The sequence below is a fragment of the Lacerta agilis genome, chromosome 7 (genome assembly GCF_009819535.1).
Source record: "Lacerta agilis isolate rLacAgi1 chromosome 7, rLacAgi1.pri, whole genome shotgun sequence".
In the NCBI taxonomy this organism is placed as follows: Eukaryota; Metazoa; Chordata; class Lepidosauria; order Squamata; family Lacertidae; genus Lacerta; species Lacerta agilis.
The window spans coordinates 6,875,592-7,019,200 of NC_046318.1; the positions used below are offsets into that span (position 1 = coordinate 6,875,592).

Consider the following 143,609-nt stretch of genomic DNA (forward strand, 5'->3'; position numbering starts at 1 on the left):
ATAGTATAATAGCACAAGAATGCATAGCACAGTAACAAAAAGGCCATAGATTGTTGAATTAGCCAAAGGCTAAATAACAGGCTTCTTCTTTTTTTAATTTTTTTTAATCTTTATTGAAAATTATATCAGACCATACAATAAAAACAAAATGAAACAAACTAAACAACAACAACAAAATAACTTGCAATAAATATCAACATAACAAAATATGCCAAATAAATCTTAAATAAAATATAACCAAACACACCTCACATATTCATTCACTCTAACAAAAATAAATAAATCAAAACTCATTAATCTGACAAAAGAAATCATAATACCTGCATTCAACACTCAATCTTATCAACTTCTTAGACTTCCACTTGCTGTCCTCTCGGGTTATTTGACTAAATCATTCTCTACTGCTTCCCTTTACCACTAGACCACATACCTTACAAATTAAATAACCTCCTATCCTTTCTCCCCCCCTTTAACAATACGGAAAGTTAGAAATGGATCCACGTTTTTATGGCAGGGCACTGTTTTTTCATATACTCCCCAAATTTCTCCCAATAAATAAAAAGGCTTCTTTTTGCCAGGTACCTAAGGATATGTAACAAACACACCAGGCAAACCTCCTTGGGGAGAGCACCCAAAAAATCTGGAAGGCACCAGGCTGACAAAAGCTGTTGTTTCTGAAAATGAACAGTTACCATCTCAAGTGATTTCTGGAAATAGCATTGACCTTTACAATGGACAGAACTTTACCCATGACTATGTGTCTCTATATCTATCTGTGTCTATATCTGTCTTCTAGCTGCTAAATATTTCCCCCACGAAACTAGTCATTTGTACTCCCCTCTTTTTAAATGTCTCGTACTGATATAAATGGTTTGTTTATCGTTAACAGAAGCAATAAACCTCTCAAGAATTGGTTGTTGACAAACACACTGCTATTCTGTTTAATATTCAGTAGCGAGTCCTAAGTGCTGAAAATCACCAATTTATTGCAGATTATTGCCTGAATGCATTTCAGAAGCAAATGCAGATCATTAGGGCCTACAAGATAAAGTTTAAAATTAAAAAAGCTAACTAAAGCTACTGATTTTCACTGTGCCAACTAGTGACATACTCTTTTTTTTTAAATTTGAATGTTAAATGAAGCTTTATTCATTTAAGGATTGCTGTTATCTACAAAAATAAAAGCTCTAACCCCTTCCCATTTTTCTTCAGCAGTACAGAAAACAAATAGTTATGCATTTTAAAATGGGTGAAGACTTCACATCTATGTGTATATTTGTACATGCATATATCACAAGAGAAGCATACAGCTCACGCAGTCTGCCGTATGTTAGTGAACTGCACTTACTTCAATAGCAAAAATATATTTCGATGGATCGTGCCATGGATGCCACCTTTTTTTTTTTGCAATTAATGGCAGGGACCGTCCTCACCATAGCAACTACGCTTATCTCCAAAGAACGTTAGCTTCCTGCATTAGCAATTTTACATCCTTAAATATAAGAAGCAGTTGTCTGGCATTTGGCTAGATTATATTGTGTTATATACATATATATATATATAGTGTGTGTGTGTTTTTCTCTCTCCAGCACTTACTAATGAAAAACTGAAAAATATGGTGAGATAACAGAAGAGCTAAGAACATACAAATCACACCACCACCCCTCATTAAGGGGGACAGGGACGGGACCAGAGGGCCTTCTTTCACTCTGATGTTCTCCTTTCCACATGCGACCACCCTGTTGTTGAGAACCTTTGCTAAGTGTCAGCCTTTTTTTTTTTTTAAGGCTGTGGGCGGGGAGGAAAGCAGGAGTAGAAAAGATGAAAGACTGCAGAATTTCTCCTGATTGGCATAATATCTCATTTTGCATGGCCTCTATCCTTGTGCATGCAAATCTGAATAAACGTTTATGGTTCACACTTCCACAAAGCTTCCTTTGCACCTTGGTGATGTTGTTGTTGTTTAGTCGTGTCCGACTCTTCATGACCTCATGGACCAGAGCATGCCAGGCACTTCTGTCTTCCACTGCCTTCCGCGGTTTGGTCAGACTCACGTTGGTAGCTTCGAGAACACTGTCCAACCATCTCATCCTCTGTCGTTCCCTTCTCCTTGTGCCCTCCATCTTTCCCAACATCAGGGTCTTTTCCAGGGAGTCTTCTCTTCTAACGAGGTGGCCAAAGTCTTGGAGCCTCAGCTTCAGGATCTGTCCTTCCAGTGAGCACTCAGGGCTGATTTCCTTCAGAATGGATAGGTTTGATCTTCTTGCAGTCCATGGGACTCTCAAGAGTCTCCTCCAGCACCATAATTCAAAAGCATCAATTCTTTGACGATCAGCCTTCTTTATGGTCCAGCTCTCACTTCCATACATCACTCCTGGGAAAACCATAGCTTTAACTATACAGACCTTTGTCGGCAAGGTGATGTCTCTGCTTTTTAAGATGCTGTCTAGGTTTGTCATTGCTTTTCTCCCAAGAAGCAGGTGTCTTTTAATTTCGTGACTGCTGTCACCATCTGCAGTGATCATGGAACCCAAGAAATCCCAAGCCGGAATTAAGATTGCTGGAAGAAATATCAACAACCTCAGATATGCTGATGACACAAAAGATACGCTGATATGCTGATGTCAGATATGCTGATGGCAGAAAGCGAGGAGGAATTAAAGAACCCTTTAAAGAGGGTGAAAGAGGAGAGTGCAAAATATGGTCTGAAGCTCAACATCGAAAAAACTAAGATCATGGCCACTGGTCCCATCACCTCCTTTGCACCAGAGGTTCCCACTTACTGAAATACTGCGGACCTCCTGTTCTTCAAAAGCCAAACCATTGACTCCCTACTATTGCTATCTCTTTGGCAGTTTTTGTTATGTGCCGTGGACCCCCCGGGGGCCACTGAACACCTGTTGGGAACCAGTGTGTTAAAAGAAGCTTGAGGACAAGCAGGGCAGGACTTGTCCCGTCACCTACTGTAATCTCAGTAAATGTCCAGAGGGCCACAGACAGAGGGCAGGAAGTTTCTCTTGTTCTTCTTGCCCTGATGCTTCCTCTCTCAGAAGCCGCACAGAACGAAAACTGGGAGATAATGGGGAGTGGGGTGGGGTGGCAAAAGCCCCACTCAATGCCATCATGTGGCTGTGTGCTCCTTTGTGCCTGGGCACATCTTTCCACCCCAGCGACAGGTGTGGAAATTGATTTCTTTATTTCCTTTCTCATACCCTCCAAGTGGCCCAATGCCATGTGCTTGGATTAATGGTGCTTACTATGCATCTATGTAGGGACGTGGGTGGCGCTGTGGTCGGCGGTTCGTATCCCTGCGACGAGGTGAGCTCCCGTTGCTCGGTCCCAGCTCCTGCCAACCTAGCAGTTCGAAAGCACGTCAAAGTGCAAGTAGCTAAATAGGTACCGCTCCGGGGGGAAGGTAAACGGTTTTTCCGTGCACTGCTCTGGTTCGCCAGAAGCGGCTTTGTCATGCTGGCCACATGACCCAGAAGCTGTATGCCAGCTCCCTTGGCCAGTAAAGCAAGATGAGTGCCGCAACCCCAGAGTTGTCCACAACTGGACCTAATGGTCAGGGGTCCCTTTATGTATCTATGTATTTTGATTTTCCTGCAGCTAGTAAGCAGTCTATGAATGGACTAAATAAAGCAAATAATGAAAGGAACCTTCATGTCCGTAACTGCAAAGCAGCTACATGAATGTATGAATGCAGATCGCTTCAAGGCTTCCAAATGCTATCCATATGTTTCTCTGGTCAAAATGTGTTAAATAAATTAGAATACACACAGCACCTCCTCCTGCCTTGGTTTGTAATGATATCCAACCTGAAAGGGATGTGGCATTTTGGTAACATCTGCAGAATGGTGCTTATTACGTAGGTGGGTAGGTAACCTCGACTTGTTAGACGCAGAGCAAAAAACAAAAGCCTAATTGTGTGTCATCAACATACATAGGTTGCAATTGAGCATGAAAACTACTTGCAGATGTTACATCTTGCCGCCTTCACACCTGGTTTGCAGCAGCCTACAAATTCCCAGGGCCTTTGCTGAAGTGCTGTCTTCATGCTAGAAATGGCATTTCAACACTCCGTGGAGAACACAATCAATGAAATAGTAGCACCCTGCCCGCACGCCTTACTCCCAAGATCCAAAACAAAATCGAAAATTCTTTCTAGTAGCAAACTGAGTTTGTTCCTGGTATGAGCTTTCGTGTGCATGCACACTTCTTCAGATACCTGTCTGTCTGTATCTGTGCCAGTTTCTTTGTGAGATTTATGGACTTCCATTTCATGCGGCTCAATGTGGTGCCTTCCATAGTTCCAGTTACAGGTGGGTAGCCGTGTTGGTCTGCCATAGTCAAAACAAAATCGAAAATTCTTTCTAGTAGCACCTTAGAGACCAACTGAGTTTGTTCCTGGTATGAGCTTTCGTGTGCATGCACACTTCTTCAGACACTTCTTCAGATCCCAAGATCCAACGAGCCCTTCAGCTGTTGAGCACTTTTGTATACAGGGAAAATGTAGTATCAATTCATCTTTTTAGGTTCATCTGGGCAGGTGTTTTTCTCCCTTTTAACGTATCAGCACAAGCCACATGTAGGCCCTTTGGTTCTCATTCCCGCCACCAGAACTGGATCTGCAATTCTTCATGTTACAACCCTGAAATTTTTCCACTGGAAAAGAGGGCATGCAGAAGGTCAAGTGGGGAGGCCTCTGTTGGTGCAAACAAGTCTGGAGGAGACTCCTGCAGCATCACTTCTAGGTGAATGCAGAATAAAAACCAAGGAGAAACCACCCACATTCCCTAATGTCTCATCAGACTGCTCTTTCTCCTAGTCTAGTGGATGAGAAGCTGCATTCATGGAAGCCATGGGATTCTCTGGAAGCATCCTTTTAGCCGTCCTTAATGAGAATACCAGAATCCGCTAATCCTGGTTTCTCTCTTCCCCATTTTCCCCGTTCTTCACAATTCTTCATATTTGTGGTTTTTCTTTTAAAAGTGCTGATGGAAATTTGTCAGCATTTTAGTGCAAATTTCTCCAAATATGGAAATTTGGAAATGAGGCTTTGCCTGATGTATACATTTTTGCAACTTCTCCCGATATTAAGTGCATTATATTTCACGTTTACAACTATATGCATTTTATGCACACTTTCCCCTAACACACACGTTTTTGTACACATTATTTGGTTGGAGAAGTGAATCACACAAGATGGATACATGCAGATTTTGAAGGATACCTGCGTTTTACCATGTACATTGTTTCAGAAAGTGCAAATCAGGTAGGTTCACATTAATACCCAGCCGAAATCTAATTTATCCTCCAAGTCTAAAGAAATCAGCCCTGAGTGCTCACTAGAAGGAAAGATCCTGAAGTTGAGGCTCCAGTACTTTGGCCACCTCATGAGAAGAGAAGACTCCCTAGAAAAGACCCTGATGTTGGGAAAGATGGAGGGCACAAGGAGAAGGGGACGACAGAGGATGAGATGGTTGGACAGTGTTCTCGAAGCGACTGGCATGAGTTTGGCCAAACTGCGAGAGGCAGTGAAGGATAGGCGTGCCTGGCGTGCTCTGGTCCATGGGGTCACGAAGAGTCGGACACGACTGAACGACTGAACAACAACAACAATAAATGGGTATCTGAAGAAGTGTGCATGCACACGAAAGCTCATACCAAGAACAAACTTAGTTGGTCTCTAAGGTGCTACTGGAAAGAATTTTTTATTTTATTTTGTTTTGACAATGGGTAATAAAGTTTCCTGCAAAACAGTTTCCCCATTTCTCTCCATCTTCCTGCAAAGTCACAGTGGTTGCAGGGATGGGTGAGAGACAACACACAGATCACAAAGGGTGGTGTTTTATATGAACAACATTTCCCTTAGGATACAGTGGTACCTCGGGTTATGAACCCGATCCGTTCTGTGCCCCAAAAAGTCTGTAACCCAAGCGGTGCTTTTGTGCATGCGCGAACTGCGCAGAACGCTTCTGTGCATGTGTAAACACTTCTGGGTTTGCAGCATTTGCAACCTGAAAAAACGCAACCCAAAGCAAACGTAACCCGAGGTATGACTGTACTCAGGAATTCTTTGTAATTTGCAAATAAGTTGGTGTTGAAAGGGTGCCTTGAATGCTGCAAATTTGAAAACCTTTACTCCACTGTGTTACAGTTGGCTCTGCTAAACCCGTGTCAGAGCCTCCCCTATGTTTTCTAACATGTTATCAGAAAAATAAGTACTGTAAGCTTCCTAGTTGAAAAAAAAACAAGGGGAAAGAGCTTTCAACTATTCTTCATGAGCTGCTATTGCAAAATAAAGTAGCCCTCTCTCCTGGCAACAGCAGAAAATTCTGACCATCCAAAATATGTATGTGCACGTATGTATTATGCATCTGGGAACCATACAGAAAATATAAAAAGCTGGGGAAAGCGTGAGCAATGCATCCTGAAGGCACATATGCCAGAAGGCAAATAAGCTTCCTTGACCCTGTTAAGTATCCCTCCAGGAGCTAGAGGGACCCCTGGCTGGCAAAGTGTCAAGGCCAGTTAGCAGATGTGCAAGTTCAGCAGCAGGGCGAGGAGGCCACTCTGCCCAACAAAATCCCAATCCCAAAAACAATTATGGCGGTAGAAAGCCAATAGGTGTGGGCAGGGGGCAGCCCAGGAGGTTTTGCTGCTGTAGTCAAAATGCCCCTCCACTGCCCTCACAGATCTAGCCCCCTCCGTCCCTGCCATCGTTTTCAGAGTTTGGGAAGTTTAGGAAATGGCAGAATTTTTTGGTTTTTTTTTTTAAAGGCTATATTCTCTACCATCAAGAATATCAGCAGTTCTTTTTTGAATAGAATCTGGGTGGTCAACAATTAAGGCAAGAGCTTTGCTCGGTTAAAGTATATTTTTTAAAAAAAATACTACTATGCCTATTGAGTGTTTTCCTGCTTTGTGCTATATGGAATTGTGCAATAACCAACTCTGGGAAGCAGCTTATCAATATGTTTTTGATTCTTATCATTTTCCAGAACTGAGCTCTGCTTTGACCTTGAACAAGTGTCAACTAAGAGGTTGCCTCTTCTGGGTAGACTCCAGAAAGGACCTGCAACCCATTAGAAACACCAGATTTTCCCCTTTGTATCCAATCTTGAGAACAGAGCATTTTAGAGCTAGTTATCTGATCAAACTCACCAGCTTCCTTAAGTGAGCTGCGTTTCCAAATGATGCCCATTGCAGTCTTGGTTGGCTGCTACAACAAGGTCCTATATGCAAACAGACTTTGCATTTGTGGTCAACCTCAGGTGGAAGACATCACACATTATCTGTTAGCCTGCTGGAGTGAACAAAGATTTCAGAAAGCAGTATCTATATTGCTTTCTGAAGCTTTGTTCACTCCGGAAGGCAGATACACCCCAGAAGAAACCGTCTGTTACTTTTGAGTGACAATAATACCTTTGTGAGTGACACACAAAGTGGCCCTCTAGGCACTGGCTGCAAAAAAAAAAACCAGGAAAAAGGAGTTAGATAATATCACTATAAATTGTTGTGTTGATTCAGAAATCAGCTAGATTTGGCTTTGTCAGTGTCTCTGGTAACCTCTCTTACATCATGGATGCTGGCTCACCAATGCTGGATGTTGTTTTATTGGTACAGATGCTGCAAGTTTAGTATGGACTTTGGCTAGAATAATAAACTTATATTGTATTGCATTACAGTGGTACCCCGGGATGCGTACTTAATCCGTTCTGGGTTACAGTACACAACCCGAAAAGGACGTAACCCGAACAATTTGTTCTGCGCATGCGGAGACCGAAAACCCCGAAAAAGCTCTGTGCATGCGCAAATCGTGCGTGCGCCAGGTTGTGCTTCTGGGTTAGCGGAGTTTGTAACCCGAAAAGTACGTAACCCGGAGCGTACATAACCCGAGGTACGACTGTATCTCACAGGGGAGGTCTTCCTCAACCAGGCTACCACTGCTGATGTCTCTCACTGTTTTGGCTCCTAGAGGCAGATGCAAAGGCCCGGGGGGGGGGGCGGGAGCAAAGGAGTTTATCACCCATGCAAATATACTTCCTACAAGAACGGCACATGTGAGCTTTCTAATACTGAAAGTGAATTTTATTATTAAGTGCTTGAAATTACAAATTCAACTTTCCGAATACACTGAAGCTGAAGATCAGATCCAACATTAGCACTCAACACAAAACAGAAAGCTGCTTTACAGAAGGATGCTGCAGGATCTACGGTGCTTCCTAACAAAACAGAATCCTGGAGCCTTAATGTTTACAGCTTGATTCCAACAAATCTTTTGCTTCATTGATTTTCGTTGCCAAGTAAGGAGAGCCGCCTAAATAAAGAGAAGAGAGAATAAAGTGAAGACTGCATAGTGTTGGATTTAACAATAAGCATACTCCTCAGTTATGGAGAGTAAATTTTACATGTCATCTCACTAAGTTTCATTAACTTTCTAACAAGAAATTGACACAAGTATCACAATGAACCACAATCCAAAGGGCAATTAAATTGCTTTTTCTGATGGCACAATTCTATCCCTGTCTACTTGGAAGTAAATTCCATTAGAATCCACTAGGGTTCAACTTACTCCCAGGTATAGTATAGCATTTCAGGTTAAGACACAAGACAACTGTCTTCCCTAAATCTATTGACGGGCTAATGTCTCGTTTTGTTAGGCAATGGGTTCTCTGCAATACCCACAAGCAAAATTTTGGAGTGTTGCAATTCAGAGCCTTCTCAGTGGTGGCACACCATTTGTGAAACCCTTCCCAGTGAGGCCTACCTGGTGCCAACACACTTTCAGCACCAGACAAAGATGTTGTGTTTTCCCAGGCTTCTTAATAAGCTGCTTGTGTTTCACTTCTGCTGAAGAGCAATACAGACATCTTTTGAATGAATGAATGAATGAAGTGAAGCACAGATTTCTTCAAAGTCATTCCAGTCCAGTGATGGACTTTGAAGTCTATGTCAGGGCTGAGGAACATTTAGAACCTGAGGGCCATATTCTCTCATGGGCAGCCTTTCAGGGGCCACATGCCAGTGGTGGCCAGAGCCATGGATGAGGCTCTTCACCAGGCCCTGAAGTTCCCCACTCCTGACCTAGAGGCAAGGAAACACTGCTCTCCATCACAAGACAAGTTAGGATTGGTTTCCCAAGATCAATTCCACAAGGACAGATGTATCGTTGTGCAGCAACAGCATCAAATTCTGAGCTCAGACCACAGGCAGATTAAGGTACCGCACCATGTTTAATTTATTTTTGACAGCATGCTTTGAAGGAAACTCCAGCAGGAATATTTTAACATAGAATCATTAGGTGCGCACTGCAAACATGGCCCATTTTTCAGTTAAGGCACAGGCATACCAGCCAAATGCGTCACATTAATGCTGTTATGCACAGAATACTGCCTTCTTCTTCCCTGTCCTCAACGCTGCCACTGCTTTCCAGTCCATCTAACAATCTGATTACAGTTCAGCAGCCTCGATGTTTGTTTTTTTCACTCTCCTCGAGTGCCAACCATCTGCCTCCTGCCACTGAAAATAACAACCAAAGGTCTGTTGTCAGGAGCTCACCATGCAGCGACAAACACCTAGATGTTTTTCTGGGACAATGTGCTTTCCACTGCAGAACATTACAAACAACCTTTTCTGAGCATCTGCTCGGAGGAATCACATACAATGGAAATTCCAACTACAGATTACCATGCTATGAGAACCCTGCAATTGGTTCCCTTCTTTTTATAGTTTTTAATCCATGTGCTGACCCCTCTGCATTTAGGGCCTGGAGGGAAGGAGCAAAGATGTGCAATGCAGCACACATGCATAGAATAAACACCATCTGAAGCATGGTGCAAAGACATTTTACACACCCCGCATTTTGTATAACATTATGTTAGCATCAGAGAAACGGGAAGACAAGTGGGAAAGATATAAGACACTCTGCAGCACTTTCGCAGCAGGAATCTGAGCATGCACACACAAAAATCCTAACATGCACACCGAAGTGAAGTCCATAGTGCCTATACACTACACTACACTACACTACACTACACTACACTACACTACACTAACAGGAAGAGAAAAAAAACCCCAGAAATAATTAGTACATGTCAACAGGATTTGTTGTTGTTGTTCAGTCGTTCAGTCGTTCAGTCGTGCCCGACTCTTCGTGACCCCATGGACCAGAGCACGCCAGGCACCCCTATCCTCCACTGCCTCCCACAGTTTGGCCAAACTCATGCCCGTCGCTTCGAGAACATTGTCCAACCATTTCATCCTCTGTCGTCCCCTTCTCCTTGTGCCCTCCATCTTTCCCAACACCAGGTTCTTTTCCAGGGAGTCTTCTCTTCTCATGAGGTGGCCAAAGTATTGGAGCCTCAGCTTCAGGATCTGCCCTTCCAGTGAGCACTCAGGCCTGATTTCTTTAAGGATGGATATGTTTGATCTTCTTGCAGTCCATGGGACTCTCAAGAGTCTCCTCCAGCACCATAATTCAAAAGCATCAATTCTTCGACGATCAGTCTTCTTTATGGTCCAGCTCTCACTTCCATACATTACTACTGGGAAAACCATAGCTTTAACTATACGGACCTTTGTCGGCAAGGTGATGTCTCTGCTTTTTAAGATGCTGTCTAGGTTTTAAGATGCTGTCTAGGTTTAAGATGCTGTCTAGGTTTAAGATGCTTTTTAAGATGCTGTCTAGGTCGACAGGATACAGCTTCTCAAAGTGAGGCATCTAGATCACCTTTGGTTAATGTGGGGAGGGAGAGGGGGGGTAGAAAATTGGGCGGATGTTGCTATGCAGGTGGGTGAAGGGAAAGAAGAGAAATACAAGTGAAAGACAAGGAAGGAAAGTATACTCTGGTGAGGTGGCAGTGGGGCATCCTGTGGGTAAAAGGAGAACTCTGAAGCCCCAAACTCTGAAGAGGGGTAGGGATGGAAGGAGTTAATTAGCTAACCTATATATTTACCTGAATGTATTGTTAGTCTAGAAGTATAAAAGTATAAAAGTGTCTCTGTTAAGCTTTCCTGTATGAAACTGCTCTGTAAAGCTGTGAACTTTGATCTGCATTGTACTTCTCTCTGGCAAGCTTTGCCTTACTAAGTGTCTGGAGATAACAGAGACCTTGCGCAGAGAGTACTGTAGCTGTCCTTCATTGAGAGGAACTGTTGTCTAGGTCAAGAGATAGGATGGCCTTGCTGGAAGTGCGCATGAACCAACACTGGGCTAAATGTTCTTTTGCCTTATATGTCCTTTTGCCTTATATGTATAACAGGAAATGTACAACAGGAAATGTTCCTTATATGGACAAGAGGAAGTTTTCTGGGGTGGGAAGAGAGCCAGAGAACTGTCTATAAGAACTGCTGGTAAACTGACTAACTTTTGTACTTGCTTGGCTATCTAAACACCGAAGTACCTCTGCATGCAGAAATTAAATCTTTCTCTCTCTGAAGCCAGAAGCCTCAGGTTTTTTCCCCCCATGTTTTCTCACCGGGCGCAACAATGGGAACCCGTAGGGGCAAATAAGGCTCCATAACGTGGTGCATTGGCCGGGAACCCTTCGCTGTTCCCCGGGATTGAGAAAACAGGGAGTCCGAGGCGTCGCTGCACAGCAGAAAAGGCTCTCCTGGTCTGGCGTTTGCTGGCCCCAAGCGCGCTTCCTGCCTGTTTGTGGGAAGGGACTGGCTCACCCCAGGGGGAGAGCCAAACTGCACCGTGGCGACGGGAGAAAGAGAAAGCGGCCGCAGGGGGGAAGGGAAGTAAGATCTGCAGAGGACAGGTAAGCTCCACAGGGGGAGCAGCTTCCCAGGGAAGGGGAAGCGCAGGATGCGATCGATCCTGCAGCGGCAGTGTGTCGTAGAGGGCCGCCGCTAAAATCCGGTAGTGTGCAAGTGGATTTGCCACCGGAGCCTGGCCGTGAGCCATAGAGGGCCGCCAGAAGCCTGGCCGTGAGCCGTGGAGGGCCGCCAGGAAGGGGGAAAAGAAGGGGGGTGCCCTCTCTGAGGAGAGAGAAGGGGGTTAAGAATTTTCAGAGAGAGAAGGGGGTTAAGAATTTTTCTGTGATTTTACTCTGTGTATGGGAATGGTGTGGGGACGCTCCAGTGGATGTATTGAGTGAATGAGACGCAGGAACTCAGTGTCCCTAGCGAAGCGGAGAGTGTGTGCATGAAAAAAGTCTGGTTAGGTGGAAGGAGTGTCCCACTGTCCCAGGTTGAACCAGAGCTTGCTGAGATGGGGAATTGGAATTTTTGTTGCTGTGCAAAAATTTATTATCTTGTAATAATTTTATGATTTTTCCTTCACTATGTGTGTGTTGTATGAGTTCTGTGTTTGCAGTGATTGTGCAGTGTGATTTTTGTGAGTTTGTCTGTGTCTGCAGTGCCTGTGTGTGTGTGTTGGTCCCTGTTTGAGGCATGCATTCATTTTGGAAAGGTGGGGCAGAAAGCAGCCCTAATCTGTGGGTTCCCAAACTCTGTGTTCCTAAAATTGTTTCATTTCTTGCTGCATTGCCAACGAAGTCTGGGAAGTCTGTTTTTTCCTTGTATATGTGGCTGCACAATTTGTATTTGTTGTTTTGTTTTGCTGTCCCTTCAAGGAATCTGTTTGAACCCCAGGGTTAGGTGAGTGTGTTTTGGAAATTGTTTGTGTGCCAAGGCATGTGTCTTTAATAGAATGGGCTGTAAAAGTATTTCTCTGCAATGTTAAGGTGAATGTAAAAGTGTGTCTGAAGCATTGAAAGGAGGGCTGCTCTTGCAATCAGGAATGTTTGTTAGTTTGTTTTTAAAGCTGGTACAGTCTTATTTTGTTTCTTAATTGACCTTTGGTAAAGCAATGAGAGTGGGGAGATGGACAGAAACAGAGAGAAGCCTTAGTTTAAACAGCAAGGATTTTTCTCTTTGCAGCAGTGAATCTTGCAAAGGAAGGAAATTTGCCTCCCACAAAGGGGGAAAAGGTGATTATGTCTTTAGAAAAGAGAAGATTATGTCTTCTGAGCAGTTTGATTGTTTCCAACAGAAGTTGATTAGAGGGAAAAGTTTTATTTTATATCCCAGGTTTTAAGTTTTTCAGGGAAGGTTTTGAAACAGAAGAAATGGCTTCTTGGCAGAAAGTTATTTGGGAATGTAGATGTAGGTTTGTGGAATGTGTAATGAAGGAGAAGAGAATGTTGAAATAGAATGGGAAGGGGCTCATGGTTAGCAACTGACAGTGTAGCCCTGACAGTGTAAGTTAGGATTTGGAGTAAGTTTGAACCTCAGGAGGAAAAGGGGGCAGAAATTTTGGAATGATTGGAAGAAAAATTGATGATAAAGTGAAGATATACATATCACAGAATCATAGAATCATAGAGTTGGAAGGGACCCCAAGGGTCATCTAGTCCAACCCCCTGCCCAGCAGGAAACAATATTGAAGGCAATACACCACCCTCCATGCCAAGGTTGCAGAGCACATCTAGGGGGGTGAATCCATTGTCCAAACCATGGAGAGGACCGCCAGGTTGTTGCCATGGAAGCGTGAGACAATGAGAGAGGCCTGAAGATGGCTCTGCTTCAGAGGTGGTAGATATATAGTAAGCCCTTCAAAGATTGTTTTAAAAAAGACAGGAGTTTTTCCTATTGCCCTGTCCATAATTCGTTGTTACCTAAAAGAAGCCTGAAAATTGTCACTATTTGAATGAGCACATCAAGGGTTCAACTCCATTGTCCTAATGAAACACCGTTGTGAGGAGTTAGCAATTTTGCTAAGCTGGCCGCCATGTGTGAGATGATGAGAGTGACCAACCGATGGCTCTGAAGCGAGATAGGTCAAGTTCTGTTCTGTCTGACAACCCAACTCTGTCAGAATTTGTTCCCTACTGCCCTGTTTCCACCTTAAGTCCTCCTGAGGGTCAAAAATAGGTTGGTGGTGGTTGTACGTTATTCTTGGACACTAGGTCCTGATAGGCTTGGTGAGGTGGTAAGTAGAAAATTAGGTACTGAGGATCAATGGCTGGTGCTTGGATGCAGGAAACAGAAGAGGAGGGAAAGTTAGTTTTTGATATGGCTGTTGGAACTGGTAATATAATTGGGATGGAGAAATGGAACATTAGGAAAGAGAGAACAGTAAGAAGAGAATAGCTATACCCAAACACCCTAGATCATTTGTACAATGTTATATTGGAAAAGATTAGTTGCTATGTAAAAGTTTTTTTAAAAAAGGAGAATGTTCTGAAGGATGTCAAGATAGTGAGAATTGCAATGGCTCTAGTAGTGTGTGTGGAAGGTGATGTTGAAGAAATGGATTTTATTTGGGAAAAATTGTATCTTTCTGTTCCCTGACATTAGCAGAGTTTTATGTTAAATTGGTCTGAAATTGTGGTGATGCTAATGATGATATTGTGTATGATTGTATTGTGTATTTGTTTATATTTGTGTGTATTCTAAGTTTAGAGTGTTTGCATGGATTGGAAAAATGAACTAAATTATTATTCTGGGCCAAAGAAGTAGACCAAAGAACCAAAGAGCTATGGGATAATTATTGCGGAAGAATATTGTATTTCGAGGAGATAGTGATCCGGCATGGTCAGTAATATCTTGTGAGTGTATGGGAGGCTGTCCTTATTTGATTGGGTTATTCTAGCTTGCCTCCAACAGGGAGGAGGACTGAGGTGTGATCAATATCGATACCTGTGAGGTTAATCTGTGAGGCAAAAGAAAGGCAGGAGGGGCCCAGGACACCACCCTCCAAGGGCAGATATAATCTCTGTAACTATCTCCTATTCTTTTAGCAGGTGCCCTAATGCCATGTAGCTTTGCTATGCTAGTTTTATCCCTATGCAGAGACTCTGAAACCTAAGTGGCATAGATCCTACACAGTCTTTATGGCAACACTGCCAGTGGTGAAAGTGGCTGGTGTCCGCCTCCTCATGTAGAGACAGGACCTGCCACAGTGTGCTGAAACATCCCTTGAAGCTGAAGATCCAGGGAAGCAACAAAGGCCAAGAAGCAACAAACCTGCTGCCAAAGCGCATGCCAATAGAAGAAAGGGAAGGAAAAGAACTCTGAATGGGAGGACTGAGTGATCATATTGCCTTAATTTGTGTTGACCAGTTACCAGATAATGTGACCAGTTGAACAGTTTCTGTAATTAGTGTTAGGAATATTTGAAGTAAAATATCCTTAGTTGTATTTGTTGTATCTGTTGATATTGTGTCCCCCATTGTTATTTTGCCTTTGTATTTTCTGTTTAATGCAATGCATGCATATGGTGATTTATAAAGTTGTGTCATGGATTCTTCAGCTCATTGCCCTTGCTAGAGAATATCTGTCATTTCCCAGGGACGCGCTGGAGAAAGAATTCCAGCGGTCCAAGAGAACAGGAGGGAATGGAAGGAGTTAATTAGCTAACCTATATATTTACCTGAATGTATTGTTAGTCTAGAAGTATAAAAGTATAAAAGTGTCTCTGTTAAGCTTTCCTGTATGAAACTGCTCTGTAAAGCTGTGAACTTTGATCTGCATTGTACTTCTCTCTGGCAAGCTTTGCCTTACTAAGTGTCTGGAGATAACAGAGACCTTGCGCAGAGAGTACTGTAGCTGTCCTTCATTGAGAGGAACTGTTGTCTAGGTCAAGAGATAGGATGGCCTTGCTGGAAGTGCGCATGAACCAACACTGGGCTAAATGTTCTTTTGCCTTATATGTCCTTTTGCCTTATATGTATAACAGGAAATGTACAACAGGAAATGTTCCTTATATGGACAAGAGGAAGTTTTCTGGGGTGGGAAGAGAGCCAGAGAACTGTCTATAAGAACTGCTGGTAAACTGACTAACTTTTGTACTTGCTTGGCTATCTAAACACCGAAGTACCTCTGCATGCAGAAATTAAATCTTTCTCTCTCTGAAGCCAGAAGCCTCAGGTTTTTTTCCCCCATGTTTTCTCACCGGGCGCAACAATGGGAACCCGTAGGGGCAAATAAGGCTCCAGGGACTGCATAGCTGTCAAACCTCCCTGCTGTTCCCCAATGCTATAAGGGAATTTCCAGCAGAAAAAAGGGGAAAGGTTGACAGCTATGGTAGGGAGTGCTGCATTGCACATGCTCCTGATAAGGATCTCGACAAACAGAAACAGAAATACCTGGTAGATAGCAAACATATCGTGGACTATGGATGTAACAGCAACAACACTTACGATTCTTTGATACTGTATTATGTTCTCCCATCAGGAGATTTTACCGTAGTCACTAATCAATATATTTTTATCTGTGTCTAGGAGCGTGTAAATATGTACGCCAGAAACTTGCCCCAGCGTTTATTCAGGTATATAATGCCTGAATACACAATATTACTCTGCCAGGGCATTGCTGTAAATTGGCTGGCCTCAAATCTCATTGCTGAATGTGCAGTAACTGGGAGAATCCCAAGCAGATGATGTTCCTTATCTGTGTTAGCCTTGGAATCACTAAAGAGCATCATATAGCTTACACAGCATAGAGATTATTACCACAGCCTCTCAAAATGTCCCATGCAGGCACATATTACAACTGGATATAATACGGCCTCCGTCAGAGGATAATAGGCATGGAGACAGAGCACAAACACAAACTAGGCCACAGATATGAAAACATGGTATTATCTACATTTGTCAGCTGTGTATTTTCAACTCTTCTAATATTTGAATCTAATGTTATTTCACCCGTTGCGATCGCTTTTTCAATTTTTCAAAGCAAACCTCCTCCATTAAGGAAATTGGTATTGCGCAATACGTTGTACCTCCAGCATTCCCACGCTTGCTCTTAGAGCTGTCAAGGCTTCTGCTGCTGACAATGATTGATGTCCAGGACATTGACTGATGCCGGCAGAAGTGTCTTAGCCAAGGCCCACCCCCTAAGAATTATCAGAATGAGATTGACCTCCTGTGGGAAACTGGAATGGAAAAATCCCATGAAGGGTGCTTGGATAACTAAAACTTCACGCTGGGCCAAGAGATCTGATATATACGTCCAGCCCTTTTGTGTCTTGGAATGATGGATGGGCTGGATGAAACGGAAGGAAGGATTGTGCCCGGTGCTGTCTCAAAAGCATTCTGCACGTGTGTAAGTGGGTGCTGGGGAGCCATTAGAGTTTTGTGCTATAGTAACTCCCCCTTCACTGCAGCTGAACTGCAAACCTCTTCCCTTTGCCCGTGACTCTGCAAGGTGTTGAGCAGCAATGCAGACTAACACAGAGGGGCAGTGTTTTGACCACGGAATTACACTTCTTTGTTTGCCTCCAAATGCATTTTCTTCCATCACTGTCTCGTTCCTGCATCTACAGAGTAAATCCAATTTTATTTATTTATTTAATGAATAAATTACCAGTCAAAAGAGGGGCAGGAAGAAATAAGAAATGGTGTGCTCCACACCTTTCACCTTAATGAGGTCAGAATTAATTTTATACTCCTGAAATGAGAAGGAATAAACTATAAATCTGTCAACGAGATATAAAAGTCTTCACTTCCCCCCTTTTGGCTTTTTAAATACTGTGCAACTCTATACCATCTGTTGTATCAAAGTACAAACAGCAACGAACATATGGGCTTTGCTTCTCAACCAGCTGTGGTGTAGTTAAAGTTATAATAAGAGCTTTTTGGGGAGATACATACATTAAAAACCTGGCTAGTTAAAACATCTGTGCCTGGTTTTATAGTTTTTAAGAGCGCTAAAATCTAGTACATACATTTGTATAACATTCTGCTCAAAAAAGGTGTTTGTCTATTTATGGTTGCACATACTCTGTTCATGTAGACATGGATTTTCGCAGCTATTGTTTCCCCTTCTTCAAAAGTGAGCTACTTCGCACAGTGGTTCTTCACGCTATGTTTGACAGCTACTTAGTTTGCGATCAAGTAAATCAGTGTTTTTCAACCACTGTTCCGCGGCACACTAGTGTGCCGTGAGATGTTGCCTGGTGTGCCGTGGGAAAAATTGAAAAATTACTTTATATATAGTCAATATAGGCACAGAGTTAAATTTTTAAACATTTTCTAATGGTGGTGTGCCTCGTGATTTTTTTCATGAAACAAGTGTGCCTTTGCCCAAAAAAGGTTGAAAAACACTGAAGTAAATGACCCCAAAGGCAGCTATACATTCCTTCCTTTGGATTACAGAGACCGGATGCAAATCTGTCTCATACTGCAGGCAACACTTCCAAGATATGTTTTGAAATGCACTGCACAGGATTTGTGACGTTAGTGATTAGTGTTATGCTTCATACACATGTAAAGAGAGAAGGTCTGGCAGCATGTTACCTATCAACTAATATTTGTGAAACTCAAAGCTTACCTTTATCAGGGTGATTCAAAAGCATGATTCTTCTGTGAGCATTTCTAATCTTGGCCTTCCCAGCAGATGGACTGCAAAGATAAATTTAGAGTGTTTTTTTTTTATCATAAATAAAGATTCTTGCGGGCTCTAAATTAGCAAAATTGTTTTCTTCTGATAAACAACATCTAGAGGTATTTGCCATCTGGTGGGGAAACGACAGCATTACATCCTTGAAGAATGAAGTTTCGAAGTAATCCATAGCTTTGTGTTTGGGGATCTTTCGAGGGTGGTCTGCGCACATTTACACACGAGTATTCACCTGTGCCGATCAGTGGTAGGAGGCACCTGCAAGCAGTGCCAACAGTCAAAATACACGGCACTGACAGAAAGTGTATTGGTGGAGCATGAGATGGAGAAATCCCCTCCTAGTGGTGCAGCAATAAAACTGCTAGCACATTTGCAAAGCTAAGCGGGGTTTCAAATTGGATGGGGGACGGCGTGTTGAGATTCCTGCATTGCAGAGGGTTGGACCAGATGACCCTCGGGACGCCTTCCAACTCTTACCATTCAATGGAGACAGCGGACTATCAAATCAGACTGTGAGAGTACATCTTCTCCCCAACAGGTCTACCAGCCTGGGCATTGCTGTGTTGCAGCAGCCCTGTTGGGAAGGGCGATGAATATCCAACCCAAAGATCTATGAAAGGGCCTCATCCCCTTTGTCTGTTGTTTGGATAGCTGCTGTTTGTGAGGGCCAACTGGTGAGTCCTCTTCAGTGAGGCCGTCACAAAGTTTACTCCAATCTGTTTGTCAGAGCTCATGCTTGCAGAAGAGTAGCCTGGATGGGAGTAGGGCTCACGCCCACAAATACAAATGCCTGGTTTGTGGGAGACTGAGCGCTTGTTATAATGTAGTTCCGCTTGTAGACATTGGGCTGTGTAGTTTAATGAAGTGAGCAGAGTGAATGATCATGGGCTTGGGGGAGGAAGCTGGGAGGCTGCTTGGCAGGGCTGGCTGATCAAGTAAAATATTGAGGGGTGGGAGGGGGAGGGAATGGGTCACATGCACTGCCGGGGGGAGGAAATGGCCCCAAACGACTGGTTGACCCATACAGAGACTAGGCACTCTATCTACACAGGACTCCTTCTGACTAGCTCATGTGCACAAAGCATAGATTTTAAGTCAACCAAGTTCTGAATCATGTGGAATTAAACACGTGCAAAACTGCAGAAGCATAACTGAATGTGCCACTTAAAACTGCTTTTAATACGGAAGAATTAGTACCCAAATTTGCTATTTTCCCCCTTCCATCTCCATCCTTTTTGTACTGTCCAATTTAGTATAAGCCACTTTTTTATTTTGTAAGCTATTTTGAATTTATTGGCAGAAGTATACAAGTATATAAAGGTAAATAAATACCAAGAGTTCTTTCAACACAGCAAACTGGGTAATTTTTGCAGGCCACTTCTTTTAGTGATTTTTATCCTTTAAAAAACTACTGGATAAGATGGGCCTACCCCACATTTCACACCACTTTTCTTTCAGGCTTTGGCACTGAATAGATTCTGTTTCAATGCAAAACACTTACCTTGTGCCTAAAATAAGACTAGCTTCTCGATGATTCATTTTCTGTTCAAATCCGCCTTTATAATAGGAAGAAAGATTCTGTAGGGGAGAGACAAGATGAAGTAATTTGATCTGTGCGTGAGGTATAATGACCTTGATTCAATTTTGTAGCCAGGGCAAAAAGTGGCAGCTAGGCTACTCAACGCTGTGGCGTGCTGCAGTCGCATTGCATTGCTCTCAAACGAGCTGCTCTGCCTACCAATAACCGATTGGGCCAAGTTTAAGGTTTTGGTTCTCACCTGCAAAGCCCTAACTCTTTGGGAGTAGGTGATGTAAGGGAGCATCTTCACCTCTCTTGCCGTATTCAAGTGATACAATCAGTTGAGGAGGCATTCAGAGGAAGAGGCTTTTCTGTGATGACACCCTTCTTAATAAACCACCTCCCCTCTGAGCTCAGGCAGGTGCCAAAACTGATAAAGTTTTGGTGCCTACAAATAATACATCTATGTTCCCAGGACTTTACAGGTGTTTTAATTCCAACAGATTGTTTGAGTTTCACCTCTGCCCTGTGTATATTGATTTTAATGTGGATAGTGTATTTTATAAATTTGTTGTTACTCTGCCTCCAGACTGATGTGGCAAGTGGTATGGAATCATAGTTAGATGGGACCCCCGAGAGTCATCTAGTCCAACCCCTGCAATGCAGGAATCTCAACTAAAGCATCTCTGACAGATGGCCATCCAATCTCTGCTTTTAAAAGATCAGATCTGGTTTTGAAATATGATCAATGGAACAAGACTTTTGCTGTTGTTGAAGAGTCGTCATTGCTAGCGGAGATAAAATCATATTGTATCTACTGTAGTCATATTTGACACAATCGCTGAGAGAGAAAAGTAAGTCATAAGGTCTCTTTGTAGTTTTCAAAAATGATTCTTAACTCCTAAGTCCTAAAGTATTAGTAGGATACTCTTTCCTACGTTTTGTGTGATTCTGAATATATTGAACTTCTATTTAAAGCTGTAGCTTTAATATTGATCAAAGTCCCTTTGAATCTAATTTCATTTGCATTGAGGGATCAAAAGATTTCCTCCAAGCGAACTAGTTGATCTGGAATCTGATTTATACAACTAAACCGACTAAAACTGAAAATTGGAAGGATGCACTTATTCGCTCTGCAGAAATGCGTAGGAATTACGCATAGTAATTGTTTACTATCTCAATCCATTATTTGAATGCACAATTTAAAAAAAGATATGATTGGCAAGACCTAGGGAGGACTTGTGTGCACAGAACCAAAAGAAGGGGGGGAAGTTAATATGGAAGACATGAAAGGGATAGTTGAACTAAAATGATTATTATTTTTCTTAAAACTTAATTCTGCCTGTCCTCTTGCCTTTTCTAAACAAGCTTCTAAAAACTGGCTACTGCCTGCAAGACTCAAGGAGATGCTGTCATGCTCATCTGCTATAGACCCTTTGGCTCAATGCTACATGAGGTTTAAGTGGGATTTGACAGAAGAAAGCTAACTACTTTGGATTCTAGTGAAGGACAAGTAGGCTGGCCGCTTGCCTTGCACCCCCAGGTGTCACTTCCACCCAGGACTGGAGGAAATGTAAAGGAAATGTGGTGATCATATACCTGAGAATCCCTTGTCTGCCTGGCCAACCCAGACTTACCACCATGGTGGGACAGGAAGTGAATGAGTCCCTGTTCTGTTATGGTAGCCATCACCTAGTTGGGTTAGGGTTAGGTATGTGTATACCCGTATTTCTCACTCCATAAGACGCACTTTTTTCCTCCTAAAAAGTAAGGGGAAATGTCTGTGCATCTTATGGAGCAAATGTGTGGTCCCTGGAGCCAAATTGCCCAGGGGCAAAAAGCAGATTGTGCATTTTTTTTTAAAAAGAAAAGAAAAGAGGAAGGGGGTGTTGAAAGGAAGCTGCTGAGCAGCTGATTGGCAAGCGATCGGGAGGGAGATAAGGCTGGGGGGGGGGAGGTAAAGGCAGCGAACTTGCAAGGAGTTATCCCAGTAGAGGAGTGCCGCTTCCTTGCCCTCCTCCCCTCAGCTCTCTGAGCCACTTTGGCAACGTTGTTCGTTACCGCCGCTGCCTTCTTCTCTTCCGAGGAAGAGTCTGGCTGCAGCTTGGCCAGGAGCGCCGTTACCTTCTTGGTCGCCCCTCTCCTTCTCCTCCAGCGGAGGGCTGGTGGGGGGCGAACGTGGCCGTAGCCCTGGTGTCGCTCACCGCCACCGCTCTGGTGCTCTTATGGTCAGGTGTGTCTTACGGAGCGAAAAATAGGGTACTTATCCTGAGCACAGAAGGGGCAATGTTATCTCTGTCTCTCTCAAGCTTCTAATCTCGTCAGAGAGACCTGAGCTCTAAACTTACAGTGGCTGAAATTTTCCTTGCTGCTTCTGTGATCACTTGTTCTAGTGGTTTCCAGAGCTGGAATGCATAACGACCTATAAAATATTGAAACAAAAGGCAATTTAACATCTGTTCATCTGCTAAGCAAGCATGCAGCAACAGTAATTTCTGCAAGAAAACAGAGAAGAACCCAATTTTTCATCTCGTTTGTCTGAAGGTCCAAATTGTTGCCCTTTCCTGATTCAAAGCGTTCCCTGAGTGGCTGCTTTTGGAGGCAAGCCCAGCAACGCACCACGATGAGCTGGCAGGCACATCTCCCATTTATAGCATCACCAGGAAGGCTGTCTTTTAAGAGAATCACTAGGAATAGCAAAATTCTTACGTTAATAAGCAAGTCTTTTATAAACCTGCCTTGTGAATTTCAGGGGAAATCTTTCTGCTCAAATTTATTTCCTTGGTTGGGAAGCCTCCTGCTTAGGACACTGGAGAGTCACTGCTAGCTAGAGTAAGCAATCCAGAGCTCAGCGGGCCCATTAGAAATATAGAAAATACAAAATATTACAATATAAAAAAGAAGTTCAAGTCCTTTTCTCATTAAAACACATTCGATTACTGTTCAGTTTGTCTTAAGAAATGCAGTAATGGGTGACACATTTGTTTCTAAACACACACACAATCTCTCTCTCTCCCCCCCACAAACTTACCAGCAAAAGCAATGGCTGCAACACCAAGGCCAATACTTATCATAGATCGAGCCTGTTTAAAATAATAACACAATACAATTATATAGGAATGTGTTAAGTTGGAGCTAGTCAAGCTGGCAATACATATAACAACCAGTGGAGGAAAATACAAAACGAGTCCAAGTAATTTTAAATATTGACACCTGATTTCTAGGTGTCAATATTTAGTATTTTAATGTGTTATATTTAATACGTTTTCTAAGGCACAGTACATACAGCCCTGACCACAGCTCACTAGGCAACTTCCTTTCCTTTCCCCACAAAATCTTCCCTGCAGCACTATCTCAAGCCTGATGTAACTGGATTTTCAGCAGACTGAACCACACCCAGAGGCGTAGCAAGCCCAAGTGATACCCGGTGCGGATTTTTTTTGCCACCCCCCACATCCCTTCAAGTCACAGTGAGCGCTTTGCGTTCCCCCCCCCCAAGCTTTGCGGCACCTCATTTGCATACAAATGAGGTTCAGCAAAGCATTGTGGGGGAACGCAAAACGCTCGCTATGACTTGAAGGGGTGTGGGTGGGTGGTACCCCAGGTCCAGGTGGACTGAGTAAAGCAAGCACAACTCATGCTTTTGCAGTGCTGTGGTGAGTCCTAAGCCCAAAGCCACTGGATTTGCTCTGGCTTGTTCTTGAGGGAGGTGCCAAATGTCACCCCTTGAAGATGGCACCTTTGTGCCCCCTGGTGAAATGTGCCAGGCTGCTGGGTGGAGCCCTGGCTGGGCAGAGCTGTGCTTCTGTGGCTCTTCCCAGCAGGAAGGAAAAAGCAAAGTGTGTGCTGTGTAAGCCAGCTGCTGCACTGAGCAACTTATGAGTTGTGGGGTGGGCATACTGAGAGTCACACCCCCTCCCCTGGAAACCGGGCTGGCCCCCCACCCTCTCTAGTGACGCCCCTGACCACACCCACACTTCCAGCCAGTGTTAGAAATTTCCCAGGCTCCAGGCACTTTTTGTGACTACTGTATGTGGAGATCTCTGGTTGCCAGGTTGGTGACAGACATCTCCACCTGGCTGGCCTCTCCAGCTTTCTTAAGTAGGTTAGCAGCAGAGCTTATTTATTGTATTTATATCCCACCTTATCCTCCAAGGAATACATGGTTTACCCCCCTCACTTAATCCCTACAACGACCCTGCAAGGTAGGCTAAGAGGCTGCTACTGACTCCAAGGTCACCCAGTGAGCTTCATGATGGAATGGGGGTTTGATCCCTGATCTCTTCGTCTGACACGCTACACCCCACTGGTTCCCTATAGTCCTTCTGCTATGGAGCAACTATATAAACTATATAAACAGGTAAATAAATATGGGGAAAGCAAAATGTCACTTAGAGAAAAATCTGAAATATTTCCCTGGAAGCTTGAATTTGTTTAATTGCAGATTGCTGTATTTGATGTTTTAACGTGTTGTAAACCATTGTGAATTTTTTTCTTTAAAATATAAAGCAGTATAGAAACCTAGAAGCGCCATTCCATCTGGAATAAAACAAATTCAAGCTTCAGGGGAAATTTCACAGTTTAAAAAAAGTGCTTGGACATTCCACTGTGGCAACTGCAACCTAGGTTTAATGTACCATTTGACAATTAGCTTATACACCTGAGTTTCTAACACTGCTTCCAGCAATTCCCATACTTTGGGAAACGTGGAACCATGACCATTACCAAGATTCTACACATTTTATTTTACTTGCAGACACTGAAAGAACACACACTTCCAGTTTTCGATCGTTTGGGAGCCAAAACGTTTGGCAACTAAGCCGTTCGTCAACCAAGGTATGACTGTACTTTGTTTCTCAACACACCAGCAAATGTAATAGTTGCAACACCAGCGCCAGTGGTGACAAAGTCGTTCAGGGCTTTATACATTAAGATCAACTTCCTGAATTGGCCCAGTAGTAGATAAGCAGCCAGTGCAGCTCCTGACGAGTCCCGTTTATTGTAGTGTTCAAAGCACTTGTGGCTACATTCTGCACCAGCTGCAGCTTCCAGACCCTATTCCAGGATAGGTCCACATAGACTGTGCTGGAGTCATCTATCTGGGAGGTTATTAAGCCATGAATACTCTAGTCCAGGAAGGGCTATAGCTGGCAAGCCTCGTGCAGCAAGAAATAGGCCCTTCAGCACCAAATCCATCTGGGCCTCAAATAACAAAGCCTCTCATTTTCAAAGTTCAGTCCTGTTATTTCAAGGGGAGCACAACTCTATCAAGAACATTGTATTATTACTGCAATGCAGTGTGCTCTATATGGGGCTGCCCTTGAGGCTACTGCAAAATTCAACAGCTTGACTGCTCACTGGGGCAAAATATCGCCATCGTATTACGGTGCTACTGAAAGAAATGCATTGGCTGTCCATTCTCTACCAGACTAGTTTCAAGGGGCTGTTATTGGTATACAAAGCCGTATATGGCCCACGACCATGCTGATACCTACAAGATGGGTTGACTACGTAGGGGGTAAGACCATCACCACATTCCACGATAGGGTACGCTGCATATACCACCCCATCAGGAGCTCCATTGCACACAATTGCACACAATGTTGGAACGGGACCTTTAGTGCAGCAGCAACCACCTTTTGGCACCTGTTAAAGACATTCCTCTGTCAACAAGCCTTCTAAATGCAGATCTTTTCCCTCGTTGCTGTCCGCACCGGATTTGAAGTGATTTTATGTATGTGCTGTTATTTTAAACTTTATCAATTTTTTTAAAAAAATTGCTCTTAGATGCAGTAGGCCCACCACCAAAGGCAAAATCGTGCAAAGTCAGGAATCCCCAGAACTTAAAAGGTCTACTGCCAGTAAGAACTATAAAACCATTTATGCATCCCCAGTGGTGTTTCCACAAATTGCAGTATGAGAAATCTTGCTACACATATGGATTCAATGAGAAATGCAAGGTCACATTTAAAACAATTTTTAAAGTGTTCAATGACAACAACCAATACACCCATAATTTAAGGTGCAATTAGATCCAATGGAAGCAGGACGAAACCCAAATCCTACAGCACTATTTCTTCTAAACAATTAATTTTTTTGCCATATGTCTAATTTCTGCATCGCTTACTTCTGCAAAAAGAGATTTACAGGTTTTTGTATCATCCACACATACAATTGCTGAACATTTACAGCTGCATATTCTTGCATGGCAGGGGATTGGACTAGATGATCCTAGATGATCCTCAGGGTCCCTTCCAACTCTACAATTCTCTCCCTGATGCACTAATAATGATTTCACAGAAAATAAAATTGTTAAGACTTCCTTTTCCTAAAGGTCGGACCCCTGACCATTAGGTCGAGTTGCAGATGACTCTGGGGTTGTGGCACTCATCTTGCTTTACTGATCGAGGGAGCCGGCGTACAGCTTCCAGGTCATGTGGCCAGCATGACTAAGCCGCTTCTGGCAAACCAGAGCAGCACATGGAAACGCCATTTACCTTCCCGCTGGAGCGGTACCTATTTATCTACTTGCACTTTGTGCTTTCGAACTGCTAGGTTGGCAGGATCCGGGACCGAGCAACGGGAGCTCACCCCGTTGCAGGGATTCAAACCACCGACCTTCCGACCCACAAGCCCTAGGCTCAGTGGTTTAACCCACAGCGCCACCCGCATCCCAATATTCCTTTTCCTAGTCACATGCAAATAAATAACAGGTGAAACTATCAATAAAGGTACTCAGTACTGTTCTAAGCTAAAAAGCAAAAGAGCTTTAAAGGTAATTGAAGTAAATTGTAACTTTTCTCTATAAACTCATTGTGAAATAGTAGTAACACTTTCCAGCATACAGGATGAACTTAGAAATTCTAACAAACTTCATCTCACCTGTTAACGTGGCTAGACTCTATGGCCCTGCTTAGAGTGAATATGCTGTACTGATTCAGAGCTTGCTTTCATTCCCTAAGAAATCACATTAATATTCTTTAACACCCCAGCAGATGCACCACTTCAAGTGATTACAGTTCGCTGTTGGAATTCTTGTCATGTTTTGCCTGGTTACAAAAACCTAACTCATCATTTTCAAGACTAATTCTTTCCACTTGTATGGCATCTTTAATCTAAACCTCTTGAAGCAGTTTACAAACATTAATTCTTACAATAAGAGACACAAGGTAATTAGATTGTTCATTTTGCTAATGGGAAAAGGCTATGTTTGTTGCCCCTGACCTCCAATCTACGTCAGAAGAAAACAGGTACAGTACTTTGTGTTAAGTGATCAAGAGGTTCATAGTACTGTATATTAGTACAAAACTAAAACAGATACAGGTTGATCAGGAAGGGACTGGTGGTTGAGTGGCTCAATATGGCAGCAAGCAACTAAAGTAAATGTCATTTAGGTTTCTGACCAGTTCTGTTGCTCTCTGCAATGAAAGAATGACACGCATCCCAACCCTGCAATTAAAATGTTTACATAATACACATTCTTATTTGCCTACAATCCCCAAGCCTACCATGACATTTCATTTTGATATATTCCTACAAAAATCATGCGGTCTCATTGGAGCAGTGTTAGAAACTCAGATATATACCAGTAAGCTATTTGCCAGATAGCCCCTTAAAGCTAGGTTACAGGTGCAACAAAGGAATGTCTAATCATTACAAAGCAAAAAATGAATTTTGTATATTGTCAACGTTTTAATATTTTACAATTCACACATTTTACCAATTACAGTGATCTTTTTTTGAAACACGTGAATTAATATGCAATTCACATCAATGACACATCTTTAATATCACATTTTTAATAGCAAGTGTTTTATTGCTTTCTAATGACTGCTTTTCATCAATGTTTTTAGCTGTTTCTATTTTATCTGTAAGTCACTCTGAGTTCCGGTATGGGGGGGGGGGAGCAAGATTATTGTTGTTTAGTCGTTTAGTCATGTCAGACTCTTTGTGTCCCCACGGACCAGAGCATGCCAGGCACCTATCTGACCCCTGGAGCAACTACCAAAGCCTCACAAGCCAATCCTGTAAGAACCAGTGCTAAACAGTGGTACCACGGGTTACGTACTTAATTGGTTCCGGGTCGCTGTTCGTAACCCGAAAAGTACGCAACCCGAAGCGTACGTAACCCGAGGTACGACTGTATATCTCTGGTTAACAAAGCGAAAAAACATTCACACTTTTCTTCTCGCCTATCTGCATAAACCAACACGGCTACCTACCTGTAACGGGAACTATGGAAGGCACCACATTGAGCCGCATTAAATGGAAGTCCATCAACCTCACCAAGAAACTTGCAATACCCCTCCCCCCTCTCTCACTATATATAAGGGTCTGGTGACTTCTGTTTCGGTGTCTCTGAAGAAGTGTGCATGCACACGAAAGCTCATACCAAGGACAAACTTAACGTTGGTCTCTAAGGTGCTACTGGAAGGATTTTATTTATTTATTTTGTTTTGACTATGGCAGACCAACACGGCTACCTATCTGTAACTGCATAAACCACAATGCACGATGGGTTGACAGACGTAAGCACCCTATAGAAATATTAGTTTTCATTAAGTCATGGAAATTCGCAGAAGGAACTGCCAACACCAGAAACACCTAGTGGGGAAAGTGCCAAGATGCTCGCAATGCTCATTTGGTCAGAATTGGGTGGCAAAGTTGGGAAGAAACACACACACACCCCAATCCCCCCCCCCCACTAGCACCAGCTTGGGCGTGGGGCATTCTCTGAAGCGCAGGCCCTGCACTCCACTCTCACTCACTCTCTCTCGCCTAGGCTGAGACCCTCGCCCTTTTGAGGAGGTGGGCTTGCTCCCATAAGACTTTGGGGCGCTGGGGGGGGTGTTCCCTTTTCGAAAGGGCTTCAGTTTAACGGCCGACCAGCCGCCTGGGTCAAAGACGCTGGAGGAGCTGAAGGCCACCGCTTCTCGCCCCTCGAGCACCAGCGGGGTCCGCAGGGCGACGGCGGGTCCTGCGCCGCCCAAGAAGGAAAAGGCGCGACAGAGAAAGAAAGGCCAGGACGAGGCCTGCCTACTGCGCAGGCTCGGCGGAGGGACGTCGCCATGGCGACAGCCGGGTGCTCGAGCGGGCGCCCAACTCCCGCTAGGCCGCAGGGTGCGTGCGCACGCCGCTGACCCACCCACACGCTACCCGACCCCGTCCACTCACCAGCCCCTCGTTCATGCCGGGCCCGCCACCTCCGCCGCCCTTGTACTCGGCGTAGCGAAGGCGCTCTCCCTCCGAGGCGCCCTTCGCGCTCTCCATCGCGGCCAGGCAAAGCGAAATGGAGAAACCGGCGGCGGCTACGGGGCCCCGCGAGGGACAAAAGCAGCGCGCCTCTCTTTGCTCTTGCCCTCCCGCGGCCAGGGGAAGCTGCAATGGGCATGCGCGTCGCCCGTTAGCCGCCTCGAGCCCATTGCCTTGAAAAAGGCGGCGTGTAAACGAAATACACGTAGTCATCTTGGCGATTTAGCGCTCTGGGTTAGCGGCTGGCAACCCTACAAAAGAGATGCAAGAAATGAATTAAGTCATTCTGCTGTAGGTGCTTAGCATGGGACTGATAAATGTTCACTCCGTTTTTCAGGAGGCATTCACATGGTATCAAATCAGTGTTCTGGATTTTGCTGGTGTTTCTTCCCCTACCCCCCTGTAATGACCCAGCTTGAAAAGGCCTGCCATGAAGGCTAGGGGACCCTTCTGAGGTGTAAGACAACCCTGCCATCTTGCTAGACGCCTCCCTAGAGGCATCATTGAAACTGTTCTCTGTAATTCTATAACAGCTTGGTACGGTACAGCATACAAGAGAGACAAGAAAGGGCTCCAACGAGCTGTAAGAATTGCAGAAAGGGTAATTGGTGTTAGCTTGCCTTCAATAGAGACTATTTATGCTACCTGAGTTAGGAAGAGAGCAGAGAGAATTGTAGCAGATCCTTTACATCCTGGTCATCATCTGCTTGATTTACTTCCATCTGGACGTTGCTACAGGACTTCATATACAAAATCGGCCAGGCACAAGAATAGTTTTTTCCCTTGTGCCATTAAATTGTTAAATTCATAGTTGTATAGCTTAAGGGGAGGTAAAATATGGGTGGGGTTTCTTTGCTTCTTTGTATTGTGAGAGGAACAGTGTCTGTATGTTTACATTGCAATGTAGCCGAAACAAATTCCAAGTATGTTGGAAAATGTACTTGGCCAATAATAAATTATTCCTATTCCTATTCCTATTCCCAGTCTGCTGAGTTTACCCTAAACACCTATTTACTTCTGATCCAAAGCAAACCTTGTCTTTCTAACGATGTAATAGACAAAAATCAAGTAAGCACACTTAAATTAACAAATGCTTTCAAACTAATTAAATAATCACTGAATGGTCAGGTGAATTTACCCTCACCACCACAGAAGTTATGTCATGCCACTGGTATGAATGGAATATCGCAAGAAGTTCCCACAATACCTCCCAAGATTGTGGAAAGCATCTTGCAGTTTTACTTGAAGAGCAATTATTGGATAATGCTGGGAGTCACTCATTGACAGAAACTTCCAAACAGAATGTTGGGCTCTGGGAAGGCGGCAGTTGGGACAGGTGAGCCAGAGAAGCTCAGTGATGTGCTTTGAATGTGGTCAAATCTGGCAGCAACCTGTTGACTGCTTGTACAAGTGTAACAGATGTCGAGTAAAAGGCCTCAGCATCGGTTGGTGCCTTTGCGCACAAAAACAAAGAAAGATCCCAACATGAAGAAAGGCCACAAAATGGGGTGAGTTTTGACTTGCCACACAACAAAAGAACCCGTGAGTTTGTTGTGTTTATGATAAAGGCTTAGGCGCGTGCGCGAAGTGCAATGTAGCATTTCTGCGTGTGCGTGAGCAGCAAACCTGGAAGTAACCTGTTGCGGTACTTCCGGGTTTGCTGCGAACGTTGGACGAAATGGACCCTAAACGGGGCGGACTCAAAACGAGGTACCACTGTAGAGCCATCTGGAAATTCAAACACAAGAGAGGATTTTTAGATCTGGATGGTACACAACATCCATGTAAAATGCCTGCAACAAACGAGAGAAATCGCTAGCCCAAATATAGAGAAGATATTCCACCAAGTAAAAGTCTACACAGCTCATAGCCATTGAGAGTTTTATTTAGAACAAGGGGCTAATATGAGTTTGCCCCTGAAAAGGGAACATATTTCAGTGGCCATTTTCTGTTATTAGTTTAGGGTGTCACTTGAGCATGAGACTCTGAAGCTCAGGGTCATGGGTACAAGCCCCACATTGGGCAAAAGATTCCTGCATTGCAGTCTTTGGATTAGATGACCCCTCGTAATCCCTTCCAGCTCTATGGTTCTGTGATTCTGAGTTTTGCACAATGATCTACAGAAGAACTTCAGAAATAACTATATGTGACAAACCATACTTTACATCTAGTGAAAATGATGCTCAGAAATAAAGCTAGCCATTACAAGATGGACAGGTTCATAGTCTGAACCAGAACATATCTAATGTGAAATGAAAAGAACAAGGGTATATTTCCCTGACAGAAGAAGCTGTTTTCCCTGTTGCCCAACAACCACACCTATTTCTGGATTTGTTACATTTTAATCCTACTCCGTCCTCCCAGGTGTTTAGGATAGGCATATGGGTCTTCGCCCCCTTTTAACTCTCAGAACAACCTTGTGAGGCTAGGAGAGGCATAGGCAACCTTCGGCTCTCCAGATGTTTTGGCCTACAACTCCCATGATCCCTAGCTAACAGGACCAGTGGTCAGGGATGATGGAAATTGTAGTCCGAAACATCTGGAGAGCCGAAGGTTGCCTATGCCTGGGCTAGGATGAGTAATGTTGTTGAGTAGCCCAAGGTCACTAGGGAGTACCTAGATTTCAAATCCTACATTCGATAGGATTCAAGTCCAATAGTTACCCACTACAGCACCACTACCTGTACAGCACATTTAGGTTTCTGAAGAAGTGTGCATGCACACGAAAGCTCATACCAAGAACAAACTTAGTTAGTCTCTAAGGTGCTACTGGAAGGAATTTTTTAAATTATTTTTTTATTTTGTTTTGACTATGGCAGACCAACACGGCTACCTACCTACAACTAGCACATTGAGGGTAGGGACTAGATCCAACAGTGGCAGATTCCTGTGCCAGAATTTGCTCTGTGATTTCTTATAAAGGGGGGTGATTCAAAGTTCAGCAGGAGAGGGAGGAGAGCTAAATTCTACCCCTGTTGAATTTCTACCCTCCTGCTGCTTCTCTCTGGCTGTCATCTTTTGAGGCTCCAGTTCTGAAAGTAGCCCATAGCAGAAGAAAAATGGATAGGGAAAACCAGGAAGGGGGGGGGCATGTAAAGTGCTCAGTTCCCCCTTCCTGCCTGCCCAATCTGTGCTTTAAGTTACTTTTCCAACTTTATATGGAATTGGTGCAAACTGCATACTGAAACAAATGCTGTGTACCATCTAGTTTTGCCCTTAAGGTCTCCTTTCTTAAGCAGGATTGCCACACACATTGCTCTTCTGTGTGGGATGAGAACCCCCCCCCCCAACAATTATGGGGTTCTGTATGCCAGAAAGAGCAGCAGACCTCCACGACTCCCATTTCCATGCCAGGAAAGTCCCCACCAGAATTTTTTTCTGTGTTGTGGCTATTAAAAGCACAGGAAAAAAAAGACGTCACCTGAATTATTCCAGAGAAATCTGAAGAAGTGCGCATGCACTGAAGAAGTGTGCATGGGTATCTGAAGAAGTATGCATGCACACGAAAGCTCATACCAAGAACAAACTTAGTTGGTCTCTAAGGTGCTACTGGAAAGAATTTTTTATTTTATTTTGTTTTGTCCAGAGAAATTTGTTTGCATACAGCAGTCTAGAAAATTGCAAGCCGTTTTCAGAGTGTGTTCTGGGACATTCCTATTGACTTCAGTGGGGCCAAACTGTATTTGCTTCAGCAGCAGAAATTATGTGGGTGAACTTTTCCTGGCTGGGAGATAAGTGGAGGGAAAAGACTTGCCTGCTGTTGTTAAAGGCACAAAGCAGGCCCAGGAAAGGGGAAGGAAAGGCTGGAAACCTTGGAGCTGGCAAAGGCCTTACCAGGTAACCATTTCCAGGTTACCTTATCTTACATACATATTGCCCCACCACTGCACAGCTTGGCTCTGGCAAAGTGAATGCCCTTTCCTCCATCATGCCTACTAGGCAGGTTTGCTCAGAAGTGCCCCCCCAGCATCTAGCACCCCCCTTAATTCTACCACATTGAGGCTACAGTCACCCACATCCTCGGGCGCAAGGGACCTGCAGAACTGGCATCAGAGGACCGTGCCAATGGGATTGTTCCCTGAGCCTCCACTTGCAACTCATCATGAGAACCCTGATTCCAGTCAACAGGCAGTGTATCTCAATGAGCACAGTGGGGCTGCATGTGGGGCTCATCCTGCCCCTCTTTTTTTTTTTAAAAAAATATTTTTATTAAAGATTTTCTTGATTTACAAAGGTAGTGCAATGTCTCTCTCGTATTTTTCCATATAACGTTTTTACAAATCAGTTTTTGTTTTTGAGACATTAGGAAGAGAAAAGGGGGGAGGGAGTTGGGTGGGATGGGGAGATAGGTGGGGTGGGGTGACAATGCTTTTATTTTACTTAATATGAGTAGGGTTTGGTGTCAGCATTGTTTGTGCAGGTTATCTGTTGTTCGCTTATGCTCCTTTTACGGTGAGAGAGGTCGGGGTTGGCGTAGGGTGTGATTGTTCATTTGTGGTTGGCTGTGGTGATCTTTGGTTTTCTGTGTGAGTGGGGCTGGTGGGTGTTTTGGATCAGGTTAGCCATATTAATTTGTATGCTGTCGGTAGATTTTTGTCATTATCTTGTTGGGCTGTGTGTGGGGGGATGAAGGGGAACCATATAGGGGTGAAGGTGTCTTCTTCTGTTTGTCCCCGTGTCAGTTTCAGGTTAATGGTTAGTTTTTCTAGTAGGGCTGTTTCCCATACTACTTGGTACCATTGGTCCATGTTTGCTCCTGTCAGGTCTTTCCAGTGTCTGGTTATGATGTTTCTGGCTGCTGAGAGTAGATGGATTATGAGTTCTTTGTGTTGTAACAAAATAGAAAATTCTTTCCAGTATCACCTTAGAGACCAACTGAGTTTGTTCTTGGTATGAGCTTTTGTGTGCATGCACACTTCTTCAGATACACTGAAACAGAAGTCACCAGATCCTTAAATATAGTGAGGGAGTGGGGAGGGGTATTACTCAGAAGGGTGGTGGGAATGGGTGATCAGCTGGTAGGTGTGGAAAACCTGTTGACGACTCTTAACGGCTGCAATTAGACTTGCAGAGAAAGGCAAGGGGTGAGATGGCTAAAGATAGCTTTGTTATGTATAATGAGTTAAGAATCCAATGTCTTTGTTCAGACCAGGTTTCTCCATGGTTTTAAGTTTGGTGATTAGTTGCAATTCAGCCACTTCTCTTTCCAGTCTATTTCTGAAATTTCTTTGTATTAAGACAGCTACTTTGAGATCTTTTATAGAATGTCCTGGGAGATTGAAGTGTTCTCCTACTGGTTTCTCTGTCTTGTGATTCCTGATATCAGATTTATGTCCATTTGTGTTGTATGTGGGCATTATTGTCTTGGAAGATGTTTAGTAAGACCAATTCTGGGGTGGTTTCTAAGTCCTGCCCCTCTTGTGCCGCACAGTGCCAGGAGGTAATCTGGAGAGGCAGAGCTGAGGAAAGTGGCACCTGCCAAGAGGATGGGCTTCGCTTGCTTCCTCTTTGGGTGGGTGTCCTGGGGTAGCCCTCCTTGCCCCCTGAGCTTCCTCTTCGTGAAGGCAGCACGCAGGCCTTACAGCACCAGCCCAGCCATGCCTCCCCAGCAGGGAGTCCCGTTGCATTGCATGGCGCTTACTCGCAGGTAAGTGCGTTCCGACCTTCCAGGCTGGCCCTGCAACCGAGCATGCTCAGTCAGAGGGGCGTCCCCGGGGGTGTGTGAGTCCATCCCTCATGGAGCCCACCTGTGTCCCGCGGCGGGGGAAGCGAGGGGGGCGTGTATTCGTGGGCGGGGCGGGAGCGTGTCTTATCGAGGAAAGCGAAAGTAAGCGCCTGCGGCAAACTTTCGCTTTCGTTTCCGGCGGCTGGGCGAGGCAGCAGCTGTTCTGGGCGCGCGTGTATCCGCGAGCGGAGTCCTTGTAGCCGGAGTCATGAGCTGGACGCATTCGGCTTCTCCGTCTCCCTTGCCAAGGGGCGCCTCGCCGGGCGACGCCTCTGCCGGCCCCCGGAATAGGGTCGCTTCGGGGCCGGACGGCGGGCAGGAGCAGCGGCCGCAGCAGTAAGTAGCCCGGGGGGGGGGGGCGCCGTCAAACTCCCCCGTCTGAAATAATAAAAGGGAAAGTTAAGCAGAGAGCCGTCTCATCCCAGTGACCTATTCCGTCCCGTATTAGGATCTATTTCTTGCTTTATTTCTTTTTTAAAATAAAGTCTTACTAAAGACTTTCTTAGTTTGCAAAAGTACATGCGTTGTTGCCTCTCTTTTCAGGTTGTAACAAAATAGAAAATTCTTTCCAGTAGCACCTTAGAGACCAACTGAGTTTGTTCTTGGTATGAGCTTTCGTGTGCATGCACACGAAAGCTCATACCAAGAACAAACTCAGTTGGTCTCTAAGGTGCTACTGGAAAGAATTTTCTATTTTGTTTCGACTATGGCAGACCAACACGGCTACCCACCTGTAACTGGTTTTCAGGTTGTGTTTTCTACAGATCAGTTGCATTCGTTGCGATTGTATTGCATTGTATATTTCTTGCTTTCTCTGAAGGTCATTATTCTGTCCCCTTCATTTCAATAGGGACCCCAGTAATGTCCGTCGGTATTGGCAGCTCCCCTTGCTTCCTATCCAATCTCCACTTGTTCCCAGTGGGTGGTATTTATTCGTTTATTTATTTAGTGTAGCGCTACTTCATTGTAGTGCATCAAACTCTAGCGTTGCCCGCACAGGCCTTTCATTAAGAAACCTAGTTGTCGACTGCCAAATAATAGACTATATTTCAAGAACATTTTTGTGGTCATAGGAGCTTTTGGGTTGAATGTGTAAAGTATCCTGGATAAAAGGGCCCTTGCAAAGTCCAGCAAACTACTGTACTGCGGTTTTCAAAGTATGCTGCCATCTACTGTGAATGATACTAACAAGGTCTTGTTACTGTACTACTGTTGTTGTTCAGTCATTCAGTCGTGTCCGACTCTTCGTGACCCCATGGACCAGAGCACGCCAGGCACGCCTATCCTTCACTGGCTCTCGCAGTTTGGCCAAACTCATGTTAGTAGCTTCGAGAACATTGTCCAACCATCTCATCCTCTGTCGTCCCCTTCTCCTTGTGCCCTCCATCTTTCCCAACATCAGGGTCTTTTCTAGGGAGTCTTCTCTTCTCATGAGGTGGCCAAAGTACTGGAGCCTCAACTTCAGGATCTGTCATTCTAGTGAGCACTCAGGGATGATTTCTTTAAGAATGGATAGATTTGATCTTCTTGCAGTCCATGGGACTCTCAAGAGTCTCCTCCAGCACCACAATTCAAAAGCATCAATTCTTCGGCGATCAGCCTTCTTTATGGTCCAGCTCTCACTTCCATACATTACTACTGGGAAAACCATAGCTTTAACTATACGGACCTTTGTCGGCAAGGTGATGTCTTTGCTTTTTAAGATGCTGTCTAGGTTTGTCATTGCTTTCCTCCCAAGAAGCACTACTGTACTACTAGCCCTATTATAATACAGTTTGAGCACACTTCCACTTCTCCCTCACCTAGAAAGCACGGGTCCCAGCAGTTTTCCATTTGTCCCACAGCTCTCCTTGGAAAAACCTGCCATTTTCCACTGAAGTGGAGCAGATGGCAATCCATTGAAACCCCTGTTGATATTTTCTCCAGTTCAGTGGTAATGAGGGGGGCTTCCCTGTGAGAAAGCGGCAGGACACACAGGAGTGTGGCTGAGCCCTAACTTGCATGTTCCTGAGTCTTTAGGAGTCATTTGTGGGAAGCACCCATCCTGTTCCTACAGGTATGAAAAGAAAACCAAGCAGCAGGTATGGTCAGAACTTCTGTCTCCATTGAAGGCTGTCAACTCCCATGTGCAAAGCATGTAAAACCTCCTTTGGTGTAGCTGCGTGTAGACATTTCTCATCTTACAAAGGGGAATTTTGGGGAAGCTTTGCAAGACCACGCCCTACCTAGAAACTTAATTGAGTCATGCTCTGGATTGAGTCATGCTCTGGAAAACTCCCATGGCTACGTAGGAGGAAGTAAAAATAGGAAGGGTTTAGTAAACCCACTAGCTCTGTTTCTTGTGGCATTTCCAGTACTCAACTTTTTAGAAGCTTGAACACGACATTAATTGTCTCTTAGGTGCAACTGCACAGTCCTTTTGTGTTGCTGTTTGCGAATACGTTCCAAAATCAAGGCAATCCACAAAATTGGAACAACAAAATGCGCTCTGCTTGTTAGCTCAGCTTTTGGTTAATTGGAATTGTGTTTTGAATGAACTATTGGGGCCTTTTTCACTAATCAGTTCATGATCTGATCACCACCTCTCTCAAGCACTCCAATAGCATTATTCTGAAGTCTAATGTAGACAAAATGAGAGTGCCATCATTATCATAGCTGCCGATGCGTACTTTAAAAGGCTGCATGGCGCTCCAAACTGGATAAATAAGGGCTGCAGTACTGAGAGTTTATGTGAGAATAATTTTTCTCCATGTAATTTCTCTTAATCTCTTTCCCTGAGCGGCTTTTTGCCCTGCTGAGTTATTGGGAGTCTTCTGTACCCATCAAACTGAGTCCTAAGAAGAAGCTGTTTCCCTAAGAGTTTGATTGTTTCCACTGCAGCGTGAGCAGCATGGGAACCTAGGATATATTGTTTGTAGTCAATGACGACCATAGCTACCTGCAAAAAATGCCCGACGAATTCAAAACAGGCTTGTATTTTGAAAAAAAAGTGTCTTTGAAAGCTACTTCTTACATTATTACAAAATGTACAACCCATCCCCTTGTCCATATCGGTATCGGGGCACAAACAAAACAACCAAACATCAGAAATGGAATTTCAAAAGCATAACAGACAGATCCTGAAGTTGAGGCTCCAGTACTTTGGCCACCTCATGAGAAGAGAAGACTCCCTAGAAAAGACCCTGATGTTGGGAAAGATGGAGGGCACAAGGAGAAGGGGACGACGGAGGATGAGATGGTTGGACAGTGTTCTCGAAGCGACTAGCATGAGTTTGGCCAAACTGCGAGAGGCAGTGAAGGATAGGCGTGCCTGGCGTGCTCTGGTCCATGGGGTCACGAAGAGTCGGACACGACTGAACAACAACAACAACAACAACAGATCAAGACCGCTAAAACTATCAACAGCACAGCTGGGTCAAGCAATCAAAACTAAAACTCTGAAAATGCCTGGATGAGGAAATATCCCAAAGCGACAGAGTTGGTGCCAGTCAGACCGCTTTGAGGAGAAAGCAGTCTATACCCATTACCCGTTAGGGTCTCTCATGTATGGCCACATAATGGATTTCCATAGATGGTGGAAGCTGGAGAAGATGCCACTCCTCGGCCCCAGACTAAAGGCGCAGGCAGGCTAGAATAAGGAGAGGTGCTCCTTGATGAGTGTTGTCTAAGTCTGTAACATGCACCTTCAATTGGTCCAGGAAGTGAACAGGCAAACAATGGAATAATTCTTCTAGAATTGGTGTCCTGTTGTTGCATCTGACCGAATTGATTAAAAACGTAGCAATGGCAGCAGAGGCGTAGGAAGGTCAGGTGGTACCCGGTGCAGAAAATTTCTTGTCAAACCCCCCCCCATTGATTCCCTCCCCCCCTGCAAAAATGGTTTTACATTATTTCATATTTTCTTACAAAGGAATAATAACAAGTAATAATAATAAAGAAACCTTTTGTTTATATCCCGCCCTCACCGGCCGAAGTCGGGCTCAGGGTGGCTAACATCAGATGCACAACATTGGTATAAAAATCAAACAATAATTAAATTACCTCCTAAAAACATCTCAAAATCAAATTAAAGTCTAATTAGATGGCTTTCCACAGGGTTAGGGTTGGGAACGGTAAGTGCTCCACTGAACTGAAATTTCAGCCTTCACGACATAGGAAAACAGCCAAGTAAACAGCTATTTTGGTGGAGGAGGGTCAAGATATTAACCGATATGCATGAAATTTCATATATAGCTATATAATCCCTAGTATAGTAAGAGAAGAACTTTGGAGCAGGCATTTTCAAAAAATAAACAAATTTATGAACAGCCCTTGTAGGGCAATAATTGTTCCTTGATAATTTGTCACCCCCTCCATTATGGAACATGGGGTGGACCGCCCCCTATGCCCCCCCTTGCTATGCCCCTGAATGGCAGCCCCACGTGCAGTGCATTAAAGTAAGGCAGCTGAGAAATGACCAGAGCACGAGTTGCTGTGGCCAAACACTCTCTGTCCACAAATGTTCCCAACTGGGGAACCATCTGAAGCCAAAAGAAGGCGCTTTGTGCCACAAAAGACATTGGCATCTCTAGGGACAATGTCAGATCCAGGAGTCCTCACAAGTTATGTAGATGCTCCTTGAGAGAGACTGCAATCCTATCGAGAACAGGCAGGACACCTAAATCTCAGGTAGGAGAACTATCTCTGTCTTGTCAGTATTTTGGTTTACTGGCTTCCCACTTTGACCAGTAGAGCCCACAAACCAGAACCCCCAGGTCAGGTAAGTGCGGTAGGGCTGGGAGAGCCGGAGCTGCTTTCTTTGCTGCCGCCAGTGCTGGGCCCGGTGGGAGCCTGGGCCTGACTCTTCAAGGCGCAGGGTGCAATCCAGGGTGCAAGGCTCTCTTAATGAAAGCTTTAAGAACAGTCAGCCTGAGAAGCAACCGCTTGCATTTCTGCAGGGCTCAGACTGTAGAACAATTACATAATCAGGTTGTACAGATGTTAAAATCGGTTTGCTACACGTTCATGTGCCTAATTAACTGAAAACATGTCATATAGAAAAGGGTCAGCGATAGATGTGTGAAAACGCAGCAGTTTTGCAACAAAGGTAAATTAGGTCAAACTGCCACATTGCATTTTTTAATCCTCCCCCCACCGAACTCAGAATCTTGTTGAGTTTAGATGCACTATAGGTTATCATCACTCTCTAATGATGTACAATAAACGGGGATATCATGCTAAAAGAGGAAAACGGGGTGTGTGCAGTCTAGTCTTTGGGCATCTCTTCAATTCTCTGCTAGCGTTCGGCAACCCTTTCCTTCTGTGCTCCAACTTATAAATCACTTTGGCTTCTCCTTTCCTTACAGGTGTCATTGCTTTTCTTGCTGACTTGCAGAGCTATCGTACAAAGTGTTAAATGTCTTTGGATCTTGCCTTGACAGATTGCGTAGAAGGGCTGTTGTTCCCAGGCGGTGTTCTGTAAGCGTCTCACAGAACTGTGCGGAGGCCTCTCTCTCTGCATAATAAAATAAGATTTGTTGCCTTTTCCCCGTGTGCTGACACTTACTGTGTATGCCACAACTTTCTCATATCTAAAAAAAAAATGCTGGAATCTATCTTTTGCTATTACCAAAAGATACACAAGCCTTTAACTTTGATGCCATGGAAATGAAATGAGAATCTGCCCAGGCTGTGACAGAGTTCTGCTACTGCGCTTGGCAGCCGACATTACGATTATGATCTAGGAAGTTTTGTCCTGGGAAAATAAAAATACATCCTTCAGAGGTGTCTGTAAAGGCACAATTCACCACTCTCCTTCCTCTGTAGCAGGGAGAAAGCAGCATAACTTCAGGTAGGGTGTTGGCGGTAAAGGGAATTATTTGTATTCTGTGCGAAGTACAGTGGTACCACCGGTTGCGAACGAGATCCGTTTCGGAGGCCCGTTCGCAACATGAAAAGAGTGCAACCTGAAGCGCCGAATCTGCGCATGTGTGCGGCGCGATTCGGTGCTTCTGCGCATGCGTGAAGCACCAAACCCGGAAGTAACACGTTCCGGTACTTCTGGGTTCGGCGCGATCATATCCCGTGACGAACGCAACCTGCAGCAAACGCAACCTGAGGTATGACTGTACCAGAGAGGTTGGAATAGGTAAGGAAGCAAATAGAAGCACCAGCGTAGCCATTCTGAAAATGCTTAAGTTCGTATTTCTTCTGATAACTACTAATTAAAAGAAATTTGAACAAACTATTTATATATTACTAGTACATTAACCCCGTTAAATTAACGGGCGCTAGAACATATGTGGTCAAGCTGTTGCCCTATCAACGTCGGGGACATGCGCAGAGTTGACTGAGCGGCTCTCGCTTATCTCGTTTGTTTTTTCTAACAACGCGAGAGCCGCATGACGTAGCCAGCTCTGCGCATAGCGTCCCTGTTGCCCTAGCAACATCGGGAACACGCGCAGAGCGTCTCTGCGCTCCAAGTCCCAACGGCTGTCCGTGGGGCACATGCACAGTAGCACAATCCCACGGACACAGGGACTGGACGCAGAGACACTTTATTATAGGTGGTTATAATTATTTATAGTCCGTGTTTCAGGATAATGCTTCCAAGGCAGTATACAATTAAATTGATCCCAAGTGAGGATTTTTTTTCTTTTTTGGGGGGGGGGCTTCTCTTTCTGGGGTTTTCTTTCAGATTTATTTAGCTTCATACGTTTTGGGAGACGAGCAGCTGTGTCTTTTCATAGCTGGCAAAATGAAACTACGGGTGGTATTCAGCTGTGGCTGTGTACAAATTAATGCCTTAAATGTTGAAGTAATTTACCTCCTCCCTCCCTCCCTCCCTCCCTCCCTCTGTCATTTCAATTCACATTTGCCCTTTGCTGTACACACCAGAGAGGGTCCGGGGGTGTCTTCACCCAACAAGTGTTACCTGCTTGGTTTTCCTGCCCCTGCAATGCGCGCACACACAGAACCCCTGTCCGTGAAGCTATCGCCTGTGAACGCTCCTTCATCTGAATGTGCACGATGATTCTCTCAAATGCGCACACCAGATTCAACATGAGAATGTGGCCCAACTTTCTCTAGTTGCGTTGAAGCAGGTTTGAAGAAAAACACATCAAACACCAGTGGTTATCTAGAACAGGCCTAAGCAAACTCCGGCCCTCCAGATGTTTTGAGACTACAATTCCCATCATCCCTGACCACTGGTCCCGTTAGTTAGGGATGATGGGAATTGTAGTTCCAAAACATCTGGAGGGCCGGAGTTTGCCTATGCCTGATCTAGAAACTACAAAATCGGTATGGATTGTAGGTAACGTGTAAATATGACTTCAAAAATATTGGGAGTGTGCTGGATAGCAATGTGTGCTCCATGTGTACCCAAGTTTTTACTCAGAGGAGACCCATTGAAATTAATGAGCATGACTAAGTTAAGCCCATTAATTTCAGTCATTCTAATGGACAGTGTTCTCAAAGCGACTAGCATGAGTTTGGCCAAACTGCGGGAGGCAGTGGAGGATAGGGGTGCCTGGCGTGCTCTGGTCCATGGGGTCACGAAGAGTCGGACACGACTGAACAACAACAAATATGAGTAAAACATTGTATTTTTTTACTCATAGGAAATACGGTTGCCATATTTCATAGCAACCATCACCGTTACTTTCCATTGAGAGGAAAGACTGGATCTGTGCAAGAAGTAGTTTTGGAGGGTGGCATATGAATGTCCTTGTCTCAAATGAAATAAATACAGCTAAAAATGTACAACAATCTAAAGACACATCTAGTGAATGCTAGATAGTAATGTATTTTCTCTCTCTCCCTCCCCCCCCCCCCGTGTCTCTTCTTCCAACCTGCAACCTCTCTAGTCTGGGTGCTTTCGCCGTGATCCCTCCAAATCCATTGAGGAGGAATCAGTTACAGAAAAGTAAGTACGTTGTCCTGTTGACAAATCTCTTCATAGTGTACCAGTTCCTGGGTTGTATGTTGCCTTTGTGGCCAGGAATAGAAGCTTGCTCACAAGTCTTCCGTCTTGCTGACAAGTTCCGAGAAGAGGGTGGGTGTCGCTAATCTAGAAAGTTGCAGATGATGTATGAAAGTGCCTCATACCATCTGGGCTAGATTGATAAATGGTAACAGGCAGCTCCTTATGCTTCGATTTTAACAAAGTCCACCTCCTAATTGGAGTGCTCTATAGCTTTTTTGGGACGCTGGTTGCGCTGTGGTCTAAACCACTGAGCCTCTTGGGCTTGCCGATCAGAAGGTCGGCGGTTCGAATCCCCGCAACGAGGTGAGATCCCATTGCTCAGTCCCAACTCCTGTCAACGTAGCAGTTCGAAAGCACGCCCAAAAGTGCAAGTAGATAAATAGGTACCGCTCCGGTGGGAAGGTAAACAACATTTCTGTGCGCTGTTCTGGTTTCGGTGTTCTGTTGTGCCAGAAGCAGCTTAGTCATGCTGGCCACATGACCCGGAAAAACTGCCTGCGGACAAATGCTGGCTCCGTCAGCCTGTAAAGCGAGATGAGCGCCACAACCCCAGAGTCGTTCACGACTGGACTTAACTGTCAGGGGTCTTTTACCATTACCTTTTTATAGCTTTTTCAGCTAGAGAATATTTTTATTGGGCAACTCATACATTATTAAAGTATAAATAAACCAACGGCTTATGCAGTTCAATTGCACGTGGGTCAAAGCTGTCAAATTTCCCTTTTTTGCGAGGAATCCTATTCGGAATAAGGGAATTTCCCTTAAAAAAAAGGGAAAAGTTGACAGTTATGACGTGGTGGATCTGATGAGATCTTTCCGTTCTGTCTTGAAAGTCTTCTTCTTCTTCTTCTTCTTCTTCTTCTTCTTCTTCTTCTTCTTCTTCTTCTTCTATCACTCATAGCCGAGTAATATTGTCTTCCATAAACACAGTTTTAACAGTGAGTCCGTAAGTGACTGTGGAGGCCAATTCTGGATTGACCACTGACACTAACCTGCTGTAACATGTGGGGGCCATTTCTTTTCTGCCTGGCCTGTTATGTCTTCCTTGCAGTATTTTGACTCGTTGCTTCACTTACCATATTTCAGTTGCTACCAAAGAGTTGGAAGACCTGGAGAAATGGAAGGAACGGCATAGGCCGGGGCTAATTACCTTGACACCCCAGAAACTGGGTAAGCGAACAAGGAAAAAAGAGGGAAAGACATTTGAGAATTCAGATTGTGTCCCACTGTTCAATTGTTGTGAGAATTAAAACTTCCTCTCTTTGGGGAAATGGAAGCTTCAGTCGCCAGATCATCAGGCTTCTTTAACTCTGAAGCTTTATATCGCACACTTGGTAACCTTAAACAAATAGTGTAGGAATTCCTATAATTATTTAAATATTCCACGCCCACAGCTGACACCCAGGCAGGCAGCTCCAGTGTCCAGCTGATCTATAGAGCCAGGCATAAAAGCAAGTAAGATCACAGAACTCATTGTCTCTTCCGTAATGGAGTCCCAAGCAGTAACTAGCGTGGGTTTATAAATAGTTTGTGCCTGAAAAAACTTGATTGGAGTTGTTTATCACTTTGCGTTAAGTGATTGTGGCCATGTTAGCATTTTGCCCTGAGTCAACTGTTTAATGCACTTCATAAACTACCTGGAATATCAAATTTTCACTATTGAACAGCTTGAATAAACTGATGGAAGTGATGGAAAATAGCAACGATGTGTTGAGTAGAGGCAGTAGCCCAGAATATCTGCTTCAAACATTGACTCAGCAATAGTCTTTGTCTCAACATAGCAACTCGGGTTGCTTCCACTCTAGAGCTCTTCAGTGCTGCAGAGGCATTTCTTTTGTGTCATTAGCTGGAAGCAGAATTTAATATAGTAGGCCTCCTGGAACCTTCATTTCCATTAGCAGTGTCCTTTCTCATGCCTAAGATCTATGCCGGGGTGGCCAACTCCCAAGAGACTGAGATCTACTCACCGAGTTAAAACCGGCAGTGATCAACCCCATTTTTGGGGGTTCAAGTCACATTTGTTGAGCTTTTTTTAGGAAGGAGGAAGGTCCCGTTTTTTGGGGAGGGGGGTGTTGCAGGGCAAAAATGTTGAACTTCCACAAGTGTCCCAGTGATCTGCTGGTAGGTCACGTGCCTGATCTATGCCATTCAGCAAAGGCCTCTTCCAGCATTAAGGAAAAGCTTCCTGTCTTTAATGTTTACTTGTTTTACTGGGGGGGGGGGTTAGTGGAAAATAACCTCTGACATGGGCAGCCTCAGTGTCTGTCATGGGTTGGGGCTGGCAAAAACTGGGGCAGGGAAAAAGGCAAGAAACCCAGAAATTAAAAGTAATTGCCCTGCAGAACAATATAGGGTTAAACTTCATCGCCCTCTCCCAAACTAATGGATAGTGCTATGTAGAGAATTAAATATATTGTCCTAGGTGGGGCTTTGTCTCCCTGTTGACTATAGCGTCTAAATCAAGGGAAGTAATAGTACCACTGTATTCTGCTCTGGTCAGACCTCACCTGGAATACTGTGTCCAGTTCTGGGCACCACAGTTCAAGAAGGATACTGACAAGCTGGAACGTTTCCAGAAGAGGGCAACCAAAATGGTCAAAGGCCTGGAAACGATGCCTTATGAGGAACGGCTTAGGGAGCTGGGTATGTTTAGCCTGGAGAAGAGACGGTTAAGGGGGGATATGATAGCCATGTTCAAATATATAAAAGGATGTCATCTAGAGGAGGGAGAAAGGTTGTTTTCTGCTGCTCCAGAGAAGCGGACACGGGGCAATGGATTCAAACTACAAGAAAGAAGATTCCACCTAAACATTAGGAAGAACTTCCTGACAGTAAGAGCTGTTTGACAGTGGAATTTGCTGCCAAGGAGTGTGGTGGAGTCTCCTTCTTTGGAGGTCTTTAAGCAGAGGCTTGACAGCCATCTGTCAGGAATGCTTTGATGGTGTTTCCTGCTTGGCAGGGGGTTGGACTGGATGGCCCTTGTGGTCTCTTCCAACTCTAGGATTCTATGATTCTATGACTTTCACAGGGGATGTCCTGGATACGTCCCTGCATCTGCAAGCTTTTTTGTAGCCACAACCATTGTGTCAGCAATGAACCCCTGAGCTAGCATACAATGTAGTTTAATGCTGCCTGTGATGATGCCATTTTGTTGAGAGTGAACTTCAGAACAGATGATGCATTTTTTTGTATTTATAGGTGGAAGAATATCGGAGGCTGAAGTGAGGCAGAAACAGCAACTTGAGCACATCCAATCTAAATACCAGCAAAAGGTCAGGCAGGATGCGACTGTCGGTTCCTTGGTCGCAGCGTGGAACCAGGAGATGAATCTGTTGCCTTTCCTTAACTTTATTTTATTTTTTTGTAAAGGAAACGAAGTGCATGGAAACACGAACCTTTTTCAGCACTGATTCGAATGGTCACAAGAGGATAAAATTCTGAAGCAGAAATTTCTGAACTCAATAATTATCCTTTATTTTTTTATTTTACAAGATTCCTTAACTGCCGGGCGTGTCTGTGTCTTTAAAAAAAAAAACCAAATAAAGCTGTTAAAGCCATAAAATACTCTATTTACTCAAATCTAATGCTCACCTTTTTTGGCCAAATTACGTTGCGAAAATTAAGGTGCACATTGGATTTGATAGCATGTTTACATTCGCCAGCAAATACTTTTTTTTGGTTTTGAGTTTCTGTTTGTCAGTTTCCTCCCTGAAATGTTAGAAGGGTAAAAGTTAGCTTGCAGGTAGGTGTCTGGTCTGTAAAGTCATAGAACTTTCTCTCTCTCTCTCTCTCCTTGTAGCTGAAGAAAGAAGAATATGAAAGACTCAAAAGGGAGGCTGAAGAAGCTGACATTTTAAAAATGAAAATGATCCAGAGAGAGAAAGTAAGAAGACCCCCTCAGGCCATTTTAACATATTTTTTTCTCAAGTACCCCTTGCAAATGGGCATGTGTGTGCCCCCCACAAACCAACTAACGTTACTTTTGGAAGGACGGTATCCAGCGCCTCTTGTCCCAATACCAGTTACAAGATTTTCAGGTGACTATGAAGATGGACAAGAGGCGCTTAAGAGATTGTCTCTTTAAGTCCGATGCAGAAAGGGATCTAACCATGATGGCTTCTACCAAGAGTTCGCCATGGTTCCCACTCATTAAAACGGACTATACCTGGGCCAGTTACCTGTTAAAGCTCCCACTTGCCGTGCTTAGAATTGCGATTCCAATCTGTGGGAATGTTAAGGGATGTGGGGGAGGATATATTGTTTAAGATATCCTGTCCCAACTTGTGTTTACAAGTTCCATAATATCTGCAGAGTTAACATTCCCTTTTTAGCGCACACACAGAGCGGATAGCTTGCACAGACTCGCTAGAGTCATTAGAAATATTATCCTGGTGTCTTCCCCTTTTAATCCCTCTTTTAATAAGACACTACACAGTCTTCAGTAAAGTATAAAACGTTTACTCACAAGAAATCATCTGTTCACACAAAGGATCCCAGAGGCAGACTTTTGTTGTTGTTGTTCAGTCGTTCAGTCGTGTCCGACTCTTCGTGACCCCATGGACCAGAGCACGCCAGGCACCCCTATCCTTCACTGCCTCCCGCAGTTTGGCCAAACTCACGTTGGTAGCTTCAAGAACACTGTCCAACCATCTCATCCTCTGTCGTCCCCTTCTCCTTGTGCCCTCCATCTTTCCCAACATCAGGGTCTTTTCCAGGGAGTCTTTTCTTCTCATGAGGTGGCCAAAGTACTGGAGCCTCAGCTTCAGGATCTGTCCTTCTAGTGAGCACTCAGGGCCGATTTCCTTGAGAATGGATAGGTTTGATCTTCTTGCAGTCCATGAGACTCTCAAGAGTCTCCTCCAGCACCATAATTCTGACCAAACTGCGGGAGGCAGTGGAAGACAGGAGTGCCTGGCATGCTCTGGTCCATGGAGTCACAAAGAGTCGAGCATGACTAAACAACTAAACAACAACTAGTAATAAGGGATGAGCAGATGGCAGAAAAATACAGCTACAGAGAATCAAGATTAAGTGGTGACTTTGTATCTTTGGGCCTTCTCTCAGCATATGTGTGTTTAGCTTCTGGCTGACCTCTGTTAATTATTTTTTTCCTGCTGAGTTGACACATTGTTTTGATGCTTTCCTATTATAGGCCAATAAGCTTGAAGAAAAGCAAAGGCAACAAGAATGGCGAAGACATCAGATGCTTGCTGAAGACCACTGCTTGTAAGTTGAGCTTTGCCTTCAGCCTGAAAGGTGGATGCTTTTTGCTTCCTGTGACCAGACAACTTGCCACCAATTCCTGATAACTAGTAAACAATATCCTTCAGTTCTGGCAATGCCCTTTTGGATTCAGGCTGCTGTGCTATAGTTGAACTGTCCCTTCCCCTTTTCCTTGTTGCATGACATTTCACTTGGCACAGTGAGATGTGTGACCTACTGTTCTCTTCCAAGGTAGGCTAGCTTATATAAAAGATAGTCCCTGTTGACACAAGGGCACCCGAGGTCTTCCCCAGTTCTTATGAAGGCTCTGACCCCCCACGTCTGCTCCCTGCTCCCATGATGATGAGGTGGAGGAGATGGTTAGCTTTTTAATAGAGCGGAAGAGGAGAGAGTAACATTCTTTCCTGCTTCCTCTCTCAGTTCTATTTGCTTTTCAAGGCTTAGATTAATTTTACAGGATCTGGTTTTCAGCATCCCCTGCTATAAATAAATAGTTGCAAACTAACACAAGGCATCAGAAAGGTAGCTGTGTCCTCTTGCAGAATCTTGGAATTGGATAAAAGGGTCCCTGAAGTTTATGATGGACAGAGTGCAGTACTGCATTTTTCTAGTAAGGTAAGAAAGATAAGGTCATTGACAGGTCCTTATGGTTTTTCGTCTTCAGTACCTGAACAGGTCGGGATGTGTTTTAGCTTATTATTTTCAAGGTTATTTCTTCTTGCACTAAAACAGGTTCTAAATTTTTGAACTGTATCCAGCTTGTGGAATAAATTACACATTTTAAAAACTATTGCACTACCAAAACATTTTTTAAAAAAAATATTGGGAAATATTCAGAAGAGAGAGTTATAGACTTAATCCATATAAATATATAATCAGAGACTGCTACAGCAGAATAACCATCCAGGACCTGTCGTTGAGTATAAGATGCCATTCATTACTCAGAATTATCAAGCCTATTCTCAGCAAATAAAAGTAGATGATAGAAGAGCATTCTTTGTTAAGGATTCCATAAACTAAAATAAAAAACCTGTCTAATTATAAACATGAATCAAACTTAATTTTAATAATATGACTGTCCCATTAGGGTAATAAAATCAAAGGGAACGTTTGAGAATTGTTCTAACATTAAAATAGATTCTCATCTATTAGATGGAGCAGTTTTTTCATTCACTTAAAATTTTCTATTTTAGCTACAGCAAATAAACAGTTCTCCGTATTTGTAGGAATCAGATTAAGAATGGAGGGCAGGTGATTTTCATGTCGGCTGGAGTAATTGAAAATTCTGTCTTTTTGCAAAGAGGTTTTGATGATTAAGAGATACAAGCCTGATAGATTCACAGGTGACCTCTTCTGAACACCCCAAAAGGGTTCCCAAAGGGTGTCGGCAGTAAATTGCATCTTTAATTAAGAAACCATGTTGCCAAAGGACTTGAATTTTTCAGTACCTTCGCTGTCCATGAAAATCATTTGCCTCCAGTTCTTGGCAATATCACAATAAATCTGGAAATGTTGGGGGATTGCATTTGTGTAATTTTAATAGGTGTAAGGTGTCCTCTATAGAACACCTTAAAATAATGTTGCCTAAGTGCAGTGACTATGCACAGAGTGCTTAATTTCCTCATTGGAAGCAGGTTTCTGCATTTGTTGAAGTTAGTCCTTTCTCAGTCATTTTTCCAATAGCAAAATTCAGGGGCATGTGGGGAGAGGAGAGTGCAGGCCGGTTCCATTGCACAGCTAAAACTCCTTGCACTAGGGGAAGTGTCTAGTTGGATAGCAACTGAGGCTTCACCCTTTTCCACTCTCGGCAATGCAGAGCCTCTTTGATTGCTCGGCGTAGATCTTGATCTCCAAGCTTTTTAGCTACTTTGTCTGACCATTTATTGAGCTTGGTGACATACTAGTCATAGACTTAAGTCATTACTTAAAGCTCCCCACTACGGTCAATAGTGTGAATCCACTGCAAATGGAAATCTCAGCTTGCTTCCCCTGTGTGGCAGAGGTCCTTTTCAGAAGTACTAGACGTGGTGGTCAAGCTGTCGATTGCATTATGGCAGGAGGCAGAGGGTCCCAATAACTCTTCACATGCTTGTCCATTTATCCTTTGGCGTAGGGTTTGGCCTGTTTGTCCAATATAGAGAGCTGAAGGGCACTGTTGGCATTTGATTGCATACACAATGTTGGAAGATGAGCAATTAAATAGCCCTGAGATGGTATATCTGATGTTGTTGGGACCAGTAATGGTGTTGTCCGGGTTTATGTGGCAGCAAAGTTGGCATCTGGGTTTATTGCAGGCTCTGGTACCAGTGTCCATGTTGAGTCCTGTTGTTGTATTATTGTGGGTGAGGAGCTGTTTGAGATTGGGTGGCTGTCTGTAGGCGATGAAGGGTCTTCCTCCCAGAGCTTGAGAAAGAGAACTGTCATTGTCTAGGAGAGGTTGTAGATCTCTGATGATGCTTTGTACTGTTTTAATTTGGGAGTTGTATGTGATTACTAGTGGTGTTCTGTTATTTTCTTTTTTGGGTCTGTCTTGCTTCAGATGCTGTGCATGTTTAATATTCCGCTGACCATCCGGTTTTAGTAGAACTTTGCCAAAATGTCGCAAGGGTCTGGCCGTCTTCAAATGTAGGATATGAACCTTGCCATTGGAGACCTTTTAAAATTGTCTATCCCCATAACTATTCCGTGTTGTAGAATTGATTACTTAATGATTCAAATTAGGAATGCCTTGGGAGCAGGGCTTTTTTCAGCTGGAGCTCGCAGGGAGCTCAGCTCCGGCACCTCTCAGGTGGGCGCCATTGCCATTCTAAGAGAACGAGGGAGGAGTTCATGGTGAGCTCCGTGTGGCGTTTGCCCACTCAGTATGGTGATGTCATATTGGGGGAGATAGTGAGGGGGTTAATAGACTGACCAATAAAAACCCAGGGGCGGAGTCTAGCTGTGTTTTAAGACTCAGCACAGAGGTTTTGGCAGTGAGTTCAGTCAGTTGTTCGGTTGGGGATAGAGAAAGATCAGTTGGAGAATTCGGTTGGTGGTTGTGTGGGTGGTGTGTGGAACTTTGTGGTGGGGAGGTAGAGGAGTTAGAGTGAGCTATGGGCAGTGTTCTCGAAGCGACTAGCATGAGTTTGGCCAAACTGCGGGAGGCAGTGGAGGATAGGGGTGCCTGGTGTGCTCTGGTCCATGGGGTTACGAAGAGTTGGACATGACTGAATGATGGGGATATTATAAAGACTGACCACGGCACTCCGACACCAGAGGGAAAACGGACTATGAGATGGAAGAAATACTTAGTTATTTGTTAATATGTATTGTTTTTTTATATATTTGAAATTGGAATCAGATGAAATATAGGCTACAGCATAACAAAGTTAAATGAAGAGAGGATAAAAGAAGTGGAGAAGTGGAATTTGAAGTTTTATTTGATAAGAATAAGATTCAGGATTTAAGATATGTGGATTATAATTGTAAGACTAAGATTAGATGTAAGAAAATAGATTTTACAATGTTACAAAGTTACTAAAGAAGATTGGTAATGAACGCAAAAGAGAGGATGTGAGGAAGTCCCAAGTTTAGGATTATAAAGAGGATAAGGATGAGTAAATAACTGTTTTGTTTGTGTGTATTCCGTGTCGTTTTTGTAGTGTTTGTATTTGTGTTTTGTGTATTTTGGTTATTAAAATCCAATAAATTCTTTTAGGGGGGAAAAGAGAGAATGAGAGCATAAAGTGTAACAGTGTATATAATATCAAAAGCTTGTTGCTGAGTGAGAATAAACTTGATATTCTTATCTGAAGAAGTGTGCATGCACACGAAAGCTCATACCAAGAACAAACTTAGTTGGTCTCTAAGGTGCTACTGGAAGGATTTTTTTTTTTTTGTTCAATGTTAAATCCTGACTGAGACTCAGTGTTTACCAGGTAGGACATGGCTGGTGGCAGCGGTATAGTGGTGGCACAGGGTCAATAGTCCGTGAAACGACCGGGGGCCCTGTGTGATCGCCAACACTCCGGCACCTCTTTTTCTGGAGAAATAGCACCGATGAGGAGGAATTGGAGCCATTGCTGATCTTGCCGCTTTGTGGCTGTTGCTAAAAGGCTGAAAAATCCATTTCCTCCCCTGAAGCCCTCTCATTGTTTCAGCACTTCAAACCGTTATAACTTGGTCCGCTTGCTGCTATGCCCAGTTTTCTTTTTTTGCCCCTGATTATTTGGGCATGGTCAAGTATTGATGGCTAACCAGCAGAAAGCTAGGCTTCTGTAGGCATCCTCTTGAGCATCATAATGAAGGCAGTTTGAATGCCTGTGAGGGCGCTTTCTAATTGTACCCATCAATCTGCCCATTCAAGCTGGCTGAAAATGTAGAAGCAGATTGCCCACACAGATGGGGAACCCAGGATGGCTTGCATGAGTCAAAACCTCTGCAATATACACTTCGTGGCTGTAATTTCCTATGCGCTATGGGATTTATGTCAACTGTTTCAAAATAATAAATGAAATCTTGATGCCTGAAATTGCCTCCAGCAACACACTAATAGGTTAGTGTAAAAAGAAGGTAGGCAAGCAGAGAAGCTAACTCTGCCGGCCAAGAAAGAGACATGAAATAACATTAAGGTATTGGCAATAAAAATGGCTGATTGGAAAAGTTAATGAGAACTGAAATAAGATGATGCCATGAAATTTTCTATTGATCTTTTTCTGCCTACTTGCTATCAAGGAAAATAAGGTTAGATTACCAGATACTTGCACCGTTTATCAAAATTCTATCTCTCTGTGTATTCATTCCACTCTTGAGGGGAGAGAGAAATGAGTGTTGGGCACTGGGGCCTGTGACTTGATCTCCATCTTCAGGATCTGTGAAGGGCCAGATGAATTATTTGGGGGTTTGTTGTTGTTCAGTCATTCAGTCGTGTCCGACTCTTCGTGACCCCATGGAGCACGCCAGGCACCCCTATCCTCCACTGCCCCCCGCAGTTTGGCCAAACTCATGCCAGTCGCTTCGAGAACGCTGTCCAACCATCTCATCCTCTGTCGTCCCCTTCTCCTTGTGCCCTCCATCTTTCCCAACATCAGGGTCTTTTCCAGGGAGTCTTCTCTTCTCATGAGGTGGCCAAAGTACTGGAGCCTCAACTTCAGGATCTCTGGTTTAGAGAAAATCAAAATAATAAGAAAATCAAAATAATAAGTTTTTTTTTTTTAAAGCATCCCTTGTAAGAAATGAAAGCAGCACATTGTTCTGACAATGATTCAACAATTCTATCATCTCCCTAGGATATGATGAAAATGAGAGAGCAGAATATCATTGGTAAACTGGAGACATCTCAGCCTAGATCTCTAAATGACTTCACTCAGCTGTTTCATGTGGATGTTCTTGCTGAGATTTGTTCTCCCCCCGCCCCAAACTGTAGCTATCTGATTATGGTCAGAAAAAGAAGCCCTCTGTGTTCCATTGCTTTCCAATTCATTTTCAGGAACTTGATAGTTACAAGCAAAAGTCAAGTTGTCTTGTAACCATTGCACGCCTTTAACCCTTTGTGGGCAATGTTTTATGCATGGTGGGCAATGTTTTATGCATGGTCCCCCAGAGTCTGTCTTCCAAATACTGCAGGAGTTTTCATTCCACCTCTTTTGCAGCATTTAGTTTATTTTGGGTGGTATTCAACTCAGTTATGTCTATAAATTTGAATCGGTTGACTAAATTGAATGCCACCCTATATTTCTGTATTCATTTGAGTTATGGCCATCTTTCTGAAAATTGCCCTTGGAATATAATTCAAGGATGATATGAAAACAATTATTTTTAATTTCTCTTGTGACTGAGCAACAGGAAAGCCAACCAGCTTAGCCTGTCACAACTTTAACTAACTTTAGATGAGCAGGTTTGGATGAAATGCAAGACATTTGCTGCTGCACGTCCTATGTTTTCTGTGGTTGTGTGAGGAATATAATTCTGCTTCTGCTATACGCAAGATGGAAAAACACCTTGGATACATGGTTCCACATGTTTTAGCATGGCCAATGATAGCTTGCATTCAAGCTATCCTTGACCCATTTTAAGGGGTACTTCAGAATAGAACAGACTGTTTAGATGGATCACAGAAATGGGAAGGTGGGAGAACCTGTGAGAATTTTCAGGCTATTGGACAAAATGAACAGCCTTGTTTGGAGACAAGTGGAAAGACTACTGACTGCTGAATGGCAGAGTGGAGAGAATGGAGAACAGGATTTACTAAGTGTCCAATGGGTCCTTCTGATTCAGCATGTAATCCAAATGCGGGTATGTGTGGTTGTCTGGCTGTAAACTCGAGAACAAAACTTGGTTGCAGCTTATGGTTTTCCTAGAGTGAGACAAACCATGAGGCTGGCTTCAAATGGCATGCTAAGACAAACTATGGTTTAGCTCATAGCAATGCAGCAGTAGCTGGACTGGGGGAAGAGCGGAGCCCCTGTGTGGTCATGCTAAACCATGGTTTGGCTTAGTGCTACATTCAGGCCAGCTCAGCATGAGAGAAGTTAGCCGGAGAAGAGAGATTTGGGTTGAGAAATCAGAGTGGTTTCTGCATGGCAGGGATAGAAAGAACAAGGAACAGACTATATTGTAATTTTATGTTGTGAACTGCCCTGAGATTGATGGGTGATATACAGATTCAATAAATATTCAGTTCAATCCAATTAAACACCTTTATTGTCATATATAAGACAATAGAATCATAAAAAGACCATCCATATGTATTATATTTATATTACATACAGTAAAAAGGGAATCCTCCTCAGCCTATTATGTAGACCAAACTACCCCTGATTTAACTTCAAAGATCCTGGTCAGAAATTGTACCAAAGCTCTAGTGAGTGTTGGGGAGTCATCTCTCAAAAGGAACTGCACCTTGAGTTGTTTGTTAGGTGGGGCCTCAAGCCATAGAGAGGACGTTATCAGCACGGAGGATGTTAAAAAGAGGACAGTCCAGAATTATGTGGTCTAGAGAATCTGGTACCTTCTGGCCACAAGTGCAGAGTCTATTCTGGTAAGGAATGCCTTTGAGTCTTCCAGACTACACGGAGGACGGAAAGGCATTCAAAGGGGCCAACATAAATACCCTACGGTGTAAAGGGGTCACTAAATTATAAAAATAATTGGGCATCGTTCCATGATGGGGTTGCAACCCTAAATGAGCAGGGGAGCATACCGGGGGCTGGAAGGGATGGAGTTTTTGAAATTCATTATCTAACAGCCTCTGCTTAATTAGTGCAAATATGTGAGATTCATCAAACGGCGGGAGGGAATCCACTGTAAAACCTATTTGCCTGAGTTTAAGAGTGATGCCAGAAAACCAGGCAAAATTGTGTTTTATCTTTTGATTTAAAAAGTTAGTAAATCTTCTGGCTCTGTATTGAAGTGAATTTTCAGCCAGTATTTAAAGGTAATAATCCAACCCCTTGTTTCTAGAAGATGCTGGCCCAGCTCTGCGCATATAGCCAGATAGGGAACACATTTTGGAACTCCTAGAATTTGCCGTAGGAAAGCTGCCTGGACACCTTCAGCTCTTTTGCTGTAGTTGAATATCCATGGGGGGGGGGTCCCATAGAGGAGTTGGAAGGCGGTTTTTGCTTTAAAGGCTTTGACTGCTGCTGGCACAAATTGGTTGCCACCAGTGAAATAGAAACGTTTAATTTGTGCCGCTGAGCATTTAGCTAAGTTGATTATTCTATTTTGGTGGGTTACCCATTTTAAGTTGTAATGAAAAGAGATTCCTGGGTATTTTAAAGCTCTTCACTTGTTCAATTTTTTGTTTTCCCATGTGCCAGTTAGAAGGGTGCCATCTTTTAGAGAATACAAGTATCTTTGATTTGGAATAGTTAATTGTTAGATGATTCGCTTGGCATTAGTTAAAGAATGCTCTTTAATAAATCAATAAATAATAATAAAAAAGCAGTTCTCTTTTATAATCGGCTATTTTCATTGGCATCTTACTTTCTGGATTCTATCTGATCTTCAGTTCTGCTTGCTATTTCTTGGTCCTCTTGCAGATCTAGCTACAATCCAGGGTCTGATAACATGCACAATCCTACTACCCTGAAAGCTCTGACGGCCATATTTGTATCCATCTTACAGAAAAAACTCTGAATTGTTGCACAGATTGAATGTAAGCCCATTCAGCAGGACCCCTTGTGCAGTGGACCACCATAACCTCCAGTCTACAGCCTGGGTAAATTGCTTTGCATGAGTTTGTTTTCTTTAGCAAGTGTGGATGGTCCTTTCTGTTTTGAAAACCACGAGGGCTACAAATTACATAAACCTGGTGTCAGGGTCTAAATTCTAGATAGTTATTAATGTATATCTTTTGTGCGCATTATTTACTTTGCAACAGACCAGGAGCCAGTCATACAAGCAAATGCAAAGAGAAGAACAAAACAGGAAACTGCAGCAGATGAAGGAGGAGCAACGAAGAAAGGTGAAGAACAGCGGCAAACACAGAACATGCTTTTTCCATAGCTTATTCTACAGCTGTTCCCTTGTTTTGCCCCATGGTGTCTTAAAGATGAACAAATTTATGATGGCATAAGCTTTTGTGGATTTTGTGGAGTCCACTTCATTAAATGCAGGAAGTAGTCTCCTGAATTGCAGGTGTAAACCAGGTTGGAATGGTTTGCAAACAGTGAGGTAACAGGGATAATTTCGAAGGATCCTTGTGGAGCAAGCTTCAAACACTGTATAGAGGACATCTTGGGGATCTGTTTTCCAACTACGTTTTTAATTTGTTAATTAAATCCGCTGAAGATCGCAGAGTGGTTCACAACAAAGAAATACAAAATGAGAACACAGAATACATAACAAAACAAAAGCAGGCTAAGAATGGCTGCCTCCCACAAACAAGGGAGGCGGGTGGAGCTGTGGGTTAAACCACTGAGCCTAGGGCTTGGCGATCAGAAGGTCGGCGGTTAGAATCCCCATGATGGGGTGAGCTCCCGTTGCTCAGTCCCAGTGGAGCCTTATTTGCCCCCACGGGTTCCCATGGTTGCGCCCGGTGAGAAAACATGGAAGCAGAAAAGACACCTGAGGCTGCTGGCTTCAGAGAGAGAAAGATTTATTTTCTGCATGCAGAGGTACTGCGGTGTTCAGACATCCAAGCAAGTACAAAACTAGCCAATTTTCAGACAGTTCTTATAGACAATTCTCTGGCTCTCTTCCCACCCCAGAAATCTTCCTCTTGTCCATATAAGGAACATTTCCTGTTGTACATTTCCTGTTGTACATATAAGGCAAAAGGACATTTAGCCCTGAGTTGGTTCATGCGCACTCCAGCAAGGCCATCCTATCTGTGACCTAGGCAGTTCCTCTATGTGCAAGGACAGTTCTACTGTTATCTCCAGACTCTTAGTCATAGCTTGCCAGAAAGAAGTACAATGCAGATAAAAGTTCACAGCTTTACAGAGAGGTTTCATAAAGAAAAGCTTAACAGAGGCACTTTTACTAACAATACATTCAGGTAAATATATACAGGTTAGCTCCTGCTGACCTAGCAGTTCGAAAGCATGTCAGAGTCGAAGTAGATAAATAGGTACAGCTCCGGCGGGAAGGTAAACGGCGTTTCCGTGCGCTGCTCTGGTTCGCCAGAAACGGCTTAGTCATGCTGGCCACATGACCCGGAAGCTGTACGCCAGCTCCCTCGGCCAGTAATGCGAGATGAGCGCCGCAACCCCAGAGTCGTCTGCGACTGGACCTAACGGTCATGGGTCCCTTTACCTTTACCTCTTGTCCACAAACAAATTTAAAAGGCTATAGAATGTTAATTAGCCAAAGGCCTGGTTATAGAGGAATGTCTTCGCCCGGCACCTAAAGATACGTAATGAAGGTGCCAGGCAAGCCTCTTAAAGGTATTATCTGCCAAGCTTTTTTAAAAAAGAAAAAAGAAACGTGGTTAGTGTTGCACATATAACCAAGTCTTGTAGGTCTAGTTTTGCTTCTGGGAGAAAACATCAATTTGCATACTTTTACCAAATTTTTGAAATCCAGAGGTGATTACTTCTCGTATTGGAGGGCGAGTGCAGAGTTCCATACCATAGAATCACAGCTGTCTCCCCTAAAGTTTTTACGGTGCCTGAAGCATTGGAGGACCCCTCCTTCCAAGGAGACCCTTGCCAATGCTTCTGTGACAGTGGAGAACACTAATTTGCATACCAGTGATAATTTAACAATAGCAGAACCGGTTGTGTTGGTGTGGCTTGGCAGTGAAGTATAATGTGAAGTATTTGTTGTTGTTGTTCAGTCGTTCAGTCGTGTCCGACTCTTCGTGACCCCATGGACCAGAGCACGCCAGGCACGCCTATCTTTCATTGCCTCCCACAGTTCGGTCAAACTCATGCCAGTCGCTTCGAGAACACTGTCCAACCATCTCCTCCTCTGTCGCCCCCTTCTCCTTGTGCCCTCCATCTTTCCCAACATCAGGGTCTTTTCCAGGGAGTCTTCTCTTCTCATGTGAAGTATAATGCTAGTTTATTATCACATGATAATTGCCTGTTGCATTCTGCATTACTGTTAAACGTTAACTCACAGGGGGTTTTTTTGCTTTTTATTGCCAGGCTGAATTGTTGGAACTTAAGAAAAGGGAAGAGGAGAGAATAAGGATGAAAGCACATCAGAATGAGCAGAGGAGGTAAAATTAGTGGAAGGAAGCTTGTGACTTGTCGTCATGTGAAACATTTTTTAGGTTTGAATTCAGATGGCAGTTTTTATGTATGCTTCATATGACAATTGGTTCTAGTTCTGCAGAGCACAGGAGTGCTTTGTGGACCAAAGAGCAGGATATATAATAATAATAATTAATAATTTATTATTTGTACCCCGCCCATCTGGCTGGGTCTCCCCAGCCACTCTGGGCGGCTTCCACCAAACATTAAAATACATTTAAAATATCACAGTTTAAAAACTTCCCTAAACAGGGCTGCCTTCAGGTATTTTCTGAATGTCAGGTAGTTGTTTATTCCCTTGACTTCTGATGGGAGGGCGTTCCACAGGGCGGGCGCCACTACCGAGAAGGCCCTCTGCCTGGTTCCCTGTAGCTTTGCTTCTCGCAGTGAGGGAACCGCCAGAAGGCCCTCGGCGCTGGATCTCAGTGTCCGGGCTGAATGATGGGGGTGGAGACGCTCCTTCAGGTATACAGGTATATATATGTTGTTGTTTTAAAATCTTCTGAATAAGATGAATTAATCTTTCTCCCATTCCAAAGCTTCCAAACCTTTTGCCATGTCTCATGCAAAGTGTGTAGGAAATCTGGTCAAATGCATTGTCCAAAAATGTTCATCACTTTTATTCTAAACAAATATAGGGGTCCTTCTCAGCTGTAGTTCATGACTCTGAAGGAGACTTAAGAGTTTAATCTTTGGGTTTCCATTTAAGTTAAGAGAATTCATGCAACTAACTCAAGCAGTGCTATATAATACAGTGTACCGCTGGATTTTTAAAAATCACATTCTGCATTGATTTTTTTTAAAAAAAGCAATTGGGTAATGAGTGAGTATCAAAAGCCCTATTGTAAAAAGTTGCCATTCTAGCCTTGCAAAATGAGGAATCTGGGGTTTTTAATCGAATATAGTCTTCAGGCTCAAAAGTTACCTGCACAATGGGCTGTTGTCATGAAAAGCAAAGCAAATTCCTATACCGAATTCAATTTCATAATCTCTGCCTTTTGCAAGATTCTGTTAATGTTCATTTCCTCATTTCTGTTTCTAAGGGTGAATAATGACTTTCTGGACAGACTACAAAACAACAGTCAGCCAGGTGGCGTGTACCAATCTGGATGTCTTGGGAATATGCCTTTTATTGCTGACAGCTGGGTAAGTAACAAACCTCATATTTCAAAATCCTAAAGAAGAAAAACAGTGAGGTGTTTTTGTTTTTTAAAAAAAGTCACGCTACCTGAATAGTCTGTGTTAGTAATGTTGACTGTCTGGTGTGGGCATGGAGCCAGGCTGATGAATATAAATTCAACAATCGCTTTCGAGGAGAAAGGAATCGGGACTTAAAACAAGCTTATCTAAACACAAAATGACAGCTGCCCACTTCTGCAGAGTTTAGATTGCCTTGAATGTTCTGTTTTATCACTCCTTCTGTATACCACAACAGAAAGGGATCTTGAGAAAATGTGTTTATCTGCGGAGGCAGAAATAATAGCTCATATATAAGCATGGCAAGCAATATAGTCTGTCCAACCTCTAAATATAAAATGTTATTTTCAGCTGCTCCGAGTAGTACAGGCTGGTGGGGGGGTGGGTAGAAGAAGTAAAATGCAGCTGCCCAATTCTTCTTTGAAGACTGAGAAATAGGGGGAAGGGGGCATTGATCCCCCCCTAATAGTCATGACCTTGATGGGCCCTGTCCGCACCCTGGCATTTGCCTCGGCATACCTACTGCTGACACCAGGCCTGCACACAGCTCCAAATAAAGTGTTTTGTCTTTATTCCAAACACGCCGTGCCGTGCTGCATCCCCGCCGATCTTAGAGGTATATTTGCTCAGAAGCATGTGTTCCCACCTCACACTCTTGCCTTCGAGCCCCAAAGGAGATTATCTTCATGACTGAAGTGGCTCCTGTTTTTCCTGTGGCGTTCTTGAAATGGCTTGTGGAGAAATCGTTCGTTTCTGAGGCGGTGTTTTGTTTTAAAGGGCGGTATAAAGGAATTCACACGCTTGAACGTTGAGGGTTAGCTGACTGCAAACTTTCTGCCGAGAGATCCGAGGAACCGGCAGGAGGGCTGCAGGTTTAACTGACATTTTGCATTGTCAGCAGTGGGATTGACTTTGCTGTCCCTGTAGATTGAAAGCTGTTGAGTTGTCATTTCAGTATCACCGCTACAGGAAGGAAAGAACAAGTATAAGCACCAGATATTGGAGAATTTTAGATATAAGGTTTTATTTTGCATATTAGGAGACAACTAAAAAAACAACTCATGGCCTAAAAAAATCACAGAACCCTGAGATGAGTGAACACAATCCTAGATGTACATGGTAGTGTTTGTGTGGTAAAAATTAGTGTTTGGGGAGGTCATCGGACCAGAAAGGCAGCTGAAAGTCTGGAGGTTGTCTAAGCAGAAACAGGACGGGCAAGAAAGACCACCAAGTAGCAGCAACTTTGTCTGATTTTATTCTTCTTTATGAAGTCTGCTTCGCTGCGTCAGCTTGTCTTGTGGAACAAGGTTCCACTCCTGGTTCTTTCTCCAGCCTCTTCCCCTCTTCTCCAGCTGCCTGGCCGTCCTGCGGCAGGACTTGCTTTCAGAGGCAGGCACCAAATTGCGCAGAGAACTCTTACAAAATGTATCCTAGGGTGGAATCTCCCTCCTTGGAGGTTTTTAAGCAGAGTTTGGGCATGTTGAATTCGATACCACTGTAGTCACTGCTCCCACTTGGCTGAACAGTTCTTCCATTTCTTGCCAGGTCCTGAGTGCCACATACCGTAATCTTAAATCCAGGGTTTCTGGCCCTCTGCTTGGTTTCACGACCTATTGTTCTAGGGGCACCGTTACTTGGGGTAGCTAGAAATTTTGCCTCTTAGTTGTGACTGGAGCATGCGAAGTTAAGTGAAGACACTGCAACACTTCTCCTTTGTGTGACTCCTTCATTTAACCATCCATTTAAAGATGGTTTTAGGGGGGTTTTAGTTGAGGGGGATGAGGGTACAACCGCTATACTGAATTACTCCTGGATCTCGGTATTGCCACCCAGAGTAATTCTGTGGCAGTGTTTGCTGCTTCTGGGATTTCTAGTTTCTTAGACTCCATGTCCTCTTTGTTGCACACCCTTCCCTGGCTCTCCTGCGCGGTTTGCATCCAGAGATAACTGTGATCCATTGGTTCTCCCCATTCCACCAGGTTTCAGTCATGACACTCCTTTAAAACCAAACACCCCAAGTCACCTGTGCTGGTTCAGGGGCTTCTATCAGCACACATGCATTTTACTCTGTAGCCCTTTGACCTCTTCTGTATTGTTCCTTGCAACTCTGATCCCCCTACCCCCTTTGTAACTAGTTGTTGTGCCACAGCACAAGAATGTACTAATACATAATGATTTTTTTATAACAGCCTGAACATTCCCAGTAAAAATTGATCTACAGAACCCAAACTACGGAGGGTAAGTGGGGGTTTTTTCCTCCTCTCAAAATAGAACTAGATTTGTATTAAAACATTATGTTGGCTGTCTGAATTTCACACACACACACACACAGTTAGGCAGCTTGCCTCCAGGTATGTGAATGAGAGGTGTTCTTACAGGTATACGGCATTGCTGTATGGGCATGCAGGCCTACCCGTGTTTCTCATAAAATAAGACACCGCCTTATATTTATTTTACTCAAGAAAATAAACCTATGGCTTATTTTCGGGGGGGGTGTCTTATTTTTTTTAATTAAGTACCGTATGGTTCTGGGTGGCTGCCGCGGCCGGTGTTCCTGCTGCTGGGTCCAGCTGTCTTGGGGCGCGCGGCCCTGCTGGGCGCCAACCAGGCAGGCTTCCTCCTCCTCCTGCTGGCTCCCGCAGCCTCGGGGTGCTCTGCGCGGTGCTGCTGGGCGCCGACCTGGCTATCCTCCTCCTCTTCCTGCTGCGCCTCGGCGCCCGGAACTGGCTGCTGCTGCTGAAGTGCTGACAAAGCACCCAGAGTCACAACAGGAGGAGGAGGATTCAAATTGCTACCGCACAGAGCACTGCTGGGTCCCGCTGGCTCGGGGCTCCACGCGGCATGCGCTTCTGGGCTTCAGCAGCAGCAACATCCGCTTCTGGGCGCCAACCCGACAGGCCTCTTCCTCTTCCTTGGCGCCCTCCAGAACTGCGCCCAGCACTACGGCTTATTTTCGGGGTATGTCTTATATTTCGTGAACGCTTGAAAATCCTGCCGTGGCTTATTTTATAGGTACGTCTTACTTTATGAGAAACACTGTACGCTTGTTGCCAACAATACTGCCCTGTATGCAGGGACTCATGCAGTTCATCCACATGTACAGTTGTCCCGTGACTTCTTCTGTTTGTCCCATAAATTCACTGTTTGCTGCTGAATTGGAAAAAGGCCTCAATCCGCGGAAAACCCATGTCGGAGAGGCCGTGGCGTTGCCCCTCTCTGATGCTGCGGTCCTCACGCAGCAGCCCAGTGGGTGAATGTCCCGTCCATCACTAGTCAATAAGACTTGATTTAAATCATTTTTTACAGAAAGGGTTCAACCTTGCTGGCACCCTCTTAATATTTACAATCAGCTGAAGGCTTCATTTTTGCAATAATAAATTTTCAGGGTAGTTTTTACAGTTATATCAAAAATTACTGATTTGGTTATACTATCAGAAATACGTAGTCACATAATTAGGAAATTGTTGTATATTATTTGGACAGCTTTTCTGCTGTACTTTATCGGAAGGAGAAAAGTAATCATTTCCTTAATAACAATTTAAACAATTTATTTAACTAAAACAATAACATTATAGCACGTTACAGGTGGGTAGCCGTGTTGGTCTGCCATAGTCGAAACAAAATAGAAAATTCTTTCCAGTAGCACCTTAGAGACCAACTGAGTTTGTTCTTGGTATGAGCTTTCGTGTGCATGCATTGTGTGCATGCATATCTGAAGAAGTGTGCATGCACACGAAAGCTCATACCAAGAACAAACTCAGTTGGTCTCTAAGGTGCTACTGGAAAGAATTTTCTATTATAGCACGTGTATCCAGGTTTGTTAAACGATGTGGTTAAACGAGTGTGAATGAGCCTTAACAGCCAGGAGGGCTCAAGGATGCAGAGGAGGAGAAGCCCGGGTCTTGAAATGGACACACTGCCAGAATTTACATTTATCAGAGGAAGCAAACATTGCTGTTGCCCCACCATAGATTTTGGACTTCTTTCAACAATAGATTTTGGACCAATATGGGTACTTTGGTGCGTTATGTTGAGTATGAAATACATTTTGAATTATATGTTTCTTCTGCTGTCCTTCGACTAGAAAGGGCATTATATAGTTCTCACATCTCAAACATGGAAACCTTCAAGCTCCCCCCCCCCCATTCAGCTCAATAGCTTTAGGTTTTTTTTCCTGAACACAATAACACAAATTCCAACTTCATCTTACAGGATTCCAGGCATATTATCTTGGAGAAATTATCTTGGAAAAAGCTCCAGGGATCTGTTCTTCCTCTGCCCGAACATCTCTCATCACTTTATTTTAGCCTTGCTGTTTTGACCTGCTGTCTTTCCTCTCCAGCTTATAAGTATTTCAAGTTATTGATTATGGTGCTGCTATTAAATCTCAAAAGAAATTGTTTCTCTCACAGCTTGTCTTGCTTGTTGTGGCAGTTTTTCATCTCTCAGAAGTTTTATGTCCATTTACTCTTGACTAGAACACCATCTGCAAGCTGCAGAAGCTTGTAGTTCCGACATGTGCGTCCATGTTCATTTTTAATGTTACTGAGAGAAAAAGTAATTTTTATACTGTATGTTGTAACTGGTTTTAATTTGAAACTCCTCTAATGTGCAAAAGCATAATAAAATATTACATAAATAAATTATGTTTTGTGTCTTGTCGGGGAAAACCTTAGAAGAAGAACTCCAAAAATGTTTATTTAGCAGTCCTATGGAAAAAATAATATTGGACAAATGTTGTGGGGAAAGCTTAAATTTTTGTTGTTGTTGTTCAGTCGTTCAGTCGTGTCAGACTCTTCGTGACCCCATGGACCAGAGCACGCCAGGCACGCCTATCCTTCACTGCCTCCCGCAGTTTGGCCAAACTGATGTTAGTAGCTTCGAGAACACTGTCCAACCATCTCATCCTCTGTCATCCCCTTCTCCTTGTGCCCTCCATCTTTCCCAACATCAGGGTCTTTTCCAGGGAGTCTTCTCTTCTCATGAGGTGGCCAAAGTACTGGAGCCTCAACTTCAGGATCTGTCCTTCTAGTGAGCACTCAGGGCTGATTTCCTTGAGAATGGATAGGTTTGATCTTCTTGCAGTCCATGGGACTCTCAAGAGTCCATAGCTGACAGAAATACTGTTAGGCTAAGCTGAGAAATAGGTAAAGGTAAAGGTACCCCTGCTCATTAGGTCCAGTCGTGTCCAACTCTGGGGTTGCAGCGCTCATCTCGCGTTAATGGCCGAGGGAGCCGGCGTACAGTTTCCGGGTCATGTGGCCAGCATAACTAAGCCACTTCTGGCGAACCAGAGCAGCACACGGAAACACTGTTTACCTTCTCGCCGGAGTGGTACCTATTTATCTACTTGCAGTTTGACGTGCTTTCGAACTGCTAGGTGGGCAGGAGCTGGGACTGAGCAATGGGAGCTCACCCCGTCGCGGGGATTCAAACCACCGACCTTCTGATCAGCAAGCCTTAGACTCTGTGGTTTAACCCACAGCGCCACCCGCGTCCCTAAGCTAAGAAATAGAGAACTATAAATACAGGGGAGAGGAATTTAGATGAAGAAATAGCTAAGATACCTCAAGTTGAGGTATGAAAACATAATAAAACATTACACATTAAAAAGCTTCCCTATCCAGGGCTGCCTTCAGGTGTCTTCTAAAGTTTATATAGTTGCTCATCTCCTTAACGTCTGCTGGGAGGGTGTTCCACAGGGAGGACGCCACTACTGAGAAGGCCCCCTCTGCCTGGTTCCCTATAGCTTCACTTCTCACAGTGAGGGAACCACCAGAAGACCCTTGGAAGATGACCTCAGTGTCCGGGTTGAGTGATAGGGGTGGAGATAATCCTTCAGGTGTGGTTGGCCGAGGCCATTTAGGGCTTTAAAAGTCAGTACCAACACTTTGAATTGTACTTTGAAACGTAACTGAGAGCCAGTGAAGATCCTTTAGGACTGGTGTTACATGGTCCCAGTGTCTGCTCCCAGTCACCAATCTAGCTGCTGCATTCTGGATTAGTTGTAGTTTCTGGGCTACCTTCAAAGATAGCCCCACATAGAACACATTACAGTAGTCCAAGCAGGAGATAACTAGAGCATGTACCCCTCTGGCGAGACAGTGCGCAGGCAGGTAGGGTCTCAGCTGGCGTACCAAATGAAGCTGGTAGACAGCCACCTTGGACACAGAATTAACCTGTGCCTCCATAGACAGCTGTGAGCCCAGAATGACTCCCAGGTTGGACAGCTAGTCCTTCAGGGGCACAGTTACCCTATTCAGGACCAGGGAATCCCCCACACCTGCCCACCCCCTGTCCCCCGAAAACAGTACTTCTGTCTTGTTGGGTTTCAACCTCAATCTTTTAGTCGCCACCCATCCTCCAATCACCTCAACATGTTCACACACGACATTCACCGCCTTCACTGGTTCCGATTTAAACGAGAGGTAGAGCTGGGTATCATCCGCATACTGGTGAACACCCAGCCCAAACCCCCTGATGATAACAGTCATAACACAATAGGGCCAAGAAGGCAGGGAATACTAGAAAGACACAAGTTGGTCATGAGCCGCTTCCATGCCATAAGGCAGCCTTTCCCAACCTTGGCTTCCCAGATTGTGTTGGACTACTACTCCCATCATGCGTAGCTTGCAGACTCAGTGGTCAGGGATGATGGGAATTGTAGTCAAACAGCATCTGGGCACCCAAGATTGGGAGATGCTGCCATAATGGGATCCACCTGGGCAAGGAATTTTGAGATACCGTATTTTCCGGTGTATAAGACGATTGGGCGTATAAGACGACCCCCAACTTTTCCAGTTAAAATACAGAGTTTGAGATATACTTGACCACAGATTCTCCACTCGGCATATAAGACGACCCCCGACTTTTGAGAAGATTTTCCTGGATTAAAAAGTAGTCTTATACGCCAGAATATACAGTAAATCAAATGAAAATGTTAATTGCAGGTAGGTAGCTGTGTTGGTCTGCCATAGTCAGAACAAAATAAAAAATTCCTTTCAGTAGCCCCTTTAGATGCCAACTAAGTTTGTTCTTGATATGAGCTTTCATGTGCATGCACACTTCTTCAGATACCAAGAACAAACTTAGTTGGTCTTGTAAGGTGCTACTGGAAGGAGTTTTTTAATTTTTTATTTTATTTTGAAAATGTTAATGATATACACAACACATATACACACCTGGAACGAGACTACGCCTTTCTGGACAGCAGGAGCTCCTGGCTTGGCAAGAGTCTTGCAAATTGGCTTGCCAGGACAGCATGCCAACTTGATGTTGAAGGTGGTAGACCTTTAGATATTAACCGATATTACTGATATTAACTTTTTGTATCTTTATTTTTATGTGGAAATTGTTCAGTTTGGTTATGTAGTTTTTAATGTGTTTTATTTATTTTTATGACTACTTTGCTATGTTTGTAATAATGTAAATTATTTCATATTGTAAGCTGCCTTGAGCACTGTTTTAACTCTGGAAAGGCAGTATACAGATAAATTGATTATGATGAGAATAGGCATTGAGGTGAAATATCGCTCATAAGAATTGTATTAATGAACATCAGAGTGAACAAAGCATTAAAAAGGCATTTTGTGTCTGTCTGATCTTGGGTCTTGTAAAAAGGAAGACATGTGAGCACCTCACAAGCAAATTGAATGCAAATATGAATGGCAAATCAGAATGAACACTCAAGAAAGACTGGACACAGTTCCATCTCTGAATGCAAATCTGGACGAATGTTCAGAGAAGAGGTCATCTGGAAAAATGTTCAGTTTTGTTGTTGTTGTTGTTCAGTCGTTCAGTCGTGTCTGACTCTTCGTGACCCCGTGGACCAGAGCACGCCTATCTTTCACTGCCTCCCGCAGTTTCACCAAACTCATGCCAGTCGCTTCAAGAACACTGTCCAACCATCTCATCCTCTGTCGTCCCCTTCTCCTTGTGCCCTCCATCTTTCCCAACATCAGGGTCTTTTCTAGGGAGTCGTCTCTTCTCATGAGGTGGCCAAGGTACTGGAGCCTCAACTTCAGGATCTGGCCAAGGTACTGGAGCCTCAACTTCAGGATCTGTCCTTCTAGTGAGCACTCAGGGCTGATTTCCTTAAGAATGGATAGGTTTGATCTTCTTGCAGTCCATGGAACTCTCAAGAGTCTCCTCCAGCACCATAATTCAAAAGCATCAATTCTTCGGCAATCAGCCTTCTTTATGGTCCAGCTCTCACTTCCATACATTACTACTACTTTGTAGCAAATGTAGGGTTGATATATTCCATAAAGTGAAAATCTGGACAGAAAAGTTGGGCTTTCTTTGCAAAATCTTGGGGAGAAAATGAAGTTTTCCCAACTATTTTTAAGGGAAATAGCCAAAAATGACACTGCTGGCGTGGGTTGCCAGGCGTCTGGGTTTTCCTGGACGTTTCAGCGATTTCCGCCCAGACACAGCTTCCAATGGCCGATTGCCGACTATGCCCGGGAAAATCCGGGTGTATGGCAACCCTCAGCAAATGTGTTTCTTCTGGCAAAGGAGTATGGGGGCTGGGCATGAGATCCCAGAAGAGAAGCAACATATCTAGAATGCCACAGAACTGTTTGATGTTCAGTAGGTAACGGAATAAAGTTCCACAAGTACAAATTGCAAGTGATTATTTTTATTTTTATTTTATTTTTTTGCTTTCCAAAATCCTTTATTATCATTATTATAAACATCCAATGTACTGTCAATTATAATAATTTACAAATTTACAAATTTTCCATGCCGTACCTTTTAGTTCCATAAACTAATAAAATATTTAAAACAAAAAGCTTCATGTTATTTTTTGTCTTTCATATAGTTTGTTCTCTTTTATCACCTCACAGATAGTCTATACAGCACAGTTCCAATTTACTTTTTAAAGTATTGTCACAAAAATAATATAATAATAAAAATAAAAAAATAAAAAAAATAAAAATAAATTATAGACTTCCTATCTTTTCTGATGAGCATTCCTTTTCTGCGCAAGTGATTTTTTTAAATAAAAAAAAATCTTAAAGTCTCCTTCAGCTTCGCCTTTTAAAAATGTGGAACTGTGATTCATTTCCTTTTTAAATGCCTCGTCTGGTAAAATGCATTGGTATTCCCTCCCTTCTCTGCCTTGTACAAGAGCCAAGGAATAGGGAGAGCTGGAATTGCAAATGCTTCCCCCCCCCCCTTAAACTTAACTTGCTGCATCATTAAAAATGGCCCTTAGGTTCTCATTAGGTGCACTCAGGATTCAAAGCAAATTTCTTATAAGCTCTGGATACATTTGGCACCCTCTAGTGCCATTGAGGCAATTGTACACCTGTCGTTTTGAAGGTGTGTCTGAGAACCTGGTCTGGGTTGAAGGCTCAAAGCTTGCAGGCAGAGAGATGGTGCTGATTTTGAAATGAAATGCAGCTTTGCCTTGGTATTTAAAGGCTTCATACGACCATTCATGTGATGAGCGGTACCTGCTGCATGGAAATTTACCAATGCAGAAATTGTCTGGTCTTCCGAGGCTTGATACTACCTTGATGGCAGAAAGTGAGGAGAAATTAAAGAACCTTTTAATGAGGGTGAAAGAGGAGAGCGCAAAATATGGTCTGAAGCTCAACATCAAAAAAACTAAGATCATGGCCACTGGTCCCATCACCTCCTGGCAAATAGAAGGGGAAGAAATGGAGGCAGTGAGAGATTTCACTTTCTTGGGTTCCATGATCACTGCAGATGGTGACAGCAGTCACGAAATTAGAAGACGCCTGCTTCTTGGGAGAAAAGCAATGACAAACCTAGACAGCATCTTAAAAAGCAAATACATCACCTTGCCGACAAAGGTCCGTATAGTTAAAGCTGAGTGCTCACTAGAAGGACAGATCCTGAAGTTGAGGTTCCAGTACTTTGGCCACCTCATGAGAAGAGAAGACTCCCTGGAAAAGACCCTGATGTTGGGAAAGATGGAGGGCACAAGGAGAAGGGGACGACAGAGGATGAGATGGTTGGACAGTGTTCTGGAAGCTACTAACATGAGTTTGGCCAAACTGCGAGAGGCAGTGAAGGATAGGCGTGCCTGGCGTGCTCTGGTCCATGGGGTCACGAAGAGTCGGACACGACTGAACGACTGAACAATTATTATTTTTTAAAGTATACCTATAGCATATGCAAAGTTAATACAAAATTGTACCCTCTTCTTTCTCAATGCACACGAGGCCGCTCTACGTGCAAATGAGCAGTACAAAACTATAAGTTTTCCATGTAGAGATGACCTCAGGTATTGCCTTTTTGCAAGTTCCACAAAATGCCTTTTAATTCAGGCCTTTTATAGCAGTATCCCACTTCAGTTGTGCGTCACTTGACCTTGCGTGCGAAGACAGGGAGTAACAGGTCAAGCATCCTGCAAAGGAGAGTTGAATACTGATTTGTCTAACTTACTTTTGCTTTGCTATCCTTTGCTCATTTTTTTTTAAAAAAAATTTTTTGGACTGCACCACAATAGCAGCAGCAATTTCACCATGCAGCTATAATCAATGTGGAAAAGGAGAAAGAGCAGAGAAGCTGTGCAGCTGTCAAGGGCTCCTGTGAAAAGTTCAAGGTGTGTGAGCAAAATAATAACTAAAGCTAATGGGAATATGATCCTAAAAATTAGGTTTGGTATCACAGTGTGACCGTGCTTGTCAAGTGCCAGATTTACATACATGCTGAGCAGGCTGCAGCCTAGAGCCCAGGGCTTCATAATCTAGGGGAGCCTCGTCCATTTTTTTTTTAAAAATTAAAAATATCTATGCAACCTGCAACAAAATGTTCCCCTGTGGAGTGCATCGACTCATGCATCTACCAGAGCTAAGCATGTTGGTTATATGAGGTTGATTTATCCCACATGTTCATCACTCCCGAATTTTAGGGGCTTAAATTTTATTTATTTATTTTTTGTGGGGAAGTGGCACCTCTGCAACTTTGAGATTTTTCTCACGCCTGCAGATAGCTGCTTCGAGTGCCTAGATGCAGTGCCGGATTTACATATATGCTAAACAAGCTACAGTTTAGGGCCCCACTCTCTTGGGGGCCCCCAAAATTTTTTAAAGGAAAAATAAACCTGGATGTACATTTCCAAAATATAAGATACAAAAACACTATTAATATACTTCTTCTTAATTGTGTTTCAGTTCAACCATTACTTTGATAAAATACATATTTTGTTATGCGCAAATGGCTTTAGATACCTATTAGGTCCATAAATTACCACATAGCATATAGTCAACACACACAAAAACAGCAGGACATACAAAGGTGTGGGGATTGTGGTCAGATTGGCGCTGGCAAGCCAGGTCAATTCTGCGAAGGTTGGCAAAGGTTGGAAAAAGCAGAGCTGGCGAGCCACACTGATGGGGGCACCAGGTTGGGAAACACGTGTTTAGGCAGGGAGAACAAAGGAGTAGTTGGAAAAGTACTGGAGAATCACAAGGTGGTCAGCCGGAGGGGCACATAAGGGAGAGGCATGAGGAAAGGCATGTACGCAATGGAGATGTCATGGGAGGGGTTGGGGGTGTCACCAAGAGAACCCAGGGCAGGAACACGACTGAACGACTGAACAACAACAACAACAACAACAACAAATGATCAATAAAAGGGAGCCCTTGGGTGTGGCTCGGGGTTGCCTTCCCATCGAAACCATCGTCGTTCTTTTGCCAGCGCAACACAAAGGGCCCCATTACCTTCAGTAGCTTAGGGCCTCATCAAACCTAAATCCGGCCCTGCCAAGATGGCACCAGTTTGACAAGAAGTAATGGCATTTGCCTCCTGAATAGAGTCAATGAGGTGAAATGCTGAGATGGCAACAAGTATAGCTGAATTTAAAGGGTTCACGGCGACTTTATGTTGTCACTAGGTTTCTGCCATTATAGCAAAACATGCACCCTCCACTTTCAAGCAATTGCATGAGTTTGACCTACTGGGTGCTTGGACATAAAAGATGTATACCAAGATCCTACTCAGCTTGTGATGTCCCTTATATGCATTGCATTTCTGCTCTTTCAGAAAACAGTGCCAAAAATATGGCTATTTTCAGCACTTTTTTTTTTCCTGGGGGGATGCATGCCCCTAAACATTTTTTGAATCTAAGTTTGGCCTCATTGAGGGGCATTATTTCACTATGAGTAGGAAAAGGAGAGTACCCCTAAACATTATTTTAGAAAGAAAGAAAAAAAAGCAGCACTGGCCTTTTTTCAACATTTGCAACTTGGTGCGTGAGAAAGAAATGGTACTGTGCTTCCACATTTCTGCCCTGAGCTAAAGTCTTTTGCTTTCTTTCCAAGATTCTGTGCCATATTTTAGTTCTCGTTTAGAAAGGCTCTTTGCAAGTCTGCTTATCTATAAAGAGTTTTGCTCAATGGAGTTTCAGCAGGCGATGAACTGACCGCAGCTGGAAACGCCAATACATTAAAAAGAAAGGAAACTCAAATGTTGTACTGCGACTGCTTCATCCGCATCCCCCTTCCCGCATTAATTTCTCATTCAGTCTCATTGGCGGTTAAAGCACTGATACTTTAAAAGCTATCCACATTTTTATAAACAAAAACTTACCTCCTTATTTTCCCAGTTCTCATAAAGAATAGTCCTCTCTTCCTTGTGCTTTTTGGGATATCAGCCAGGGTTTTCTTCAGCCACCCCTTCTATCTGTTCACCGTTTTCAGTGGTTTAAGACTCAAGGGTGATAACATAATCTGGAATTGTGAAAAGGGTAACAAATGACTTAGCTTTCCAAAAAACTCCTTGTACAGCCAAGAACTCAGAACTTTACAAAATGATGTGCTTTTATGCTGCAATTTGTCATAATTTATGTGCTTCCCACACCTCAAAATTCTCTTTTTGGAGAAGGATCCATACTGCCAGCTCAAGCCCATGGGTTGTTTGTGATTCACTATATGGGTAATTGTAAAGCATTTAATGGGGGAAAAGAACAGTCCAGAATTAAACAACATTTTCTGGTTGAGACTACAGTGGTACCCCCGGGTTACGTACTTAATTCGTTCCGGGTTACAGTACGTAACCTGAAAAGGACGTAACCCGAACAATTCATTCTGCGCATATGCAGACCGAAAAACACAGAAAAAACCAGCGAAAAACGCTCTGTGCATGTGCAAATTGCGCACACGTCAGGCTGGGCTTCCGGGTTAGCGGAGTTCGTAACCCAAAAAGTACGCAACCCGAAGCGTACACAACCTGAGGTACCACTGTATCTCCTTGTGAGAAGCCATTGTGCAGTTCAACCCCCCCCCCCGCCCCACATGTGCTCAGCAGCGAAGCTTTGCAAAGCCCTTTCCTTGAGGGAAAGCCTTTGCAGAGCCTTAAGTCGCTGCTCCGCATCACAGGGGTGGCAGCGGGGTCCTCAGGTAAGAAAACATCTTGGGTCATCTCTGCCATGGTGGGGCAACTGCAAGCATTCTTGGATGGCTTAGATTATTTAGATCCATTCCAATCTGGGTTCAGGCCTGGCCACAAAACTGAGTTGCCCTTGGTAGCCCTGATGGATGGCCTTTACAGAGAGTGGGGTGGAATCCACACACAGTGTGAAAAATGCTTTCTAAAAAAGTTGTGAAAAATACATTGAATTTGGCATAGCTCACTCTTGCCCTCTAGTGTTACATTTGCGTATTGCACTTTACAACACATTTAAAACGTTTCATTTGCAGCTGTATAGCTGAGTCCTGGACAGGGGAAGTGCAACTTTGCTCTTGCTTCTTGATCTCTTGTCGGCATTTGATACCATTGACCATGATATCCTCCTGGACTGGCTCTGGGAAATGGGAATTAGTGGCACTGTATCACAGTGGTCCGGATCCTACCTTTAGGACCAAGTCCCTGGCAGCTACTTTAGTAGAAGTCCTCTTTCCCCACCCTGTGTTCCTCCAGAATGCCCAATATTGGATTGGCATACTCACTCACAGCTATTTATACACCTTATTATATTCCACATTACAGGTGGTCTCTAAGGTGCTACTGGAAGGAATTTATTTTAATTTTAATTTTGTTTTTTCTCTTCCTCCAGAACGGGGCTGTGAGATCTGTGGCTTTCAGGTGTCGTTGGTCTCCAAATCTCATCAGCCCCTGCAAGACCAATGGCCAGTGGGATGGGAGTTGGAGGCCAGCCACATTGGACGACGACACACAAATTTCACCACCTGGGATTTAGAGGTGCTGCATAAGGACATCTTTCTTTCTCTCAGGATTATGCACTGCATTTATAGAAACCTTAGCAACAATTATGGGATATGTTAATGACATCGTAGGTGTTACTGTTGGCTCTCTGTTCTGTGTGCTGATATGCTACAGACAGAGTAATTTGTTGTTGCTTAGTCGTTCAGTCATGTCCGACTCTTCGTGACCCCATGGACCAGTGCACGCCAGGCACTCCTGTCTTCCACTGCCTCCCGCAGTTTGGTCAAACTCATGTTAGTAGCTTCGAGAACACTGTCCAACCTTCTCTTGTCCTCTGTCTTCTCTTCTTCGTATTGGAGCCTCAGCTTCAGGATCTGTCCTCCCAGTGAGCACTCAGGGCTGATTTCCTTCAGAATGGATAGGTTTGATCAATGGTACATATTTAACATTATCCTTTCAAGTCATCAAAGCGCTTCAAGTGCCTTATCTCGCTGTAGTCCTTACAACCGGGGAGGTGGTATTTTTTATCTATTTATTTTAATTTTTGTCATGTATTTTGTATTTTCATTCTGTCAACTGCCCTGTGATCTTTGGGTGAAGGGTGGTTTATAAATTTAACAAGTACTAACGAGTCTTATGGTATTTCAGTATTATATCCCCACATTTTACAGATCGGAAGACTGAGGCTGAAAGAGTGTAGTTTCTGTACAACCACCTAGTGAATTCCTGTGGAGACTTGTTCAAAACAAGGGCTTTGCAATTTGTAGCTCAGTCTCTCAGTCACCACTATAGTACAGGCAGCTCCCCACTTATGTGGGGCTTTTATGTTCCAGGCCCCTGCAAGCATAAATAAAATGTGCATAAGTCCTTGTGGCTCACGAGGAAACCCTCCCAAGAGCCCAAAGAGGACACCCTCTCCAGGCTCTGGGGAGGGTCTCCTCGTGAGCTACAAGGACTTTCCTGCTCTCTCTGCTGCCACTTCTGGGATCCTGGCGCCGCATGTTTGCGACGTCACACGCAAGGAAGGAGTTGCCTGTAGACCAACTCTCTGGAATGCTCCTTGCCAAAGTTACCGGTACGTTAATGTGTTGAAATTTCAGGTCACAGCATTAAGGAATCCATGATACCGACCAGGATCGAAAGAACAATTAAACTGGTTTGACTAGCTGCATTGGATTTGTGTTTGTGTTTGTCAGATGGCAGCCTGCCATAGTGAATGGTAAGCTACGGGGGGAATTGTCTGCAGAAAGAACAAATGTCAACAACGTCGGCGAATGTATATCTGTAAAGCAGATGGTTGGTGGTTCGAGTCTACCTCGAATGGCTGTGGGCAGGATTCCTGCATTGCCAGGGGTTGGACTCAATGATGCTACAACTCCTTCCATTGCTACAATTCTACGAGCCTTTGGATAAGCCTAAATATATATTCTGAATATATCACAACTTACTCTGCAATCCTGCACAGACTCACTTCAGAATCAGCACCAGTTAAGACAATGGGACTTGCTTCTGAGTAAACATGCATTGGATTGCACTTACAGGTGGGTAGCCGTGTTGGTCTGCCATAGTCGAAACAAAATAGAAAATTCTTTCCAGTAGCACCTTAGAGACCAACTGAGTTTGTTCTTGGTATGAGCTTTCGTGTGCATGCACACTTCTTCAGATACAAAGAAGTGTGCATGCACACGAAAGCTCATACCAAGAACAAACTCAGTTGGTCTCTAAGGTGCTACTGGAAAGAATTTTCTATTTTGTTTGGATTGCACTGTTAATCTTACCTAATAAGATGGGGCAGTAAGAGACTTTAAAAAATACTTCTTGCCTTGGATTTTGATCAGATATCCGAATAATCCATTAGCTGCCTGTTTCACGAAATCATCTAAGACTTGAAAATATGGTGAGAATTGCAATTCTCATGATTCAGAAATGTCAAGTCAGAACATTCTTCCTGGCTGAAAGAAGCCTTGAAATGATAGTGCTTCCTAAAACCCTGTTTATAGTTCAGTCATTGCTAATATATATTTTTATGTATAAACTGAAACAATGGCAGACCATACTGAATATTCATTTGGAAGACTATTCATTCGGAAGGCTTAGTTTAAGTACCTCAAAGGGGTATATTGAAAGGCCCGCTAGCAATGCCAAATTTAAATCTATATTACCAGGTGTCTTGGTGGGTGTCTGTGAAAGCTTAGTTAAATCCTGAACGGAACAGGATTGCTACTCTTTTGGAACAAGAAGTTTCAAATATTTGCTTTGAAATATCTCACTTGGCTGGATAAATAAAAATGTACTCTCGGCTCAGTGAAATATAATAGTAAGCCCAATCATGGAAACCTGGAACAAATAACCATTTTCTTATATTATAAAAGTAAAGGTAAAGGGACCCCTGACCATTAGGTTCAGTCGTGTCCAACTCTGGGGTTGCAGCGCTCATCTCGCGTTACTGCCGAGGGAGCCAGCGTACAGCTTCCGGGTCATGTGGCCGGCATGACTAAGCCACTTCTGGCGAACCAGAACAGCGCATGGAAACACCGTTTACCTTCCCGCCGGAGCGCTACCTATTTATCTATTTGCATTTTGACGTGTTTTCAAACTGCTAGGCTGGCAGCAGCAGGGACCGAGCAACAGGAGCTCACCCCATCGTGGGGATTCGAACTAGTGCCGACCTTCTGATCAGCAAGCCCTAGGCTCTGTGGTTTAACCCACAGCGCCACCCGCATCCCTTTTCTTATATTATACATACATATAAATTCACTTTCTAATTCACTTAAAGAGCTACCCAAATTGTTAGGGTACTTCGACATAACCTGGAGAGCTCAAACGAGGCATGCACCCATCTAAGGCACTGTGATTTTATTAGGAGGAAATATTTGAAAATGGGGAAATTAGAGCAGTGCTAGTAGCAAAAACCTATAGTAGAAGCTAGTACAGTTGATACAAACATGGCCAGGCAATGCACTGTTTCCTACTTTTAAATACAATCAATGAAATCACCTTCCGTGATGATACTCCGGTTTGCTGGAACTGTGTGCCTGGCAAGAGCATCCCTCTGTAGAACACATGAGTACTTCCTTGCTGGTTCATGAAAAGAAGGGACTACCAAGAGTCGGAGAGTATGCACCCCTTTTGCTTAAGCCCTCTAGACAAACAAGTTTGGGCAGAATAGTGTAATAGAAATGTGTTCCCTCTGCACAGAGACATTAGGAACTACCTTCAGCTGAATTCGAGAGAACGCAACGGTAGCTTCTGTGTGCGCTTTTCTCTCGGTACTAGGCAAAACCTTACGGGACAATAGCAGCCCACGAGAGAAGACGTGTGGATTTTTAAAAATATTCTGTTCTGGGTTGGTCTTGCTACTCCTTGCAGCGTGTTGTTAAGACGTCCATGTGAGTGGTGCTTGTACAAGATCAAGAATGTAAGAAGAACTGCCTTGCTGCAAAGGCATGGCCAGTCCACCTTGCGTCCTGCTCCCAGACAGAGACAATGGGCCATTCGCAGAGCTTGAAGGTAGCTCTTATCCTTGGTACCTTTGGTTTTCGAACAGCTTAGTTCTCGAACGTTTTGGCTCCCGAACGCCGCAAACCTGGAGGTGAGTGTTCCACTTTGCAAACTCTTTTTAGAAGCCAAACATCCGACGGGGCTTCTGTGGCTTCCGATTGGCTGCAGGAGTTTCCTGCAGCCAATCAGAAGTCGCGCTTTGGTTTTCAAACGTTTTGGGTGTCGAACGGACTTCTGGAAAGGATTCTGTTCGACTTCCAAGGCATGACTGCATGCTACTTCTTACCCTAGAGGTCCTATTGAGCTACTATGACTGAGGGCTCATCTGCACAGAGGAAATTTTAGGGTAGTGCCCTATATTAATACATTTAATGTGTGCACATGTGAACACAGCACATTTTGGAGCATTTGTTATTGTGCAGAGAGGGAAAGAACCACTCGACCATGAATGAATATACTATGGGGTATATGTTAGCACAGTTCAGAAGGGCTGCTGTTCATTTCCTAGCTCCGTGTCTCCCCTCACAGAACCCTGCTCCGTCCAACAGGTGGCAGTGTCTATTTGGCAATTTTACGTAACATGGAAATTACAAGAGTATCTTTTACCACAAAGCGCTAATGTACAAATGAGAGAGGCTGAGCAGAACATTTGCTAAATATTTCTGCAGAGTTTCCGACAGCAAATCTTTAGAGTCATGTTTTGAAATATTGTGTTTTAGGGGGTTCACGACGCTTCGGCAAGAAAGCCTTACTGCAGGAGAAACTTTAGTATTACTAGCCCATTGCTGAAGATGGGGATCAAAGGGCCAACTCAGACAAAGCAAGGACAACTCTCTCTGTTTCTTCATGTCTGCCCTGCATCTATAACGGATATGGAGAGAGTGTGGATTTTCAGATGTTGCTCCACCAACTCCCATCATTCTTGACTATTCGCTGTGTTGGCCTTATGGGAATGGGAGTCCAACAGCACCTCTTCAATCCATACCAAAAATACTGTATCCAAAAATATCCACAACTAGAATTGAAGCTCTGGGGCCAGCAGGAAGCTGGAGGACACACGGAGAAGTGGCTGAGCCTGCACTATCCCACAGATCAGCTGTTAGGCAGGGAGGCTGAGCAGCGTAAACAAAGCCCTGTTGTGCCTCTGGTCTCTTTATGACTTCCTCCACCCTCACTGATGTCCTCTTCAGGCTCCAGGGAGGGTCTCCTTGCGAGCCACAAAGACTCTCCAGCTGTCTCCTGCCACTTGCAGGTTTCAATCAATTTATTTAATTATTTCCAACACCACATGTATTCAAGGTCGCACATGAGTCAATCGCACGTAGTTAAACCCTCACTGAAATTGCTTCTGACCTGGAAAACTTAGGGCTTATCTGCACATCTTCCCCTGGGGGGAAACTGCTCTTTAGTGCTCAATCGGAGCAAATGGCAATTTGGGTTTTCTCTAGATTAATATTTGCTCTAATTTAGCATTAAAGAGCAGGTTTTCCCTTAGAATGGTGTGGGGCAAGGTGGAAACCCACTCAGATCCATATCACATGAATTTTCATAATTAACAGGGCAGCAAACCATTGATCCTGGAAACAGTAGCTCCTCATGACTTCAGAAGAATTACCTATATAAATCTGTAGTGTTCTTTATGCATGCACTTGTTTATTTTTCATCTATTCACCAGAAATAAATAAAAACAGTAGCCAGGAAGGATAAAAAAAAACTAAGTATGTGCTTGCTGATTTGAGCGTTGGCTTACATGCATGCATCTAAAAGCTAGGAGTTAAATATAACCGCAGCACAGAAGAATACAGAATTAACAAAATTCTACAGATAAATTTGATAGCATCCAACTTCATTTTAGCTCATATATAAGATCATGGAACATTTTCGATTTTTACTAAATGCTTCTGTAAATGAAGGTTCAGTTCAAAGAGACATCCTGATTTAACCCTTTTGAATGGAAATATTTCACTACTGCTTTCCATTTAAATTGAGCTAAAGGGATTTATTCTGTAAATCATGTAAATGCGCTTTAGTGAACAGACCAATATTGTTTCAATCCGTGGGTTGTTGTGCCTTTCCAACATTGTCTTCTCCCAATGTTTGCTTTAATTGTCTCTTTTATCATCAGATCTGCTGCTGCTTTCAATAACTTCTGAGATGGAGTTTATCCATGCAGCAACTTAAATCATTTGTTTTCTCATTTACTGAGCGCTGACTAGAGACTTCCCATGTGCAGTCAGTCGGATTGTTATGCGTTTGTAATGTCCCTGTTTTCTCCCAAGAAAATACAAGGATTTCAAAATAAAACTGTTTCCTTCTGGTCTCTGGATAGAACAGTTGGCGTCGTGCTGAATGCTTTTCTTCCTTCAGATGGGCTCCTCCATTCAAATGTACATTCTGAGATGTGATAAGAACCTGCTCAGAAACAGAGCAGATGACACTGTGGCTGCCTTGCTCCATCACAAAATCTTGCCGCGGGGTTGCCATGTGTCTTCTTTTTCCAGGACATGCCCTCTTCTTCAGGGGTAAAATTTGAGACAAACTGCATTTATTTGCTTTCAATGGCCGTCATAGCATCATAGTGCCTTCTTTTTTGCTCCTCAAAATATGGCAGCCCTACATATGGAGTGATCCTGTTCAGGATTTCAGTGGCTCCATTGCATTTGTTGTTGTTTAGTCGTTTAGTTGTGTCCGACTCTTCGTGACCCCATGGACCAGAGCACACCAGGCACTCCTGTCTTCCACTGCCTCCAGCAGTTTGGTCAGACTCATGTTGGTAGCTTCGAGAACACTGTCCAACCATCTCATCCACTGTCGTCCCCTTCTCCTTGTGCCCTCCATCTTTCCCAACATCAGGGTCTTTTCCAGGGAGTCTTCTCTTCTCATGAGGTGGCCAAAGTATTGGAGCCTCAGCTTCAGGATCGGTCCTTCCAGTGAGCACTCAGGGCTGATTTCCTTAAGAATGGATAGGTTTGATCTTCTTGCAGTCCGTGGGACTCTCAAGAGTCTCCTCCAGCACCATAATTCAAAAGCATCAATTCTTCGGCGATCAGCCTTCTTTATGGTCCAGCTCTCACTTCCATACATTACTACTGTGAAAACCATCAGATCCTGAAGCTGAGGCTCCAAGACTTTTGCCACCTCATGAGAAGAGAAGACTCCCTGGAAAAGACCCTGATGTTGGGAAAGATGGAGGGCACAAGGAGAAGGGGACGACAGAGGACGAGATGGTTGGACAGTGTTCTCGAAGCTACCAACATGAGCTAGACCAAACTGCGGGAGGCAGTGGAAGACAGGAGTGCATGGCCTGCTCTGGTTCATAGGGTCACAAAGAGTCGGACACGAATAAACAACTAAACAACAACAACATTACTTCCCTTGATGTGGACACTATACTTCTGTTGATAGGTGTGAAGAGAACTTGATTTTTATGAGTGCGAGAGCATTCCCACCTCTTGTTGCAGTCAGGAGCGAAGTGGTGTGTGTGTGTGCCAGAGGGGCTATGGCCTGGGCGCAGATTTTTGAGGGGGCATGAAGCAGGTCCGTCCGTCCCCCACTGTGCAGGTGCCCCCCAGTGCAGTGCGGCCCAGCACTTCTCTCCCAGGGTAAAACTTTTGAGTTTTACGGAATCCCTATTCAGGAGGAAGTGGTGGGAGCAAAATGCAAATCTGCTTTTCAAAAGGAAGAGCAGGTAGGATGATGTGTGTCAAGTTGGCTTGGCTAGTTAGCACTTCAAAGCCACTGGAAAACAAAGGAAGTTCATTTGTACGGGCATTTATATGCTAATGTAATTAGGAACAATGCTCTGTTCTTGCCTTTGTTCTGAAATATCATCTTGTTAAGTTCGATGTGCCTCTCATTACGGCTCTCATTTGAGCTGCACACAGTCTTTGTCTGTAATCTCACCTTCTCCTTCTGCCTGCTTTCTCTCAGTGCTTTTCTCATTTTAATAAGCCGCCCGAGTCAGAAGACAGTTGAGACAAGACACTCGGGTTGTCATCAGTGTAGCCCCATTCAAGTAAATATGAGCAATTAGGCTTCAGCCCAGGTACTTTGGCTTAACTGGCTCACATATGAATTGGGTTGTAAAACGCCTAATTTAGCACAGCCCATTTTTCTTTTTTTACCAGTTTTGTCCCAAGTACTGTTGTAGAAGAGAAGAGTAAAAGAGTTTTGGATTTGATATCCCACTTTTCACTACCCGAAGGAGTCTCAAAGTGGCTAACATTCTCCTTTCCCTTCCTCCCCCACAACAAACACTCTGTGAGGTGAGTGGGGCTGAGAGACTTCAGAGAAGTGTGACTAGCCCAAGGTCACCCAGCAGCTGCATGTGGAGGAGTGGAGACACGAACCCGGTTCCCCAGATTACGAGTCTACCACTCTTAACCACTACACCACACTGACCATGCTGTAGGACATGGCTTCTTCTTGTTGTTTGCATTTCTATCACCAGATTATTCAAACAAGTGACATTAGCCAAGATCCACAGAGTGACTTTTGATGCACCCAAGGACTTGGATGAACATGCTGGGTTTATTAAATTCCCAAACCCATTTTGGAGAGCAGGTGGCCCCTGACCGTATCGCAAACTATTTAGGAAGTTCCACTCTGTTTCAAAAGAGGTTTGCCGCCTGGAATGGGACCACAATTCCAGACTTCCATCAGGCGTGTAGAGTGAGCGACACACTGTTCTTCTTATCTAAACCATAGTATGTCTCTACCTGTTCCATCCTTTTATTTCTGGGCACCCAAAAACTGAAGAATGTTTCATTTGGCTGAACGTTTTGGTGTAAACAAGGGCGTAGCAAGGGGGTCGGGGGGCGGGCCACCCCGGGTTCCATAATGGAGGGGGTGACAAATTATCAAGGAACAATTTTTTTGAATTTTTTTTTTGGGAAATGCCTGCTCCAAAGGTCTTGTCTTACTATACTAGGGATTATATAGCTATATATGAAATTTCATGCATATCGGTTAATATCTTGACCCTCCTCCACCAAAATAGCTGTTTACTTGGCTGTTTTCCTATGTCGTGAAGGCTGAAATTTCAGTTCAGTGGAGCACTTACTGCTCCCAACCCTAACCCTGTGGAAAGCCATCTAATTAGACTTTAATTTGATTTTGAGATGTTTTTAGGAGGTAATTTAATTATTGTTTGTTTTTATACCAATGTTATGTATCTGATGTTAGCCACCCTGAGCCCGACTTTGGCCAGGGAGGGCGGGATATAAATAAAAGTTTATTATTATTATTACTTGATATTATTCCATTGTAAGAAAATATGAAATAACTTAAAACCATTTTTGCGGGGGGGGGATCAATGGGGGGGTGACAAGAAATTTTCTGCACCAGGTACCACCTGACCTCCCCATGCCTTGGGGGGAGGGTGACAAAAAATTTTTTGCCCCCGGGTACCAATTTACCTTGCTACGCCCCTGTAAAGGTGCTGTAAGAGAGTGAAATGATCAAAGCTGAATCTTTCAACCTGTTATGTACCCATTTCCATCCATTTTTAACCATATCATGAGGAATTGCTGGTGAGGTCTTATAAACAAGCGAATTTCACAGTGTATAAATTAACGTAGCCTTATTTTTCATTTTCCTCCTCTTATATGCTTGTAGATGGTCACTGCTTAACTTTTAATTTTAGTTGTTGTATTTTAAGGAACCGACCTTTTATTTTGCTGTTCCCTACTTTGAGAACTGAAGTATTTTAAAAAGCCGTATGTTTAAAAAAAATAAATAGAAGTACAATCCTATGAATGTTTACCCAGAGCTTACCCAAAGCCACTTGCTCCCAAGTATGTGTGCATTGGACTGCACCCTAAATGTTTTTAAAATGGTAATCACCACATCTCCATAATCTGCTTCATGGATGTAGCCAAGGAGGGGCACCTGCCCCCCTATAAATAAAAATCAACAAAAATAACAGCAAACTGAGGTTCTGCCCCCGCTAACAAAAATCCTGGCTACGCCCATGATCTGCTTGCTATATATAAAGGTAAAGGTAAAGGGACCCTTGACCATTAGGTCCAGTTGCGGACGACTCTGGGGTTGCGGCGCTCATCTCGCTTTACTGGCCGAGGGACCCAGCGTACAGCTTCCGGGTCATGTGGCCAGCTATATATATATCATGCAAATGCTGCCTACCGTATGCATATTGTTATAAAAGGGGTGGGGAATCCCCTAAAATATCTGGATTCAGGAAAGTGGTTAGGATTTGAGCAAAGCTCGTAATTCCCAGCTTTAGTAAATGTTGGAGTTTAATCAATGGGTTTAGCAGTGTAAAAATACAGGCTGGATTTGTTTTCCTGACCAGGGAATCGTTAGGGATGGACCATTGTGACACAAAGGCAGAGTCATTAACCCATCAAGAAAACCATTTAGGCAGAAAACTCTCAGCTGGACACAAGGGGGGGGGAACCTGCCCTGAGCAATGGGTAATGAGCAAAAGACAACCCCAGAGCTAGGAGGGGATACTTTCCAGAATTGCAGTGGGTGATGAAGTCAGTGAACAGGGAAAAAGTGTCCCTTTTGCAAGGAGGAGGGGAGTGCCAGGAATCTTCTCAAGTCTCAGGCTGAGACCCTACCTGCCCACGGACTGCCTCACCAGAGTGGTGCATGTTCCAGTTATCTCCCGCTTGGACTACTGCAACATGCTCTACGTGGGGCTACCTTTGAAGGTCACCCAGAAACTACAACTAATCCAGAATGCAGCAGCTAGACTGGTGCCTGGAAGCGACCACCGAGATAGCATAACACCCACCTTGAAAGTCCTACATTGGCTCCCAGTACGTTTCCGAGCACAATTCAAAGTGTTGGTGCTGACCTTTAAAGCCCTAAATGACCTTGGCCCAGGATACCTGAAGGAGCATCTCCACCCCCATCGTTCAGCCCAGACACTGAGGTCCAGCTCCAAGGGCCTTCTGGCGGTTCCCTCCCTGCGAGAAATGAGGATACAGGGAACCAGGCAAAGGGCCTTCTCAGTAGTGGCGCCCTCCCATCAAGGTCAAAGAAATAAACAACTATCTGACATTTAGAAGACATGTGAAGGCAGCCCTGTTTAGGGAAGTTTTTAATGCCTGGTGCTTTAATGTATTTTTAATCTTTTGTTCGAAGTCGCCCAGAGTGGCTGGGGAAACCCAGCCAGGTGGTCAGGGTATAAATAAATTAGCAGTAGTAGTATAGTATGGATATTCTCAATTTTGCACCCCTTTGGCTTGGTGCCCTGTGTGGGGTGACTCTAAATCTGATGCTGGTTGTAAAGGTAAAGGGACCCCTGACCATTAGGTCCAGTTGTGTCCGACTCTGGGGTTGCGGCGCTCATCTCACTTTATTGGCTGAGGGAGCCGGCGTACAGCTTCCAGGTCATGTGGCCAGCATGACTAAGCTGCTTCTAGTGAACAAGGGCAGCACACGGAAACGCCGTTTACCTTCCCGCCGGAGCGGTACCTATTTATCTACTTGCACTTTGACGTGCTTTCAAACTACTAGGTGGGCAGGAGCTGGGACCGAGCAATGGGAGTTCCCCCCGTCGGGGGGATTTGAACCGCCGACCTTCTGGTCAGCAAGCCCTAGGCTCTGTGGTTTAACCCACGTCCCATGCTGGTTGTACATATGTGCAAATAAACCATATATCGTTAAGACATCACAGACTCCACTGTGCCTCATTGTCCTCAAAGGAAACACGAACCCTGGTAAATGCACTTGCAACCCCTGGAATCTCACTTGTGCAGATGGGGGTTGCATGTAACAAGATCATTGCTGTGTGTTCCTTGATCTTCCTCTTGTACAGATCTCTTTCAGCCTCCTGCTCATATCTGAACCTGAGAAAGGCTTGCATCCTTACTCTCTCCCTCCCTCCCCATCATTATGTGCCCCCCGTCTTCTTCCTGTTTTCTTTGGGATCAATTTTCTAAAAAGTGCAGAAGGATGCAACTCAATTGCTGCATCGATAGGCAATATACATCAAATTGCTTTGGTAATGTCTAGAAGGTCTATAATCAATAACATTTCTCAACATAGCACTAAAACATATTGCAAAACAATATACCCTGCTTGAAAAAAAGTACCAGGATGAAATAGCATTCAGCTACAGTTTGAATTTACTTCCACCTATTCCTCTCAGAGCAAAAGACAATAACCTCGTGTGGAAGGTTACAGGGAGTGGCATGAATTGGTGTGTGAAAATTTGTCGGAATACGTTTCACGGATCCGCCATGGATTCACATTTATTTGGTTATTTTATAAGTTTTTCGAGGTCTACTTTTGGTATAATTGCGCGTAAAAGCGAAAGTGAAAGCATGAATGAATAGTGTGGTTCACTTATGAGATTAATCCGCCTTTATTTTGTAGATCCGGTCATGTTCAAAGTTGTTAATGAGCGTTAAACTTGCTTCCCGCCTTTTTGGAGGGCAGCAACAGTGATTTTATTGGTTAAAGTACTAATGATGATGTCACGTTTGTTCCCTAATAAAAGGCAGAGGCACCCCGCTTAGGAACGTGCAGTTTTGGGTAGGAGAAGTTCGTTTATGTTTTTTAGTTGGGTTTTAGTTGAAGTCAAGTTTAGTTTAAGGGGCTAGGAGCGGGCTGGACGGGTTGGATGGGTTTTTCTTTAGTTAGAGTTAGATCGCGGAAGATCATTCGGTTTTAGTTTTAGTTAGGTTCTTTTAGGTTAGCCTAGGGTTAGGCCCGCGGAAGATATTTCGGTTTTAGTTTATTTAGTTAGCCTCGCGGAAGATCGGGCGCGCAGGGTCTTTAAGCTTAGGAGAACTTAGCTTAGGGGACGAGCCTACGCGGGTTCTGCCGAAGCCACTAAAGATACAACCGGTGTCTGTCTTCCTTTGGGGTTAAAGGGGGGAGTAAAGTAAAATTTTTAATTTCTTTAATTGGGTCCGCCTATTCAGAGTCAGGGTATATATTTTATTTCACGAGGCAACTTTTCTTTTAAGAAGGCAACTAGGAACTCACACACCATCAGAGTCTTCAATTGGCTTACTCATTATCCTTCAGACTGTGAGGCTTGGCCGGCGACCGTGCTCAAAAGCACGCGGAACGCTGGCCGCTTTCCCCGCAACTGGTACCTCGTGCATAACCAGTCCAAGGCCGTGCACGAGGAGCTCCAGCACCCATACCCCGACAAGTGGTGCCCTCTCTGAGGCAAAGCGTAATCAAAAATCGCTTCCACGAAGACTCCGGTTGAAGGCAACATATCGGAAGTGGCTCGGAAACAGACATTGAGAGGTGAGGTATAACGGCCCGGTTTATCCAGGATTTCGCTGCAGTAGCGCGAATCCACCGCTTGCCCAAAGTACTGTAAATAGAAATTGCGCGCGTGTATTTTTGCCCCAAGGGGTCCCCGGGTAGAGCGGCAAGGAGTTTAGTGTAAGCCTACGGGCAGGATAAGGTCTTCCCTAAAGCCTACGGGTGGGAAGGGTCTGGCAAAAGCCTACGGGTGCCAGGGTCTGGCAAAAGCCTACGGGTGCCAGGGTTTTCGGTCAAAGCCTACGGGTAGGGCCGGTGTCTCCCGAAAAGCCTACGGGTGGGAGGGAAAGGTTTTCTGGCAAAAGCCTACGGGTGCCAGGTTTTTCGGTCAAAGCCTACGGGTAGGGCCGGTAGCCCCTAGTAGAAGCCCACGGGTGGGGGCGGAGGTTTTCTGGCTAAAGCCTACGGGTGCCAGGTTTTTCGGTTAAAGCCTACGGGTAGAACCGGTGTCCCCTAGTAGAAGCCTACGGGTGGGGGAGGAAAAGTTTTGGAAAAGTGTTAAAAAAATGGGCTCCTCACTCTCAACCGCTCAAGTAAAATTTTGTGAAGATTTATTGTACCTTTTGAAAAGAAATGGTCACCCTGTCTCTGAATCAGAAGTAGAGCTTTTAGTTAAAACTATTGGGGAAATTTGTCCCTGGGTCCCTAAAGAAGGAACGAAAGATTTAGCCTCATGGGAAAGGATCGGGTTAGAATTTATGGCCAACCCGAAAATCGGAATTCCTGTACAATTAGTATGGAGCAAAGTAAGAAACTGCTTTCAACAAATCGCTCCAAGAAATGTTTTGCTTAATGGAACAGTGAATTTAGGAAATACTGCTTTTAATAGTGCCCCTGTGCTGCCGCTTGCGGTTGTGCCATTTTCGGCCCCCTCGCAGCAGCCAGTTCAGGCCCCGTTGTCGTACACGCACTCGCCCTTGTCCAATTTGTCGTTGCCAGATTCATTGAATCCTGTGCCGGTGCAGCAGACGCCGTCGGCCTTTCAAGCCCCGCCGCGGACTGCCCCACCGCCAATCGCTCAGCAGTCATCGCAGGCCTTTTACCAGCCAGCGATTTCAAGTCAGCAGCAGCCGCGGACCTCGCTCCAAGCAACGGTCCCGCTTCCTCCATCGCAAGCCGCGCTTTTGCCAGCGATCCAGCAGCAGCAGCAGCAAGCAGCCTTTTTGCCAGCAAACCCTGCTGCCCTGCAGGCCGCGCTCAAGCCAGCAGCTCCAGTTTTGCAGCAAGCTGATTTCCAATCAACAGCAATCCAAGCTTCAATGCAAGCAGCACAACAGCAATTTACCAACCCTTCAGCACCTCCAATGCCAATGCAGATTCCAAGACAAGAGCAAAGCCAAACAATGATGATCCAGATGCCAGGACTTGCAGTACAGAGCCAACAACCTTATGCTCCAACTCCAAGTCAGCCATCTTGTCTTCATCCAACTTCAAGTCAGCCATCTTGTCTTCATAGTCAGCCATCTTCAAGGCATCCAGATGTCAAAGACTCTTTAGCGCCATCTAGTGGCTCGTCATTTGGAAAGCATCAAGAAGATTTAAACTCACTGATGCCACCTGCAGACCCTACAGCAATGCAACCCATTTGCAGAACTCAAGCTTTAGAAGCAGCCTTGGGACAAATAGACTTTAGTGCTGATCCAATGCACATCTTTCCAGTGATTCGTGCTAATGGAGGACAACCTGCAAGATATCAAGCCATCCCTTTTGAAACACTACGTGAACTGCGAAAAGCCATACGCGAAAATGGACTTCAAGCTCCTTATACTAGAAGTTTACTTGAAGGACTGTCCACTAGTAGACTTCTGCCATCTGATTGGAAGTTGATTCTTCGCACCTTCCTGTCACCTACAGATGCTCTTCTGTGCCTGCAAGAGTGGAAAGAAGTAGCAGCCAGACGTGCAACGCCACTTGCCACAGAAGATATGCTCACAGGATCAGGACATTACTCCAATCTCAATCAACAGCTAGCCATACCTGATGCCGCACTCGTCACCATAGCAGATATTGTAGTCAAAGCTTGGCGCAGACTACCCAATCGCACAGATGCTAGCTCAGTATCAGGATTCGCTGCAGTTAGGCAAGGTCCAAAGGAGCCTTATGGGGACTTCGTGGATCGCCTGATTGTTGCAGTGGAACGCCAGATAGAAGATCGTCATGCCAGAAACATGCTGACAAAACAACTTGCCTTTGAAAATGCCAATGATGACTGCAAGAATGCCCTAACAGCAGTTGCAGCTCGTCCAGATGCCACATTGACTGAGATGCTACGCGTCTGCCAGAATGTCGGTACCCACTCCTACAAAGCACAGCTCTTGGCAGCTGCGGTACAGATGCCACGTCAAGACAGCTCTACGCCAGTCAAGAAGTGCTATGGGTGTGGAGGCGATGGGCATTTCCGGTCGCAGTGCACAACAACGCCAAGGCCTTCTGCCAAGCCGCCAGAGAGATGTCCCATCTGTCAGAAAGGATTTCATTGGGCGAACGACTGTCGTTTGAATCCACAAAATACATCACCTACCTCATCTCCAGTTCAGGGAAACGGTTCTGCGGGCCGCGCCCCGGCCCCGGTAAAACAATAGGGTGCAAGTTCAAGAACATCATGAAGGTCAATCGTCCCAGAAAGGTGAACAACGCTACTCCTTATCCAGGTCATCAGGAAAAAAGAGTGATCCAGAGAGATATCTACTCTCCAGATGTCCAGAGAAAAGATGTGACCTCATCAAGCATTCAGGTTCCAGAGGTTTCATCATCTGCCTTTCCAGTAGAGAACACAGCATTCGGTTCACCTTCTGTTGACCGCCCTTCAGTTCCTGCTGATGTGACCCCTGCTTCACAACAAGCAATCACAGTCAAGTCTTTGATCGCAGAATTGCCTTCAACGTTGAGAAGACATCCTACTGAGGTCAACCTTGCAGCACCTGAGCTTTACTCACCTTTGAGTCAAGGTCAATCTGTCATTGAAGGACATTTGCCCTTGATGAAACAGCAATATCCAGGTAGCAGCCCAGCTGATGATCACTTTCCATGTGGCCAAAGAATGCAAGTGAGTGAGACAGCTCCCTCTTGTGGAAGCTTAAACATCACTCCAGTTAACAATGTCCACACCTTTGTGTCGCCTCCAGCGTTCAAGCTCAGCCCGCCACATCCAAATGAATATCATGGACAACAACTTCAACTGTCTTGTGTCAAAGAAGAAGTTCCATCCTGCCAGTTTGATACACAACTGACTGAATGCCAACAGGTTCAACAGCATCAGCAACTCTTACCAACGGAAGAACCTAAAGTTTGCCAACTCAACGCAAAGCAGCTTCAGAGTTGCCAACTTCAGCAGTGCAAAAAACCCGAAGCCAAAAAGATGTCTTCAAACACTGCCAACGAAGAACAAGAAGAATCTTCTGTCCCAGGTATACCACTCTTCTTAACAGAGGACTGTTACTTTTCAAATCCATGGTTTGCTCAGCAATTGCCAACATCCATTCGTGGTCCATTCCCAGACACCTCAATTTGCCTTATCTTGCCTAGGATGGATCGCCTCCCTGCCACAGTCACACTGACTGCAGGCCTAGTTCGAATCACAGATTCATCACAGTTGCTGATTCCAGGATTTTCAACTGTTCCTTGTGTCCTGACAAAAGGTTTAGAAATTGCCAGACTTTATTTGCTTACTTCTACGCCTACAGCTCCTGTAGACTCTTTGCCTCCTCAGGCAGCAATGGCGCTAATCAAGATTACAGAAGAACGCCCTCATCTCGTCTTAGAAATGGGTGGACGAAAGATCAAGGGTCTTCTTGATACAGGCGCAGATGTTACAGTGATCGCCAGAAAAGATTGGCCTGACCAGTGGGCAACGACTGTCACCCAGGAAGTCTTCGGAGTCGGAGGTTTCGAACCCGCCCACCAGAGCGTACATCCGATTACCTTCCAGTCAGACTCAGGCTCCATGGTGCAGCTCCGTCCACTTGTTATGGATGTGCCTATCACCCTTTGGGGAAGAGACTTATTGTCTAAGGCAAGAACTGTTGTCCATACACATTTTTGATGTGGGCCTTTGCATCAGCGCCAGTACATGCTCTTCCACTCACGTGGAAGGAAGGACCCCCTGTATGGGTCGACCAATGGGCGCTGACGTCAGAAAAGCTCGCTGCAGCAGAGGCCCTAATCAAAGAGCTGCTACACCAGGATCGCATGCAACCCTTTACTCTCCGTCAGTACCTCATGGATAAAGCTCCACAGTCATTGACCTTAGAGCGTTCCCTTGATAGTCTTAAAACTGTCCTTTGCAGTAAGCCTATTGCAAAGTTCTCCTGGAAAGTTTCACTGCTTGGTAAGGTGAATTCTCCTGCCTACAAGTTCTGTTCAGCAGCATCTTCAAGCACTCTCACGCCGCTGAAACTTTCCCTTGTCTTAGTGATCCAATCGCCAACCATGGGACGTTCCTTGCTATGTTCCGTGCTGTCTTTCGCATGGGCATTCTGTTGGCTGATTTTGAATGGTACTCACCGTGCCTACGGGTTGCTGCCATCACTTCTTGCAGCATACCTGTTTCCAACCAAAACCGCAAACCCTTTTCACCTGCTTTCTGTTGCTCTCTACCTGATTGCAAATATGCTCCGCATCTCCCCAGGTATTCTTTTGGAGTATCTTTTCCTGCATCAACCAAGAACTCTACTACAGGCTCTTCAGACGGTTCCTCCTTGTGCTCAGAAGTACTGTCTTCCGCAAGGAACTTTTCACCTGAAAGTCAAGTCATGTAGCCCTGCATGGTACTTGCCAGCCTGCATCTTCAACGACAACCCCTTGTTGCTTAATCTTCTCAGCGGAGGACTGTCCCTACTTCTGCGGAAAGAACCCCTATTTCCTACACCTGTTTGTGTGTTCAACTCCTTTCTCCATTCAAGAAACACGCTGGACAAACTTTGCGTGAAATTCGATGCTCCCTTTTCATCGCAAGCCGTGATTTCCAACTCTGGTTGTTAGCTACTCGCTAACTTCTCAACTTCGTGTCAAATGCAGTGACTCTTCAAAGGTGCTCCACTAATAGCACCAGTTGAGTTCTGGGCAGTTTGCCTTACCCTCCTACTGCCTAAGCCTTTTGTTTGCCTCTGGGCGGCCTCTGGTTCCTGGCTGCCTGGATTTGTTCCAGTTATTCTCTTACCTGCATTCACTAGCAGATCACCCTGATTTGCTTGCTTAACCTTCTTTCTTCTACAGGTATCGTTGTTTCTTCAGAGCTCGATGTTTCAGTACTTTCCTGAGCTCCATGAACTTTTCCTGAGTTCCAGGACTATTTCTTCTACATGGTCGTGTGTAGCCGGAGAAGAAGGCGACCGGCAACTCATTCATCGTCTTCATCCTCCTCTCCAACACCATTTTGCAGTTCTAAACCTGTCTTGTACTTTATATTGTATTTGTAAAAATTGCATATTTACCTTTGTATGCTTCTTGAAATATCCGCCTCGCATGTTACATGTGTTTTCCTTATAGCTTGGTAATTAATGATATGGATGTTTATATATGCAAAGCTTTTCTGAAATGGTTTCCATTTAGAGCGTCACAATTTTGATGATATGGAAATGTTTATGTAAGGTTAAAAACATTGTCTTTGTGCAGTTCTAGTCATAGACATATTCATGCATATATGTTTTATTTCAATGATCCTAAATCTCCTCGTTGTGCTTGCAAAAGTTGCAATTCAAAATGTGGTAACATTTATATATTTTATTTGAAATGATTTCCTTTGGTCAAAGTATTGGTCATTCTCGGATTTGTTCAAGATATATATGTCAAGTCTGGTGGTATCCTACCCTCTTGGTACCCCTTTTTCTTTGAAAAAATTCCCCTCTATATGCTACCTTTGGCAGTAAACCAGGTTCCCAGCTTTTCCCTTCACCTTGTTTCCTGCTGTTCATGGGAGACCTTTATGTAGTTGGTTTAATTCCCATCTCATTTCGCTGGAAACCCTTGCGTAGATGGTTTAAATCCTCATCCTGGCTGGGACACCTTTATATAAGTAGCTTAAATTCCCTCTAGTGGCGCAAACCACTTGTACTTAGGTGCCTTAAATCCCCTTTCTGGAATCGGACCCTAGTTCCCCGTTACCGGTGGTCGCTGTGGTAAGTCCAGAATCTGTCTTCCTGAAAGTTCCCTCGATTCTGTAGCCTCAGTGCCACACACCTTTTATGTTTCCTTATCCATTTTTCCTCAGTTTTCCAAATAAAAATTAAAAAAAATGGGGGAGGGGTCTGGGTAGGCTATATAGCCCCAGCTCTAGTTATATTTTAATTTTGGGTCCCGGATCGGGACCTCTCTTATGTTTGGGCAGTCGTTATTCGTTATTTTTAATTTTGGACCTGCATCAGGTCCTCTCTTGTGTTTGGGGAGTAATTTGTTGTTTTACGCTGCACGCGAAAGTATACATGTTTATGAGGTGATTTGTTGTGTTACATTACACATTGAAGTATATATTTATGCCTAAAAGGTTTACAGTGTATCGGATCGATCACTTTTTATGTTCGGCTAGTGGTTTGTTATTTTCATGACTTTATTGCTACATTATTGTACAAGTATTTCCTCTGATGAAGGGGATGAATATTGATGGTGTTGCTAGTGTTTATATCACAGTTTTGATGTGGACACTGTTGGCACTGTTGATGCTCTGCCCTTTCATGTCGAGTTCTATATCTAAACAAATGGTAATGTTTGTGTCAGATAAATGCTTATGATATTTCTAACCTTCCTTTTTATATAACTAAATCAAAAATAATTTAATTTAAAACAAAAAAAGAAAGATGATATGTCGGAATACGTTTCACGGATCCGCCATGGATTCACATTTATTTGGTTATTTTATAAGTTTTTCGAGGTCTACTTTTGGTATAATTGCGCGTAAAAGCGAAAGTGAAAGCATGAATGAATAGTGTGGTTCACTTATGAGATTAATCCGCCTTTATTTTGTAGATCCGGTCATGTTCAAAGTTGTTAATGAGCGTTAAACTTGCTTCCCGCCTTTTTGGAGGGCAGCAACAGTGATTTTATTGGTTAAAGTACTAATGATGATGTCACGTTTGTTCCCTAATAAAAGGCAGAGGCACCCCGCTTAGGAACGTGCAGTTTTGGGTAGGAGAAGTTCGTTTATGTTTTTTAGTTGGGTTTTAGTTGAAGTCAAGTTTAGTTTAAGGGGCTAGGAGCGGGCTGGACGGGTTGGATGGGTTTTTCTTTAGTTAGAGTTAGATCGCGGAAGATCATTCGGTTTTAGTTTTAGTTAGGTTCTTTTAGGTTAGCCTAGGGTTAGGCCCGCGGAAGATATTTCGGTTTTAGTTTATTTAGTTAGCCTCGCGGAAGATCGGGCGCGCAGGGTCTTTAAGCTTAGGAGAACTTAGCTTAGGGGACGAGCCTACGCGGGTTCTGCCGAAGCCACTAAAGATACAACCGGTGTCTGTCTTCCTTTGGGGTTAAAGGGGGGAGTAAAGTAAAATTTTTAATTTCTTTAATTGGGTCCGCCTATTCAGAGTCAGGGTATATATTTTATTTCACGAGGCAACTTTTCTTTTAAGAAGGCAACTAGGAACTCACACACCATCAGAGTCTTCAATTGGCTTACTCATTATCCTTCAGACTGTGAGGCTTGGCCGGCGACCGTGCTCAAAAGCACGCGGAACGCTGGCCGCTTTCCCCGCAACTGGTACCTCGTGCATAACCAGTCCAAGGCCGTGCACGAGGAGCTCCAGCACCCATACCCCGACAAAAATTGTGCCTTCTGGGGCCACAACCTCAAGATGTCAGATGTCACATTCAAGGTCCTATCTGCTTGGAGTCTATGCATAGTCTCATAGGAACATCGGAAGCTGCCGTATCAATGACCTGTCAGATCCTTGGTTCTTCTAGCTGATTCCTCCCTGCATCCACTGGGAGTGGCTCTTCAGGGCATAGTTTCGGATTTGAAAATAAGGGATCAGCAGTCTCCCCTATCCCGGGGACAGTCACATGTCAGTGGTGGGCGGAGCCAGAAGTAAAAGTCGGCGGAGCAGCAATGTAAACTCCAAGCGGGCTCGGGCTCGGAGCAGAGCAAAGAGGAGGGCAGCCAGCAAAGAGGAGGGCAGCCATGTGCTCCGTGCGATGGAGCCCCATCGTCGTCTTGCCTGATCCCATCAAAACAGGACAGGAAGCAGCAGCTGCTCAAAGGCAGCCAGTATCCGCCCGCCAGCTAACCCTATTGGCCGGCTGAGGGGCTCGGCGGCAACAGATAGGGGCTGATGCAGGGGGAGGAATACACCCCCCTGTAAGCACGGAAAATGGCTCCCACTTGCTTTGAGCTCCGCCCCCCTCTCGTGCACACAACCCTGCTTTTGCCTACCAAACTTGGGTTGGTTCTCCAGAACCAGCAATTTGCTACGTTCCCCTCCCAGTTTCTGGGCTGTTAGCAGAGCAATTTTAGCTATTTCAGAGTCATTCATGTAGCTGTGTGTAAAGGAGCTGCAGCAATAAATCTCTCAGGAGCCGGCTTCTTCCTTATGTAGAAATTTTATTATTTACAGCACAAATGACCAGGGAGAAAGGGAAGGCATGGCTAACTCCTGGCAGAGCAGAACAGAAAGAGAAAGCGTCCCAAACGCTGACTCACAGAAATACAGCACACCATGTGATCAGAGCAGTTTTAACCCTGTAAGCTCTGAAATATTTCACAGCCTGTGGTCTTTGACATCCACTGGAGGGCGCTGGGTTTTTTGCACAAATTCACGGATTTACCTGGGAAAGGTGTGATATTTTTGCAATCTAGGTACCTAAGAACCTTCCCATATGGCCAAGGAATGTTGTGTCCAAATTTGAAGGCAATCGGTCAAGCGGTTACGGAGCATTGCGGCTACATCAAAGACCCATCTTGAACGCTTTTTAATATATAGATATATGATTAATTCAATGACATTTTATACAGAGAGAAAAATGGAAGCTAAGATTGTTACCTAAAATTTGCCAGTGTTGAGACATCTATTGCAAATATGACTTGTGGAGGCTACCATTACAGTATCCATGTAAGAAAATTTGGCCACACTGTAAAGAAGGTTACATATGAATTAGACCCAGCTACCTTTTTCTAGATATGGAAGCAGAATTTTCAGCAATAGGCAGGAATCGGAATGTAGGCGCAGCAAAAGCTAGGCCACATTGCACACACCACTGGCAGGAATAGACTTTCCTGGATGGTATCCTAACCAGCCTTTGTTGGATCAACATTAGATATTTTTTGGACTTAAAGAAGAAGAGTTTGGATTTGATATCCCGCTTTATCACTACCTTAAGGAGTCTCAAAGCGGCTAACATTCTGCTTTCCCTTCCTTCCCCACAACAAACACTCTGTGAGGTGAGTGGAGCTGAGAGACTTCAGAGAAGTGTGACTAGCCCAAGGTCACCCAGCAGCTGCATGTGGAGGAGCGGGGACGCGAACCCGGTTCACCAGATTACAAGTCTACCACTCTTAACCACGTCACCACACTGGTTGTAGGAAGAAAGTCAGGGAAAACGAGGGAAGGAATTGCAGCCAAATAACAGGCTAAGAAATGGGGTGCGCAAAGAGTGAAAATGAAAGCTCTGGAATGAGGCACATCCGCTTGCTTTTATCAGAGCAGCCATATTTCACTGACAACCAACTTCTTGCAAAGTTTTATGGCAGGACCCTGGAAAGCAACAAAGAGACACACTTGGCTGCCAGGAGGATGCAGCTGGAATGAAAAGGAAGGAAGCTAAACAATTCCTTTAGTGAACAGGATTTCCATTAGGGATCTAATCTCACGTTTAACATGTTCAGTATTTTGTGGGAGGGATTCAAGTGCAGGCTGTGGACTTTATGGCTACCAATTACAATGGATTGAAAGCACTGTGCACTGAAAAGTGTGGGGTGAATGAATGATTAATGGGAAGACATGTAAACACCCTGCAAGTGAATCAGGATGAATGCAGAACAAATGCTCATTGTCATATAGCCTCCCCACATCAAAACAAATGCTCAGTAAAAACGGGATATAATCTAACTTTCATGTAAGCTTTGTATGAGCAAATCAGGATGAATGCTAGTCAGTAAACAGGTCATCTGGCTGATGCAGAATGCATGATTATGTGTCAGTTTCCAGAAAGCACAGAAATAGACCGCAATAAAGGTTTATAGAGCAGCTTTTTCGGAAATAAAGCCATCTGCCGGAAAACAACTGGTGATGCTTTTGACCTGTCAGTATACACATCAATATAAATTTTATTTGCATTTGTTACATATTTCATTTCTTATTTAAAGCTGGAAATTAATTTAAAGGTGTTGGAGACAAACTTAAGAGTGTCAGTTTCCATACACGTCATTGTAATGCATCCATTTTGGTGTAGTGGTTAAGAGCGGTAGACTCGTAATCTGGGGAACCGGGTTCGCTTCCCCGCTCCTCCACATGCAGCTGCTGGGTGACCTAGTCACACTTCTCTGAAGTCTCTCAGCCCCACACACCTCACAGAGTGTTTGTTGTGGGGGAGGAAGGGAAAGGAGAATGTTAGCCGCTTTGAGACTCCTTCGGGTAGTGAAAAGCGGGATATCAAATCCAAACTCTTCTTCCAATGTTAACCTGTAATTTCCATTCTACAGTCAGAAGCTTTAAGCAGTCTGTCCTATACCATCGCTCAGAGGGCCCACTCTGAACAGGCCTCCTCTCTATAAGATGACATCTGTTTTGGACACATTTTTACCAAGTAGTTCAGAGCTGTGATTACAGATAAAGGTAAAGGTAAAGGGACCCCTGACCATTAAGTCCAGTCGCGGACAATTCTGGGGTTGCGGCGCTCATCTTGCTTTACTGGCCGAGGGAGCCGGCGTACAGCTTCCGGGTCATGTGGCCATCATGACTAAGCCGCTTCTGGCGAACCAGAGCAGCGCACGGAAACACCGTTTACCTTCCCGCCAGAGTGGTACCTATTTATCTACTTGCACTTAACGTGCTTTTGAACTGCTAGGTTGGCAGGAGCTGGGACCAAACAACGTGAGCTCACCCCGTCACAGGGATTCGAACTGCTGACCTTCCGATTGGCAAGATTAGAGGATACAAATTCCTCCTCAGGCAAAATCTTACACTGAATCACCACTTTCATTTTATTTGTGCAAGTTTCCAGCCCTCATGTATACGTGTCTATAGGGAACAGGTTTGTGTGTGCGTGTGGGTGCGCACACGTGTTTGAAAACAAGCAAGTTTAGGAACAGGAGCATTCTGCATTGTTGGTGGTTTTCAGGTCTTCCTTCAAATAAGTGTCCACTGCCCCCCATTTATCCTGAGTCTCCTTATTTCACATTTCCCCTTACCATTCCAACCCCGCCCCCATGGCACAAAATGGCAAATTCTGCAAGATTTCAAGTATCTATTTTCATATAATGCATGCAAAGCTATGGAAATTTCGAGGGCTTTTTCCTAGAAGAGAATGTGCATTTAAGAATAAAATAAAAACAGAAAGACGAGTGACCAGCTTGTTTTGTAAGCACCTAGCGCAACTTCTGGATGAAGAGTCCAATTCTCACGGAACAAAAGTGATTCATCCTTTTTCACTGACTGTGAGTCATCTCTGGTTTCTTTGATTCACATTTAATTACAGAAACCGAGCTCTGCTTTCCCGAGGTCTGTCTTCAAGGGAGGTGCAGTTCCCAGCCTTGATTCCTCTGCGGGTTTTGTTTTTTTAAAAATCTTTCAGGTAGGATGCATAATATTTGACTTGCTGCTTTGTGATGAGCCCTGAAAAAAATATTTTTAAAGGAGTCAATAATTGTCAAAGGCACCCGTGCATAAATACAAGGGGGCAAACAACAGTGCATTATTCTGACGGCTAGTTATTCCTTTGGGCTGGCAAAAGTGTCCAGGACAGCTGAACAACTGGTCTAGTGTCATCACATTAGTCAGCACAAGCAAGAGAGGCCATAAAAGTTGATGGAATGAATAGGGCTCCCTGCCATGCACAGACCGTGGAGTCAGGAAATAACAACGGTAATTGCAAAAGGAGTTGGTGAGCCTTCTGCTGTCAGTCGTTGTCCTGTGGCGATGTGACATGGTTTTCAATGATTGCAGGAGTGAAAGATGAGGAAGACCTACTTTGTGGAAGCCTTAATTGTGGGATGAACGTTTCGGCTCCCTCTTTCCTTTTAGATCTGCTGCTTTGCCTCTAATTTACACAAGCGAGCCTCCTGACATCGGGCGCAATCACATAGTTTGAAAGGGGACCAGGCTGTTTCCCAAAGCGTTGGGGGAACGGGAGAGCCGTTCCTTTAAGAAAGATGGTTCTTAGCACTAGGTCGCGGCGGTTACCTTGTTGCGTGTTGAGGTCCCCAACCACCCTCCAGTAAAATAACTCACACCAGAAACATTAATTTTGGTTTGGTTTTTGGGAAAAAAATTGGCCACAACTTTATTAAAATACAAGATATGTGAGTGGTTGCGTAGGCATTGGTTTAGACCAGGCATGTCCAACAGGTAGATCGTGATCTACCAGTAGATCACTGGACATCTGTGGTAGATCACTGGTTCGCGTCTCTGCTCCTCCACATGCAGCTGCTGGGTGACCTTGGGCTAGTCACACTTCTTTGAAGTCTCTCAGCCCCACTCACCTCACAGAGTGTTTGTTGTGGGGGAGGAAGGGAAAGGAGAATGTGAGCCGCTTTGAGACTCCTTCGGGTAGTGAAAAGCGGGATATCAAATCCAAACTCTTCTAGATCAGTGGCTTCCCCAAAGAAGCTAAATAACTTTGTCTCCCCTAAAAAAAACTCCTAAAATGACCTGAACCACCCCTAAAATGACCTGAACCACCAAAAACAGGGCTTTCAGTCCTAGAAAAAGCTCACTGTCGCTTTCCTCCTCCCTAAAGAAACTCAAGAACTGTGATCTGAACCCCCCAAAAGGGGGTAGATCACTGCCAGTTTTTAACTGTGTGAGTAGATCGCAGTCTCCTAGAAGTTGGCCACCCCTGGTTTAGACTATCTGACCCACTGGGGACAGAACTGACGACCGTCAGTAAGGGAAAGCATTTTTGGGGAGAGAATAGGAGCTGGGGGATCAGACACAACGACTCTCCCCAAATGCTCCCAGGGGCTCTTGCGTGGCCCTGGCCCCCGACCGGGGGATACGGGCAAAAGCATTGCGAGCCCCTGGATTCCTTTAACGGAATTCCCCGCGCAGCAGCAGCAGCATTGGAGGGGCAGACACAGCCAATCATTACCCCTCCAGCAACGAACACGAAACCAATGCCTAACCGCCAACCTTACAAGTTGTGACTAAATTGCTACGCAGTAGGCGAAAACCAGAAGGCACCAGCCAATCAGCCAACTGGAAAAATTCCTACCAGGCCCCTGCACCAACGGCAGACGACCCCATGACAGGCATAGCAAGGTCAACGCAGCGGCCTAAAACGAGGGAGGGGAGGGCGGGCGATCCGTTGCAATCTGCAAAGAGAAATAATACAGGGCGTGCCAAGGATTTAAATCCAGTAACTGTCCATCAACCAAAATTGCAACGTTAATTTCACCCCAACAACTAGAAATGCCCCAATCAAACAGCGACTAACTCAGAACCAACCCACACTGGAAGGGTGGATTTTCTGGCCCCCACCGCAACCCGTGCTCTCTAGGAAGGAGAACACGCATTCTCGTAATAAATCCAGCTTAATGGGAAGAATGCTTCTAATTTAATCAATCAGAGTTTAGCAGAACATAAAATAGATAAGGCATACTTCACAGAATAATTACATCTGATTTTACTCCCCTGTTAACCGCTTCTGTTTTGCCCATGCGTTTTTGTTATTCCTGTGACAAATAGGATTTTCAGGACTTCAAATTTGGTTTGTAACGAGGGCCTTTGCATTAAAAGTTTTGACAAAATAGTAAGCGCTACAAGGCTAAATCATTCATTGGTTTTACACCTGCAGTTCTGAGGCTGGGAGGACTTGCTCATTTCTATTCTATAAATCATATTTTAAAAACCCAGCCATCCCAATCAGCGAAAAAGAAAAGGAAGAGAAAATCCAGGCCTGCCTTTCTGTGCACAGGTCTGGGCTCTCCACGTTTAATCATCTGCCTTCTCCAGGAAATGGCTCCAGGATTGCACCTGTTTCTCCTACCTTACAGTTAATGCTAGAAACGGCAAGTCTGCATTCTCCTGCAGAAACGATACAGGGAGCATATACTACACCAGAATACAGGTCCATCTAGCTCTGCGTTGACTATAATACACTGACTGGAAGCAGCTCCAGAGTTTCAGGTGCAGGTTATTCTCAGCCCTTGCCTTGAAACACATTTGTGTGTGTGTGTGTGTGTGTGTGTGTGTGTGTGTGTGTGTGTGTAGTAAGTGACAAATAAATAAAATAAACAATGAGCTGGCAGGGACAACATGAGACTTCTGGGGGGGGGGCTCTTGGCGTGGTGCTAGTTCTGGGCCCCCGGTGCTTCACAACCAGGACGGGGCTCTGCCCTGCTTGTGGCAGCCATGGCCAACACATGCTGTTGGGGTGGCCTCCCCTGCTTTTGCCACAGTCGGGTCACTCACCACCCTCCACCAGCCCCCAGACGTGCTTCAACAAGGGCACTTGTGGGATGTAAAACACAGAGCAGTCAAGTACAACGTTCCTAGAGTGAACATGTTTACACATGAGGAGGGATGTTTGTCCAGCCAGCAGGCAAACTTCCTGTTTCCTTCTGGGCTGGGACAGGCTTTCTCTGCATGTGACCAGAGGTGGGCGTGACCTTCCCTGTGCAGGAAACGACAAAAGCACAGGGCAGGGCAGCCATCTCTCTCTCTGACTACATTTGTCAAAGAAGCAACATCTGCTTAGCCTAAGGTGCTCTCTTGGCCAAGAGAGGACAAAGGAGCTGTCTCTTTAGGGGATAGATTCCAGGTATATTACTTTTGTAACTTAAGTCTGCCTTCTGGGATCCATCTGTGAACAGAATGTGAGTGAGTAAACTCTTTTATACTTTTATAGAAGACTGCGTCGTGTCTATTTCTTTTACGAGGGACTAAAGGGGAAATTACCAGGTAACTTATTTTAGATGCTTTAGCGAGCCTAAGCAAACGCATCCGCTGTGCAAGTTTAAAAGGGGAATGTTACTCTGCTAGATTGTAGTACTTGTTAACACAAGTAGGAAAGGATATAATTAAACAATATATCCTCTCCTGCCTCCCTAAACATTCCCACAGCACTTTGGATGGGGGCTAAGCTTGGCTCCCATCTGTGGCTGCTGCCTGCCATCCTTAGGTCTCCCTCATGGAAACCTACCCTTAAGTTACATCGGTCAGGGCACTGAATTAAGGGCAATTTAAGATGGCAGGTGAACACTGCAGATGAGAGAGGAGCTTGGCTCCTTTTCAAAGGCATCCAGGATGTAGGACCCAGGGATCTATCTGAGCATCTGCAGGTAGCAAGCCTGACCCCATCAGTGAGCCAGGTCAGACACTGGCTGAGGGCCTCCTCACCAGCCCAATCCACCAGATCCTAGATCAGGCATAGGCAAACAGCCCTCCAGATGTTTTGGGACTACAACTCCCATCATCCCTGACCACTGGTCCCGCTAGCTAGGGATGACGGGAGTTGTAATCCAACAACAGCTGGAAGCCCAAGTTTGGGAAACCCTGGCCACTTGTATGCAAAACATGGCTTGTACCACTGAGATAAAACCTTGAATTGAACATGAAAAGTCTGTATTTTCCGAATCACAGAACTGACCACACAATCCCTTTAATGCTAACTCTTCATTTTGAAGTGTTTGTTCCTGAGTGGCTCTCCTATAGAAGGTTTCCAATCCTAGTTTTAACGTCTAGCGTTTTGGGAGACATGTGGAGGAAAGCCCCCGGTGTTTTGTGCGTTTGGGAGAAATCTGTTGGTTTGATTTTTTTTTTTTTTAAGGCAGCTACGAGAGCTAAACATTTATTCTAAAGCATTTATCTTTCAGCTGTCTCTGTGTGTGTTTGTATCATTTCTGCGGATAGGAGCCGAAGACAAACTGCACAGTGGATGAGTGTAGCATAAATAACACCAGACCTACATCATTTCACTGCCTGTTCTTCCCCTTGTCCCTGCTGAGAACGGCAGAGCCCCTTGGCTGAAGACTGTGTGAACTCTGCCTATAAACCACCATGCGCTCCGGCTGTGTGTCTGATGTGCCTTCATGGCCCATAAACCTTGCCTCATAATCCCCTCAAGTCTCCGGATTTTCTCTGCTGCTCTCCAATTTCTCGGAGCTGCTGATGCAAGGAGCTTCCTCGGCTGAACACTCACCCTGCACGTTCTGGCGCTGGAGATTGATCGCATACCGACGGTACAACATTTCCCTCGGCGCTTTGCTGTCATATATTCTCATAATGCTGTAAAAGTAGGGCTTCTGTCCTCTTTTCAAATCCTGTCAGAACAAGGCCTAGGCTAGTCACAGATGGCAAACAGCACCCCAACCCACCCACCCCTCAACCCCCACCACCCAAACAATGCAAAATGAGAATGTACGAGGACCCTGGACTTCCTTCACTCCCTCTTTTATCATGGAAAAAGCAAAGCAACGAAGGCAGAAGCATGCTGAGGTAGAAAATAGCCAGGGCTGCAAAGCTAGATTATTATAATGAATTCTACGTTGGGCTGCCTTTGACAACAGTCCAGAGATTGCAGCTGGTGCAGAATGATGACCGAATGAATGGCGCTTCAGCATGTGGTCATATAACCACCAATATTGTGGGATTTGATTGAGCTGGCTGCCTGACTGCTACAGGGTGGTCCAATTCAAGGTTTTAGTACTGGTTTATAAAGTCCTTCATGGCCTGGAACCTGGCTGTATTCTTCTCCCATATCATCCACCCCAGGTCTTACAATTGGTGGTGAGAGTGGCTCTTCGTCACCCTGAGCGGTGAGACAAGTGTGGGTTTCTGCCAGGCATTTGGGGCAAACCATTTGAGATAAACTAGAGAGGCCTAGGGCTGCCAGACCTTCTGGGTGGACCAGAAGTCTCCTGGTCAGGCACCTGCCTTCCCCTAGATGGCAAGGAGGGCATCAATCTTCTCGTCACAAAGACTCTGAGTGCAGCCTGCAAGATTCACTACAAGCTTCACTTCTCATTTAAAGACAAATCTATCAAATCCACACGTCCTGAAACAGTTAATGGACCCCTGACCACTAGGTCCAGTTGCAGATGACTCTGGGGTTGCGGCACTCATCTCGCTTTATTGGCCGAGGGAGCCAGCGTACAGCTTCCAGGTCATGTGGCCAGCATGACTAAGCCACTCTGGCAAAACCAGAGCAGTACACAGAAACGCTGTTTACCTTCCCGCCAGAGCGGTACCTATTTATCTACTTGCATTTCATGCTTTCGAACTGCTAGGTTGGCAGGAGCAGGGACCGAGCAATGGGAGCTCACCCCATCGCGGGGATTCAAACTGCCGACCTTCTGATCGGCAAGCCCTAGGCTCTGTGGTTTAACCCACAGCGCCACCCGCGTTCCCCCTGAAACAGAACATGAACTAACTATTGAAATTAAAAGATTATGCAGAAATCAAAGCACACATTACTGATTGGTTCCAATACACTCAAATTAAATATAGATTACAAAAGGATAAAAAGATAGGATTTGAAAAAGAAACTTTGAAATTTAATAAATATTTAATACAAGAAACATAAAAAATTTGTTATTAGAGTGGGAAACAAAAGATGAATTAGTTAAAGCTTCTATGATTAAGTGGGCACAAGACATTGGGAAAAATACCGTGTTTGAACATTGGGAAAAATTGTGGAAGGAAGATATGAATTTCACCAGATGTTATATATTGAAAGAAAATTATCTTAAAATGCAACATAGATGGTATTTAACACCGGAAAGAATAGCCAAAATGAATAAAAACTGCAGAGATGTCTGCTGGCGATGCAACACCGGAAAAGGCACTATGATGCATATATGGTGGAATTGTCCAAATATTGTACAATTTTGGGAAATTGTGTATAATGAAATGAAAAAAATGTTTAGATATTCATTTAAGAAAACATCAGAAGGTTTCCTATTGGGAATAGTGCCAGGAAGTTTAACGGAAGAAGACAAAGCATTATATTTATATGCAACAGTAGCCGCAAAGCTACTGATAGCGAAAAATTGGAAAAATGGGGTAATTCCAACAAAAATAGAATGGCTTGCCAAACTCCTAGAGTATTACAATATGTCCAAAACAATGGAAGAAATTGGAAGGTCTTCAAGAGAAAGGACAGACAAAGACTGGAAGGTGTTTAAAGGGTATTTGCAAAATTATGTTGAAAAGCTGGAACTCCTATTAGAATAAACAAGTTCCGTTATAAATATTGGAAACTAAGCAAGCTGGATAGCAATGGGGAATTGTAAAGGAATAAGAAATTGGAATAATAGTGTGTTAAGGAGGGGGGGAAAGAGAAATGGAAAGGAATTGCAACTGAGTTGATTGGAAGTCAAGCGCAGGGTGGGGTGTGGGGTATAGAAGGGTGGTGGGAAAAGGAAGTAGATGTAAGGATGAGTGTGGATAAGTATTTTTAAGATGTGTAAGATTGTTTGTATATCTGTAATGTGAAGGCATTGTCAATGTATTGATTAATAATAAAGTAAAGATTTGTGTTTTAAATTTTTTTTAAAGAAATAAATAAATAAAAAGATTGGCACAGCTCTAATGCAGCAGATACCTTCATTAAGGAGGTGTCCTGAGCAGATGAAGGGATCTGTATCCGTGAAAGTATAGGACCATGGCAGATGCTGGGCTTTCTTTTCCAGTTGTCTCCCATCCTTATCCTGTTTCCATGAAACAGAAGGTATAATCAACCTGTGATGATAGAGAAAAGTGAATCAAGTGTGCTCTCATTGAGAGGCATGCCTTTGTTTCCTAAAAAGAACTATGTAGCCAAGGCGAAACTGAACAATTATGTTTAGTTTGCACCTCAAATTCCATTAAGGAAGGTTGTAAGGGGCTCACCTATTTCGGGGCCCTATGTGCTTATTTTATTCAAGAAGAACTGTGTGTCTTGGCAGATCCTTGGGCCTCTCTCCACAGGCTGATAACTAATTCTGTGGACTTTGATGCCAAGTGTGCATGCTACGAAAGACACAAATCCCTTTCCTTAAAAAAAGAGGGGACTGGTTGATCTGTGTCAATGGTACTGTGTTTGTTTTGGTACCAATTATGACGCTTTCCCAAAAGTTACTTGTTTACTTCTTCTCCAATGACTTCAAGGCATGTGGTCCTCTTTCCTCCCAATTTTATCCTACAGCAGACAATTTTTCAATGTCTGAGCTAGGTTGCAAGCTCTGTTTCATTTACAAGCAAGGGAATGAAGTTCTGTTTCCCCAGTCAAGCACTCTAGGCATCACACACCTTGTCAAATGGTCGCAGCCATGAGGAGGTCTGCTGCCCCCATGGAAACCTCTCCTATGTAGGCCCCTACTTGGCCACTGTGGAGAGCAAGGTGCCGCACCAGAGGAACCTTTTGTCTGATCATTTATATTCCTACATTTGAATCTTCTCCTGGTCCAAACCTCTTTGCTCTGCACTTTCTAGCCACAGGCCCATGCTTTCTCAGTCTGTGTCCAAACACTTTTCATTTTGCTCATCTGCCTTCCTGCAGGAAAACCCGCTCTTTACTGCCAAATCGGAGCAAACAGCAGTGCAGGTTTTCTATGGGTTGCCGTTTGATCCGATTCAGCAATAAAGAGCGGGTGTCCAAGCGAAAAGCACTGGGGAGGGGGAGTGCTGAGACGCAGACCTGGACAGCTCAGGCTTGTGCCTAGAAATGTGCAGCAAAGGTAAGTGTGGATGAGTGCAGGGCCGTCTTAAGCCTATCTGGCACTGTGGTCTGGCGCCCCCACGCCTACCTTTCCCTCCGGGCGGGTAGCAGCTGGAGGGTGGCTCCTTCGGCAGGGAGGTCTCCAGTTTAGGGACTGATCTTGGCTCGCGTTCCACGTGGATCCCTTCCACGGGGACCAATCGGGCTCCTTCCCAGCTGCACTGCAACCTCCTCCAGTCCTGCACAGTGGCAGGCTGGAGAAGAGTTCCAGTGACCAATTGCAGCACCGAGAGGAGGGGTGGCCGTCGGGGATCGCGCCCGCCTCCTGGGCGCACACCAGCCGGAGGGGGGGGACAGAGGGTGGCTCGCCGCCACCAATCGCCTCCTCCTGCCTCCCCCGCCCCTACCGAGCCACCAGCGTGGCCCCTGGACCTATTCCTTGGTGCCCTCCAGAACATGGTGCCGTGGTTCCCCATGCCACTAGCCTCTATGGCTAAGACATCCCTGGATGAGTGTCCCTGGTTTGAACAGCACAGTGACAAAACTGCAACCTTCCCTTCGCCCAAATTGGCTATTCCACAAAAAGGGATTATGAACAACATTATTCTGTTTAAAATGGGTTCAATCTATGCACAGTGACAAAATTAAAAGCCTAAAACAAAACAAAACTGAATTCCACAAAAAGGGATTATGAACAACATTATTCTGTTTAAAATAGGTTCAATCTATGCACAGTGACAAAATTAAAAGCCTAAAACAAAAAACTGAACCATGCTGAAAATGGGGTTCAAATCATAAATCAGCCCTCTTGGGATAGTCACTCCTTCATTTTAATCTGCTTTATAGGGTACTTTTGAGAATAAAATGAAGGCGGAGCTTATAATATACCCTTGAACATAGGATTATTCTTGAACCCTTGGCATAATAAATGAGTAATGATAATGTCACCTAGCTACTAAACCTTATCATATAATTACAATTTCCACACAGGTGATTGCTCAAGATTCCCTTTTAATTCTGGCCAAAGTAATGCTGGAAACTTCATAATTTTTTTTTTTAAAAAAATCCTGCTTACTGAGGAAGAAGAAGAAGAAGAGTTTGGATTTGATATCCTGCTTTTCACTACCCGAAGAAGTCTCAAAGCGGCAGACATTCTCCTTTCCCTTTCTCCCCCACAACAAACACTCTGTGAGGTGAGTGAGGATGAGAGACTTCAGAGAAGGGGCACTAGCCCAAGGTCACCCAGCAGCTGCATGTGGAGGAGCAGAGATGCCAACCCGGTTCACCAGATTACGAGTCTACCACTCTTAACCACTACACCACACTGGCTCTCCTCTCTCTACTGAGGACTAAAATGCCCACCACCACCAATTTAAATTGCTTCCAACTGTACATGTTCAAATACACAAAGGCTGAAACATTCAACTAACCCAGGTATTGCTTTGCAAATCTGTAGCCTCCTCCTCCAAACTGCTGGAATTTAAAAGCTTCCATATGAAGTCGATCGCCCTTGGAATGCTGCAGCACTTTCTCTTCACGAGACAATTATTAATATTAGATTCGTTATCTCCCAGGAACTTCCTGCTCTGTTGACAGCTATCTTAGCAACGGGTGAGGGCGAGGGGGGTGGGAACTGAGCATGGCTGAATGCCCACAGCAACCCGCCAATTGGTCTATTCATTTTGTCGACATGTTTCTCCCTAGTTACAAAGCCTGACCATTATGGATTTGGTTTTCTCCGAGCAACTAAACTAAACAATTGCCAGCCTTTGTGCGGTGGACATATGCTAATTTGTAAGCAGGGAAATGACACCTGTGAGAAGAAAAAGGCACACACACGTCTTCCGACCGCTCAGCTGAACAACATGTGACCTTCCTCCAATTACCTGTAAATGCACCGTGGTTTGGAGTGAAGATGTCAGGTGATGGCAGCACTCTGTACACAGTAGCTGATCTGAGATTAGCATTTCACGCACGGAATCCATCACTTGGTGCTGTGTCCTTTATGTGGTGAATGTTCCCTTACCGTATTTGCAAGTATTGTTATATAACTCTCCCATCCGAACGCTGCAGAAAATAACATTTTAAAAAGTTCCCTCCAAACAAGTGCATCGTGAGCCCTGCTCCCAAATGCGTTTATTTTTTTCCATTTGCATGCTGTCGCCATCCATCCAAGGGTAGGCTGAGAAATGAAGCGAATTGAGTTTCAAAGCAAAGTATGGATTTACGTTCGGATTTCCTGAAACTTCTGAAGATCCTGCTGCAGCCAGCACAGAATGTATAGCAACCTGGCTCAGGTGTGGGTTTCTCCCTGACCCCTCCTCCCCTGCCCAATAGTTTTCTTGTTTTGTTTTGTTTGTTCTTTAGATGAAAAACCACCTTGGAAACTGCAACTGAGAGTGAAAGACTGGCAGGAGAGGGGCAGTTCTTTCCCGCTGGCCATTTCATTTTCATTTTTTTTAAATGAAATTTGAAAAGTTCATTTCATTTGTATATATCAATTTTTTTAAAGATATTTTTATTCATTTTACAAAATATAAAACGTAAAACACAAATACAAAACCACAAACAATTCTTATATCAACTTCACCCTTTAACATCTTAGGGTGTCTTCCCCCGACCTCCCCTTCCTGGGTTTCATTATAATTCTTCTTTATGCAGTTTCATAATTTATCATAAATTCATTAACTTATTTAAATACCTGTTATTTTATTATCCAATATAATTTCTTTTAATCATTTATTAAAATCCCAATTACCCTATTTTATACCAGGAACTTCTTGTTACTTCCCTAGAGTTTCAAAAATTTCAAACATGACAACATTTTTTCAAATAAACTTTAAATTTCTTCCATTCTTCCTCCCTCTGTTTGCGCAATCTTGCTGCCAGCTCGGCAAGTTCCATAAAGTCTATCATTTTCAGTTGCCATTCTTCCACTGTTGGTATCTCCTGATTCTTCCAGTTCTTTGCAATAAGTAGTCTAGCTGCTGTCGTGGCATACTTATCATTTGTATATATCTAAGGAATAAAATAATAATAATAATAATAATAATAATAATAATAATAATAATAATTTTTATTTGTACCCCACCCTCCCCGGCCGGAGCCAGGATCCGAGCGGCTAACATCATATAAATAATACAATATGCATAAAAGCAAGCAATCAATCGATTAAAATGCATCCCAAAATTAATTCAAATAAATTAAAATTAAATTTAAAACTGAACAAATAACAATCCTCAGGTTAAAATTGAAAGCAGTTAATACTCGCCAGGACCAACTACATCTGATGCAGTGGACCACAAACATTTGCTCTACTTACTGAGCTACCAAGGGTCATGCCTAGTTTAAGGTGTTCATGTATGCACTGCCTTAAAAAAGGGCACTCGTTTGCATAAATTTGCATATGCTGATTTATATGTATGGATACAAATTTAGAAGTGAATGCTATAATTTAAATTAAATACAATGCATCTCACCACAGTGGGGTGGACCTTGACCAGGTGGCCTGTGAGCTTGGTCTTTTTTCTCCAGGTGCTAACTTGATAGGCTGCTACTCTCCTTTCTTAAAGAGTTTTTTTTAAATTAAATCTTTAAATCAAACTTGGCTGGAAAACTGGTGGGGAGTCTATGTGTGACTGTAAAGAAAGGTGGAGAATAAGGATTTTTTGCTGCCCTCTTAGTAAATATTTGGCTCTCAAACAAATCCATCAGCTCAAACATATGTTCAATTGGTGCACTTTGTTTTGTGTGATCAGTTGATGCTACTCAAGGATGTTCAATCACCATTATGATTGTTAGAACAGGACTTAACAAATGGACATACGAGCAGGAAAATGTGTGTGCTTAATGGAGCTTGAACTGATCCTCCTCTCCATTATGCAACATCCTGAAAGGAAAGTCGTTTGAGAGGGCAAGTGCAGATGCAGATTTTATCCCCTTTTTTTCCTTTCAGAAAAAGAGTCAGTGTGGTGTAGTGGTTAAGAGTGGTAGACTTGTAATCTGGTGAAGTGGGTTCGCGTCTCTGTTCCTCCACATGCAACTGCTGGGTGACCTTGGGCTAGTCACACTTCTCTGAAGTCTCTCAGCCCCATTCACCTCACAGAGGGTTTGTTGTGGGGGAGGAAGGGAAAGGAGAATGTGAGCCACTTTGAGACTCCTTCGGGTAGTCCTAAAGCAGGATATCAAATCCAAACTCCTCCTCCTCCTCCTCCTCCTCCTCCTCCTCTTCTTCTTCTTCTTCTTCTTCTTCTTCTTCTTCTTCCTTCTTCTCACACAGAAGTGGCAGCTCAGGGCAAGCAAAGTAGGTCTGGATCTAGTTGGTGCCACGATGGTTGACCAACTGGGACTTGTCTGTTTTTTCTCAAAAGCAAGGCATGCCGGACAAATCTTCCTTCCTTCCTTCCTTCCTTCCTTCCTTCCTTCCTTTTGAGTTACAACTGTGGTGGCTCAAGGGAATGCTGTGGACATAGTATATCTTGATTTCAGCAAGGATTTTGACATGATATTCCTCCATTATATTCTTGCAATGGAAGCTGGTGAAATGTGGACAGGATGAGGTAACTGTTAGGGTGGATCTTTAGCTGGTCGACTAACCAAAGAGACTAACCCAAAGAGTGCTTATCAGAGGCACCAGCTTCCAAAGAAGAATGTGGGGGCTGCTGGTGTGCTGCACATGACTTCGGATGCGTTATTTCAGGACATCAGAGGAGCCGCATGGCCGCAGTGCAGCAGCAGCATAACTTCAATGGCCATGGGTCCTCTGCTGCTGCTGCTTGCCACTGGACTGGGGCTTCCTGACTCCTTCCCCTCCGCAGCAGCAGGAGGAGGAAGAGCTGGCCACCACTTTGGGGCATTGGGGGGCAGTACCCTCCCTGAAAATATTCAAGGGCCCCACAAGGGCTTAGAGCCTAGGAGGTGGTACCTCTGGTGTTCATTAATGGTTCCCCGTCCTCTTAGAAAAAAGTGACAAGTGGCATGCCGTTAGGGTCTGTCCTGGGCCTGTTGCAGTTCAACATCTTTAGAAACAACTTGGAGGTAGAATTTGAGAGCCAGTGTGGTGTAGTGGTTAAGAGCGGTAGACTCATAATCTGGGGAACCGGGTTCGTGTCTCCGCTCCTCCACATGCAGCTGCTGGGTGACCTTGGGCTAGTCACACTTCTCTGAAGTCTCTCAGCCCCACTCACCTCACAGAGTGTTTGTTGTGGGGGAGGAAGGGAAAGGAGATTGTTAGCGGCTTTGAGACTCCTCCGGGTAGTGAAAAGTGGGGATATCAAATCCAAACTCTTCTTCTTCTTCTTCTTCCTCATCAAATTTGCAGATGACATCAAACTTGGAGGGGTAACAAATGCCACAGAAGGCAGAATCAGGATTGAACATAACCTTAACAGGGATATCCATCTGTCATGGATGCTTTAGTTGAGATTCCTGCATTGCAGGGGGATGGACTAGGTGATGGCTGGGGTCCCTTCCAACTCTACAATTCTATCATGAATCTAATTATAATTTATGGTTTGGGGGCAGATCCCCATAATCTCTACATCATAGCTGTCAACTTTTCCCTTTTCCTGCGAGGAATCCTATTCGGAATAAGGGAAATTCCCTTTAAAAAAGGGAAAAGGTAATTATGGATAACGATGGATAAGTATATAAAGATATTTTGCAATAAATTTGATTTATTAAATAAGGCATAGACAGGAGCTTTTGTAAGAGACACGAAGCAGAACTTTAGGAAGTCATTTTAATTTAACTTTTTCTTTTTTCTTTCTTTTTTCTTTCTTTTTCTTTTTTTAAGTTTTATTCTTACTTGACTATGTAATTGTGTGTAATGGTGTGATTGTGTAGTTGTTTTTTGTAATTGTTTAGACTGTTTGTGTTTGTGTTATTAATTGTATTATCTTAAAGAAATTTCAATAAAACCTGTTTTTACCTTAAAAAAAAGAAAAAAGGGGAAAGTTGACACCAGTGAAGTGTTAGAATTTGAGCAAACTCATAAATTCATAGCAGTGGGTTGGATTAGATTGCCCCTGGCAGACCTTCCAACTCTGCCATTCTAGGATTCTGTGTGCCCTACATTGGTTGGTAGGTCTATTCTCTGTGTTCATTCTCCATGGATGAATAAGATTCAAGTATGTGTTTGTGAAAGGTGTTAGGGATCATCAATTAAACCAACAGTGGCGTCAGAGACAAGCCCCCACCCTCCTTTGCTTAAGGAGGAGAGAATATATAAAAATAAAGACATGCACTGTTAGCCTTCTTGTGCAAAGGAAAATAGCTCCAGTCATCCAAAAGTTGGATAAATACTACTTGAAGCTGCTGCCGCCCATTACTAGTGTTAAAAGAAGGGAAGAAAAGGGAACAATCTACAAAACAGGTATTTCTCTAAATAGACATTTCATTAAAATGTGTATTTTTTTTTTCCAAACATGTGAAATAACTTCCAAGGTGGCATACAAACATTCCTCTTTATGGAGTCACCACCCATATCAAGGAATGGAGGAGAGATTTGATTCAGGTCTCCTTTGAATTCGAATCTATTAAATCTGAACTTTTCAAAACAATATGCAAAGTGAAACGCAGGCTATCCTTCACAATTCGCAGTTATGTGGATTTTGCTGTGCAATTCACAACCAGTGTTTACATAAGTGCAAATGTTAAGGGAGAGAGCACTTAGACATGCATTTACTGGTGAAAGCAACATAATAACTAATATTAATTCATATTATGTTAGGATAAATTGCTTGCAAAAATTTGTACATTAGTCGAAACGGTGTTTATTAGGATAAATTGGTAATAAAAGGCTGGTGAAGTTCTGCAAAGGTTGTTGTTTTCTAAATCGTGAATTGCTGCAAAATCTGGAGAACTGCATTTAAGATTTGCAAAATGACAGAGGACAAAAACTTCATAAAAGAATTGGGGGGGGGGATTGTACGTTACTTAGGAGACCACTGTAAGCAGATGGAAACGAAAGCAGGGTTTTGATTTCACTTGTAGTGTAAAAATTACCATGGATAATATGGTTTGTTATAAAAATTGGATGAATATGCAGTAGAAGATGTTTAAAACGAGACACCGTGGAGGAGATAGGGGGAAGTCCCGAGATTCAGAGAATCTCTTTATATAGATACATTTTTTAAATTCTCTGTTTATTTGTACTTTGTATTTGTAAAACCAATAAAAATGATTTTAAAAAAAAGATTTGCAAAATGAGAAACTGTGAAAACCAAAATTGACAGATCCTTCCATCCCTATTCACACCCCACAGATCTCCTATGTAACAGAAGATCCGACAATGCATATTTAGTGCTCCAATCACTGAACATGTTCTGCACCTTTGTGCATTCCTTCTCCCCCTGTCTCTCTCTCACACAGTGATGGATCAGTAATCCATTTTTTATCTGCTTTATCATCAGGCTTTAGGCGAGTCTGCCACTTCACTGAAAATTCAGCTCACAATCTGCAGTTTGGGAAATTCATGTCATGTCTGAGTTGCATGTGTCTTCTTAATTAATCAACTAATTAAATTAATTAATTTGAGAGCTTCAAATGGTCTGAGTTCAATTTCAGGTACCTGTTAAAGTGAAAGAAGATTGGAATTTTGATCTTCATACATAAAAACAGGTGTTCACGAAAACAGTCTTTCCTTCACTGTAGGTGAAAGTTTTGCTACCACCTGGCAATGAAGCCACATTCAGTTTTGATGCTCTACCTAGGAGTGCTGCTTCTCCCTGTATCTGAAGGTGAGATTAAAGTGCCTCGTGATCTTGTGGTGGACTCCTCCCCTTACACATCACCTTGACTTTTTGCTATATTCCCACGCTGGCAGTGGTACAACTAGATACTTTTAGAACTTGGACTAAGTGGATTGATTGGCACACCCCTTTTAGACAAAATATTTGCCAGGACATGCTCCTGTGTCAACTGAAGGTTATTGGCTGTGTTGTAAGAGAAAATCTGCCCTTATTCCCTTATGGGGTACACAAGAGCCCTTGCAAAGTCCTCTGCAGGTTCTCCATTGGTAGGAGTAAATGACAGAGGCCAACCAGAGAAAACTGAGAAGCAAAGCAGCTAGTAAGCTTGATCTTTATTGAAGCTGTTGCAACAGCGGTGTTTTCAGGGAAAAGACCCAGAACAAAGCCAGCATGCTCTTATAAAGACATTTCAAAATCCCCCTGGAATCTAGCCCACCCCCAGAAACATCAATCACGGAAGAGGTGTAACCCCAAACTCATCACCCAGATGCATCACACCTACACCACACAAAAAGTCTGTTATCTGATGTCTCTTCTCAGTAGCCTGGCCATTCCTTTGAGATGTTAATCTTCTTTAATTCCTGGAACAATTAAATCCCTCACCCCTCCTTCCTTGCAGAGACCCATTTGGTAAACATTTGGTCATTTTGAGAGTCAAAATGGTGTGAGACCTGTCTGCCTCAGACATGTGGCCTGTTTGCTTGGAAAATTAATAACAATAATATATATATACAAAAGAATTGTAAATTCTTATAACAGCTGATAACCTGGGGGGAAAGGCAGGAAGTAGACTCATCCTTTTGTCTTCCCTGGAGCCCAGCAGGCATGGGGAAAGCTAAGTCTGCAGTTGAGACAAAGGCCAGAGCTGTAGGATTCCCAGGGAACGAAGGAGGAACCATGCTTCTCCCTAATGGAGGAAACAGGGTCTATTTGGGTAGACTGAACTGGGAAACTATGCTTACGACCCACTTGTGCATATGTATATGAATGTGAGTACTACAAAATGCCAGTGAACTTCCCATTGCCTCAAAGGAAACAGAAATGTAGTACGTTACACCCAGAAATTCTTCACTGCTCTAGCAGTGGAGAGTACAATGGTACCTCTGGTTACGTACTTAATTCGTTCCGGAGGTCCGTTCTTAACCTGAAACTGTTCTTAACCTGAAGCACCACTTTAGCTAATGGGGCCTCCCGCTGCTGCCGCGCCGCCAGAGCACGATTTCTGTTCTTATCCTGAAGCAAAGTTCTTAACCTGAAGCGTTATTTCTGGGTTAGCGGAGTATGTAACCTGAAGCGTATGTAACCCAAGGTACCACTGTATCTGGGAGTCAGGTTTGGGGTAAGTGGCTGTAATGATGAAGTACTGGAATTGACCGGATGCTGACTGGATGCAAGCGGCCTCTAAGGGGAATTTTGCATTCACCTCAATATTGTTCCAGGCCACCCAGATCTCTGCCAAGCAGTAGCAGGATTCCGGGTGTCTTGGCACTTAAGCAGGGTTCATGTTTCCTTGGGGGGAAATGAGGCACAGCGGAGACCAGGACCTTTAAGAATTATGGTTTGCTCACACACCTCTGTTTACAGAGAGAGTTCAAAGCATCTCCAGAACGGCTTGTCTTTTCCAGCAGCACAGCATTGGATTCAGAGGCATCTCAAGTGCCATGCCCCCCTGTCTCTCTGTCACAGCCTACTCCAGCCAGCCATCATAGCTGCTTCCCATCCGCCCCACATGCAGTTCTACCCAATTTCTCCTTCTCCTTCTCAGCAGCACTTGCACAAAACAGCGCTTTCCCTTCCACTTCCAGCATCCCCCAGCCCCAGTAGCCCTGGCAACCTCTGTTTCTCAGGCCCATTGCAATACACTTTTTCTTCCTGTTGCTTACATCTGGCCAAGGACAATCCTACCCCAAAAGCTACTGGGCAGAGTCTTATGTTTTGCTGGTGGCTTACTATTATCAATCAAACCAGATCATAATCAGCCTTTTGTTTCTTCAGTGAACCATCCCCAGCGAGTCATTGCTAGGCTGGCCTTTGCTAAATTCATGAGTTTGAGTTAGCTCAAATTCTAACACAGGGGTGGCCAACTCCCAAGAGACTGCGATCTACTCACAGAGTTAAAAACTGGCAGTGATCTACCCCCTTTTTTGGGGGTTCAGGTCAAAGTTGTTGAGCTTTTTATAGGAAGGAGGAAGGCCCGTTTTTGGGGGAGTTCGGGTCAAAGTTGTTGAGTTTTTTCAGGGAGGAGGTAAAATGTTGAGCTTTCTTTAGGGGGGCCACAGTTGTTCAGCTTCTTTGGGGGGGAGCCAATGATCTACCAGTGATCTACTGCAGACGTACAGTGATCTACCAGTAGATCACGATCTACCTGTTGGACAAGCCTGTTCTAACACTTCACTGAATGTAGAGATTATGGGGGGTCTACCCTCCCTCAAAAAAAAAACACCTCATAACAATACAGGTGAAACTCGAAAAATTAGAATATCGTGGAAAGGTTCATTTCTTTCAGTAATTCAACTTAAAAGGTGAAACTAATATATGAGGTAGACTCATGACATGCAAAGTGAGATATGTCAAGCTTTTATTTGTTATAACTGTGATGATTATGGCATACAGCTGATGAGAACCCCAAATTAACAATCTCAGCTTTGGGGTTCTCATCAGCTGTATGTCATAATCATCACAATTATAACAAGCAAAGGCTTGGCATATCTCGCTTTGCATGTCATGAGACTATCCCATATATTAAACTCCAGTAGCTAATGAAAACAATTGCTTGCATAAATGGACTTTTCCACAATATTCTAATTTTTTGAGTTTCACCTGTATATTTAGTAAGACAATATACGGAATACTATATAGGAAGACTATAAAACCTGTTGTTAACGTGTCAGCTTTGCAAGGAATAAAACCTGACTGAGCCATTTTGAAAGCGCTTCAGAGGAATAGCCTGCCAACTCTTCAATTTCCACCCTATTTAGGGTCTTCATCTTTCATTTTTAAGTGATTGGGGGGGGGTGTTTTTCATGGGGTGCCTGATTTCATACTTTTTTCCCCAGGCAATGGGCTTCCGGAGGTCAAGTCCCGCGACCGCCGGTTCTTGCTGGGAAACATTTTTGATTGGAACAACCCTCCTTCCAGGGACAATGAGGTCCCAGCATCCCATGACTCCTCTGTGGTCGAGCCAGAATTGTTTTGCCAAGGCGGCTGCCTTGATGGCTGGATGAGTTACCTGGACCAGTGCTACATGTTTGTTCAGAAACGAGAGACGTGGGAAGAAGCTGAGGTAGGGGCATCTTCAAAATGAAGATTTTCTTGGGGGCTCATCTTTCTCGTTTCCTTCCTTGCTTAGGCTTTGTGCTGCACAAAATTCCTACTGCCCTGCAAGTCCCTGTTACGCTCCTCCCTTCCTAGGTTGCAGAGAAGAAGCAAGTCTCTACTTTGTTTTGTTCTTCAAGCATTTTTACAAAATAATAAAATAATAAAATAAATATGAAAAAAGGGAAAGGGGGGCAGTCCTTGCCACCTGCCGAAGCATCTTTCTTTCCCAGAGTCCAGAGGAAAAACACCCTGAGGAAAGGAAGATGGTGGCCGTGACTGTCGGGAGCTTCAGTCTGCAGTGGTGTATCTGCTTAGTAAAAAGGAAAGGGGAGACAAAGGAAAGATTTAGCAGTGACTGCTGCTGACAGGGTGCTGTCATGCACCCCACCCTTCCTGTTAGGCCCTGGACCTGTGCCCCATAATGGTACCATTGGGTAGCATAAATGTGGCCCACTCAGTCTCCTGTAAGGGGTCGTTTGTGTCTCTGTGACTCACTGCTTCCATATTATTTCGCCCCTGTTGAATAAAATGGTGGTCGTTTGCACAGAGATCCTATTGCTTATTCCGTGATACAAAATACGACGGTAGCATTTCCTGAGGCAGAGCGGTAGTCTTGTAATCTGGTGAACCAGGTTCGCGTCTCCACTCCTCCACATGCAGCTGCTGGGTGACCTTGGGCTAGTCACACTTCTCTGAAGTCTCTCAGCCCCACTCACCTCACAGAGCGTTTGTTGTGGGGGAGGAAGGGAAAGGAGAATGTTAGCCGCTTTGAGACTCCTTAAGGGGAGTGATAAAGCGGGATATCAAATCCAAACTCTTCTTCTTCTTCTTCCCATTTCCAATTTACTTTCCAGAGAACTTGCCAACGCAAAGTCACAGGTGGACATCTGACCAGTGTCTCGAGTGCAGAACACAATGACTTCCTTGTGAGTCTGGCAACTTACCATGGACAACAGACGGCCCAGTTCTGGACAGGAGGAAGCCACCGAAAGGCAAGTCGAACTAGCACAACACTAAAAATGGTAACTCCACACCACTCTGAAGAGAAGAAAAAATGTACTGCACAGTTGCATTACCAAAGCAAAACTTGGCACTTAAACAACAACAACAACAACAACAATTTATTTGTACCCCGTCCATCTGGCTCACAAACAAATGTTAAAACAATACAGCAATACAGCAGCAATCTGCGAAATGTTTTGCAGATACAATTTTTACAATTCTAACTCCTCTACCCATAACTCTTCCCAGTGCTATAAGCCTGAGGGCTCGTTCACACTTCTGCTGGTCCCATGCTTTCTAAACACGGGTTCAAGTGGTTTTGCCTTTGCACTCTTTAGTGATAAATTGGAACAAACAGCAGTCCACAGAAAACCTAGTTTTGATTGATTGATTAGGTACTTCACAACCCCTGTTCTATAGGTGGTTCCCCCCTCAAAATGTGGGGCAGGTCGATGTGAATTTGGGCACATACACAGTGTGCACACCACACATTGCCTTGCCAAGTCATTCCCCCCCCTCCCTACACCACAGGCCAGGTGTGGGGCAGGTAAAGAACTGGCTCAGCCCAAATGGGGCAAAGTACAATCCAAGGCTGCTGGGTCTTGTGGAGCCCTTTGCAGAGCACTCTGCAAGACACAGTAACCTACAGATTGCTGCTGCTTTGCAGACTGTGCCTCTGCCTTTTCAATCCAATTTCAAATCAGGTGGACAAAAATTACCACATGGTGACTGTGGGAATACGTTTTCAGGTGCTCCTGCACCTTGCCACAGTTTGGTAACCTTCCGCGCTATGCTGGGAAACATTTTTGATTGGATCCCTCCGCGCTAGCAGCAAAGCGCGCCAAAATAACGGTCAGAAAGAAGTTTCCCGCCCGGAAACTCACCCAGATACAGTGTTGTGATTGGTTATTGATGATGTTATGACGTTGTTCAGTTTACTAATAAAAAGCCCCTGCTCTCTGTAGCGGTGTGTAGAGTATGCGAGACAAGCCAAGAGAGAACAGCCGTGCGAGACAAGCCAAGACAGAGAAAGCGAAAGGAAAACCAAGCCGCACAGAACAGTAGCTGGGAACTTGCAAGTCCACCATTGACTGCAGTCTCTTATTTCATTTTATTTCTAAGTTTTATTTGGTCGCTTAGTTTTGGCCAGCTCTTTTATCTTTTCCTTATTGGAACCTCAAGCCTTCGTAACTCCAGAGGAGCCTTCGTGACTCCAAGGAAACCTTCAGAAACCTTCAGAACTCCAAACAACAATCTCACGACCTTCAGCTTAATAACCAACGTAAATTACCCGTTCACAGCCAGTGGGAGCAGGCACTCCGGAATTACTGGCTGTCCCAGATGTTGGTTATCCCCACAGGTGACCAGGAGCGAAACTGGGCTTTATTTCACCTGGGTCAAAGAGGCAGTTTGGCACACACACACACACACACACCCCACACACATTTGCATACACATGCAAAGGGACTGGAAATCTTAAAGGCAGGGGTCCCCAAACTAAGGCCCGTGGGCCGCATACGGCCCACGTGAGCCAATTACCTGGCCCCGGCCAACTCCCGCCACCCACTCTTACTGGCGCGGTGCAGCACAGCTGCCCATCTCCGGGTCAGCGCAGCACCGGAAATAGCTTTTGCGCATGCACAAGTATCATTTTCGGTGTACTTCCGGGTCTGTGGAGACCCTGCGCACGCGCACAAACTATTTCCGGTGCCACGCTGTGCCAGAAGTGCGCCAGAAATGACACTTGCGCATGCACACAAGCTATTTCCGGTGCCATGCCACGTCGGAAAAAGTCAGTGTGCGCATGTACGGGCGCATACTCCCCTGCCCTCCGGCCTGCCGCACAATCGGCTCTGGAGGAACCAGCCCGAGGCCAGGTAAGTTTGGGGACCCCTGCTCAAAGGCACTCCTCTGGAGGCTTCACCCGGGGCAAAAAAATCTGACTAGCCAGCCCCTCACCATAGATTGACAGGTAGGCAGCCTCACCCTCTTGTCCAGCTTGGGCTGCAGTGGGTGCTGGAGCTAATGATCTGGGGTGCTGATCAGATCAACCTCTGTAGCCCTGCAGAAAGGAAAATATGTGCCATCCTCCTCTATGGTACAGAATGCAGCTCTGCTTGAGTGTGTGAACCAGGCTTTGAAGCATGTTCCCACACTTCAGTGCTCATGTTTTCAGCTAAAGAAATAGCACGTTCAGAATTAAAAGTCATTGTTGTTGTTGTTCAGTCGTTCAGTCGTGTCCGACTCTTCGTGACCCCATGGACCAGAGCACGCCAGGCACGCCTATCCTTCACTGCCTCTCGCAGTTTGGCCAAACTCATGTTAGTAGCTTCAAGAACACTGTCCAACCATCTCATCCTCTGTCGTTCCCTTCTCCTTGTGCCCTCCATCTTTCCCAACATCAGGGTCTTTTCCAGGGAGTCTTCTCTTCTCATGAGGTGGCCAAAGTACTGGAGCCTCAACTTCAGGATCTGTCCTTCTAGTGAGCACTCAGGGCTGATTTCTTTGAGAATGGATAGGTTTGATCTTCTTGCAGTCCATGGGACTCTCAAGAGTCTCCTCCAGCACCATAATTCAAAAGCATCAATTCTTCGGCGATCAGCCTTCTTTATGGTCCAGCTCTCACTTCCGTACATTACTACTGGGAAAACCATAGCTTTAACTATACGGACCTTTGTCGGCAAGGTGATGTCTTTGCTTTTTAAGATGCTGTCTAGGTTTGTCATTGCTTTTCTCCCAAGAAGCAGGCGTCTTCTAAAGTCATAGTTGCCATTCATATTTGACAGAGAAGCCTGTCTAACATGGTAAATAATGGAACAGAGCTTTAGGCGACATCTAATTAAAAGGTTTTGTTTAGATTCTTGGAATAAGCTGTGCTCACCGAACAATGCTGAGTGGCAGATTCCATAAAATCTCGATCTGTTTGCAGAGAATCCATCTGATAAATTTGTGCCGTATTAAAGTACAGAAACCCCGCTTCATGCAAGAGACACTTTTGTGCGCATCCCTTTGAAAACGCCTCTCGCTCATTCCGTTTCAGTCCCCGTGCTTGAATATGGAAATTCCTAAACAGTTTACAGGGTGGTGTGATGGTCTTCATTCAATTCCTGTTTGGTTATTTTGCAGGGGTCTTCGCTAGAATGGACGGATGGCTCTGGGGCAAATTTCCTTCAGCGTCCACTGAGCTCAATCCTTCATGTTTTTGGGGAAGCAATTAACAGTTTTCTGCACAGTCGCATCTGCTTAAAGATAAATCTAGGAGGTACACTGTAACCCACAAATATGATATGTGTATTTGTTTAGTTCATCCCAGAAAGCTAGGTTTTCTCCACTTTTCAAAGTTCTAAGTATTAAATAGTCCTCTGGTCACTTTCCCAGCAATTGATACTTTAAGCCAGGGGTCAGCAACCTTTTTCAGTCGTGGGCCAGTCCACGGTCCCTCAGTCCATGTGGGGGGCCGGACTATATTTTGAAGGGTGGGGGAGGAGAACGAATTCCTATGCCCCACAAATAACCCAGAGATGCATTTTAAATAAAAGCACACATTCTACTCATGTAAAAACACCAGGCAGGCCCCACAAATAACCCAGAGATGAATTTTAAATAAAAGGACACATTCTACTCATGTAAAAACACGTTGATTCCTGGACCGTCTGTGGGCCTACCCCTGCTTTAAGCTAAAGTGATATTTAACACTTTGCATGTTGGTTGTGTTTTGTTTGCTTTGTGCCATTGAAATGCCATTGGATACAGCAGGCCGATGTTAATTTTAGGACATCACGAGTGCAATTTGCATCAAAGTTCCACCGCAGAATAGAGTGAGCTCCCTAAAAAGGAAGTTTAGAGCTGATTCACTCCCACCCTCCTCAAATTAGGTATTATTTCTCATCAAACTAGTTCAAATCAGAGTGAAATGCCCAGATGAACAACGTTGCAGCAGCTGCTTGTCTCTTTCATAGTACCAAAAAAGACACATGTCTGTCACAGCCCAATTTCAAGATACAGATGCAGTCAAACCTGACAGTGCAAAGTGGGGGGGGGGAGCGCTGAGGAACCACCTAATAAATGTTAATTTTGTCAAAAACGTTTCGGATTCCCTGGAATCCAGGGATTTCATTTTGGGATGAACATCTACATTCATCTTCAATTTCACTGTAGAAAATTTGGTGGCTGCCATGTCTTGAGAAATTTGGCAAGCGTTAGCAAACCTGTTTTGACTTTCCTTGAAATCACTCAATATTTTATTTCAGGATGAATATCCATATTCTCCTTAGGTGCAATCCACCTTAGGTCCATTTTCAGTCACAACCCTGATGCAAAGTTTACATTCAAATGCAAAGTTTACCTTCTCCAAGCTCATATAGGTCCTTGGAACTTTTAAAAGTAGTTTGGCAAACCTATTGAGGACATAACTGGTGCTCCAGAAAGGATTGGAGCACACAAATTCATCAGGGAGAAATTCCAGAAGAGTGGTCATATTATTCTGTTCTTTATGCTGGAGCAAAAGGGCTTTTATGATGGCCATATCATTGTGTGTGTGGTGGAAGTAATTTGAACATACATTTCATGCCCTGAAAAAAATATGCATTTTAGTGTGTCCAAACCACTTCTACCACACTTGTCTCCTGTTCCCCTAAAATAGTAAGGGTACCAGATGCATATAAAGTGAGTAATGAGCTGCCCAAAGAAAACCACTCACCCAATTTGTGACAGATCTTCTCTTAAGCATAAAACTCAAGCGAAACAATTGATTCCTATGGTTCTAGTTACAGGTAGGTAGCCGTGTTGGTCTGCCATAGTCGAAACAAAATAAAAAATTCCTTCCAGTAGCGGAGTTTGGATTTGATATCCCGCCTTATCACTACTCGAAGGAGTCTCAAAGCGGCTAACATTCTCCTTTCCCTTCCTCCCCTACAACAAACACTCTGTGAGATGAGTGGGGCTGAGAGACTTCAAAGAAGTGGGACTAGCCCAAGGTCACCCAGCAGCTGCATGTGGAGGAGCGGAGACGCGAACCCGGTTCACCAGATTACGAGTCCACCGCTATTAACCACTACACCACACCGTACCTTAGAGACCAACTAAATTTGTTATTGGTATGAGCTTTCGTGTGCATACTGAAGAAGTGTGCATGCACACGAAAGCTCATACCAATAACAAACTTAGTTGGTCTCTAAGGTGCTACTGGAAGGAATTTTTTCAACTGATTCCTGTTTGCAGTGAAGGGAGCAGAACTCAGCCCTCACTGGCTGACCATTTGGCCTGTCATGTGGCTGCTCCCCAGAGGATATTTTCAAGTTTTAAGTTTTAATAAACTGAATGGGATATATATATATCACTAGACAAAAGCTTAAGTGAATAAACTTACAAGGTGCCTGGCATTTTTGGTGAGAAGTTAATATTTTTTCTAATGAATCTTTGGATTTTATTTTGTTTTTATTCACTACTTGTTTTTCTTCCAGGCCAGGGTAACTGGGACGGCTCTGATTGCAAAAAGAAACTACCCTTCGTCTGCAGCTACAAACCCAATCTGACACCCCCATAATCGCAACAGAAGAATAATGCAACCTCTTCTACTGAACCTGCTTTAACAAACACGGACACGGACAAAATAATTTTTTTTGCTTAAGTGCTACTTGTTAAATGTGGTCCAGATATTGACACATGCCATTATTTAGAGTTCGTACTACTTAAATAAAGTCTGGTTCAATTTGAGTGCTTAACAAGATCTATGTGCTATTTAACCTCCACGGGGATTTGAGGAATATTGATGAGAAACCTTTAATTTGAAAATAATTACAAATCATTCATTAAAACATTACTTATTTCACCATTTAATGGCCTAGTCATACATTTTAAATGCTGAAAACACTCTCCTTAGGCGTGTCAGATAAATCCTTGAAGAGTTAATTGAATGCTGTTATTGGGTTTAAAGAAAAAAAGAAATGGTTGTAGTTTTAATCATCAGTTCAAAGAGAAGTCGCACAAACATGAAAGGAAGTGCAAATCCAATGGAAAAATCATGGGTATATCATTGTACACACAAAAGATACAGAAATTTGTCAACAGCACTGCTGAATGCAAACTTGTTATTATGGCTATGTATGTTTAATTGCTCTGCATTATACATCACTGTGTCCTGTATAAACAGGCAGCTTTCTTTGTTTTTTTCTTAATTATAACTTGTGTATCATTTGTTAGACATAATAGATATGTCTGCTTATGTGAGGCACAATTCACCAAGATATTCTCCTGAGCAGCAGCCCATGGAAAGAAATAGGGCAAAGCAAGAACACATCTCTTTGTGCAACGATCTCGATGGATATCTGGCAGAGAAGAACATTGCAATGGATTGTGTTTATAGTCAACAAATGACAAAGTGTTGAAGGGAATCACAAAAGTTTTTTATTTTCTGATATAAGAACACAAAATGAAAAAACAAATACAAAACAACCACAAAACTAACAATAAAACAACAACATCAATACATTATCATATTCCAATACATCTTTCCTTTACATTGTCTTAAAGACCTCCTCACACCCTCTCCTTCTGCGTACATTGTATCACATCTGTAGTAACCTTTAACCTCATAGTTCTAACCAATAAAATGTACTATTAAGCTTATTCCTTTAATTATAATTTATTCTAGCTGTTGCCTTTTACTTCCGTCTGCTCCTTTCTTAAATCTTTATTTTTGCATAATTTCGTATATATAATTTTTATTATTTTTACACTAAAATACTACAATAATCCTTAACAAACATTTTCATATATTTTCCATTTGGCTACCAAGCCGTGACTTCCGTCAGTCCCTTCAAGTGGTTTTCTAAATGTTAACTTAATATTATACTTCTTTAATCAACCATTGCTTACATTTTCAAAAAAAAGAATTTCCCTTACTTTACTATCCTACTTACAATAATAGTTCTACACGTTCACTACAAAACTTCTTGAAATCCTATTAACGTATTCAAATGTAAATTGTCTTTCAAATAGTTCGTAAACTTTAACCAGTCTTTGATGAATTTCTGGTCCCGCTGCTCTCGGATTCTTCCCGTTAGTTTGTCCTATTTTTGCATAATTTCTTAAATAGTCCTTAAATTTCTTCCAATCCTTCTCCACCACATCGTCCCTCTGGTCCCGGATTTTCCCGGTCATTTCTGCGAGCTCCATATAATCGATCATCTTCAACTGCCATTCTTCAACTGTCGGAATCACTTCTGTCTTCCAGTTCTTTACTAGTAATATCCTTGCTGCTGTCGTGGCATACATAAAAATTACTTTATCTTTGACTGGGATTTCCTGATTGACAATACCTAGTAAAAAGGCCTCTGGTGAAGGGAATAATAATAATAATAATAATAATAATAATAATAATAATGCTCAGAGGTTACCAGGATTTGATGGTTGTCAATGGCAGAGACTTACATTTACAGGTAGCCGAGTTGGTCTGCCATAGTCAAAACAAAATAAAAAATAAAAAAAATTCCTTCCAGTAGCACCTTAGAGACCAACTAAGTTAGTTCTTACATGTTTGATACTTGCATGTTTAAAGAATAGACACCTTTACCCTTATGGGCCTTATTGGAGTTAAAAATGAACAAAACGCTGGATATGGACGGCATCCACATTGGAGTTCTTAAAGTACTCAAATCTGAAATTGCTAGCCTTTTTGGAGAAATATGTAACATGTCCCTAGAATCAGCCTCCATGGTGGAGGACAGAAAAGCAGGTGATGTAACACTGTTTAAAAAAGAAGTATTCCAGGAAGGATACGGGAAATTACAGGTGCGTTAACTTAACATCCGTTTGAAGAAAAGTGGTAGAAAGTGTCATTATTAAAGATCAAATTACTAAGAACATACCTTGCTGAAGTAGAGTTGGCCTGGCTTCTCAAATATAAGTTCTGTCTGGCTAACCTTTTTAGGGTTCTTTGAGAGGGCCCATAAGTAGGTGGATAACAGTGACCTAGCATGAGATCCAGTGTGGTGTAGTGGTTAAGAGTGGTAGAATTGTAATCTGGTGAACCGGGTTCGCGTCCCCGCTCCTCCACATGCAGCTGCTGGGTGACCTTGGGCTAGTCCCACTTCTCTGAAGTCTCTCAGCCCCACTCACCTCACAGAGTGTTTGTTGTGGGGGAGGAAGGGAAAGGAGAATGTGAGCCGCTTTGAGACTCCTTCGGGTAGTGATAAAGTGGGATATCAAATCCAAACTCCTCCTCCTCTTCTTCTTCTTCTTCTTCTTCTTCTTCTTCTTCTTCTTCTAGAACACATCACGTACCATTAGAGCTCAGTGCCAGCAAAAGGCTGATGGCCTCCAGCTCTACTTCTCATTGTCCTTGGATGTAGGTGAGGTTGTGCAGGTGCTGGACCAAGTGCTCGGAGGCAGGAGACAGTCAGCAAACACACAAATTCTGCTTCAGCGGGCTCTGTCTGCCAATGGGCAGACCACACAAGGCAGCCGTCCGTTTTTGTCTCACAAGAGGGACAGAAGTCCCGATTCCGAGAGAACAATTTGCTCCCCTCTGAGTCACACTCATAGAATTGCAGAGTTGGATTCCTGCAAAGCAGGAATCACAGCTAACTTGTGACTTCCAAGGTCACAGTGGAAAATCCACCCAACTCTTTCCTTCACCTTCATGACAAGTTAACCATCTATTTTACTCTCTCATTTGTGCCTTTCTTTCTTGTTTCACAAATCTCACCTGTATTTTACACTTGTGAGATTTTGAAAGCTATTTACATGTGAAGTAAATACTGGTTTCTTAACCCTCTTCTCAGGGGTATAGCAAGGTAAATTGGTACCCGGGGGCAAAAAAAAAATTTGTCACGCCCCCCCCCCCCCCGAGGCATGGGAAGGTCGGGTCGTACCCAGTGCGGAAAATTTGTTGTCAACCCCCCCATTGATCCCCCCCGCAAAAATGGTTTTAAGTTATTTCATATTTTCTTACAAAGGAATAATAACAAGTAATAATAATAAAAAACTTTTATTTATATCCCGCCCTCCCTGGCTGAAGTCGGGCTCAGGGTGGCTAACATCAGATACATAACATTGGTATAAAATAATTAAATTACCTCCTAAAAACATCTCAAAATCAAATTAAAGTCTAATTAGATGGCTTTCCACAGGGTTAGGGTTGGGAACAGTAAGTGTTCTCTGAACTGAAATTTCAGCCTTCATGACATAGGAAAACAGCCAAGTGAACAGCTATTTTGGTGGAGGAGGGTCAAGATATTAACCGATATGCATGAAATTTCATATATAGCTATATAATCCCTAGTATAGTAAGATAAGACCTTCGGAGCAGGCATTTTCAAAAAAAAAAATTGTTCCTTTAAAATTTGTCACCCCCTTTATTATGGAACCAGGGGGCCCCCTCCGCCCCCCTTGCTACGCCCCTGCCTCTTCTTATCCAAATGGAAGTCTGCTTTTCACTTCCTCACCCCACAAGCACCTGTCTATTCCTGACAGTAGCAGAAGTTCATACCTGAGCTAACACCCTGGGAAACGATATTTCATCCACCTCTGCTTAAAAGCTGTTTAATTCTCCACATTGCTACACTCAGAGATGCTCTGCCCCTGAGAAGGAAGACACTTTCTGTAAGGGATGTCCGTTTTCTTATAAAGTTGCTTGGGCAGGCTAATTCCAAATCTGTTTGTAGATCTGCACAAAGAAAATGATAAGGCTGTTTGCAGACTGCAATGTTCCTTGCAAAGGGTGAAGGGTGAGTCTGCGAAGGAGAAACAGATGAAATTGGTTCTGATCTGCTAATTAGATTTTTTTAAAAAAAAAAATCTTCCCAGCTAATCTCAGCTGGAACTCTTCAAAGAAATTTCACTTGTGTGACTTTTGAGGTAACAGCGAAAAAAATACAAATAACAACCACCACTCTGGCATCTTCTTGGCCCTCTAAGCTATACTGCAATGCCCACAGCAAGTATGCCACATGAATCTCTGGTGATACTAGACTATTGTTGCAAGCCACCCCAATCTCTGAGTGGTGCAAGATTCCTGAGGTTCCAGGCTCTCACCCAGAGCCAGTGTTTCCTTCTGGAAATGAGGCACAGCAGAGCCTGTGGTGTCCTTAGGATATATGGTTTATTTACGAATATATACAACCTAAGCCTACCTTCTTCTTTCTTTGGCGATCACTCGTAGCCAAGTAAGATTGTCTTCCATACACAGTCTTAACAGTGAGTCCGTAAGTGACTGTGGAGGCCAGTTCTGGATCCACACATCCTTCCACAGTGGGGACATAGGTTCCCGGGTGGGAGTTGATTGTGGTGAGGGTTTGCCAAGTGTGCCTTGGTCCATTTCATTCACTTCATTCTCTTAATGGCTCATCACTTTTCCTTTGGTTTCTTAATGGACTATCTCCCAGGCGATCTCCTGAATATGGGAAGATGGGTCCAGGGATTAGGAGTCTGGTATCCACTTTAACAAACACAAGTCTTGATCAGACTCTAATGCTTACTGGACCCTAATTTAGGGGATTCTGGCACCTGCAAACTCATAACAATATAAAGCTGGCTCACCTTGGTCCAAATCCAGTATTGTTCTTATTATTATTATTATTATTAAACAGCAAACTCACAACACATCATATACGTGACTCAATAAAACACAACATAACAATATAACAACACAAAAACACACACACTTCTACGTACACCCCATTAACCTAACATAATACTTATTACGCAATTTAACAAGACTAGAAAAAAGAAAAATCATGGAAAAAGGCCTAAATAAAAGAAAAGATAAAAAGAGAATAGAGGGAAGGAAAGAAGAAGAAAGAAAGGGGAGAGGAAAAAAGAAAAAGAAAAATCTACATTGATGTTACAACTTACAACATTAATATACAAATAAATAAGTTTGACTTCCGTTTGTACTCTTTGTTCCTTTATCTTAAACCTTCTTTTTCCCACACAGATCTTGTTACATCCAATTTAGTCTTGTGTTTCTGTCTAATAATATATTGATATTCAATTCATACACCAGAGTCACCTTCGTATTACCAATTTTTTTGATGGTTATTGTACTGGTTTAAATAATCTATAAAAACTTCCCATTCTTGTTGTGCCTTTTGGTTGAAATGACCTCTCATTCTTCCTGTCATTGCTGCTAGCTGCATATATTCCATCATTAGAGCTTGCCAATCATAGGGTTGCTCTCACCCTCCCAGTTCCTTGCTATGAGAATTCTGGCCGCTGTGAGGGCATACATTGTTAATGATCTTTTCTCTTTCTTAATTTCTGGTGGCAGGATTCCCAGAAGGAAGGTTTCTGGCTTTTTCTTAATAGAGATTTTCAGAAGTTTTTTTAATTCATTATGAACCTTCCCCCAGTATTCCTTAATTATATCACCCACCACATGTGGAAGTACGATCCCAAACCACTTTTACATTTCCAACATAAGGGTGACTTATTTTAAAACATTTTAGATAGCTTGACTAGGCTGTAATGCCACCTGTATATCATTTTCATGACATTTTCCCTTAAATTAATACAGTATTGTATTATTGTGATTGCACTGCTGTAAAGGATTTTCATGGGGAATGTGGTTTTGTGTTCATTTCATTGCTAGAACATTGAAGAATTAGGTCTCCTGTATTTATGTATGAGATGAAAATTTCCTATTGATTTTTTAAAATCAACAAATGTCAAGGGGGAAAGACATTGTTTAACTCACGCCCAATTCCAATTTTGTAATTATATCTTCCAAGCTTATTAAAATAATATCTTACAACAGTGAAGGAAAATAAATGGCATGGTAAATTGTATCCTATTTTTGCTCTTATCTTTGTCCTCATTCCATTGTTTTGCATTGATATTATTATATTTTGTTAAAGCTCACTTTCATTTTTCCTTGCTCTCTGGAGATTAAGTCTAGGTGAACAATACAGGGTTATCAAGACAAATTCAATTTCGCAGGATCCTAAAGGGAAATATTTATGAAAACACTACCATTAGAAAAGATAAGATGCCTGTCTCACTTGTCTTCCTGTAGCTGAGATTATAAATCAAAGCTGAATATATCAAAACTAACACTTTCTGAAGCAAGGCAAGGGACATAATATTTCAGCAATGGAAAAGGCCGTCTTTTATTTTACCAAATAATTTTATTTTAATTTATCTAGTATTTTCAGTTCCTTTCTCCTCAAGGAGATAAAATTAAAATTATTATACAGGTGAAACTCAAAAAATTAGAATATCGCGGAAAAGTCAATTTATGCAAGCAATTGTTTTCATTAGCTACTGGAGTTGAAATTGTTAATTTGGGGTTCTCATCAGCTGTACGCCATAATCATCACAATTAAAACAAACAAAGGCTTGACATATCTCGCTTTGCATGTCATGAGTCAATCTCACATATTAGTTTCACCTTTTAAGTTGAATTACTGAAAGAAATGAACCTTTCCATGATATTCTAATTTTTCAAGTTTCACCTGTATTGTTACATCTGGAAGTCAAAACATTTAATACAGTCTGGATCTTCCTTAGTTGTTTCTTGATCCATCAGCAGTTGGCAAGGGGTGGGACGGATCATCCAAGACTCAATGACCCAACCTTCCTCCTCCTCCTCCTCCTCTTCCTCTTAGTTTTTGTTCAAAATGGCACCAGTCCCGTCCCCCGTCCCCGTCCCCCGCATTTGCAACTGAATACAGCTAGAATTCCTGCATGTTACACCTGTTGAGCAGATGCCAATGAGAGAGGTCTCCACTGGTGCCTTAAAAATTTTTTATTGTTGATCCCTTCCCACAGAGGCTTAAATTATAAACCCCGGTGATCACTTTCTTGACACTGTTTCCAGAAGAGCTAATGTTACTAACTAAGCTGACTGCTGTTAATTTTAATTAGGGGATGCAATCAATGTTAGTGCTTTCTTTTGGTGATGCACCAATGTTCATTGGGTCCTCCAATCAGGGTTCAAATTTTTCACAGTGGGACAGTGAGTAAAGAATAAACAGTGATAACAATCAAAGATTCGAGAGCATAACAGACACAAATCAGTTCATTGGTGTACAATGCTTCATTTAGGCATACTATAATGTTCAATAGAAGGTAACGATACAGTATTATGAAATTTGAATAAAACAAAGCAAGGTGAAGTGTGGGGATAGCCAGCAGATGGGACGACCAGTAATCCCGGAGTTCCTGCTCCCACTGCATCGTGAAAGGGTCCGCTGGCTATGATCTGAAGGTAGTTGTCGTGAGTTCTGAAGGTTGCTGAAGTTTCTGAAGGTTTTCTGCAGGTATTTGGAAGTTCCGAAGATTCCGGAGGTCTCCGGAGAAGAAGATAGGCTAAGCTAGGTAGCGGCCAAAACTTAGAAGGCCAAACAAAAGCCTTTTAAATAAAATGAAATAAATGCTAAGAGACTGCAGTCAATGGTGAAGAAGCTCTCAACTGCTCTGTGCGGCTGGTTTTGGTTTCTCTCTAGCTTGTCACGCACCGATGTTCTCTCTAGCTTGTCTCGCGCGTTCTCCACACACGCTACAGAGAGCGGAGGCTATTTATTGAAGAATCAAACATTGTCATAACATTTACATGAACCAATCACAACCTTGTCTCTATGCTAGTTTTTGGGCGGGAAACTAACTACTGACCGTTACATTGGCCAAATTGGTGCGCTTTGCCCAAACGCGGAGGGATCCATGCAGCAAAACTCCCTGCTGGGTCCTTTGCCCTTCCTACCTAACGTGGAAGGACACCTAAAGTAAATACAAACAAACAGGTGCAGTAGCACCTTGAAAACATATTCCCACAGTGAAGGAATCTAAGCTGACATCTTTATCAAGCTATCCACCATGACCCCAAGGCCTTGTTGCTGGTCAGTCACCACTGGTTTCCTTCTCATTAAAGCATATGTGAAATTAGGGTGTGTCCCCCATGTGTGTGGCATCACACTTGCTGACCTCGAATTGCATTTGCGTGCCTACGGTTTTGGGTTACTGTGTTGTTGCACAAAAGATGAGTTGCATTCAGCCCTAGAAACCATGGGACACGCGGACGAAATCCTGAGACAAACAAAAGTGTGTCTGAGCTCTGCAATCAGTGAGTAAAACCTCTTACCAGTAGGCCGGCAGCAACCACACCAGAAGAGACCAACTCTCAGTCTGATGCCAGCAAAGAACAGACCACCTGCTACTGGCTGGGGGATGAAACCAGGAAGAGTCCAGGCAGCCCCTTCAGCCTAGTGTCGGAATACGTTTCACGGATCCGCCATGGATTCATAATTAATTGGTTATTTTATGGGTTTTTCAAGGTCTACTTTTGGTATAATTGCGCGCAAAAGTGAAAGTGAAAGCATGAATGAATAGTGTGGTTCACTTACAAGATTAATCCGCCTTTATTTTGTAGATCCGGTCATGTTCAAAGTTGTTAATGAGCGTTAAACTTGCTTCCCGCCCTTTTGGAGGGCAGCAACAGTGATTTTATTGGTTAAAGTACTAATGATGATGTCACGTTTGTTCCCTAATAAAAGGCAGAGGCACCCCGCTTAGGCAGGAGGAGTAGCACGAGACCGCACGTTCTTCTTATGTTCTTTTAGTTGGGTTTTAGTTGAAGTCAAGTTTAGTTTAAGGGGCTAGGAGCGGGCTGGACGGGTTGGATGGGTTTTTCTTTAGTTAGAGTTAGATCGCGGAAGATCATTCGGTTTTAGTTTTAGTTAGGTTCTTTTAGGTTAGCCTAGGGATAGGCCCGCGGAAGATATTTCGGTTTTAGTTTATTTAGTTAGCCTCGCGGAAGATTGGGCGCGCAGGGTCTTTAAGCTTAGGAGAACTTAGCTTAGGGGACGAGCCTACGCGGGTTCTGCCGAAGCCACTAAAGATACAACCGGTGTCTGTCTTCCTTTGGGGTTAACGGGGGGAGTAAAGTAAAATTTTTATTTCTTTAAACTGGTCCGTCTATTCAGAGTCAGGGTATATATTTTATTTCACGAGGCAACTTTTCTCTAAAGAAGGCAACTAGGAACTCACACACCACCAGAGTCTTCAATTGGCTTACTCATCATCCTTCAGACTGTGAGGCTTGGCCGGCGACCGTGCTCAAAGCACGCGGAACGCTGGCCGCTTTCCCCGCAACTGGTACCTCGTGTATAACCAGTCCAAGGCCGTGCACGAGGAGCTCCAGCACCCATACCCCGACAAGTGGTGCCCTCTCTGAGGCAAAGCGTAGTCAAAAATCGCTTCCACGAAGACTCCGGTTAAAGGCAACATATCGGAAGTGGCTCGGAAACAGACATTGAGAGGTGAGGTATAACGGCCCGGTTTATCCAGGATTTCGCTGCAGTAGCGCGAATCCACCGCTTGCCCAAAGTAGTGTAAATAGAAGTCGCGCGCGTATATTTTGCCCCAAGGGGTCCCCGGGTAGAGCGGCAAGGAGTTTAGTGTAAGCCTACGGGCAGAGTAAGGTCTTCCCTAAAGCCTACGGGTGGGAAGGGTTCTGGCAAAAGCCTACGGGTGCCAGGGTCTGGCAAAAGCCTACGGGTGCCAGGGTTTTCGGTCAAAGCCTACGGGTAGGGCCGGTGTCTCCCGAAAAAGCCTACGGGTGGGAGGGAAAGGTTTTCTGGCAAAAGCCTACGGGTGCCAGGTTTTTCGGTCAAAGCCTACGGGTAGGGCCGGTAGCCCCTAGTAGAAGCCCACGGGTGGGGGCGGAGGTTTTCTGGCTAAAGCCTACGGGTGCCAGGTTTTTCGGTTAAAGCCTACGGGTAGAACCGGTGTCCCCTAGTAGAAGCCTACGGGTGGGGGAGGAAAAGTTTTGGAAAAGTGTTTAAAAAATGGGCTCCTCACTCTCAACTGCTCAAGTAAAATTTTGTGAAGATTTATTGTACCTTTTGAAAAGAAATGGTCACCCTGTCTCTGAATCAGAAGTAGAGCTTTTAGTTAAAACCATTGGGGAAATTTGTCCCTGGGTCCCTAAGGAAGGAACGAAAGATTTAGCCTCATGGGAAAGGATCGGGTTAGAATTTATGGCCAACCCGAAAATCGGAATTCCTGTACAATTAGTATGGAGCAAAGTAAGAAACTGCTTTCAACAAATCGCTCCAAGAAATGTTTTGCTTAATGGAACAGTGAATTTAGGAAATACTGCTTTTAATAGTGCCCCTGTGCTGCCGCTTGCGGTTGTGCCATTTTCGGCCCCCTCGCAGCAGCCAGTTCAGGCCCCGTTGTCGTACACGCACTCGCCCTTGTCCAATTTGTCATTGCCAGATTCATTGCCGCCTGTGCCGGTGCAGCAGACGCCGTCGGCCTTTCAAGCCCCGCTGCGGACTGCCCCACCGCCAGTCGCTCAGCAGTCATCGCAGGCCTTTTACCAGCCAGCGATTTCAAGTCAGCAGCAGCCGCGGACCTCACTCCAAGCAACGGTCCCGCTTCCTTCATCGCAAGCCGCGCTTTTGCCAGCGATCCAGCAGCAGCAGCAGCAAGCAGCCTTTTTGCCAGCAAACCCTGCTGCCCTGCAGGCCGCGCTCAAGCCAGCAGCTCCAGTTTTGCAGCAAGCTGATTTCCAATCAACAGCAATCCAAGCTTCAATGCAAGCAGCACAACAGCAATTTACCAACCCTTCAGCACCTCCAATGCCAATGCAGATTCCAAGACAAGAGCAAAGCCAAACAATGATGATCCAGATGCCAGGACTTGCAGTACAGAGCCAACAACCTTATGCTCCAACTTCAAGTCAGCCATCTTGTCTTCATCCAACTTCAAGTCAGCCATCTTGTCTTCATCCAACTTCAAGTCAGCCATCTTGTCTTCATCCAACTTCAAGTCAGCCATCTTGTCTTCATAGTCAGCCATCTTCAAGGCATCCAGATGTCAAAGACTCTTTAGCACCATCTAGTGGCTCATCATTTGGAAAGCATCAAGAAGATTTAAACTCACTGATGCCACCTACAGATCCAACAGCAATGCAGCCCATCTGCAGAACCCAAGCTTTGGAAGCAGCTTTGGGACAAATAGACTTTAGTGCTGATCCAATGCACATCTTTCCAGTGATTCGTGCTAATGGAGGACAACCTGCAAGATATCAAGCCATTCCTTTTGAAACACTACGTGAACTGCGAAAAGCCATACGCGAAAATGGACTTCAAGCTCCTTATACTAGAAGTTTACTTGAAGGACTGTCCACTAGTAGACTTCTGCCATCTGATTGGAAGTTGATTCTTCGCACCTTCCTGTCGCCTACAGATGCTCTTCTGTGTCTGCAAGAGTGGAAAGAAGTAGCAGCCAGACGTGCAACGCCACTTGCCACAGAAGATATGCTCACAGGATCAGGACATTACTCCAATCTCAATCAACAGCTAGCCATACCTGATGCTGCACTTGTCACCATAGCAGACATTGTAGTCAAGGCTTGGCGCAGACTACCCAATCGCACAGATGCTAGCTCAGTATCAGGATTCGCTGCAGTTAGGCAAGGTCCAAAAGAACCTTATGGGGACTTCGTGGATCGCCTGATTGTTGCAGTGGAACGCCAGATAGAAGATCGTCATGCCAGAAACATGCTGACAAAACAACTTGCCTTTGAAAATGCCAATGATGACTGCAAGAATGCCCTAACAGCAGTTGCAGCTCGTCCAGATGCCACATTGACTGAGATGCTACGCGTCTGCCAGAATGTCGGTACCCACTCCTACAAAGCACAACTCTTGGCAGCTGCGGTACAGATGCCACGTCAAGACAGCTCTACGCCAGTCAAGAAGTGCTATGGGTGTGGAGGCGATGGGCATTTCCGGTCGCAGTGCACAACAACGCCAAGGCCTTCCGCCAAGCCGCCAGAGAGATGTCCCATCTGTCAGAAAGGATTTCATTGGGCGAATGATTGTCGCTTGAATCCACAAAACACATCACCTACCTCATCTCCAGTTCAGGGAAACGGTTCTGCGGGCCGCGCCCCGGCCCCGGTAAAACAATAGGGTGCAAGTTCAAGAACATCATGAAGGTCAACCATCCCAGAAAGGTGAACAACGCTACTCCTTATCCAGGTCATCAGGAAAAAAGAGTGATTCAGAGAGATATCTACTCTTCAGATGTCCAGAGAAAAGATGTGACCTCATCAAACATTCAGGTTCCAGAGGTTTCATCATCTGCCTTACCTATTCAAAGGGTTCCAGTAGAGAACACAGCATTCAGTTCACCTTCTGCTGATCGCCCTTCAGTTCCTGCTGATGTTGATCCTGCTTCACAGCAAGCAATCACAGTCAAGTCTCTGATCGCAGAATTGCCTTCAACGTTGAGAAAACATCCCACTGAGGTCAACCTCGCAGCACCTGAACTTTACTCATCTTTGAGTCAAGGTCAATCTGTCATTGAAGGACATTTGCCCTTGATGAAACAGCAGTGTTCAAGTTGCAACCCAGCTGATGATCACTTTCCATGTGGCCAAAGAATGCAAGTTAGTGAGCCAGCTCCCTCTTGTGGAAGCTTAAACATCACTCCAGTTAACAATGTCCACACCTTTGTGTCACCTCCAGCTTTTAAGCTCAGCCCGCCACAACCAAACAACTATCAGGAACAACAACTTCTACTGCCTCGTGTCAAAGAAGAAGTTCCATCCTGCCAGTTTGATGCACAACTGACTGAATGCCAACAGGTTCAACAGCATCAGCAACTTTTACTAACAGAGGAACCTCAAGTTTGCCAACTCAACGCCAAGCAGCTTCAGAGTTGCCAACTTCAGCAGTGCAAAAAACCCGAAGCCAAAAAGATATCTTCAAACACTGCCAACGAAGAACAAGAAGAATCTTCTATCCCAGGTATACCACTCTTCTTAACAGAGGACTGTTACTTCTCAAATCCATGGTTTGCTCAGCAATTGCCAACATCCATTCGTGGTCCATTCCCAGACACCTCAATTTGCCTTATCCTGCCTAGGATGGATCGCCTCCCTGCCACAGTCACACTGACTGCAGGCCTAGTTCGAATCACAGATTCATCGCAGTTGCTGATTCCAGGATTTTCAACTGTTCCTTGTGTCCTAACGAAAGGTTTGGAGATTGCCAGACTCTATTTGCTTACTTCTACGCCTACAGCTCCTGTAGACTCTTTGCCTCCTCAGGCAGCAATGGCGCTAATCAAGATTACAGAAGAACGCCCTCATCTCGTCTTAGAAATGGGTGGACGAAAGATCAAGGGTCTTCTTGATACAGGCGCAGATGTTACAGTGATCGCCAGAAAAGATTGGCCTGACCAGTGGGCAACGACTGTCACCCAGGAAGTCTTTGGAGTCGGAGGTTTCGAACCCGCCCACCAGAGCGTGCATCCAATTACCTTCCAGTCAGACTCAGGCTCCATGGTGCAGCTCCGTCCACTTGTTATGGATGTGCCTATCACCCTTTGGGGTAGAGACTTATTGTCTAAAGCAAGAACTGTTGTCCATACGCATTTTTGATGTGGGCCTTTGCATCAGCGCCAGTACATGCTCTTCCACTCACATGGAAGGAAGGACCCCCTGTATGGGTCGACCAATGGGCGCTGACGTCAGAAAAGCTCGCTGCAGCAGAGGCCCTAATCAAAGAGCTGCTACACCAGGATCGTGTGCAACCCTCTAATAGCCCTTGGAACACTCCAATTTTCGTCATCAAGAAGAAAAGTGGAAAATGGCGTTTGCTTCAAGACCTGAGAAAAATCAACGAAAGAATTGTTCCAATGGGTCCCCTTCAATGTGGACTTCCTAACCCTAACCTCATTCCTAGAAACCATCAGCTTGCAATCATCGATCTTAAAGATTGTTTCTTTACCATTCCACTGGCACCTGCAGATCAAGAAAAGTTCGCTTTCACTCTACCTGTGTTCAATAACACCAGACCAGCTTCCAGATACTCTTGGAAGGTACTCCCTCAAGGAATGGTGAATTCGCCGACTCTCTGCCAGAACTTTGTAGATAAAGCATTACAGCCTTTCAGAGCACAATATCCAGCCTTAGAAGTTTGTCATTACATGGATGACATCTTGATACATGGAGAAAAGGTCTCAGAGCATCATATTGAGCATCTTACGCGCATCCTGAACTCTTTTGGGCTTTGTATTGCCCCAGAAAAGGTACAGCGCACTGCTCCATTTCATTACTTGGGTCACAGACTGCTTCAAGACACAGCCCTGCCAGAGATGCCAAGCATAGTCATCCCAGAGTCTTTCACTTTAACACAATTGCAGCATCTCTTGGGACAGATAAACTGGGCTCGAAAGTCTCTAGCAGTTCCAACATCTGAACTCTCGCCATTGTTTTCTGCTCTTAAGGGACATACATCTCCTTCAGATGTTATTCCATGCACTTCTGAGATGCGTCTTGCTTTACAAGGGGTAAACACAAAACTGCACCAAATAGCTGTAGATCGTGTGCCAACAGCCAACTGTGCTCTTTCATGTGCTATCTTCACTACACCAAGATTGCCGACAGCAGCCTTATACGTTCCGGATACTTCCTCAAAGGTGGCAATCGTGGAGTGGATTCATCTTTCGCACACGCCTCAAAGGAATGTGTACCCCAGTATGGACGCTGTTGCTGATCTCCTTGTTAAGTGCAGAGGCCGTGCAATTCGCCTGAGTGGAAATGATCTGCTTTCCATCTACCTTCCTTTCTCTCAAGAACAAGTACTAACTTTGATTCAGTTTTCAGATAGTTTCCAAATTGCTATTGCAGATTTTGTCGGTTCATTCTTGTATAATCCTCCTAAGGACAAAAGATTCACTTTGTTGCAACAAGTAAACTATCACCTTTCATCCATGTTGGTGCTTCAGCCTATTCCCACTGCAAAAACTCTGTTCACAGATGGCTCCTCTTCCTATGGTGTCCTTGCATGGAAGGAGGATGGACAATGGAAAACTGTGTTTACAGAGAAACAACTTTCAGCACAAAGATCGGAACTGGCAGCAGTGATTCTCGCTTTTAAAACTTTCACTACAGAAGCATTTAACCTCGTTGTAGATTCTCAGTATGTATATAGACTGTTGTCATCGCTTCCAGTTGCTTATCTGTCTCCGTCCATGGACGAAAATCTCTTTAATCTGTTCACACAGCTTCAAGAACTATTACAAAGACGTTCATTTCCCTTTTTTGCTGCACACTTGCGCTCTCATTCTAACCTTCCAGGATTCCTGGTGGAAGGAAATGCAGTAGCAGACGCTGCCCTCAGGACTCTAGCTTTCTCCTTGTTCGATAATCCTGTGACAAGCCATGAAACTTTCCACCAATCAGCAAAGGTTCTACACAAGACCTTCAACATTCCAATGTCACAAGCAAGGGACATTATTTCATGCTGCCCTTCGTGCTCCAAGTCTCCTATCTGCTTGCCATTTGACGCTGTAAATCCTCGAGGCACGGAGGCGAATCAGCTGTGGCAGATGGATGTGACACATGTCCCAGCCCTTGCTCCAATGTCTAAGTTGCATGTCACAGTGGACACCTTTTCAGGTTTCATTTGGGCTACAGCACTGAAGGGAGAAACTACGAGGCACGTCATACAGCACTGCATGAGAACCTTTTCAGTTATGGGAAAACCTCAAGCCATTAAAACAGATAATGGCCCGGCCTATGCTTCTCAGGCCTTTAATGATTTTTGTGTGCAATGGAATATTTCCCTATCCCACGGGATTCCATTTAATTCGACAGGCCAAGCTCTCATTGAAAGGACACACCTCACTTTCAAAACTCTGCTCCACAAACAGACTGCAGGACGTCACCTTCCAGCCTCGGAGATCCCTTTGGCAGTTGCAAAGGTGCTGTTCACTTTAAACTTTCTTCTCTTTCCACATAACAAGCCTCATTCCCCAGTGGATCTCCACTTCAAGAAAGAAGAACAGCTTCCTCGACCTTTGGTCTCTTATCGCCTCTTGCCTGACATTGAATGGCGAGGACCAGTTCCACTCATCACTTGGGGTCGTGGGTATGCTGCCGTTGCCCTTGAAGAAAAGGCTGTTTGGGTGCCTGCCAGATGTGTGCGCCCTTGGAGAGCTAAGGAACCAAGTTGAGAATATCCACCTCGTTGTTTGGCTGCACTAGTTTCCAGTGTCAAATGCAGCAATTCTTCAAAAGTGCTCAATTAACAGCACCAGTTGAGTTCTGGGCAGTTTGCCTTACCCTCCTACTGCCTAGGCCTTTTGTTTGCCTCTGGGCGGCCTCTGGTTCCTGGCTGCCTAGATTTGTTCCAGTTATTCCCATACCTGCATTCACTAGCAGATCACCTTGATTTGCTTGCTTAACCTCCTTTCTTCTACAGGTATCGTTGTTTCTTCAGAACTCGATGTTTCAGTACTTTCCTGAGCTCCATGAACTTTTCCTGAGTTCCAGGACTATTTCTTCTACATGGTCATGTGTAGTCGGAGAAGAAGACGACCGGCAACTCATTCATCGTCTTCATCCTCCTCTCCAACACCATTTTGCAGTTCTAAACCTGTCTTGTACCTTATATTGTACTTGTAAAAATTGCATATTTGCCTTTGTATGCTTCTTGAAATATCCGCCTCGCATATTACATGTGTTTTCCATATAGCTTGGTAATTAATGATATGGGTGTTTATATATATGATAACTTTTCTGCAATGGTTTCCATTTAGAGCGTCACAATTTTGATGATATGGAAATGTTTATGTAAGGTTAAAAACATCATCTTTGTGCAGTTCTAGTCATAGACATATTTATATATATATGTTTTATTTCAGTAATCCTAAATCTCCACGTTGTGCTTGCAAAAGTTGTAGTTTAAAAATGTGGTAACACTATTATGTCTTATTTGAAATATTTCCTTTGGTCAAAGAATTGGTCATTCTCGGATTTGTTCAATATATATGTGTCAAGTCTGGTGGCGTCCTACCCTTTTGGTACCCCTATTTTCTTTGAAGAATACCCCTCTATATGCTACCTTTTGGCAGTAAACCAGGTTCCCAGCTTTTCCCTTCACTCTGTTTCCTGCTGTTGATGGGAGACCTTTATGTATTTGGTTTAATTCCCATCTCGTTTCGCTGGAAACCCTTGCGTAGATGGCTTAAATCCTCATCCTGGCTGGGACACCTTTATGTAGGTAGCTTATATCCCCTCTTGTGGCGCAAACCACTTGTACTTAGGTGCCTTAAATCCCCTCTCTGGAATCGGACCCTAGTTCCCCGTTACCTGTGGTCGCTGTGGTAAGTCCAGAATCTGCCTTCCTGAAAGTTCTTTCGATTCTGTAGCCTCAGTGCCACACACCCTTTATGTTACCTTATCCATTTTCCTTAGTTTTCCAAATAAAAAATTAAAAAAAATGGGGGAGGGGTCTGGGTAGGCCATGTAGCCCCAGCTCTAGTTATACTTTTATTTTGGGTCCCGGATCGGGACCTCTCTTATGTTTGGGCAGTCGTTATCCGTTATTTTTAATTTTGGACCTGCATCAGGTCCTCTCTTGTGTTTGGGGAGTAATTTGTTGTTTTACGCTGCACGCGAAAATATATATGCTTATGAGGTGATTTGTTGTGTTACACTACACATTGAAGTATTTATATATGCCTAAAAGGTTTACAGTGTATCGGATCGATCACTTTTTATGTTTGGCTAGTGGTTTGTTATTTTCATGACTTTATTGCTACATTATTGTACAAGTATTTCCTCCTATGAAAGGGATGGATGTTAATGGTTTTGCTGGTGTCGTGGGCGTTTGTCTGACACAGGCATTATCACGGTTTTGATGTAGACTTTGGCGTGGACACTGTCGGCATTGTCGACGTTTGCTTTTTCATGTCAAGGCTTATGTCGGGGCGAGTGGTTGTGTTTGTGTCGGATAGATGCTTATGATATTTCTAACCTTCCTTTTTATATAACTAAATCAAAAATAATTTAATTTAAAACAAAAAAAGAAAGATGATATGTCGGAATACGTTTCACGGATCCGCCATGGATTCATAATTAATTGGTTATTTTATGGGTTTTTCAAGGTCTACTTTTGGTATAATTGCGCGCAAAAGTGAAAGTGAAAGCATGAATGAATAGTGTGGTTCACTTACAAGATTAATCCGCCTTTATTTTGTAGATCCGGTCATGTTCAAAGTTGTTAATGAGCGTTAAACTTGCTTCCCGCCCTTTTGGAGGGCAGCAACAGTGATTTTATTGGTTAAAGTACTAATGATGATGTCACGTTTGTTCCCTAATAAAAGGCAGAGGCACCCCGCTTAGGCAGGAGGAGTAGCACGAGACCGCACGTTCTTCTTATGTTCTTTTAGTTGGGTTTTAGTTGAAGTCAAGTTTAGTTTAAGGGGCTAGGAGCGGGCTGGACGGGTTGGATGGGTTTTTCTTTAGTTAGAGTTAGATCGCGGAAGATCATTCGGTTTTAGTTTTAGTTAGGTTCTTTTAGGTTAGCCTAGGGATAGGCCCGCGGAAGATATTTCGGTTTTAGTTTATTTAGTTAGCCTCGCGGAAGATTGGGCGCGCAGGGTCTTTAAGCTTAGGAGAACTTAGCTTAGGGGACGAGCCTACGCGGGTTCTGCCGAAGCCACTAAAGATACAACCGGTGTCTGTCTTCCTTTGGGGTTAACGGGGGGAGTAAAGTATAATTTTTATTTCTTTAAACTGGTCCGTCTATTCAGAGTCAGGGTATATATTTTATTTCACGAGGCAACTTTTCTCTAAAGAAGGCAACTAGGAACTCACACACCACCAGAGTCTTCAATTGGCTTACTCATCATCCTTCAGACTGTGAGGCTTGGCCGGCGACCGTGCTCAAAGCACGCGGAACGCTGGCCGCTTTCCCCGCAACTGGTACCTCGTGTATAACCAGTCCAAGGCCGTGCACGAGGAGCTCCAGCACCCATACCCCGACAGCCTAGTCCTCCTGTATCTATGGTCACCCACAGAAGATGCTTATGGGGTGTGGCTGAGGGCTTGTCCACACTTCTGCTTGTCCCCTGCCTAGAAAGCACAGGTCCAAGCAGTTTTCCACAGGTCTGAGTAGTTTTGCCTTTCCCCCATTGC

General features: G+C 44.0%; 4 protein-coding genes across 5 annotated transcripts; 2 read left to right on the forward strand and 2 right to left on the reverse strand.

Annotated features, from left to right (window-relative positions):
- Positions 1-8,072: 8,072 nt before the first annotated feature.
- Positions 8,073-29,201, reverse strand: DNAJC15 (DnaJ heat shock protein family (Hsp40) member C15). The gene is made up of 6 exons (XM_033154292.1): positions 29,051-29,201; positions 22,908-22,959; positions 22,225-22,298; positions 19,859-19,935; positions 18,289-18,359; positions 8,073-8,323 (listed from the first exon to the last, which is right to left on the reverse strand). Exons 1-6 carry the CDS (start codon positions 29,144-29,146, stop codon positions 8,253-8,255), a joined length of 441 nt encoding a protein of 146 aa, XP_033010183.1. The 5' UTR covers positions 29,147-29,201; the 3' UTR covers positions 8,073-8,252.
- A 1,288-nt stretch (positions 29,202-30,489) lies between these two features.
- On the forward strand, positions 30,490-64,564 carry EPSTI1 (epithelial stromal interaction 1). Of its 2 annotated transcripts, none has more exons than XM_033154294.1 (12): positions 30,490-30,636; positions 42,701-42,759; positions 43,906-43,989; positions 46,018-46,091; positions 46,619-46,702; positions 47,972-48,045; positions 56,149-56,242; positions 56,405-56,488; positions 58,617-58,690; positions 59,768-59,870; positions 62,111-62,159; positions 64,134-64,564. In XM_033154294.1, exons 1-11 carry the CDS (start codon positions 30,548-30,550, stop codon positions 62,126-62,128), a joined length of 837 nt encoding a protein of 278 aa, XP_033010185.1. In that variant the 5' UTR covers positions 30,490-30,547; the 3' UTR covers positions 62,129-62,159; positions 64,134-64,564. The 2 variants fall into 2 exon arrangements, with proteins under 2 accessions (XP_033010185.1, XP_033010184.1); XM_033154293.1 differs by lacking the exon at positions 30,490-30,636 and adding an exon at positions 34,961-35,189.
- Positions 64,565-98,513: 33,949 nt separating this feature from the next.
- Positions 98,514-105,635, reverse strand: FAM216B (family with sequence similarity 216 member B). The gene is made up of 3 exons (XM_033154035.1): positions 105,504-105,635; positions 103,101-103,221; positions 98,514-98,575 (listed from the first exon to the last, which is right to left on the reverse strand). Exons 1-3 carry the CDS (start codon positions 105,600-105,602, stop codon positions 98,520-98,522), a joined length of 276 nt encoding a protein of 91 aa, XP_033009926.1. The 5' UTR covers positions 105,603-105,635; the 3' UTR covers positions 98,514-98,519.
- Positions 105,636-114,256: 8,621 nt separating this feature from the next.
- On the forward strand, positions 114,257-124,268 carry LOC117049361 (snaclec bitiscetin subunit beta-like). The gene is made up of 5 exons (XM_033154036.1): positions 114,257-114,337; positions 117,406-117,632; positions 118,522-118,659; positions 121,796-121,931; positions 124,132-124,268. Exons 1-5 carry the CDS (start codon positions 114,277-114,279, stop codon positions 124,212-124,214), a joined length of 645 nt encoding a protein of 214 aa, XP_033009927.1. The 5' UTR covers positions 114,257-114,276; the 3' UTR covers positions 124,215-124,268.
- Positions 124,269-143,609: the final 19,341 nt, after the last annotated feature.

Bases quoted from the DNA above. Each gene is read 5' to 3' on its own strand.
- DNAJC15 (XM_033154292.1), bottom strand. From the start codon at position 29,146: ATGGAGAGCGCGAAGGGCGCCTCGGAGGGAGAGCGCCTTCGCTACGCC. The intron at 22,960-29,050 runs GTGAGTGGACGG...TATTTTAAACAG, and splicing joins CCGGCATGAACGAGGGGCTG to GCTCGATCTATGATAAGTAT. The intron at 8,324-18,288 runs GTAAGCTTTGAG...CTCTTTATTTAG, and splicing joins TTTGAATCACCCTGATAAAG to GCGGCTCTCCTTACTTGGCA.
- EPSTI1 (XM_033154293.1), top strand. From the start codon at position 35,062: ATGAGCTGGACGCATTCGGCTTCTCCGTCTCCCTTGCCAAGGGGCGCC. The intron at 42,760-43,905 runs GTAAGTACGTTG...ACCATATTTCAG, and splicing joins GAGGAATCAGTTACAGAAAA to TTGCTACCAAAGAGTTGGAA. The intron at 43,990-46,017 runs GTAAGCGAACAA...TTGTATTTATAG, and splicing joins CTTGACACCCCAGAAACTGG to GTGGAAGAATATCGGAGGCT.
- FAM216B (XM_033154035.1), bottom strand. From the start codon at position 105,602: ATGGGAGACAACTGGAAAAGAAAGCCCAGCATCTGCCATGGTCCTATA. The intron at 103,222-105,503 runs GTATCTGCTGCA...TTGTTCTGACAG, and splicing joins AGGACACCTCCTTAATGAAG to GATTTGAAAAGAGGACAGAA. The intron at 98,576-103,100 runs GTGAGTGTTCAG...TATTTTTTTCAG, and splicing joins CCAGCGCCAGAACGTGCAGG to GGCTCATCACAAAGCAGCAA.
- LOC117049361 (XM_033154036.1), top strand. From the start codon at position 114,277: ATGAAGCCACATTCAGTTTTGATGCTCTACCTAGGAGTGCTGCTTCTC. The intron at 114,338-117,405 runs GTGAGATTAAAG...TTTTTTCCCCAG, and splicing joins GCTTCTCCCTGTATCTGAAG to GCAATGGGCTTCCGGAGGTC. The intron at 117,633-118,521 runs GTAGGGGCATCT...TTTACTTTCCAG, and splicing joins AGACGTGGGAAGAAGCTGAG to AGAACTTGCCAACGCAAAGT.